Source organism: Castanea sativa, chromosome 12 (genome assembly GCF_040712315.1).
Source record: "Castanea sativa cultivar Marrone di Chiusa Pesio chromosome 12, ASM4071231v1".
In the NCBI taxonomy this organism is placed as follows: Eukaryota; Viridiplantae; Streptophyta; class Magnoliopsida; order Fagales; family Fagaceae; genus Castanea; species Castanea sativa.
Genome location: NC_134024.1, coordinates 48,644,139 through 48,773,020, shown reverse-complemented (window position 1 = coordinate 48,773,020; position 128,882 = coordinate 48,644,139). Strand labels below are relative to the sequence as shown.

Sequence of the window (128,882 nt, the reverse complement as noted above, 5' to 3'; positions counted from 1 at the left end):
TATATATATAAACACTAGTATCTACGCATGCGCGTTGCACATGTTTAGAGACTCTTCTATTTTTTTTTCATAAAAGAAAAAAAAAATCATATGTACTAATTCGGGGTTGTATTATCCGATCACTAAAATTCCTAAAGGACTAATGAGATGTAGTATGGAAAATTTATTTCATTCACAAGCGTATAAATCTCTTCACACTCCTAGAAATTAGTATATATGAATTTTTTTTTTTTTTTTTTTTAGAGTAAAGGCTAGAATTTATTAAACAAACTAATAACATGCCAATAAAAAAGACTATTCTTTTCTACCATGCCAAACCTCATCTCACATAAAATAGGGAACTTAAGGATTTTCTATTTTAAGCGTATGAATTGAAGTAAACAAGTGATATATTTTTAAATTGTTGCAAAATACAAAACCATGAATCACAAAAGAAAAAGAAAAATTGTAAAAAGGAAAACCAAACAAACAAAAAACGTAATGATGAGGGAGAAAGAAAAAATGAAGCCGAAGAGCAGACTCTTTCCCCATAAGATTTGATATAGAGCATGGCTCTCCAATTTTTGTAAAGAACGTACTAGAAGAGGGTGGTAGCTCCTAGTTACTGAGGGCCCTTCTAGAGCATGCTCTTTTTCCAAATTTTGTATTTCTATCTTGCTGTTGTTTTGCACATATTTCAAAAATTAACCGGAGCATGTATATATATAGTTTTATTTCAGCAAAAAAATATATATAGTTTTATTACACAATAAAAATTAAGAGATGGTATAAGATAATTGTATAGTATTGATGAGGATACTTGCAACTTCATTTAAAAAAAATGAAAAATATAAAAGCAATCCAAAAAATCAGTTATCATATTCTTTTTCCGATAATATATATTTGAAGTTTACTATTACATACCTTCCTTTCTAGTTAGTGTTGATTATGTAACTCTGTCATGAAATGGCTCTAACAAAAAATCGGTATGCCTTTTGTGTTTTTTTTTTTTTTTTTCCTTTCCAAAACAAAAAAACAAATTTAGTGCAACCAAAATTTAATGATGACTACCAAAATTTAGGAGTTATCTTAGTTTTTTTTTTTTTTTTTTTTCAATTGGTGGTGTTTTATTCATATGAAAAAAGAATAAAAAATGGTTACAGTTTAGGGAACAAAAAGATGAACGTGAAGGGGAAAAAAGTCTAAATTTTAGGAGTTCTCTTTTTGAATTCAAAATGATAGTAGTTGTATGTGTTGTAGAAAGTCTAGATAAATTTGTTATTTGTTTGACATTTGTGACCCTATTTCTAAGAGAAGTTACCCTTCTACAACACATAAAAGTCCAGTTCAAAAAGAGAAATCTTCTTATATAAAATACTAGCCTCATCACACGCGCTTCGTGCATGCGATGAGGCTTTTTTTTTTTAGTGGTCCTTTTTGTAGAAAAATAATTGCGTTTTTTATTTTATATATATAATTTTATTTTGAAAATTTAATTTATAAGTAGATAAAGTAATTTGAAAATTAACAGGAAAGTGGTCTTATATTTTAGGCAATGTTTTAGTAGGAGTTAGAGTTGCATTTTTACCAGATTGTCCATTAGTTTTATCTCTACTTAAACATAGGGGTATAGAGGTATTTTTGAATTAAAAAATGAGGAATTCAAACAAGGGAAGCCCCTTAAATAATAGTGTAGATAAATAAAAGTTGGATCTCAAAACTGGTGGATTCATACAATGATGACAAATGTACCTTTCCTGATGCACATAACCTTGACATGTAACAAAAATAGTCATTAAATGTAGGGTGATATGGACTAAGCTATGTGACAAGTTTCTATTTGTTTAAGTGATACATATCAGCCAATTATGTCAGATGACATGTTATTTAATGGCAAAATAATTGTAGAGATTTTTTTTTAAAAGGAAAAATTGTAGAGACTTAATGACTAATAATTAAGAAGGAAAAAAAAATACTCTTAGTATAACTTTTTTTTTTTTTTGAGAAGGAACTCTTAATATAACCTACGTGCAACACACCTAGGTTCGAGTCCCGCTGTCCGCAGGAATCCATTGGTGGGTATACTTGGTGGAGGGTGTTCTCACAAATGTGAGGTGACTTCCACATAGTTTGGTACAGGAGGGCCCCCGAGATCGGGCTACCCCTTCCGAGGCCATTGGCTCCCTGCCCGGGGGTGTAATATAACCATAAAGGCCCCCATTTTTTGATTCTCAAAAAAAAAAAAAAAAAAAAACCTAACTTATTTATAGATATGATAAAAGTCTAATACCATAATAATTATGGACTAGTTATCTAATACCATAATTATATGAGTACTAATGCTAGGGAGAAAATGGGGTAACTAAAAATTCAATAACAGTGGACCAAAAAAACAAACCTATTACATATCCACTTTTCCAAATGAGAAATGATACGTCCACAACATTTTTACAACATTTTTACAACAAATTTTAAGTGGTTGGTTGTTATTGGTTGTTATTGTTGGGGCAAAAAAGTAATCTTAGTGTTAGGTTCAAATTTGAACTAATAACAACTAACAACCTATGATTTGTTGTGAAAATATTGTAGACGTAGCATTTCTCTTTCCAAATAGCAAGGCCAAATAAATAAAATTCATCAATGTTTTCTTCTTGCACCCACTTTATCTTGGAAGCTTTCTCTTCTTTATCTTTGAGTTGCATCTTTTCTTTCTAAAAGCCTTTCAACTTACTCTTTTGTGGTTTCTCAACCAAAAAAAAAAAAAAAAAGACTTCCTCTTTTGAAGTTCCCACACTACTTCTCAATCCAATATGCTTTTGGAGATAATGGTCAATTATGAATCCAAGAAATAGGGTAAAACCTGCAAATCAAGTTCAAGCTTTCAGAGAAAACACATGCCAAACCAATCTGAAGGGAAATTGAAGCACACAATCTTCACACTCCACATCACCACAAGAGAAGCATTTCTTGTTAGTTGATGATGGAAAATTTACAATCAACTTATATGCTCACTGTATTTTGGTAAATAACAGCAATGTGCTCCAAAATATACGTCATGTGGCGACATTGAAGCTGCCCGAAAAGAATTTGATGTATTGCCTCCAAGAGGCATAGATGCATGAAATGCCATGATAATAGCCTATTCACGTCAAAAGTACCCAGATGAAGTTCTAAATCTATATCATCAGATGATCTAGAAAGGTGTTAGAACTGATAACAATAACTTGACTTTCATGGCGGCCCTCAAGGCATGTACGAGGTTCTTCGATTTGAAAAGGCTTAGACGGGGACGTACGTGTTGTTTGTCTGTCTGTAAAAATATCCGAGGAAATAAATATGGTTAAATTAGTAATAAATGCCAAACAAAGAGGGAATAACATATAATGTAACTAGAAATGGTAATGTTAAAAGAATCAAGTCCCAAGTGAGGGAATATAACTCCTATGGAGTCACATCTAGGTTTCTTTCTTCAACTGGGCAATGAGGACCGTCGTACCACATTCCAGAAGCAATTAGGTAGTCGTCCTTCATGCCTTTGTTGGATTTGGGAAGACAGGATATGAGTCTAACAACACTAGATCTAGATTTGAGGTAATATCCTACATTTTTAAGTCTATGGCACTTGTACATGTAAACGACTTCATGCCATGTGAGGTTCAGACCCATTTGTTTATTTAGAGCATCGACACAACCTAAGACTCTAAACATGTTGGGTGTGCATTGATCTGGGCATAGCCTATGGTTACGGAGGTATTCACTGGTTACGTTTTTCATGAGAAGTGTCATCCCACCCTCCAAAAATGCGATGATGGGAATGACAACTTCTCCTTCTTCCCTATCGTCAGCTATGGCTTTTAGGGGGCAATATCTCAAACCTACGTCTTGAGGAATACAGTATTTGGCCCGAAAGCCCTCCATACCGGCATCAGTATCTACTAGACACTTGAATCTACCCATTTGGTAGGGGTAAGAATGGAGATTTAGGGAGGGAAAGGATATATATAATGGCCGAGGACAATTGAGGAGAAATGAGTTTAAAAGATTGAGAACTTACAGGAAAGTAGGTAGACGATTCTTCGCGAGCTTCTTGAGAGGATAGAGAATGGGAAATTTTGAGATTTGATTGATTTCTGAAGTGATGGGTTGGATTTCGATTTCCTAGGTATTTTGGTGTATGGGAGGCAGCATTGATTTGGAGTTATCCCGCCCAAATTTGAGGAAGAACCCGAACCGTTGGATGTACATCTCATCGTTGGACGTGGAGGGTAGGGCATTGCTTATAGCAATTAATGCGAGCATGACGGATTTCGAAGTGTCAGAAAGCGGTTTAAAAGAAGCGAGATGATACTTTCACATGCGATGATTTGAAAGGCAAGTGAAGGTTGTGGTGTTAGGTCAAAACTTCCCTTTCCTTCCCAGATGGGGAGAACAATGAAGTTTTGAGGGGCTATTGTGGGGGGTATAATGGTTAATATACGTTTTTGGGCCTTGGGCTTGATTTTGAGGTATTAATTTGTTCGAGCAAAGCTTTGAAGTCCACAAGCAAGGCCTTGAAGTCCACAAGCAAGCTTTGGCTAGAGAGGTTGATGGGGTTGTCTGAGGAGAGGCATCTCCTCGGCCAAGTCAAGTAAAGATTGTACAATACGTCATGGTGTTTAGAAGAGAATTCTGAAAGGTTTGTTGGGTAAAGATAAGTTCCACACAGTTATAAAAAGGAAGAACGCATGAGAAATATCATGGAAAAGCTGCTACCACCGCATTAAAGACTCTGCACCTACTCTTCTGGCCACATTAATGGGGAAATGACATCTGAACAGTAACAATCAGCCTTACAACTATTGTTTGAAAACTTCAAGAAGGCGGGGGATGAGACAATATCTAAATGGGTGATCTGGACCATACGTGGAAGATGGAGGAACGAAGGCAGATGATATAAAAAGAAAGGAATGGCATTCAAGAGGGATGATCGAGAAAAAGGAGAGGAACATTATACAAAAGATCCCCAACTGTAATCTAACCTTAGAACAAAGAAAAGAAATACAAATCATTCTCGACTTACGTCCGAGAAGACTGCAAATGCTTTATTGCTTGTGTGTTGCCCATCTAAAATTGTTATTCATATTATCCAATGCCCATAAAATCTAGATTTCAAGCCCACTCTCTATAAATTTCATTGTTTTGGACTTTTTGGGTTGGATCCCTTCGCACTGTTAGGTCCAAGCGCAAATTGTGTCCTTACACTTATTTTAGTGTAGTGTGTTATAATCCAAATTCTTCATTAAATCCATCTAATCCTTTTTTTTTTTTTTTCAAATTGATCCTTTTTCAAAAACAATGCACGTGTGCACACTCGCATTTGTAGAATAAGAAAAAAGTTAGAGCTAGACAGAGTGAGTGGCCCATCATAACTCATATAAGTTTATTGAAAGGTGCGTGGGACCTAAGAATTACACGTTAGTTGTTTGTTCCCTTTTATTTTGATTTCACAAGATGTAGGGTCCATGATGCGATTGTGGAAAGTGGTGTACCCAACCACATAGTTACATCTAAGCCAAAAGCTAGTTTTATTTCTCGTTTTATTCACACACTCCTAAATTGTACCACTTTTTCTCTCTTACTCAAGCATTTCATCATTCATTTCGTCAGCAACTTCTTCAACCTCTTTGGCTAATCTTTTGCTAAGTGGTAAGCCTAAACATTAGACAATGAGAGGCTATCATAAATATTTGGCTTATATGATTATTGAACCCAAAACCCTTTTTTTTTTTTTTTGACGTAAATTGTATCATGCTTGAGGTCTTGTTTCTAAATCATACATCGGGTCAATTTAGTTAATTAATTTTTGAAAATGATTTATTATGTTACTATTGCCTCTACTTGCATAAGTGAGGACATTATTGATTATTCCATTATGCTGTTTTTGTTTTTATGTATTTGATGTTCATAAAGTGAAAGTTTTTCTTCAGCTATGCCATTACGTCGATCTTAAATAATGATCTGAATTATGAACAAAATGGTCTTGAAGGGCTAATCAAGTACAAAAATGTAGTGTATTATAAAAAAAGTAGCAACTTTTATAAAATAAAAATAAAAAACAAATTTCATTGGGAGGATATACACACGAGGAAAAATTGCTAATAAATTTGTTATCTACTTTTTTTCCAAATATATTTTGTTTTAATTTATTTTTTTGGATAAATATCAAATTTTTGGATTAAAAAAAAAAAGCTAATAACAACATGATTTTCACGGTATAACAGGAAAAAATAATTGTAATTAACGTTAACAACTTGATTTTTATGGTGTTTGATTTTAAATAAAATCCTTTTTTTTTGCTTATATCAACTTCATCACATCTTTCATTGGGAGGATATACAAATGGGGAGGAATTGATAATAAATTTTTTATCTACTTTTTCCAAATATATATTTTTTAAATTTAATTTTTTTGGATAAATATCAAATTTTTGAATAAAAAAAAGCTAATAACCTTAATTAACAACATGATTTTTATGGTATAACAAAAAATAAAAATTTGTAATTAATGTTAACAACTTGATTTTTAAGGTATTGGATTTTAATTTTGATTTTTTTCTCTTTTTGCTTATATCAACTTTTTCACAACTTAAAATTATTGTTTAATTCTAGTAAATTTTTCTAAGCATCAAAATTCAAATTAGCATAATGTGAGTGTTATACTGTGATTTTTGTTTTTGATATTTCTCTGTTTTTTTGCTGCATTTGTCTTTGTTGCTCTGCATTGTTGCTCCGCTTTACCAATTCAATCTTTCCATTAAATTCAATGAAGGTCTTCATGCACGGGGCCTTTTTCTATCTGAAGAAGAAGAAGAAGCATTGAGTCACACCGATGCTAATGGATTGTATCACCACACCCAAAGTGGATAGAGCACCCTAATCTTATTGAAAATTGGATTGGGAATTTATGCGCACAAGGTAATTCTGTTTGTGATGAAGAGGAATCCCAGTGAACCTGGTAGCTTTGATGAAGTCACTGGACTTTGTTGGGGAGGACAAGAAGAGTGCAACAAATTGTGTGCTCATCTTTTTTGTTCAATTATGTTGGTGAGTAAAATCTGCACTCTTGTTGCTCTCGCAATGCCTACATATAATGAAATTTGTGTTTGCTCTGTTCAATTTTCATGTCAATCAATTTTTTTCAAAGTTGAAAACTGTCCTACATGATCTGTTATTTTCTGTTTTGATTAGATCTTATATGTGTGCTCTTCTGTTATGGACATCACAATTTGATTTTAGATCATAGACTTCAGCACTCTGCCTTATCGATTAATCATTGGTAGGATATGGATGTTGGTTATCTAAGATAAGAAGTTTAATGAAATGGGAAATTTTATTGCAAAATGGGTAACCAAACTAGATAGATTATTATTGCCTATATTTATATATTTTCTATTCTTTTGGATAAACATTGAAACCTTAAAAGAGGTTTGAGATCATCGTTATTTGTAGGTTATAGTTGAATTAGATTTGCATGGACATAAAAGAAAATGAGTTTAGAATACATGATTACTAGCACTTCACTTCATTTTGAGTGGTCATAGGAACTAACAAATGAGAGAAGCATACCGTTTTTGTATATGATCTGTGTGAGAGAAGCATACTGCTTGCGTATATGATCTGTGTGATAGTGTCCCAATTTGGATTGATTGATCTCATGTGCATGATTTATACTGTTCTCTGTATGTCAACCTGCATTGGAAAATATATCCTCAAGATTTAAATGGGCCCTTATTATTCCTTAATTTTCTTAAACTTAAACAATGATTTTTTCTAGTAAGTAAAAAATATATATATAATGAGAAGCTTTATACTAGCCTTGATGCTAGTAAAACTACTGTTCTTAATATTCTTAATGTTTTGGTTCTTTCATGGTTTATTGAACATACTTCAGTAAATGAATGATAAGTAGGGTGGCTATTTTGGCTTGGTTGATGAATTAGGATGCAAATTGATTAGAGAAGCTTATAGGTGGATAGCACCTATGCAAAAAACACCTAGTTCTCTCAAATAGCACTCAAGGCTACATATTTCATTAACTTCAAAACTAACTGATTACAACAGAAGGTTAAATGCCTATTTATACAGGCTGTATCAGAGTGTAGCCAAAAAATCAACCTGATCTGATCTTATCTACTATTGAACTAGACTAAATAACCACTTAACAGCCTAACTAACATATTACAAAAATTTCTCAATGTTTGCTACTCTCTAGCAACCTTTAGACTACTGTTTGATTACAAGCCTAAATAACTTGCCACTAACTTGACTGTTGCAGCTGAGACTTCCAGCCCTCCAAGCTCCTTCCAACTGCTTCCATATGAATTGGCAAACTCAGACACTCAGTTAATCTTCTTAAGTGATCACTAGCTGGCTGCTGCAAATAACAAGTTTCATTAGGCTAGGCTGCTGGCTGACTGAATGTACTGCTGAACTAACCTTCCTGCTGGATTATTGTTGCTACTGCTGTAATTGAAATCAGACCTTTTGATGCTCCTGCATCAATGAAAAAGCCAAAGAAACTTTGTTGCATATATATATATATTATAACTACAATTAATTTCCCAAGCATCTTTGTGTTTTCTGGTTTGGTGCTCCATTTTACAGGACATCGAATAGTTCGGCTTGCTGTCATTATTGATGTCCGTGTTGTAAATTAGAAAATATTTACAATGTTATGCTAATATATTGGCTCTTAAGCTGTCAATTGTTTTTGTTTTGGGGCGGGGGGGGGGGGGGGGTGCAGATTGCTGTTGATACTGCCTCTCCTTCAGATCATGCTCATGTCCATTCTGCATTAGCAAGAAGAGTGAAAAACCATATGTGAGGCAGGGAATCCTCTACCTCTAGCCACTAGTATTACCAATATTGGAAAAGGGTGAGCCATGAATCATTTGTTCATATTCATTGTTCACCCTTTTCCAATATTAGTAATACTAGTGGCTAGAGGTAGAGGATTCCCAGCCTCATGTATGGTTTTTCACTCTTCTTGCTTATGCAGAATGGAATGGTTTTCCATGTAAATATTGTGTTATCCTCTTTACACTCTCATCATTTAAACCTCTAAAACTCAAATGCCCATTGTTGTTACAATAATGACAACCAATGTATGGATGGTTAACCAATTTAGACCCACTTTCCTTGAATACCCATTTCTAAACCTTATCCCATTACATTTATAGATACTTAGCTTCCCTATACCTTTTGATCTTCCCTGGTAGCATTGAAATTGAAGGCCATAGGTTTACTTTATGCGAGACCCAACTGGTTTTATGGCCAACACAACCAAGTTGTTGGCACTCAGCAAAAGCAGTGGAGAGGGAGGAGGAGGAGGAGGTGAGCTTAGAGAGAGAAGGTGATAACTTTCGGTTTTAGAGAGAGAATGTGTTAAATTTTGGAAAAAAAAAAGAAGATATTGTCGGCAGGGAGCTTGTTTAATGACATGGCTAGTAGTGTTTTTTCACCATTAGATTTCATGAAAATCTATGTTTTCAAAAATGTGTAGCTTGAACCTATCTTATATATGTGTGCGTGTGTAGGTGAAGAAAAAAGCCAATTAATTATCATTAGTTGCGTCAAGGCTGCCCACCATGCCCTCTTCTAGACTCGGCAAAAAGTGAAAGCTTTGTATACTGACTACGACCTTTGTCTAAGCACTCAGTTTTTAGTCTATGGGCATCTAGCCATGACCCTTGTCTACCAATGTCATGTTGTCCCATCCAGGGGAATTGACATGGTTCTCCTATATAATATGTGGGTCATTTCCAGATAGGTTGAATCAATATAGTTGCATTGAAGCTTCAATTGCTAGTTGTTGCCGAAGCTTGACATTGTAGAAGTGTGGGCTTTGTTACTACATGGCCTTTTTATCAGATAATTGGGGTCTCGTCTGTCAATTGGTGTTTGATAATAGAGAAAGAAATAAGCAAAATTGTAATGGTGAAGCAAGACCCAGTAGAACTTGAAGCTGGGATGAGATATTTTGAACTAGAAGAGCATACCATTAATCCCATTCTTAAAGACAAGGGAAAATGGGTTTTAGAATAACCTCTCCTCTGCTTGCACTGCTACCTTCATTATTTTTTAGCTCTCCATTTCTATGCTACTGGTGTGTCATCCCCCTTCTAGTCCTCTATCATAGATTTATTTAAAATAGCTCATTTATTTCCCTTTTTCTTTGTGATTTGACTTTTCCATGGGTAACTTCAACTCACATTAGCACTGCCTCATTTTTTTTTTCTCTTTCAAATTTCTGTGGATGAATACTTTTTAACAGTTAGCAGAAATTTATACCAAATTTACATATTTTCTCTATTTAAGTTTCTGGTCAATCAAATTTTCCAAAGTTGCATGCCCATATGATATTGTACCTAGTTGTCCTTTTTTGGATGAATGAAAATATATTATTAAGAATAGGCGCAGTGCAAAGCCACACATAAGATACTTGTATCAACAACAAACTAGCTTGACATCATACAGATAAATTCAAAGAAGAATAAAACTCTCGTTGCAAATCCTAGCTTGTCCTAATAACATCTTGACTCTTACTAGGACATCAAATACAATCACGCTAGCATCCAGCATAGACATAAAAGATGTAGCGGGAAACACAACAGCCCTACGACATGGGACTCCCTGGCTTCACTTGGAGAACAGATAATGGAATATTATTGTTGTTACACAGAAATATAAACATGCTAGTGAAGAAGGTAGCTCTAACAATATTGAAAGATTCATGCCAAGTTTGGGAAATTTGATTGGGAGTTTTAAGCGCACAAGATGACTCGGATTATGAGAAATACCAGTGAAAATGGTAGCTTCTGCAAATCCAGAAGGCTAATAAACTTTCTTCTCTGAATTTTTTGTAAGTCACCATCGTGCCTTCTTTCACAGATCGTGGTGCACATGACACACTTGCCACTCAAATGGAACAAGACAAACCTTGCTGGCATGATAGATTGCCGGAATACAAGCTGGTCAAATGTGTGTGTGTGTGTATATATATTATTCATTGGCATATACTTGAATTTCTTTTTATGTGCCATTCTCCTTTGCTATTTCCGAGCCTAGCTAAAGGGTGAAGTCCAAAAATTGTAGTATGTGTATCTTCAAACTGTAGGACATGCTCTTCTTGTTAATAATATATCCTTTTTCTTGATATTGCTTTTTACAAGTTCTGGGAAGGATTTAGGCAGTACATGAGTAAGTTTGGTGAACTAGAAAATGTAATAATGGTGATGAAGGTAATGTTAACAAATCATATATATGATTTTGTCTATTATAGGTTTTTTGCTTAAGGATGCTAAAATTTTTGGTTTCTATGTTCAATATTCTTCCTCTGTTAATGCAAAAAAAAAAAAATATATATATATATATATATATATATATATATATTTGCTATTTAATTCTCTCATTTCTTGCTGAGAGACTTCAGACTTACTGTTTATAAAATTTTACCCTCCTAGCCTAAAAACTTAAATTTACCAAGTTTTGGTAAAATTCTACCATAGAAATGAGAATTATAGGTTGATGATTTCCTAAATTCCTACCTCCTTCACTAAGCTGGAGACTAATATTTTTACAGGCATTGGTTTGATGAGCAATTATTGCTTGACCTCACTTTTAGTGTTAGTTTCTAACATGCATTAGATGGTTTACTTTGGTTGTGTTTCCAGATTGTCTGTATATTGGATGGTGGGTTTCTGCAGCTTGGTGATTAATTGGTTTCTGCCATGGTAGAAAATCGCAGAACAAGATGTTCTAATGGATTTGGCTTTGTCGCATTTATCTCTTCAGAAGATCCTTAGGTATTGAGCTGCTAGACAATTAAATTTAGTCAGTGTAGGTTGAGCAAGTAGACATTCTTTCGAGTTAAATTATCTGATATTCATGCTGTCAAAAAATTCTGAAAGAGCCAACCACCTCAAGATGATGTTAAAAGCTGTAAAACAAATTATGCAATCTTTAGTTTTACAGCTTTAAGTTCCCATTGTCTTGTGATATTAAAACAAATTGATGTTAAAAGCAAAATATATTTCACTTGTATGCCATATGCAACAAAGCTTACCCAATATCATCTTCTCATAGCACAATTACTGTCTGAAATAGCCAACCATTTGATTTGCATTAACATAAATCAATGCATATGTGTTTAAATTTGATTGGTCTGTTATTTTGCTCCCAAGTTTTCTTTTTTCATATGTAACTTATGTTTATTAGCTATAGAAAGGAAAAAAAGAGGGTAAAAAAAATCTTAGGCAGCTGGTAGACAAAAGCTATAGCTGCTTTGAAATTGAAATTAATTGGTTGTTCTTCAAATAATTGTAAATCATGTTGCTTGGTTTTTGTAATTGAGCTTTAAGAGTGATATCTACATTCATGACGTATTGCCTAATTGTCTTCACTTCCACTATGCTGATATATTGTGGGAAGCTAGAATTTCTTTCAAAATATAGTAATTTTGATAGAACAACCATAATAACCCATGTTAACTTATAAAATTATCTCTCCATCCTCTTGATGCTGGCTCATAGGTATTGGTCATGACCAATTTGTTACAAAGACCAGCAAGTTACTTCTTCCCAGAGAACTTTCTCTATTTATCTTTTAATATTGTAATTTATAATTCTATGACACATTTTATTCAAAAGAGAGTATAAAAGATACAATGCTAAAGAAAAGCTAGCACTGAGTGGACCCATTTTGGATACAATAAGAAACAAAGGAAAGTACAACTTAAAAGGATAGTAAAAAGGCATAAAAGAACAAAAATAGTACGAAGACCATGAAGTCCCATTATAGCATCTCACATCTCAGCAGTGAGTGCACTGCTCTTGGCCAGAAAGCCCACCTGCTTTTTACAATTGGTTAGACATATTGTATAAGCTTAAGATTATTAGCTCGTATGTTTCTATGCTGAAATACTGTCCTAAGTGATGATCATCTACATTGATATGTTTCTTTATGTCATGGTAAACTAGGTTATTGCAACATAATTCGTTGGTTGTTTATCGTTAGAAATACCAATGAAAGTATCTAGAAAAACTCCAGCCTTTATCCATATCTTTTAATGGCTTTTATGGAAAAGAGATATTTTACTTGCATTTTTATTATTTTGCATTGTATTATACAGCTCTAGCAGTTTGGTTTGGATGATGATATAGTTAATACTTAATATACTAATACGTATTTACTCCATGGGTTATGTAGTTGGCTTTTGCCTTTCCATTTTTTCCCTAAGATGATTTTATAGCTTCATGGAATAATCTTTTGAAATTGAAATTTATTATATTTTCATGAGAAAGAGCTGTCTCTTATTTACTTGCCTTAACAGAACGTTAACTCACTGTTTTCAACAGGAAGAAACGGTACTTCCAAGGGTTGTACTTGAGTTTTTGTTGTTTAAATACCTCCAAGTGTCAGATGATGATATTTGAAGGTATCAAATTATGTCTTGATCACATTCACCACCTCTTGTTGTTGCAATTGGCAATATCTAGCAAATCCAAATGCTTTAACAGCTGCATGCATCACTATCTATTGCTGTAGGATTATAAAAATAATTCAAATTTGATGAATGGTTGATGATTGTTATAGTTACTTTATGAACTAAGGTCCAATTTTAGATGCTTACACATTGAAGGTATACAGTATCCTCTTAACTGTAATAGAGTTGAGTGTTTTTGTATTTTTGACATTTTTCTTTCAGGTCTAGTAAGTACTTACACTAAATTATAACGAGAAGCCGTTATTTGTAATATAAGTAGTTAACTTCATTGAGTTTCTTGCTTGTGTATTTCTCTACATTGAACTGCCTTCTAACTTTTTTTATATTGAAATGTTGAATTTTAAAGTTGCTTGCATTTTAGGATCCAGTGGCAAAATAACACAAGAAGTGCAGCTAGAGTTTTATGAAGCTTTTGTATTTTAGTTTTACTCAGGAGAATTCTATTCTAGTTTTATTCAAGTGAATTTGTAGAACACGTAGTGTTAATTAAATAAAGAGATTTTAAACTAAGTACAGTGTTTAAGGTATAGTTTGGAAGATTGACAACTGTAGAACTTCATCCTATGTTGTATTCTATATTGTGTATTGCCTGGTCTGTTTACAGATTAAGTAGACCGGATAATGTCTGAATCACAAGAACTTATAGGTTCTACAGTTGCTGTGGACTTAGTTCCTCCAAAGGTGTCTTATTTAATGTGCTAGTATTGAAAATCGAATTCTCTGTTAAGGTGATGGTAGACCTGCATATTCCTCCTGCCATAATTTGTTTATGCAAATATTGGTAGTAGCTGTATCTGTTATATAGGAGTAATGCTTTGTTAGCATTTCAAAAACTAATTTCCTCCCCGACTAAAAGGGCAAAACAAAGAGATAAAACGTTCTGTTTTGTGATGATTTTAAGAAGTTATTTAGATGTAGAAAATCTAAAGTTTTAAATTTTAGTAGAGGCAACTATCAAAAAATTTCAATAGAAGCAAAACATAATTGCTTATTTGTTCTAAAATGAATGGCAATCCATTGCCACCGCTGTTTCTATGGCCATAGCCGGAGTAATTATTAGCTGCTTTCAAAGCACATGTGATGTGGTACTCCCTTCTTTCGTGTTCATGATAAATCACCTTAATTAAATTCATGGCGAGATCTACTATAAATGTGTGAGAAATGAGCTCCACATCATCATTTTTCAGAAGCATCCAATAATTTTTTATAACCCCTGAGTCTTTGACCACGACAAAAAGACACTAACTTTATTGAGTCAACCTATGCATTCCTACTAGTGTCATGGATATTGGATACCACTATGATACAATATCAACAAGTAACAAGGAAAATCTTTTAAGTATAGGACCTGGGCATGGGAGGGCCTAGGATATAGTAACATATATATCTGACAATTCTGTTCTCATAAAATTTTCCTTAAATTAAGGGTACAATTATTGGAAATATATAGAAAAACTACTTAAATGAATATAATTAAATTCTTCTTAATATAATTCAATATTTTGTCTCTTCTACACAGTACTTATCAAATTAAAACCACCTCACATATTGGCACTATAGCATAATTGCATCTACTCCCAATTGTTATCACCATTGTCTTTAGAAATGGTCATGTGTAATTTTACACCGAGAGAGGGGGCAGACTTGATTGTGAAGACTTCAACTGTAAAATCTTGTATTGAAGAAATTATAGCTACAATGTGGATGACCAAAATTCACATGTAATCCATTTTATTTTTATTTTTATTTTATATCATCTTGTATTTTGAATGGACACGATGAGATGGAGGGATCACAATTCACAAGTAATTCATTCATATAAATCTAAGAATACATTCAATTGTATACTCAATATAATAACATGTTTAATTGGTTAACTATAAATGGTAGGGTGGAGACTTTCTATTCACAACTTTTTATATGAACTTATCATATTTTTTTTCCTTCTACAACTCACACAAATTATTTTAATAAATCTTGAAATTAAGTGTGCAATTTTTTTTATTTTTCCAATAAACAAACGCATATATTAAAGAAACTAAATTCCTATAAACCAACTCAGAACAATATTAGAGTTTCCAAACTCTATTAAAAATGATGGGTAAATTACAACTTACCTACCTATGGTTTGGCCAAAATTTAAATTGCCTGCTTGTGGTTTGAAAAATGACACTTTACCCACATGAGGTTAGCTCAGTTAAAATTTCGTAACACACCTCTGTTAAAAAAATAGCTAAATATGTAATTTTGCTCTACTTTTATGTCTATTTCTTCCACAAAAAAAAAACATAAAAATACAAGATAAAAAAGGATCCAATGGAACATTTTTATTATGGGATTTCAAACCATAGGTAAGCAATTTAAATTTCAGTCGAGCATTAGATGGACAAAGTGTTAAATTTCAAACTACAAGTTACTCATATGTGGTTTGGCCGAAATTTAAATTTTAGTTAAACCTCAAGTAGATGAAGTGTCAAATTTTAAACTACAAATAAGTAACTTAAATTTCAACCAAATAACATACGAGTAAGTTGTAATTTGTCAAAAAAAAAAAATGAAAGATGACGTGGTTCCTCGTACAAAATGATAGTTTTCCTCGTTTTTTTTTTCTTTTTTTGTTTTGGAGGGGATTCTAGCTATTTTTCTATGCATATGGAGGTCTGCATAGATGGAGCCCACGCGGAGAAAAAGCAGCTAAAGTTGGGTTTGGCCGTCAAAGAAAACAGAAGAAAAAAAGAAGGATAATCTAACAAATTAATCTAAAATTTTTATTTCAAATACTTATTTATTATCTAATTGAATAGTTCAATCATATTTTTATTATCATATCTTTTAATAATATTTTTAAATAAAATTTGTATTATTTTTAATATTTTTTAATAAATAAAGATATTATAATTCAATTAAGTATCCCAAATTACAAAGTGACAATATTGTTCAATTTTAATAAATTGTGATATTGTGAGTGAGCGCATTTTGTATTAGATTCCGTCTACAAGTAGCCCACACCTTCCAGGTGTGTTCCTAGCATTTTCCGTTTTTTTTTTTATTTTTTTTTTTTTATTTTTATTTTTTAGTTTTTGGATAAGCTTCAAAGTATTTTCCTGTGCATATTAGCCCACGTCCACGTGAAAGCTGGAAAAAAAAACAAAAGCTGGTTTGACAATAAATACTAAATAAAGAAGGAATAGTTTATGCGACAACTTATAGGGGAATGTCCTACCCACCGACTCTAATAAAAAAAAGAAGAAGCAAAAGTTAGTCTAATAATAAAACAAAGAAGAAAGACTTTTTAATTTTTATGCAACCATTTATGTGGGATGCCCACTGTGCCCACCGACTAAAATTAATTAATTAATTGGTAGGTCATAGAAAATGAACTTTTGACCCCTCGTGTATTGAAGAAAGTGAATTTTTACGTCACTTTTCTTCAAAAATTAAAAAAAAATACATAAAATTAAATAAAATTAGGTAGAATATTTTTATTATAGAATTTCAAACTATAAGTAGTTAATTTAAATTTTAGTGAAATCATATTAAATTTATTATATTTTCATGAAATTTATTATATTTTCATGAGAAAGAGCTGTCTCTTATTTACTTGCCTTTACAAAATGTTAACTCACTGTTTTCAACAGGAAGAAACGGTACTTCCAAAGTTTGTACCCAATTTTTTGTTGCTTGAATACCTCCGAGTGTCACAGATGATGATATTTGAAGGTATCAAACTATGTCTTGATCACATTCACCACCTCTTGTTGTAGCAATTAGCAATATCTATAAATTCAAATGCTTTAACAGCTGCATGCATCACTATCTAATGCTGTAGGATTATAAAAATAATTCAAATTTGATGGATGGTTGATGATTGTTGTAGTTACTCTATGAACTAAGCTCCAATTTTAGATGCTTACATACTAAAGGTATACAGTATCCTCTTAACTGTAATAGAGTTTTTTTTGTGTTTTTGACATATTTCTTTCAGGTTTAGTTAGTACTTACACTAAATTAGAATAAGAAGTCGTTGCTTGCAATATAATTAGTTAACTTATTTGAGTTTCTTGCTTGTGTATTGCTCTACATTGAACGCCTTCTAACATTTTTTTACATTGAAATGTTGAATTTTAAAGTTGCTTGCATTTCAGGATCCGGTGACAAAACAACACATTGGAATTGGAGTTTGAAATAAATAAAAATGCAGTAAGTGCAGCTAGAGCTTTATGAAGTTTTTGTATTCTAGTTTTACTCAGGTGAATTCTATTCTAGTTTTATTCAAGTGAATTTGTAGAACACATAGTGTTAATTTAATAAAAGAGATTTTAAACTAAGTAGTGTTTAAGGTGTCGTTTGGAAGATTGACAATTGTAGAACTTCATCCTATGTTGTGTTCTATATTGTGTATCTGTACACAAATTGGTCTTCCATTTAACATCATGGTATTGCCTGGTCTGTTTATAGATTCAGTAGACCCGATAATGTCTGAAACATGGGATCTTAAAGGTTCTACAGTTGATGTGGACTTAGTGTAACTCCAAAGGTGTCTTATTTAATGTGCTAGTACTGACAATCGATTCTCTGTTAAGGTGATGGTAGACCTGCATATTCCACCTGCCGTAATTTGTTTAAGCAAATATTGGCAGTAGCCGTATCTGTAATATAGGAGTAATGCTACGTTAGCATTTCAAAAGCTAATTTCCTCCTTTGCTAAAAAGGCAAAACAAAGGGATAAAATGTTGTTTAGTGATGATTTTAAGAAGTTATTTAGATGTAGAAAAACTAAAGTTTTAAATTTCAGTAGAGGAGCTTATCAAAAAATATCAATAGAAGCAAAACGTAATTGCTTATTTGTTCTATAATGAATGGCAATCCATTGCCACTGCTGTTTCTATGGCTATAGCCCGAACGCACATGGTGATGTGGTGCTCCCTCCTCTTGTGTTTATGATGAATCGTCTTAATTAAATTCATGGTGAAATCTACTATGAATGTGTGAGGAATGAATTCCACATTATTGTGTTTTAGAAGCACCCAATAATTTTTCCATAACTTGTGAGTCCATAACCACAGCAGAAGACACTAACTTTTCTAAGTCATCCTATGTATAGTGTCATGGACATTGGATACCAATATGATACAATGTCAACAAATAACAAGGCAAATCTCTTAAGGACAAAGCTTAGTTATAAAATTTGGTTGTAGCCTAATACTACATACTCAATAAAATAAATATTATTACATATTTTGAAAATCTAACTATTGCATTGTATATTTTTTATGCTCTTAGTACACATGTCAAATTTTGTGTTAATCAGATATTATTTACTATATGATCTATAAGTTTATATTTTATATATAATCTCAAACTATAAAAACCTGCAATTTAAACCATTTATTGATGACATAGCTATTAATCTTTAATTTTCTAAAAATTTTACAAGCACTAAGTATATAAGAAGAAAATGTAATCCAATGGTGGATTTGTCAAAATTTACTTTCAATAAAAAGATATTCAATAAGGTTATAGCATAAGCTACAACTAATTTTGTAGCTAAATTTTGTCCATCTTTTAAATATAGGACTTGAACATGGTAGGGCCTAGGATATAATAGCATATATGTCTGACATTTCTGTTCTCATGAAATTTTCTTTAGATTAATTAAATTAAGGGTACAATTATTGGAAATATATAGAAAAACTACCTAAATGAATATAATTAAATTCCGCTTAATATAGTTCAATATTTTGTCTTTTCTACACAATATTTATCAAATTAAAACCACCTCACATATTGGCTTACAACATAATTGCATCTACTCCCAATTGTCATCACCATTGACTTTAGAAATGGTCATGTGTAATTTTACAACGAGAGATGGGTGAGACTTCATTGTAAAGACTAAGCAAATTAGTTACTTGTATTCAATTGTAAAATCTTGTATTGAAGAAATTATAGCTACAATGGGATGGCTAAAATTCACATGTAATCCATTTTATTTTTATTTATTTTTATATCATCCTATATTTTGACTGGACACAATGAGATGGAGTGCTCAAAATTCCAAGCAATTCATTCATATAAATCCAAGAATACATTCAATTGATTACTCAATTTTATAACTTTTTTAAGTGGTTAACTACAAATGGTAGGGTGGAGACTTTATTCAACTTTTTATATGAATTTATCTTCTTCTTTTTCTTCTACAACTCACATAAATTACTTTAATAAATCTTGAAATTGAGTGTGCAATCTTTTATTTTTCGGGTAAACAAACACATATATTAAAGAAACTAAGTTCTTACAAACTGACTCGAAAGAGCATTAGATTTTCCAAACTCTATTAAAAACGGAAGATGTGAATGTGGTTCCTCATACAAAATTGACTGTTTCCTTTTCTTTTTCTTTTTCTTTTTTTATTTTTTATTTTTTTCTTCCAGGTTTTTCCTAGTGGGGAAAAAGCAGCTAAAGTTGAGTTTGATAGTCAAAGAAAACAAAAGAAGAAGAAGCAAGTGATAGAAAAAGGAAAAGAGAGTAAACCACAATTTTTTTTTTATGGTAATTTGTAAGATTATATAATCTTACAAATACTTATTCATTATGCATCAATCATATTTATTATCATATCAGTTAATAAATTGTTAGTAATAAATTTGTATTACTTAAAAAAAAATTAGAGATGTTATTATTCAATTAAGTGTCCCCAAATTACAAAGTGACAACATTGTTCAATTTTAATAAATTGTGATATTGTTCAATTTTAGATTTGGTGTGCAAGTGGCCCATCCATTATTGTTGTTTTCCTGCATTTTTCTTTTTCCTTTTATTTTTATTTTGGACAGCTTCCAAGTATTTTCCTGAGGCATATGCAGGTTTGCCCAAGTGGAGCATACGTCCAAGTGAAAAAAGCAAAAGTTGGTTTTCACAATAAATATTAAATAAAGAAGAAAGATTTTATGCGACTACTTATAGTGGGATGCCCTGCCCACTTGCCCACCAACTCTAATAAAAAAGAAAGACTTGATGGTCATGGAAAATGAATTGTTGACCCATCTGCTCACTCTTATTACAATTTAACAAACACTAACCTCACTGTTCAAAGCTCATCCATTTCTTTTATGGCTCTTCTTCCATCAGCATCTTCTTCTTCTTCTTCTTCTTCTTCTTCCTCCTCCAAGAGATGGAAATACGATGTATTTCTCAGTTTTAGAGGCAAAGACACCCGCAAAAAATTTACAAACCATCTATATACTGGTTTGAAACAAAATGGCATATTGGACAATAAAAAACTCAAGCAAGGAACATCTATTACCTCAGAGCTCTTGAAAGCTATAGAAGAATCAAGGTTTGCTATCATTATTCTATCAAGGGACTATGCTTCTTCAAAGTGGTGCTTGATTGAACTAACAAAGATCGTTGAGTGCATGGAAAAGACAGGATTGATAGTTCTACCTGTTTTTCACTATGTAGATCCTAGTGATGTGCGAAATTATAAGGGGACTTTTGGAGAAGCCTTTGCTAAACATGAAGAGAGTTTCAAGGATAACATAGAAAATGTACAAATGTGGAAAGCTGCTCTGATAAAAGTTGCTAACCTTGTTGGATGGGATTTAAAGGATAGGTATGAATCTCTTTGAAATAATGCTATTTATGGTCAACTCTTTTTTTTTCTTTTTCAGAATTTATTTACTAATAGAAAGTTGCCCGTACGATGCACGGATAATATTATAATGTTTTATGTAAATTGTTTTTGGAGAGTGTTGTACATATATTATAGCATATTTATTATAAAATTTTGTTAGTAATAAGTTCATCATAAGAAGTAACAATTATAAATTATACACACATATCCATTATAATTTTTCAGTTCAAGTAATGAGCAATAGAAAAAAACTTTGGAGTAATATTGTATAACAAAAGTTGATAAAAGCATATTAATTCATTCTATATTATTGATTTTTATTGTGTGATATAATAAAGAGCTTTTTTACGAAATCTTGTTTTTTTTTTCATCAATACTTCGTTGTTGTGGTATGGTGACACTTGTAAAGCTTGTTGTGGGGTATGTTATATCATCCGTTTCTTCATCTTCAATGTTTGAAGTTTGGTCTGTCCTTATTTGTTCAATTTTTAAGTTTTCATCACTTTTTTCCTTTTGTTGCATCATTTGTGTAAATTACTAATGAATTAGCATTGAAAGATTCTTGACTGGATCTTACAAAGTTTGGAGTTGTTGATTTGTTGTCGCTAACATTTTTTGTAGTTATTTGCACTCATATTAAATTTTAGTAATGTGAGGATTTTTTGTAAATGTTTTTATATATTTTTTGTTTATTTAGGAATAGTGTAATAAAAGAATTAATATAGCATATTAGATTGTGTGTGTGTGTGTATATATATTGTCATTTGAAGGTGTATCATAAATCTTAACAATTGTGTAATTTTCAAAACCATCATTTAGATTGAATTCATTCAAATGAAGTAGAAAAATGCATTTTTTTTCCCTAAAATTTTCTTCAAATTATGTGGGATTCCTTCTCCAATATCAATATGTATATGAGGAATTTAATATATATCATGATTATCAATTTTACAATAATTTAATAATTTTAATAAGTTGTGCCTCGTTTTATTTTTCAGCAAGATCTCTTGTAGATTTATTTAGGATTTTCTCAGCATCTCGATCAAATATCACAAAAATTGTTTTGTCAATTGCATAAAAAACTTAAATTTGAATCCTATATCTGAAGTAGTTTGCAATTGTATATATAGTAGAGATGAATATTATATATATATATATATATATATATATATTTGGAGAGTACGTAATTAATGTGAGTGCTTCTAACCTTAGGATAAGTAAAATTGTTTTTGTTTCACCAAAATGATCCTGATTGTAGTTTGATATTCCTTCCACAAAGCATGCACAAAATACAATGCTAACCCCTCATTGTATCAATGTTGCTTATTGTTACAAAACTCTAGCAGTTCACATCATGCAATGAACTTTGAAGTTAATATGTATCTTTTTTTAGTGCAAATAATATGGAGTATTATTTTTTTATATAAATGATGAGTATAATTTGAAATGATTAACAAACTTGTTTCGTAGGATCCTATTCAATGCATTTTATCTTTGCTATTGTCTTCATATTCTTTAAAGATAAACCCTCCTCTGACAATTGTTTTCTATGTATTTTTGGTATTTCTTGTATAGGATCATGTTTTTTACCATTCCTATCATTGAGTTGTTTTTTAAAAAAATTAGGTAAATGGCAATTTTTGAGATAGTATATGCTATTTATTAGACTTTTTTGTTATTATAAATTTTAGAAATATGCACTTGTCAATTATTTCAACAACTTCAGGAATCTCAAGATTTATATATTTTTGTTACACTGGTTGATGACGAAGAGAATTTGCCTGCATAAATTGCATAGAATATTATTAATAGACAAAAGCATATTGAATTGAAATTAAGAAAAAAATGAAGACATGATTTCATGAGAATGAGATTTTCTATAAATATTGTCTCTACATGGGGGAGTAGAAAGAGAGTTTGTAAGTGGGTAAGAATTTTGGCTTTGATTTAGTGGGAAGGGTAAGACTTGGGTCATAATATGTAAGGAAATAACTGTGGTTGGGATTTCATAAAGTTTGGTCTATTTTTAAAAAGTAGTCCATTTTGTGGAGAATAACATTTGATCTAGTTGGCAAGAGCCGCCCATATTTTATATAACAGTAAGAGTAAGTTACTATGATCTATTAGGTAACAGTAAAAAAAAACTTAATAAAATGAGGTAAAAATGACTCAATGCAAAATTAGAGCACCACATGGCAAGACCTTGTGTACTCCCGCATGAGGTCTCTGTTTTTATATATTGATAATGATGATTGATTACTTACTTTTTTTTTTTTTACTTGGGCCACCTAATAAGAGAGTACTTAAATATTTGTAGAATAACCTTGACTAACCCTATTCTAATCCTAGTAGGACTAGATTCTAGTTATGTAAACATATACTTTACAACCTTGCAACAAATTTGGCCCCAAATAGCTCTAAAATTGCCCCCATAATACATAGTAATGAATTTCTAAATATAATTAGGCACTATTAATGTGGCTAAGCAAAGCTAAGATTATGTTTATGATGAATGTTTTGTCTCTAAATGTGGCTAGCTCTATGTCATCAAAATTATTTTTTTGTTATTTTCTTTGCAGGCATGAATCAATAGTTATCCAAAAAATCATTGGAAGGATATTTAGTGAGTTGAGTCACAAACTCCCATGTTTTTCTAAGGACCTTGTTGGAATGGACTCCTGTGTGGAGGAAATGTTAGATTCATACTTAGATGAAGGATTGAGTGGTGTTCGCTTTGTTGGGATATGTGGGATGGGCGGAATGGGCAAAACAACTCTTGCACAAGAAATTTATAGAAGAATTTCTTGTAACTTTGAAGCTAGAAGCTTTATAGCTAATGTTAGAGATGAAACTAAAAATCAAGGTCTAGTTTCTTTACAAAAACACTTCTTTCTAAGATCTTCATGGAAAGGGAAATAAATATATGGAATGTTTGTGAGGGAATCAATGTTATAAGGAGTAGACTATGTAATAAAAATGTTTTTATTGTTCTTGATGATGTGGATGGAGAAGAACAACTAGAAGCATTGGCAGGAGAGCATGATTGGTTTGGTCCAGGGAGTAGAATCATTGTAACAAGTAGAGATAGCCATTTGTTAAAAAGATGTGGTGTGCATAATATTTATACAGCCAAGTTGTTGAACGACGATAATGCTTTGCAACTATTTTGTGGGAGAGCTTTTCATAAACCTCATCCTGAAGAAAATTATGTGAATTTGTCTAAGGACTTTGTGAACTACGCTAAAGGCCTTCCTTTAGCTCTTAAAGTTTTAGGTTCTTCTTTGTTTGCTAAAAGAACGAATGAATGGAAAAGTGCCTTAGATAAACTAAAAGAAGAACCTAATAGAAAAATTATGGATATACTTCAAATAAGTTTTAATGGGCTTACAAATTCACAAAAGGGATTGTTTCTAGATATTGCATGTTTTTTCAAAGGAGAGAACAAAGACTACATAAGAGATATATTGGAAAGTTTTTATTATTCTCTAGACTACGATATTGGTGTTCTTATGGACAAATCTCTCATAACCATTGATGACCATGGAACTTTGTGGATGCATGATTTGCTACAAGAGATGGGTCAAGAAATCGTTCGTCGTAAATCCCCTAAAGAGCCTGGTGGACGTAGTAGATTGTGGACTTATAAAGATGTCATTCATGTATTGAAGAATAATACTGTAAGTTGACTTGTATAAACCTGAACTCAAAAAGTATATATGTTACTATAAAATTTTCTAAGAATTTTTACCAATTATTCCAAATTCATTGTTTTTGTTTATTAGGGAACAGAGGTAGTTGAAGGCATAATGCTAAACCTACCTATTCAAAAAGTGGAACACTTGAGTGCTGAAGCCTTCTCAAAGATGAAAAATTTGAGATTGCTTAAAATTGGTAATGAGAAACTTCCAGAAGATTTCATAAATGGTACTATACAACTTCCAAAAGACCTCAAAAGGGGCAGGGTGCAACTTCCAGAAGGCCTCAGTTATCTTTCTAATGAGTTGCGTGTTATTGAATGGCACAGATATCATTTAAACTACATACCAACCAATTTCCAACCAAACAAACTTGTTGAATTGAGAATGCATTGTAGCAGCATCAAACAACTATGGAAAGGAAATATGGTAAGATTATTAGTTATGCAAATGTGTATTATATTCCTTTTCATTAAGGCCTGACTTTATTCCATTATTTATTGGTTTATAACAGATTTTAGATGAGTTAAAGCTTATAGACCTCAGTGACTCTCAAAACTTGATCAAGACCTTGAACTTCAGTAGAGTCCCAAATTTGAAGCAGTTGATTCTTCAACGTTGTATAAGACTACCTAAGATTCATGCATCTCTTGGAAATCTCAAATGGCTTATTCGATTGGATTTGAATGGTTGCAAGTGCCTCGAGAGCCTTCCACCCAAGATCAACTTGGAATCTCTTGAAATTTTTATTCTTTCTGGTTGTTCAAGACTAAAGAAGTTCCCAGAAGTTGAGGGAAATATGTCAAGTTTGTTGGAACTTTATTTGAATGAGACTGCCATAAAAGAACTACCGTTGTCAATGGAGCATTTAACTGGCCTTACTAAATTAGATCTAAGAGACTGCAAAAACCTTTCAAGTCTTCCAATTGTTTGTTGTTATTTGATGTCTCTAAAAATTCTCACTTTGTCTAGCTGCTCAAAAATTAATGAACTACCAGAGAATTTGGGAAATATCAAAGGTCTTGAGGAGCTAGATGTGAGTGAAACTGCTATAACAGAAATACCTTCTTCGTTTGTTCTCTTAAAAAATCTAAAAGCACTATCTCTTCGAGGATGTGAAGGCTTATCATCTATATCGTCAAATAAACTCATCAGTTTTCCTTTGATGCGAAAAAGAAGAGTAGAATATCCTGCGGGCATGTTAGGGCGTTCTCTTTCTGATTTATGGTCTTTGACCGAATTGAATCTAAGTTATTGCAATCTTCATGCAATCCCTGATGGTCTTGGTTGTTTGTCCTCTTTAACACAATTAGATCTTAGGGGAAATAATTTTGTTTTCCTTCCTGAGAGTACCTCTCGACTATCTAATATGAAGAAACTTCTTCTGTGTGGTTGCACACATCTTCGATCTTTGCCAAAGTCTCCATTAAATATTGTGGATATTGATGCAGATGGTTGTACCTCACTAGAAATATTACCATTAAGACCTGAAGATGGTCCTTATTCGGACCTCTGTCTTCTCAATTGTGTTAAATTGATTAACAATGAAGACTACGGTGACATGTTATTAACAACGCTAAGACATCACATTCAATTTAAGGTCTCTCTCTCTCTCTCTCTCTCTCTCTCTCTCTCTCTCTCTTGCTTGTGAGGTTCTAAATATAATAATTTTGTAATTTTGTATGTTTTAGGGAGATGAATATCGTATTATAATTCCTGGAAGAGAAATTCCGAAATGGTTTAGCCATCAAAGTTTGGAGACTTCAGTGAATTTGCAAGTGCCTTCAGATTTATTATGTAATAAATTGATGGGAGTCGCTGTGTGTGCTGTTTTTGTACTCCGCCAACATCGTCCACTTCATCAACTTGATCCTTCTTATGGGGAAGGTTATAGATATACGCATTGGCTTTGGTGGTACTTGAAAGCCAATGGATATGAAAGCAAACAGATACTTGATGAATTTCCTTTTTCGGAAGAATTTGGTAAGATTGAATCATATCATCTTTACCTGATTTACTATCCCCAAAAATTATTGAAAAAAAATTGGAGTCAAATAGATGCTAATGGATTTGGTCAAATTGAGATTGGAATTATAACCGAAGGTCCAGGATTAGAGGTTACAAAATGCGGGGCCCATTTGATATTTGAGCAAGACATTGAAGATCTAAACCAAACTATGCATGGGTGCAATAGCAACAGCAGTTGTAGCATCACTCCTTATGAGGATGATTTGGAAGATTCAGCAAAAGATACTAAAACTGAGTGAAGCCATGATGAGAATGGAACCAGTGGAGAAGGTAGCTTTAATCAAGTAGATGTACCACACTCAAAGAGGATACAACTCCCTAATCTAATTGAAAGATTCATACTGCATTTGGGAAATTGGATTGGGAATTTAATTAAGCACACAAGGACAAGGTAACACAGATTGCAAAAAAGAGGAATCCTAGTGAAAGTAGTAGCTTTGATGAATCTGTACATCTAATAATCCTTTTTTCTCTGAATTTTTTGTAAGTCATCATCCTTCTCACTTTTACGAATCTATTTATTGTAGTTGTGTGTGTGTGTGTATATATATATATATATGTATATATGTGTGTATATATATATATATATATATATATATATATATATATATATATATATATATATTATAAATTCATTGTGCATATGCTTTCATTTGAGTTCAATAATACTAGATACGATGAAGTTAATGTACTTTTCAATTTGTTGGTGAGCAGAAATTTTTGCATTGCTAGGATTGGAGAGGATATGTGCAACAGGTACTATGCTCATCATTTTTTGTTCACTTATGTTGTTGGGTAAAATAGATACTCTTGTTCCTCTCTATTTATGACATTTACTACAATTTTCCAATTCCAGTATTGTTGTAAAATCAAATGGAATGAAGTAAATTTGGGTCATTTTTCACTAGCCATGTGATTTCTTTTTCCCACTACATCAACCATTTATTCGTGAGAGTTTTAATTTTGCTTCTTCAATTTAATTTTTATAGCACTAGGATGGAGGCTTTAACTTGTAAAATGGGTAGGGGCGGCTTGTTGTATTTGGGAGCCTAAAACGATAATTGATTATCTTGTTTTATATGCAAAATTACTACTAATTAACATGAACCACATAATTTGTTTTTTTTGAAAATATATAGAAACAAAAATTTGACAAATTTTTTTACGCCTATTGATGTTACAGATTAATAGCAGTAAGTAAAAGAATGATGTTAATGGTGGACCTAAATAAGAATTAGTAAAAATTTGCTAAACCAATTATTGTGAAAAATATTGTGAATTTTTTTGTGTATTGCTTTTTTTTCTTTTAATTTTAGAAGTGTTGCATTCACAATATTTTTCAAAACAAATCCTAGATATTAAGTTGTTAGTGGTTCTAATTTAAACTCAACACTAAAATTATTTTTTTGCATCAATAACAACTGGCTACTTAAAATTTGATATAAAATTATTGCGAAAAATGTTGTAGACGTAACATTTTTTTTTCTTTTTTGTTTGTATTTTTTTGATAAAAAAATATTATTTTATTTATTAACTAATATTTGAGCTTAATTATTATTATTATATTGATAGAAAAAATCCTATATGTTGTAATTTGGGGGCCTTTTCTTCACTTGAGGCGTTAGGCCATGGCATCAGTTACTTTTAGCATTGAGCCGGCACTGAAAATGGGTGATGAATTATTTGTTGTTTTACATTAATTATTTAATTTTAATATGAATAGAACTCACGCCATTTAATTTATGCCTATCAAAAAAAAAAAAAAAAAACTCACCCCATTTAATTCTTTTTTATTTTTTAAGCCATTTAGAGCTCAGGGGAAATATTTGGAGTCTCTTCTTCTGAGTGGTTGCACACATCTTTGATCTTTGCCGGAGCTTCCATTAAATAGGTCATCAGCTCGCTATTCCTGGAAGAGAAATTTTGAAATGGTTCACTCATCAAAGCGTAGGGGCTTCAATGAATCTGCAACATCGTCCATTTACCCAACTTAATTCATTGTTTAACTGGAGAAGTTATAGAGCTACGCACAGACTTCAGTGTTCCTTGATAAGCGATAGATTTCGATTCGTGTCTAGTGACTTTTGTTTTTCCGGAAGAATTTGGTGAGGTTGAATCGTATCCCTTATTGCAGAATTACTATCCCATTGTTCAATCATTCAATGAGGAATGGAAAGAAAAATTGAGTCAAGCAGATGTTGATATATTCAGGCAGATTGAGATTGAATTTACACCCATTGGTCCAGGATTGGAGGTTATGAAATGTGGGGGCCGTTTGATATTCCAGCAAGACATTGAAGATCTGAACCAAACTATGCGAAGCGGTGATGACTGTGATGGAACCAGTGGAGAATGTACCTCCTTTAACAAGGCCCACTGCATCAACCATTTCAAAGGTAGATTCAAGAGAGTTTTTCTTTTGCTTCTTTTAATTAATTTTTATAGCACTGGCATGGCGGCTTACAATTGTTAAAAGGATGATGAAATCATTTGCATAGTTTTCTTGTTGAGTCTAATAGACCTTGAATATTATTAAGCTGTTATATTTGAAATTTGAATACATATGTGAAGGAAAGACCCAATAAACTTAATAATTAAACTAATGCTGATTATTTCTTTTTTTAATGGTGAAGAATAATGTATTAAGAAAAAGGAGGAAAGAGAATTCATATAAAGAAACAGTCGTTTTGTTTTTATGTTTGCTGTATTAAGAAAAATAGGGCCTGAGGTATTTTTTGTTGACAATTTGGAATTATAAACTTTCAATCGTCTTGTTTGTCACTTGGAAACTGATGTCATGTTGTTCCATCTAGGTGAATTGATGTGGCTGTCCCATATATACGGTGTGTGTCACTTTCAGATTGTTTGATACGGTTGCATTGAAACTTTTCAATTGCTAGCTGTTGCTCAAGCTTGGCAGTGCAGTAATGTAGGCTTTGTCTTATAACATCATGATGATATGCAGAGTTCAGACAAACAGTAAGGCACTACATAGCTTCTTTATCTTACAATTGGGGTCTCCTTTGTTAATTGATAATTGATATTAGGGAAAGAAATAGGCAAAATTGTAATGGTGAAGTAAGACCCAGTAGAACTAGAAGTTGTAATCAGGACTTTTAACCTGAAACACTAGTAACATCTGTTGATCCCATGCTTGAAGAAAAGGTTTAACAAGTTGTAGAAACGCTCTCCTCTACTTGTACAGCCCTTTGTGACTTTTGAGCTCTTCCTCAGTTACTGGTTGTTTAGTAGAAATGTAAGATTTTATACACTAGTGGAAAGATTACATGTATAAATATAACTTTCTTCTACAACCACTCAATTTGCCTCCACTTTTACCACAACTTGAAGTAGTTGACTATGATTTAGAGTTGTAGCAAACATTGTGCGTGTAAAAACTTATAGAACTCTCTCAGATATTATTGATTTTGAGAAAATGAATACAAACAACTGAGTAATACATAGCACCTAATTCTATATATACACTGTCCAAGCAAGCAAAAGGAAAAACAGAAAAACTAACTCCCTATTTTAGAGGGAAAATCAGTTACAAGAATGATCCTATCTAAGCATTACACGTGTAGCTCAATCTCTAACTGTCTCCTAAGCCACGTGGCATCATCTCTTCAAAGCAATGGATGACTGTTTACAATATGGCAGTGATTCATATCTCACAATTCCTGGAAGTGAAATTCCGAATTGGTTTAAGCACCAAAATGTGGGGGCTTCAGTGAATCTGCAAGTGCCTTCACATTTATTATTATGTTGCAAATTTATGGGAATCACAGTGTGCGCTGTTTATATATTCCACTAGCATCATCCACTTCTCCAAATGATAGATACACATGAGCTTTATTGTTGCGTTGAAGTCAATGGATATGCATCTATCGAATTGCCGCTTTTTTTATCAGAGGAATTTGGTAAGATTGAATCGTATCATCTTTGGCTCCAATATTTTCCCATTACACTCTTCGAAAGCCATTGGAAAGAAGAATTGATGCTAATGAATTCACCCAAATTGAGGTTACATTTGAAACCGACGGTCCAGGCTTGGAAGTTACGAAATGCGAAGCCCATTTGATGTTCGAGTAAGACATTGAAGATCTCATACAAACTAAGCCTGGGTCTAGCAGCTGCACTATCAATCCTTATTATGAGGATGATGATTTAGGCAATTCAGAGAAAGATACCAAAATTAAGGAAAGCCGTGATGATGAACCACCACACCCAAAGTGGACAGAGCACCCTAATCTAATTGAAAATGGGATTGGGAATTCATGCATGCAAGGACAAGGTCACTCTAATTGTGAGTGAGGAAAGAGGAATCCCAGTGAAAGTGGCAACTTTGATGAATTTGCACAGTTGAGAAACTTTTTTCTCTTTGATTTTTTTTGTAAGTCACCTTTTTCTCTTTCTTATGGAACTAGTTTGCAATTGATTGTGTGTACTGTTCATCATTTTTGTTCAATTATGCCAAAGGGTAAAATCAACACTTTTGTTGTTCTATCTATAGTATTTGCTACAATATTTTCCATAGGAGAATACAATTGAATAGATGCATCTCCACTTCAGTGTTGTTGTGTAATCAAATGGAAAGTAGAATATTTGGACCCTTTGATAATAAAAAAAGGCACGTGATTTTGTTTTTCTTCACCACATTAACCCTTTTGAAATCTGAAAATGGAGTCAATGAATTTTTTTTATTTTTTATTTTTTTTCAGTTGTATGCAGCTTTGGAAATTTGCCTTTTGGTTTTCTGATTTTGCATTGAGTTTTCCCTAGAATTGGGCCTGTAATAGTTGAATTAGGCTCCTGTTGTTTTTTTTTTTTGGATCCTAATATAAGAAACTTAATTATAATTTTTTTTCCATTTAAACAATTTGATTTTAGAAATGAAGTTTTGTCTAGAACTCCTAGTGTGTTTGTGTGTGGATTATCTTTCTTTACAATATTGTTGTTGATGGGTTATCTTTTATCAGTTAAATATCATTATTTGTGTTATTGCTGATCAGAATAGTCTTTATTGTTGTGCTCTAAACAAACTGTTATTTTATTTGTTTATTTAGTTACATTTGTTTTCTTTTCTATTGTACAAGCATCTGGATACAATTCTGGACAATTTGGAATTAGAAACTTCTCATCATCTTATTTGTCATTTAGAAAGCAATAGCAGATACAGAGGCTATGCAAAGCTGGATGGCAGAGATGATTGTACTACTGCCAGAGCACAGGGTTTGGTGCTTACTACATCGATCACTACACTGTCTTTGAGTGTTTGTGGGGTTGATGCTGATGATGATGGAGTGGAACTGGGTTTGGGGCTATTTCTGTTTGGCTACAAGGAAACTTGAGGTTAATTAACGTGAAAAGGGTAAAAAGCTTTTGAATCATATAGGCTGAAATAGCGGTTCCCGACTTATTTCTTGAGTTCTTAATTTTTTGGTTTCCCTTCAAAACACACACACGTATATTTTTTCTAATCCTATAATTTTCTTAGAAACTTTTCAGAACACATAAGCACAGCTCTAGCAAGCCAGTTGTGTTTGGCTTTGCTGCCAATTTCTTTCCTTTAAATAAAATGTATTTTTCCAAGAAAATAGGACCTTATTGTGGTTTATGTTGTTTTGTATATACTTTTTCTGAAGGTACCAGTTGGAGCTATGCCAAAAAGCTTTGGAGGAGAATATTGTTGTTTATTTGGGGACAGGTTGTGGGACGAACACATTGCTGTACTGCTTATACATGAGCTGGGTCACTTGATAAGGAAGCCCCAAAAGAGCATATGCATCATCCTTGCCCATATGGTGGCTCTGGTTCAGCAGGTAAGTTACTATCTATCATGTTGGTTTTGTAATTAGATAATCAGTTTTGGCCTGTATTTAAGTTTGAGACAATATTTGTAGGTTATATGACAGGTAGATTGCACAATAATGAAGTGATGTGCTCTTTGGCTTGGCTGAGATTGTAGGTATGTAGGTTGTGAGAAGTGGGTAGGGTTGTTGCTTTTTAGTGCTTATCTATGCAATTTCTCATTGTGATTCTAGATTTTAAGAAGGGGCTTTTTGAATCTAGGTCCTTCAATTTCACCTTGGAAGGGAGTTTGGCATTTTATCAATAGAACCATGATTATAGTATGAACTCATGACCCTTTGAAATATATAAACAAAATCAAAATAGGGCTAGACTACCAGATAATACAAAAGCATCAATTCCTAGAATCCAGGATTCAATTTCTAGCAATTGACCAAGCTTGATAGTGCAGAAATTTGGGCTTATTCTTTTAACAGCAAGGTGATATGTAGTATTTTAGCAAGCACTAAAGGATTGTGTGGCCTTTTTATCTGTTAATTGGGGTCTCATTCATCAATTGATGATTGATAATTGTGAAAGAAAAATGGAAAATTATAATTATGATTTATGAGGCATGACCCAGTAGAACAAGAAGCTCTAATAAGGAATTTTACCTTGAGAGACTGAGACAACCCCATTGATACCATTCTTAAAGATATGGGAAAACAACCTCTCCACTACTAGCACAGTGGCCTTCTATGCTGTTGTGCTCTTCCTCCTGTCTTAAATTCAAGTAAAATATCTCATTTATCATTTATTCTCTTTGTGATTTGGTGAGTAATGACTTTTCCATCCTTTCACTCATATTAGCACTTCCTCTTTTTTTTTTTTTTTTTCAAAAGACATTTTTCTTTTTTAATTTTCCTGTCAATCAAATTTTTCATAGTTGAATACTTTCCTACATGATCTGTTATTTATTGTTTGATTTGATTTTAGATCTGTGCACTTTTGTTAAGGACATCAAAAGTTGATTTTAGATCATATGTGGTCTTTTGCAAGTCAAATTGACTTAGGCAGGCTACCTTATGAATTAATTATTGGTAGAATGCAGATGTTGTGTTGAAAATTTAACCTAATTCCCATAACTTGTGAGATGCGAAAATAGAGAAAAAAAGAACAACCACACTGCACAAAGATTTATGTGGTTCGGCAATATGCCTACATGCACGAAGTTGCTGTGATTTTTACTATGTCAAGGAGAAAAATATAGAGTTGCTATAGTACAATGATGCAGGCACCCATAATTTTGAAGCAAAAAATATATACCCAAACAATGGGCACAAAACAAGCCACAAATGATCTTGCTGGCCCAGGCCTCAGCTCCATGAACTAAGGCTCACAAAAAATCTCATTTAAAACTGTAATGCATCCAAGTCAGATTGGATCACAAACTAATTGAACACAAAACAGGCTCCATATAGCCTAACAAGTTGATTATTGAAGATGTGAAATTCAAGAATTTTATAAATTAAAAAAAGGGAAATTTTTACCACAAAATGGGTATACTCTCTTCAATAATTGATAGGTTAACATTGCTAAAATGTATATATTTTCTATTCCTTTGGATAAACATCGTAATAGACAACTTAAGAGGTTCGAGACCATTGTTGTTTGTAGATTATAGTTGATTTAGATTGGCATTGACAGAAAATAAATTTAAATTAGAATATGTGATTGCCTGCCCTTCACGTCATTTTAAGTGGTCATAGGAAGTAACAACTGAGAGCAGCATACTGCTTGTGTATATGATCTGTGTGATATTGGGCCCAATGCTAGTGTTCACAGACACTTTTATGGGACAATGTCCCAATTTGGAATTTTATTGATAGACCTCATGTGCACGATTTATACTGTTCTCTGCATCTTAAACTGCACTGAAAATGTATCCTCAAGATCTAAATTAGCCCATATTATTCCTTAATTTTTGGTTTGGTTCTCCTTTTGCAGGACATCAAATAGTTCTGCTTACAGTCATTATGGATTTCCTTGTTGTACAATATTTGCAATTTTATGCTAGTATATTGGCTCTCAAGCTGTCAGTTTTTTTATTTATTATTTATTTTGGGGGTGGGGATGTGCATATTACTGTTGACTCTGCCTCTCCTGCAGATCATGCTCATGTAACTGGTCAGATGCCTGTGAATTGACTATTATCTTCTGGACTTAAAGAGGACTTGCTGATGACTGTGCAGAAATGGTGGTTGGTTCTGCTTCTGCTGATGACTGTGCTGTTAAGCCTTTGACAAGTTCAGCTGCTATGTGGGGAAAGAGGCTTTTCATAGGATGTATTCCGATTGAAGCTACTGTTGATAACATGCAGTTGTATTTCAGTTAGTTTGGCTATGTTTTGGATGTGTATCTTGCCAAGGTAAAAGTAGCTGATTTTTATCTAGTTCAATTGAAAATGTGTGGATGGTTAGCTGATGAAAATATTATTTCAGTCACTTCAACCATGGCTATGAAGAATATAATAAATGTATTGTTGAGCCAGCTTAGGTTTGTTCAAGGTTTTAAAATGGGCTTGCTTGCAGAGCGATACTTTTACCACCTTACCTATATAGCAAAATTTCAATATTGTGCAACACTAGAAATGGCTGAAATTAAGATGTTTGAGATATGACTACAAGAGGGAAAATGAACACATGATGAACACTTAGAGGTAACACCAATTGGAAAAAGATGAGATGTTCTGCCAAATTCATCCTGGGACGAGAATTGAAAATTAGTAATTGCTCAGAAGCTTTTCTTGGTACTAATTGTAATTGATTGCATGGTTTTTCATGTTGCTTGCACATCATGTAAACTCATTTTGTACTGTAATTGCATATTTTGTGTTATATACTAGTATTTATTAGATCCTTTTTGGCTTTTGCCCATATGTTATTGGCATAACTAATATCACGTCCATTTTGCTTCAGGATGAAAAAAAAAGTGTCATAGGGGGTTCGGTTTTGTGACATTGCTTATGAAATTTCAGCTGGGTACACTTCTCAGAAGATACATAGGATACTTGGGCAGACGTGTGTCAGTAAATGCTATCATGGTATATGATAGACAAATGCTTGGGTCCAATAGGCACTCGTGGGTAGCCAAGTGTCAAAGGAAAGAGCCTCAGAAGTTTCTTGTGCAGAGTGGTTTGGTGTGCTAATGTCTATCACATATTCAGATAAACTCAAGAATTCATGGAAAGGTCAAAACAGAGGAAATCAAAGGGAAAAGAGTGGGAAAGGATGTCAAGTTTAGAATGGTGTTTAGAGGAAATCATAGTGAAGAGAGTTATCTGTTATAACTGGAGTGTACCACATTCCATCATTCATGGCTTCTGCTTAAAAGTTTTGATAGTAGCTGGGTTTGTGATTGGTTTTATTTTTTATTTTTTAAAAGAAGATGTTGGGTAAGATTAACAGCAATCTAATGCTTTAGTTTAGTCTGAAGATTTGTATCTGTGTGTAGTACTGGGTTGGGGTGATGTAACACTATTTTCAAATGGAGATGATCTCTTAGTGTATAGGTCAGGGCAGATGCCTTTGTTGTAGTGGACTAAATGATGTTTAAGTGTTCTTATTGTTTCTGTTTGTAACAGTAAAAGATTATGAATTATCCAAAAAAGATAGAAGAACGCTCAATTCCATTTTTTGTGAGGATGCAACAAAAGTGCCTGTAGGAGTAAGGACAAACACCCAATCCGTTATTGCATTTGTCATTGTCTTCCCGCTTTAGCACCTTTGTATTCCATCCTAGTATTTTAAGCCAAATAATTCATTTTTATTATTATTATAGATATGATAGTATTTTAAATTAGTGGCATTCCCTATGATTGTTTTTTATCATTAGATTAAGACACCAATTAGTTTATGGTATAAGCAAGGATTGAACTTCAAATTTCTTATAACGACAAATAAAGCCTTTTTTTTTTTTAGAGACAAACACACACACACAAGGGAGAGAGAAAAATGTTTTAACACAAAGTCACACTACAAATTCCACTAAAAAATCATTGTAATAACTGGGACCTACAATAATCCTACTTTAATGTTATAAATTTAAACCTTACAAATTGATGTGTTGACTTTTAAACAAACAAAAATTAGTTCAAAAAAATTATTATTATATTATTGACATTGCACTAAGAACATTAATTATCATGTTCATTCATACTTTTTTTTTTCTTTTTTTTGGGTAATAAACCCTTTGTAGAATTTATGTTGGATATAGCAGAGTAAAAACTTTAGTAAACAAAGTTTTACTAAACTAGTTATATAAATTAATGTGTCAACTTTTAAATGCAAAATAATTCAATGAATATTGCAATTTTTATTGCATGATTGAATTTTACAAATTGATTTGTCACCGATTACCAAAAAATTTATCAATCACATATATTGTCACATTAATTTGTAAGTTTGATGGAGTAAAAATTAAAGCACTTTTAACATTTTCCTTATTTCTCAAAAAAGAAAACATTTTCCTTAAACACCAAACAAAAAAGAAAATGTAAAAATGATTTATTATATGCTATACACTTGGTGTGAAATTAACAATATTAATGGTAATATTAATTTATAATTTCTAATAATTAAAAATGAGAGTACTTATAACGTGATGATGCTATTTATAGTTTTATACAGGAAACAAGTTAGCCGCCTCGCTTTTCTATAGTGGCGCAAGTTGTGTTGTAGCCGAAAAGACAACTCAAAGAGAATAAAAAAGTATAACCCGTTTTGCGATGGATCATGGCCTTTTTTTTCTTATCTTTTTGTTATTGTTGTTGTTATTGTGGAGAATCAGGATCATGAGTGGTATAGGGTTGCTTCCATAAAGATTGTTCTAAAATGATAAAAAAGAAAAGATAAGTGCACATCATTAGCTTTCTAATGGAGTCCAACATGTACAAAAAACATCAAGTTGCACTTAATGCTTCAGTATTGCTGGTCCATATTAATTAAAAAAAAAAGTATATTTATAATTTTTTTAGGAAGTAATTTATAATGTTATTGGTATAAAATTTATTGTAAATATCATAATCCATTAACCTTAACATTTATATATATGCACACATTTTAAGTAGAAAATAAATTATTTGAACCTAACTCGTTTTGTTTGAAAAAATCAAAAGTATCTTTGACCTAATGGTCATTGATGATGAGATACAAATATATAGAATGAAGACTATATATATATATATATATATATATATATTTTTTTTTTTTTTGGATAAATGATGAATCTTTTGCTTTATGGTTGTAGATACTTTTTTTTTTTTCTTTTATTGTTGATAATTTGATAGTTGGGAGAGGAGTTTTTTTTTTTTATAAAAAAAACCATGGACAATTTTATTAAAAATACCACGAGGTGCTAGTTAAACCATAAAGCTCTTGACGTGAATGCCCATTGGATAATTTAATTTGAAGAAAAGATTCAAAGGGTAAAGTGTTAGTTTTACTTGTCAAGTATGAAAAGAAAAAATAAAAAGGCAATTCTAATCTCAATTAGCTAGTATTTTTATTCCAAAAAAGCCATTATTTGGAGAAGGTATTTGCTATCAAATGATACTATGTCAACAATATCAAAATCTAATAAGTATAAGACATGTTAGTTAAAAACAACTATCTTACTAATAAATGAAAAACATGTGTTAGTAGATAGTTATTTTTGTACACATGTCTCTCACTTATTGAATTTTGATATGGATGATATGATATTATTTGATACAAAATATGTTTTCCATTATTTGAGTTAGGGGGCAAAATCGGTAATTTCATGTGATGTAAATTAGAGTTTTGACTTTTGCCCTAGATATTGATTGAAAACTTAACTACGATTGGTCATAGAATGAGCTTCAATTGAATTCTAGGAGTTTGTCCGCATTTACTATTATGTACTTGACCACATGAAATTATCCCTACAAGATACGATTGAAAGATTATTATATTGATAATTAGATATAAAATTGTATTCCTAAAAAAAAGACTATTATATTGGTAATTAGATAGAAAATTCAAAATTTCTCAAAAAAAACTAAAACATAGAAAATTCAAAAGTCTATCACTACTATTGATTAATCAGGGTTTTCACGGTGAATTAGTGTTGTATTTTTATCTTTTATTTTATTTTATTTTTATTATCATTCCTTGTGGGTTTCTAGAGACTATTAACCGATCATGTTATGGTTCTAAATATTCAAATGTTTTTTTTTTGTGAAGCAGATAACTTTAAATGTTTAAGAGGATTTAAATATGTTTCTGACCTTGATGTGATATGTGCGTTGAAATGTTCAAAATGATTGTGTGGAAAAGTCATAATTTAAATTTTTGTAAGCTTTTTTTCTCCTCCTCTTCTCATAGAAAACATCTTGTTTAACTAGGTTGCATCAATTGAGTTTCATTTGTAAATTTCAAGTATATTTTTCATTAATCTCATAAGTTTCTATGCTTAGCATCATATATTTGTTCATAGCGAGTCTTAAGTTTGGACAAATTAGAAGAGTTGCAGTAGGTTGATGGCCAAATACTCATAGTTGTCGTTGTTTTTGCAAGTATAGTTTTTACTAGTAGTGGTTTTTGCAATTACTAAAACTAGTGCATGGTCTGTGCATATGCACTGTACATTAAAAAAAATTATAATTACACACATATATGGATTCAAATTATACTCTCTCTCTCTCTCTCTCTCTCTCTCTCTCTATATATATATATATATATTTTTTTTTTTTTAAATTTCTTTTGGATATACACATGAGTTTTCTATTTCTTTTTTTGTTTATTGAGTTTTTGATGATTTATTTATATTAGACTCTTCATCTTTTGCACCTCATTAACTCACCTAAAACAAAAATTAAAAAAACTTAAATAGAAGATGTGGCGCAAAATTAAACAACAATTGGAATCCAATTTAAAACCTAATTGGATTTTCTCTCTGCTTTACATATATATATATATATCCTAGAAGGGAAATGTAAACTACTCTAGATGTCAAATGTAAGTTCAGTTTATTGGTTCTCATTGTAAATTAAACTATTTGAGATTTTGTACCTACTTGTAGCTATGGCTGTCCAGGAGTTGGTTTGGTCAAGTTTGTGACCAACCCACAATTGACTTGATCAGATTGGATGGGGAACTACCAAACCCACAGCCAACGCGTAAGGGTTTTGGGTTTGTAGGTTTGGATAAGACTTAGGTGGTGGTCAATTTTGGGTGAAGTTGAAAATTGCTAGAAAAAGGAGGAGCAATATCAGTTCTGGTGGAAATCTTGTCAGATCCAAAGAGTTGTTTGCCAAATTGTACAGAAAAACCGTTGGATCTAATGAATTTATGCCAAATGTGGTGTATCTCCACAAGGTCTAGTTGTGATGATCATCGAAACCTACGTATGTCGTTGGAAAAGTTGCTAGAAAGCTTGTGAAATTGCTAGAATTTATGAATTTTTGGTTAGGTTCAGTTGCTTGGGTTTTGGAGGAGGAGACCTACAACTAACTCGGTGGTGTCAGGTTTTTAAGGGTTGAGACTAGATACCAAAACTGAGTGAAAGCCATGATGAGTATGATAAGGATGAGAATGGAACTAATGGAGAAGGTACCTCTAATCTAATTAAAAAATTCATTCCACGTTTGGGAAATTGGATTGGGAATTTAAGCACACATGGACAATGTAACATTGATTGAGAGGAAGAGAAATCCCAGTGAAAGTGGTGGCTTTGATGAATCTATACAGCTGAATTTTTTGTAAGTCACCGATATCTTTCTCCCTTTTATAGATTTTTTTCTGTAGCTTTATATTTCATTTTTTGTTTTTAAATTCATTGGCATATATGCTTTCATTTCAGTTTAGTAATTTGTGATTCTTATTTTTGCTAGTTTCCCCATACTGGATACGATGAAGTTGTTGAACTTTGTAGTTTATTGGTGAGGAGAAACTGTGGCATTGTCTGGATCAAAGAAGATATGTGCAACAGATAGCACACTCATGATTATTAATTTTGTGGGGTAAAGTAGATACTCTTGTTGCTCTCTTGGTATTCAAAAGGAAAGAAGAAAATTAGGGCTATTTTTCACCAGAGGTTGCCTTCTCTCAGGCCAACCATGTGTTTGTGTTATTTTTTCCTCACTTCATCAATCATTTCAAAGGTAGATTCAAGATATTTTTCCTTTTGCTTCTTCGAATTAGTTTTTATAGAAATGGGTAGATTCAGGCAATGAAATTATTTGCAAAGTTTTCTTGTTGAATACAATAGACCTTGATTCATTATGCTGTTATATTTGAATACATATGTGAAGTAAAGACGCAATTAAATCAATAGTTAAACTAATGCAACTTTTTGGTTTAATGAATAAGAATAATGTATTAAGAAACAGGGGCAAGGGAAAGGGACCCAATTTTTTTGTTTGATTTATTTTTAAGTTTGTTGTATTAAGAAAAATAGAGCCTAAGGTATTTCTTGATGACAGGTTGGAATTAGAAACTTTTCATCTCTTATTTGTCTGTCACTTGGAAATCAATATCATGTTGTTCCATCTAGGTGAATGGATGTGGCTGTTACATTGAAGCTGAAAGCTGCAAGCTGTTGCCTGGGCTTGGCAGTGCAGAAGTGTGGGCTTCATCTCATAACAGCATGATAATACACAGAGTTCAAGCAAACAGTAAGGCACTACATGGCTTCTTTATTAATTGATGATTGATAGTATTGAGGAAAGATTACATGTGTGAATATAACATTAGGCTACTGATTGTTGAACTAATATACCATGCTCCACACCATAGCGTTACAGCCCTTCTTTGTGACATGCTACAAACTAAAACTGCCCATATTCTTAGTTCATTAGCCCCATCATATCAGGACAACCAGTTGGGTTTATCACAGCTAGCCTCGCATGTTGGCTTGCTGGGAATCTTTCAGTAAACTCAGTCCTGCTTCCAGAATTTCCTGCAATGGTGTCTGCGTTGGCAGATCTATGTTAGGGCCAGGGGGCAAAATTCTAATAAAATCTTATGTGTGTGTGTGTATATATTATATTAAGTATTTAGAATTTAGAATTTTTTTCAAAATTTTGATGGACAAATTCTTCTAGTAGTTACCAAAAATTTATCATATCCAAATTGATGTATTTGCTCTGTTTAACTTTCTTTTCAATCAAAATTTCCAAAGTCTACATACTATCCTTAGTATCCTATATTACCTTGGACTAAACATTGGTTGATTGAGTCAATATGCATTTGAGTTTTTATTCAATCTAAACTTGATGTTTGTAATTAGATATAAGTCCATTTCTAGACCCACTTTTGTTTATTAACTTGTGTTATTTCTTTCTGCTGGTTTGCAATAGGGAGGACTGAAGTTGTAATAGTTATCGGTGTTGCTGGCAAGGACTGGATGCACAGAAAGCATTGTCTTTGATTATGAACAATATACTTCTTCTTTTGTAATCAAATCTGTTTGGATGGACCAAGATAAATTTAGTTTGATTTAGTTTGTATTTTTCTTCTGTTTGTTGTCAAATGCATGCTAATTATGTAATTACTTGAAAGAGTTGTATAATACTATAATCTATCTTAGGACAGATATTTCCTACCCTTTACCACATTGAAGTTATACATGGCTGTAATTAGAAGAATAGGAGTATTTTAATGTAAAATTAAATTGAATTTTTCAAAATCTCACTTGATCAAGATTTAAATTTTCTCTAGCAAAATTTAGTTTTGCTCAAGTGATCTAAGTTCTGCTCCAATAAAGGACAAGTAACTTTTTGTAAAGATCTTGGTTGAGTGAGAGATAAGTGAGACTTTTAGTCTGAATTTTTTTTTTTCTATTATTGAAGAATTTACTCAAGTAAGAAGGGTCGTTCACTCAAGAAACAATTGCAAAAAAAAAAAAAACAAGTTTACTAGAAAATTTTGTAGAAAAACAAGAGAGCCTTGGCAACATTTTAGAGTATTTGTTTCAGCATAAGTGACCTTTCAATTGTGCATTTTCTTTGGCAATGAATGTATAAGTCACCTTTCAAATTTGTTTTTTATTATTATTATTATTACAACTCTTCATTGCTTATAAATAAACAACCATATTTTAGGGGTCAAATTTTGCTCTCCATATAATGAAATTCACAAAATCCCCAATTTTGTTATTTGTAGAATCTTGTTGTCTTGAGATGCTAGGAAGCATGATACATGACACCTAGACATGCTAATATGCTATAAATATCTTGGTCTCCTAAGAGAAGTTAAGGGAGTTATATGGCTTTCGGCCCTAATATATACTATATAAGTGAAGATAAACTACTCATATTTTTCATAGTTTCATGATAGTACGTTAGTAACGACAACTTTGATAAGATGATTTTGCAGAAAATCATATTACAAAAATGAGAGAGAGAACACATTCAGCTTTAAGCATCATCAAAACAATTATTTTCTTGTATTTCCATCTACTCATCAAAAGGCTCTTCGATAGTACCTATGAGAGGTAGGGTGCCCAATTTGTTCAAAATCGTTATTTCAAGTTCTTAGTCTTAATTTAAAAAAAAAAAATATATATATATATATATATATTTATAAAGATGTGATAAAAATTTAAACATTTGAAAATATATCATACCCTCAAAAAACACAACCAAAAAAAAACAAAAAAAAAACCAAAGATGTTTCTCTTATCAAAGGAATAAGTCTGGTGGCATAGATTTTCAAGTACTTTTTGCATTCTACACTTGGATACCGATAGGTCCAAGCACAAAATCTACCATAATCACTTCTTCCATTGATGCAAGTGAATTCACTCTTTTCAATTGTTTAATTACATTTATCTTTCATTTTTTGTTCTTTCTATTTGCATTTGTTGTATTAAATCACTAGCACCCTTTTAACTGATACATAACCAAACCGCAAATTAGTAACATTTATCTCACAGAAAAATTAGTAAACAAAATTATGATATCTGTTCCAGAAAACTGAAAGAGTAGAATAGTGGCTATCAACTAGAACAACATTGAGGTGGACTAACTAAAATTTCAGTAACAGTGGACCAAAACACAAACCTATTCCATCCACTTTTCCCAATGGCAGGGCCGAATAAATAAAGACCATTTCCTTCAAACATGGGACCTTTCATCAACGTCACTAGTGACCAAAATTAACTGCCAAGACTAAACCTTGGTGTCTTTTAAAATTAAGTCCTATCTATATCCCATAGCCTGAGTCTGAAGATTTTGGTTGTCTTCTAATAGACGGTCGTATTCAAGAAGTAGGTCTGCGGCTTGTTTTTGAAGGGCAGCAACATGGCTTTCAGCAGATTCAACTCTCTTATCTTTCTCTTCAGATTCTAGCTTCACCTTCTTCAAATTCTCTGATAGAGAAGCTATTTCTTCTTGCAGCCGCTTTATCTCCTTGGAAGCTTTCTCTTCTTTTTCTTTGAGTTCCGTCTTTTCCTTCTGAAGCCTTTCAACTTCCTCTTTTGAAGCTCCCACGCTACTCCTCAATCCAATAAGCTTTTGGAGATAATGATGCATACGGTCAATTATGAATCCTAGAAATAGGGTAAAACCTGCAAATCAAATTCAAGCTTTCAGAAAACACTGGTCGGACCAATCTGAAAGGAAATTAAAGCAGACATCACCACAAGAGAAGCATTTCTTGCTAATGAAGGAAAATTTAGAATCAGCTTATCGCTCACTGTATTTTGGTCAATAAGAACAGTGTGCTCCAAAACATGTGCCATGCTCTGATTGGTGATTGTACAAAACCAGAGAAGCTCAAATTGGCAAACAGCACTCAAAACTAAGAACAGTTGCCTCTAACCACAATTTATGGATGTTAAGAAACTACATTAAAAGATGTAATGAAACTGCATTATTCAATCACTTAGCCAATGGCGAAAGAAAACACCCAGCATTATTCAAACAAGATTTTAGGTATGTAAACCTCATCAATTTTGAGGAATGCAATCATCCAAAAGTAAGCAGTAGACAGTAACTTCATTTATTAAATCACCTTTATTGAATTTCCAAGATGGACGTGAACCATTTTATTAACCAGAATGTATACTTTGAATATTGCAATTAAAATATTAATTATTAATCAAATTCACAATATTTAATTACATATATAAATTATTTTTTTAATTTTTCCTAGTTTTTTCACTTTATTTATTTCTCCTCCTTTTCCTGCAAAACCCTAATTCATACTACCACTTTTCATGAATTTCTATGCCAAGAATTTGTGATTTTTCCCTGTAATTCTTGCAATTTTTTTTGGTGAAATTCAGTGTCACCTTTGAATTCCTCTGCATTTCCCTGCAATGGTGGAGAATCTTAGCCACTGAATTGTGTATTGTTCACATAAAGCAAAACCCAGTTATAGGATTTTTTATTAGTCACGTCAACTTTAAGTATGCCAGTAGTGCACACTGTTTACCACATAAGCATTCCATTAGTAAGTTAACGGTAGAGACCAAATTGATTGCAATGTGAAAATAACAAGGATCAAATTGACTGCTACTAAAATGTAAGGACCAAATTGACTATGACCTCAAAATGTAGGGGATCAAAATAGTGTTTTCGCCTAAAAAGAAAAAACCAAATTGTTATGCTTTAATTGTTTTGGTTAGAAATTAGAAGCTTTATTGATCTTATAATAGTTAAGAACAAAGCATTAGTACTAGACCTTGGAATATGGGTTTGGCTTGCGTCCAGTACTTTTATTAACTAGAATCTCCTTTTGTTTTAATGAGAAACGGTCACATCACCCACTAACTAAATTAAAGATGAAGATTAAAACCAACTACCACTTGTTATTGTGTATTTAAAACAAAAGGAGATCTCCAATTAAAAAAGTTCTAGAGGTACGCCAAACCCTTGGAATATAGCTCATGCTATATTTTCATCCTTAATTTAAAATGTTCTACATTTCATCCTTCCATCCACTCTCATTAAGTTTTTTGCCAACATGTTTGACAAAAGGGATAAAATTATAACCTTGATGATATTTCAGGGTCAAAAATAAAACCTAAATTACATTTTGTCTTTGACATTTAGTTCATTTTCTATTTCCAACCCTAAAATATGTATTCTGTTAGCCACACTAATAACAACCTTAACAAAAGTGGACAAAATGACAAAATCACAGGCATTTTAAATTTTTAAGGGCATAAATAGAAATTTCTAAATTTTAGAGATGAAAAACATTGATTATATTTCAAAGATGAAAAGAATTTTCTACCTTTTTTTATAAGTAACTAAATTTCATCTAAAAAGTGCAAAAAGGGGTACCATTCTAGTACATTGGAAATATGGAACTAAATCTTAGGGCATGTTTGGTAAGAGTAATGAATTGAAAACAATGGACCTTACAAATTTGTCCAAACTCTTCTCTCTTTTAGATTTAAAAAATTATCTTTATCACAAAAATATTGTCACATTTCAAATTTGAAATTTATCATTATTAAAAAAAAAAGGTACATGAGCTCTATTCTCTTATCATTATATATAAAAAAATGTAATCTACATATTCTACTGATTACTTTTTAAATTTTTTTAAAAAAAATCACAAAAATAGAAATGGTCTCCCAAACAATTATTTTATATTTTTTAGCATTTTGAAAATTGTTATTAAAAGTGAGAGCCAAGCACATATAATTTAAAATTTATTATCTGAAAACTAGTTTTAATTTCAATTGTTTTCATGCTATTTTGAAAATAAAACAAAAATCCTCTGACCAAATAGGTCTTCATCATTTTGAATAGAACTAATGTGGACCGAATAAGATTGAAGTGGAAGGAATTGGACCAATATGGATCGAATAGACCCAATGTGGACAGAATAAGATTTAATGGACCAAAGTGAACTTAAGTGGATAGAGTCACTAAATAGGACAAAATGGATCAATTAGGACCGTATGGACTGAATATGACAAAATTGGACTGAATAGGACAAAGTGGACTAAATAGAACCAGTATCGACTGAATAGGACTAAGTGAACCAAAGTGGTCATAATGGACCGAATAGGACCAAATAAAACCAAAGTGAATAGAATGGACCGAAGAAGACCAAAGTAAACCGAACAAGACTAAAGTGGATAAAATGGACTGAATAAAACCAATGTGGACAGAATAAGACCGAAAGGACTAAAGTGGACTGAATAGAACTTTAGTGGACAAAGTGGACTAAGTAGGACTGACCAGACTGATTAGGATCTTATGGACCAAATGTGTCCAAATTTGGACCAAAGAGGACAAAATGGACCGAATAGAACTAGTGTGGACCGAAGAAGAATTTTGAATATTTATCATTTTTAGGGCTCATATTTCTAATTTCTAATGTCTATTTTCTTTGTATTTTGTAACTCAAATTTCATACTTTTCAACCTAAAAATTAAGAAAAAAAAAAAAATTTTTGAGCTAAACTTGAAAAGACAACCTATAAAAACAATCAACTTAAGGCTCAATTAGTCTATAATAGCCTGATCGAGCAAGTGGAGAGAATTGGACTAAATGGACCAAATTGGATTGAATAGAAATTGTTTAAATTTTAGGGAGAACAAATTATTTTCAACAAATTTTAGAGAATAAAATATACATATATTACTATATAAAATAATTATTTATTCACACGCATCCTTTGGGTTTGCGACTACTGTATAATATATATAACATATTATACTTGATTATACTATCTTCTCTACATTTTTAAGTTCTAAAATATAGTATTTCATCATTTGGTATTCTTCCTATGTAAAAACTCTTCGCCTTCCTTGATTGTGATCACAACAATAATTAAATAATTACCAATAGTTGTTATTTGAGGCTAGCAAAAGCGCATTTACAAGAAAAATAATATAAAACAACCACACAAAACAACAATATTTAGTGTAATTTGGCCAATTCCAAGCCTATGTCCACGAGCAATGCTTAACAAAATTCACTATCAACAATGTGGATTACAACTAAACTTAATCTAAACTCAAACCAAACTCAGACTCTCACAAACAACATTCACATACCTTACAAAAACAATCATAAACGAAATCTCTCACAAAAAGGAAAAAAAAAAACTGTCATAAACGTCACACACACATGCGCAAATAGATAAGCACTCAAATTTCTTTTCGAAGAAACCAACTCTATATTCTTCTAAAAGAGTCTTTTCTTCTCTCAATGTGGAAGGACCTTAGCTAAAAGTCACCCAATCCTTTCTAATAATACCTATATATATATAAGGTATAAATTCTATTCATTGATGGACAAGGAATATCCAATTACTTTTTAATAGGGAATATTTTTTCATCTATACTAAGGAGAATTTTTTTCTTCTACAATAAGGAAAAAAGTTTTCTTCTCTTTCCAAAGAAACCTAATAGCTAAACCAAAATCCAAATAGGAATTTGAGATAATTTCTAACACTCTAAACCTATAGGGAATTTGTATTCTCTTGGACATTCACAGCTGGCAGAGGAGGAGGGCGAGTTGACCTGTAGCCCTTCGGTTCCATATGGTTATAATTTTTAAGACTAAGCACATGTGCAATTCCATATGCTTGTTTATTGTTGATTTTCAAATGAAGATCTTTTGTTCCCAATCAACTGCTCCAAACATAGACTTCCATATGTTTTGAGTAAAGTCAACAGTTTAATTTTTGAACAGTGTAGGCATGCACTTTGCCCTCTCCTTCTTCCTGGAATCTTCAAGGCAAAACAAAGACTTGAAATTATCAATTGGGTAGTGTCTACTACACACATTTCAGTTTTTGAACTGAAATTATGACTTGAAGTAACGGTTTTAGTTCGAAAAATAAATTGGAGGCCATGATGTGTGCAACAAAGCGTGTGTAAACTAGCAATTACCCTTATCAAATTACATAGCATAAAATAAAGAGGAAGATAATTATGGTAAAAGGAGAACAATAAGTATTGGAATCAATCAAGGAGGAAGATAATTATGCTCAACTACTGATTGTTGAAACAAAGTAGGTGCGCGTACAAGTGGCAAAACAACGACCAAAATTATTCAACTAAGAATAAATAAAATAAAAAGGAATATAATCATGACTGCTGGCAGAAAAGTCGTGCAATAGAAGAGGATTTATTTTCTAATTGATGAATTGTTGACCTGTGCATACCGGCTTTTTGAGCTCTTTCATTCACACCTGCAATTTCCTGAATCTAAATTCTCTTCATGTTATTCCTATATTCCTCCAATTCTGAAACACTTTCTGCTACATCGTTTTACAAGCTAGCAAATTTCCAGTTGCTTCCATGGCCACTCAAATAGCCTCCACCACCCCCTCCTCCCCCTCTTATTCTTCTTGGAAATATGATGTGTTCCTTAGTTTTTGCGATGATGACACCCGCAAGAATTTTAGAGACCATCTCTATATTGCTTTGAAACAAAAAGGCATTATCACCTTCATGGATGATGAGAAACTTGAACGAGGAAAGTACATTTCTCAAGAGCTTTTGAAAGCAATAGAAGAGTCTAAATATGCAATAGTTGTTCTCTCAAAAAATTATGCTTCTTCAAGGTGGTGCTTGATTGAACTAGCAAAGATTGTTGAATGCATGACAAAGACGGGTTGACAATTTTGCCTATCTTTTATCATGTGGATCCCTCTGATGTACGGTGAAAGCTCGAATATGTATAAAAACTCAAAAGCTGTTTAGACTCCCGAATTATAAAATACGGCTCGGTTGATTTACTCTAACTTAAACTAAATGCAGAATAGAGTAAATGCAAGCAGACAAACAATATAACTACTTAAAGTCATATTCATTAAAACACAGCAATAAAATGAAAGCTAAAAAAGTAGGGAAGAAGAATGCAAACACAAGATAACACGCTAATGTGTTATCAAAGAGGAAACCGAAGAACTTAGTGAAAAACCTCTCCGCCGCCCTCCAAGCGTTAAATCAATCCACTAGAGAGTAAGTTAGAGTACACAAATAACAAAAGACTCTCCAAGCCTAGTCTACCCCATGTACTCGAGCCTTCCAAGCTCTTGCTACCAACTGACTTAGCCAAGCCTTATCTTCTCTAGCTCTCCGGATCACGCAATTCAGCCCAATTGCATCCGCCAAACATATGGCTTCTTCCAATGCTTCCTAGCAGCACCAAAACCTCCCTTTACACTTAGAATGGGTGTGGTAAGTGTTTGGACTATCAATCTCTCAAGGATTTGGATATGGAGAGGTAGGAGTTGAGGAAAACTACAATGGATTGTATAGAGGATTGTGGGTATGACAATCTCTAACTCTCAAGGGTTTGTGGCTAGGGTTTTTTCTCTGAAAAGCACTCTGCTCAATATGTGTGTGCGAGGATGTAGTGGAGCAGATATGACAAAATAGCAAAACAGACTGTTTCGCGGGTATCTCGTGAGAAGGCCTTACCCGTGAGACACTCGTGAAAACCAGCTGTTACCATCTATCATGACTCTTCACATTCCAGTCATGTGCTGAGCACATGCTTCACTTCGTGGGAAGACTACTCGCAAGCTACCATCAAAAACTTTTTTAGTTTTCAATGTTGCCTTGAGTCTTCACACTCTCTCTCACACACAACCCTTACAAATAAATCTCACATAAAATATAGGTTACAAAAGATTGAACAAAATTACAATCAAATTTGCACAGAATTAAAGCCAACACAAAATAGTTGTAAATCACAACTTTGCATACGGAACCAGATGGAGATTCTTGCTGAAGCCTTTCCTAAACATGAAAAAGATCCCAAGATTAACATAGAGGATGTGCAAGCATGGAAAGATGCTTTGAAAGAAGTTGGCAATATTTATGGATGGCACGTAAATGATAGGTATCATTTGTTTTTGCAAAGTATTTTTGTTCAAATTATAAGTATAAATTTTGAAATTTTGTACTCTCTAAAACTATTCACTTCCCCTAGATTAACCTTTAATATGAAAAGTTTTAGTTTCTTTTTCTTGTCCAATCGAATCAAAGAAAATTTCAATTTTTCCTCGAAGAACCTTGTACATAGTTTAAGGCATAGAAGCCTATTACTGAATTACTCAGCGTGGACAAATAAAGGCAGAGACTGACAGACTTGGTAATTAATCCGCATTCTATAAGTGATTCAAGTCAAAGAAGCTCTCCCAGCTGTAGTTGACCCTTAATATCTCATTTCAAATGCTTGCCTCCTTTTAGTTTTGAATGTCTAATACTTCCTTATGTATCTTGTAAGTGTAACAAGACTCAGATCCAGTCCATGATCAGGACAACTGTGTTTAGACATCTACTTTTTTTTTTTTAGAAGGAATTTTAGGCATCTATTTAATTAACATTAATTAATCATTTTGCCTGGAGGTAGCATGAATTCAAATTAGCTTAAGTGGTAAAGTTTCTTGTTGTTGAATAAAAAATTTGGAATTCAAAAAGAGCTACTTTTCTCTTTTTCTCTCAATCTTGGCATGTGAATGACGAATGCATCACTTTACATAGCCTTCAAGCATATCTCCAAACCTACATAAAATTTATTATTTTAGATAACTTCACTTTAATGACTCTTTCCTTTTTATAATTTCCACTTGATTACAAATTAAGTTTATTATTACCGCACCCTTAGTGTGATGGTCACTTCACAATTATAAGTGCTTATAGAGTGTGGAGGGGCAAGGGTCGGGAGTTCAAGTCTCTAGAAGGGAATTTCACACACATATATACTTATATTAAACTACAATAGAATTTATATATTGTATCAACAAAACAAAAAAAGTTTTATTTTATTTTAATGCTTAAATGCAATAACACTTCAATTGGTCTATTTAGTATATCTATTTTTAGTTTTTCTTATTGTAAAGAATAAAAGCAAAAAATAATTAGTACAAAGATAGAAATCTAGGAAACATACAACAAATGAGTTAATAAAATTAGGCACACTAGCCAAGAGCTTTGTAACTCAACTAACACTTCTTATTGTTTCCAAAGAAAATATGTAGGCTTCAGATCTCCCTTCCTTCAGCTATAAAAAATTATCAACAACAAAAATTAGGCATCAACTCATTAGATTAAGGTAGTCACATGGAAACACATGGCTCTCACTTAGTCTATATGACGTACCAAGCCTTTATTTTTAAGTTCTCATGATGTTCCAAACAAATGAAACCTAAGTTACATTGCTATGTCATAAGCTTGCTATTGAACGAAGTTTTGTGTCTCACTCTCTTGTATTTATTATATATTGGCTTATGATCCATGCATGTGCACAAGTACAATAATCAAGAACAAGCACAATCACAATTATATATATGTATACACACACACACACATATATATAGACACACACACACAACATTCCTTCCTAAGAAGTAACATACTATACCAATCATAGGTTAAGTAAAAGCATAATAAATTCAAATGGAGATTTTTTATATTTTTTTTAAAGATTAGATGGATTAATTTGGAAATAGAATTATTAACACAAAATTAGGGTATAATTGAAAGACCGCTTGACATAGAATTAGAGTGCAAAAAAATCTGAAGGCACTCAACATCAAATTATAAGACATTTACATTTGGCACAAAATTCAAGTGCAATTGAAATCTAGTATGGATTCTTGGCTGAGCTTTCAATGTAATATATTACATAAGTTTATAACCCATGCAAATCCAGGGATGCAATACAGACATACATCATTGTGTATGTTTGTGAGTGTGTGTTTATATATGTATGTATGTATATAATAGATTGTATCATTGAACAAATTCATGGTATTACATAGAAGTATAATAAATTTGAATCATAGAAGTATAATAAATTTGAATCAAATCTTTTTATATTTTCCAAGTTTAGATATTGGAATTTGCATGTAAATATAATTGACACACAATTAGAGTATAATTGTAAGGTCACTTGACATACAATTGGATTGCATTCTAAACACACTTGGCATCAAATAATAGGACACATAATTATAATGTAATTAGAATCTAATTTCGATTCTTGATTGTGCTTCCACTTTAAAATATTATATATGATATGATCGTATAGTTAACAAAATTATTGTTCTACTATCTTCTTTGTAGGCATGAATCAATAGCTATCCAAGAAATACTTAAAAGGATATTTAGCAAATTAAATCTAGTATTCCAAAGTGCCATTACCAAGTACCTTGTTGGAATAGAATCTCATGCGGAGGAATTGTTAGATTTATATTTTGGTGAAGGGCTGGGTGATGTTCGCTTTGTTGGGATTTGCGGGATGGGTGGAATAGGCAAAACAACTCTTGCACAAGAAATTTATAAAAGAATTTCTAGCAATTTTGAAGCTTGCAGCTTTATTGCTAATGTTAAAGAAGAAACTAAAAATCAAGGTCTACTTTCTTTACAAAAACAACTTCTATCTATGATCCTTATTGAAAGTGAAATAGATATATGGAATTTTCATGAGGGAATCAATGTTATAGGAAATACACTACATAATAAAAAGGTTCTTATTGTTCTTGATGATGTGGATAGAGATGAACAACTAAAAGCATTAGTAGGGAGGCATTATTGGTTTGGTCCAGGGAATAGAATTATTCTAACAAGTAGAGATAGTCATTTCTTGAGAAGAAATGGAGTGGATGTTGTATATACAATTAAGGGGTTGAATGATGATGAAGCTTTGGAGCTTTTTAGTTGGGGTGCTTTTAAGAAAACCCATCCTGAAGAAAGTTAAAAGGATTTTTCTATGGATTTTGTGAATTATGCTAAAGGCCTTCCTTTAGCTCTTAAAGTTTTAGGTTCTTCACTATTTGGTAGAAGAATCGATGCATGGAGAACTGCTCGAGATAAACTAATATCAGAACTTAATAGCACAATTTTGGATATACTTCAAATAAGTTTTGATGGGTTAACGAATATGCAGAAAGAACTATTTTTAGATATTGCATGTTTCTTCAAAGGAGAGAACAAAGATGGCATAAGAGATGTATTAGAAAGTTTTGGTTACTACCCAGACTACAATATTGATATCCTGTGGAAAAATCTCTCATAACCATTGGTATATCAAGTATATTGTGGATACATGATTTGCTACAAGAAATGGGCCATGAAATAGTTCGTTGTGACCCAAAGAGCCTAGTAGACGTAGTAGGTTATGGATGTATGAGGATGTCCTTCATGTATTGAAGAAAAATACTATAAGCTAACAAATCTAACCTTAAACTTGGAGAATTACACACACACACACATTCTTCAAATGTTCGTAAACTATTCTAATTTCATTTATTCTTGATTATCAGGGAACAATGATAGTTAAAGACATAATGCTAAAAATATCTGATCCAAGAGAGGAACATTTAAATGCTGAAGTCTTCTCAAATATGATAAAAATGAGACTACTTAAAATTGGTAATCTGTAACTTCCACAATGCCTTTGCTATCTTTCCAATGAGTTGCACATTATAAAATGGCATGGATATCCTTTAAAATCTATGCCAACTAGTTTCCAACCAAACAAACTTGTTGAATTGAAAATGCATTGTAGCGGCATCAAACAACTATGGAAAGGAATTATAGTAAGATTTACACTAATTCAATTGTGTATTTTTCTTCCTTTTCATTTAGGCTTGAGTTTATCTTATTATTTATTGGTTTATAACAAATTTTAGATGAGTTAAAACTTATTGACTTAAGTGACTCTCAAAACTTGATCGAGACTCCAAACCTTAGTAGAGTCCCAAATCTTAAGAAATTGATTCTTCAAGGTTGTACAAAATTATCAAAGATTCATGCAACTATTGGAAATCTCAAACAACTTATTCGACTAGATCTGAATGGTTGCAAGTGTCTTAAGAGCCTTCCACACAAGATCAACTTGGAATCTCTTGAAGTTTTAATTCTTTCTGGTTGTTCAAGTCTAAAAAAGTTTCCAGAAGTTGTGGGTAATATGTCTCGCTTGTTGGAACTTTATTTGAATGAAACTGCTATAAAAGATCTACCATTATCAATGAAGCATTTCACTGGTCTTATTAAATTGGATCTAAGTGATTGCAAAAATCTTTCAAGCCTTCCAAATTCTTGTTGTAGTTGGATGTCTCTAAAAATTCTTACATTATCTGGCTGCTCAAAACTTGATGAATTGCCAGAGACATTGGGGAATCTTGAAGGCTTGAAGGAGCTAGATGTGAGTGGAACTACTGTAAAAGGGCTACCTACATCCATCAATCTCTTAAAAAATCTTAAAGCAGTGTCTCTTTGTCGATGTGAAGGGATATCACCTAAATCTTCCACTAAACTCTTAAATTTTCCTTTAATACTAAGAAGAAGTCTAGATCCAAATCCGTTGGGCATTTTAGTGCATGCTTTATCAGGCTTATGTTCGTTGACTAAACTTGATATAAGTTATTACAATATCCAAACAATTCCTGATGCTATTGGTTGTTTGTCATCTTTATCAAAGTTGGATCTAAAAGGAAATAATTTTGTTTGCCATCCTAAAAGTATGATTCAACTATTCAACTATCTAATCTAGTCGGTCTTGATTTGAATTATTGCACAAGTCTTCAATCATTGCCTAAGCTTCCATTAAGTATTGAGAATATCAATGCAAGAGATTGTACCTCATTGGAAACATTATCAATAAGACCAGATGATGATTTTTGCCCCACATTTGATCTTCTCAATTGCATCAAATTAATTGAGAATCAGGGTTACAAAGACGTGTTGTCAACAATGCTAAGACGTTATCTCATTAATCACTAGGTCTCTCTCTCTCTCTTTCTCTATGTGTGTTTGTTTTCATGTGAAGTTCTAATTAAGCATCATGATTTTTATATATTTATTTTTTCTGGTTTCAGAGAGACTATAATCAAAGTCGTTCATACTATAGTGTCCAGATTCCTGGAAGTGAAATTCCAAAATGGTTTAGCAACCAAAATGTGGGGGATTCGGTGAAAGTGCAAGTGCCTTCACATTTATGTAACAAATTTTTGGGAATCACCACATGCTTTGTTTTCGTATTCCGCCATCCACTTGATTAGGCTTCTGCATTTGATGAATCTCCACCTTCACTTTGGTGTTCCATTAAAGCCAACGGATTTGAAGCTTATCAATTGGGCCTAGATGTATCTAAAGAATTAGGTTTGTTTAAAACGAATCACCTTTCTTTGATATATTATTCCTATAATTTCTTCAATAAGGAATGGAAAGAAACATTGAGTCAAAGCAATGCAAATGGATTCAGCCAAATTGAGGTTGCATTTGAAACCACTGATCCAGGCTAGGAGGTTACTAAATGTAGGGCTCGTTTGGTATTTGAGGAAGACATTGAAGATTTCAAGCAAACTAAGTTTGGGAGTAGCACCTGCGTCATCACTCCATATGAGGATGATTTTGAAGATTTAGTAAAAGATACCAAAACTAAGTGACGAAGTCGTCGTGATGACTTTGATGGAGATATGGCTGGATTCAGTGGAGAAGGTGCCTCTAATGAAGTAGATGTACCACACCCAAAGAGGATACGAGTACTCCCTGATATAATCGAGAGATTCATTCCGCGTTTGGGAAATTGGATTGGGAATTCAAGCAAACAAGTACAAGGTGACTATGATTGCAAGGAAGAGGAAGAGGAATCCTAGTGAATTTGGATTTGGTAGCTTTCGTGAATATGCATGGCTGATAAACTTTTTTTTTCTGATTTTTTTTGTAAGTCCCCTCTTTCTTATTTATTTTTTTCTTTTTTAAATATCCATTTGGCATATGCTTGCATTTTCTTTTTCTATTTTGATCTGTGACAAGGGCCATATATATAGGTTAACTAATTTGTGATTCCAATTTCTAATAGTTGATACCAAGAAGTTATTGGACTCTAGTTGGCGAGGACAGTGTCACAATTGATTGTATGGAGGGTAAATTTGGCACTCTGCTTGTTGCTCTCTTTTCTAGAATTTACTACAACTTTCCATGCAATAGATGCGTGCCATTGCAGCGTGGTAAAATTAAATGTAAAGAAGAAATTTTGGACCCTGTTTTGAAATTAGATTCAAGTGATGTTCAAAAAAAAAAAGCAAAAAATAAATATTAGATTCAAGTGAGGAATCCTTTTGCTTCTTTTAATTAATTGTATTGCATTTGGTGGGGGCTTTGGGGGTCTACGTGTGAGTTTTTTTTTTTTTTTGAGAGTGTCTACGTGTGAGTTGAAATTGTAGCAAAGGTGATAAAATTGCTTCTTTAAGTGCAACTGGGTCTTTTTTTATCATTTAAAATTATTACAACTATTTTAAAGGACCCCGTAAATTAGGCTCCTTCTGATGCGCAACTCACAAAAGGAAAAAAAAAAAAAAAAAAAGGCTCCTTCTGATGTAGGCCTTATTATTTTTTTGGGTCCCAAAATGAGAGACTCGATTAATACCATTATTTTCTATTTTCATTGAAATCTAATCCTAGAAATGAAATGTTGTTAGCTCCTAATATGTCTTTGTTTGACAAGTTAGCTCTGTTGAGTTAGTAACATAATTACATAAAGCAATAATATTGATTTCTTTCTTCAAAATTTGCAGTAGATGGATACTCTTCTATCAATTGAATATCATTAGTTGTGTTAATGTTGTTTACCATGACCTCTTCCAAACTCTACAAAAGTTTGGTAGCATAAATTTAAAGTATATTTGCATTCTACAATTTAGATAACGATAGGTCTAGGCTCAAAATCTACCATAATCACTTCGTCCATTGATGCATGTGAGTTCATTCTTTTCAATTGTTTAATTACATTTATCTATCATGTTTTGTTCTTTCTATTCGCGTTTGTTGTGTTAAATCACTAACACCCTTTTAACTGATACATAACCATAACAAAACCCCAAACAAGTAACATTTATCTCACAGAAAAAATTAGTAAACAAAATTATGATATATGTTCTAGAAAACTGAAAGGAAGAATAGTGGCTTTCAACTAGAACAACATTGAGGTGGACTAACTAAAATTTCATTACAGTGGACCAAAAAACAAACCTATTCCATCCAAGGAAGTCAATACTGAAAGGGTACAAAGCTTTTGAATTCAATCTCATCTTGACTTAGTTCTTGGGCTGAAATACTTTCTGGGTTCCCTTTGAAACATTAATTTTTTTTTCCTAATTCTATATTTTTCATAGAAACTGGACTAGTGACAAAATGCTGGAGGTTAATGGTTTTGTTTTCAGAACACATAAGCACTGAAGGAGTTTACAGCTGTTTTTCTGTTAGAACAAAGTCCTAGTCTTTAGGGATATTTATGTGTATTTGATTTGTTTCAAGTATCTGTTACCACTTGGCTTTATTTCCGCTAAGTGGGCTGTTTTTTAGTTTCTGTTAAGATCGTGTATTGAATGGCTATTTAAGCCAAAGTTATTGTTAATAAAACTAAGTCATTCAATCCCGCTTGTTGTGTTCTTGTTCTTAGTTCCTTTAGATCAAAGTTTCTAACAAGCACAGCTCAAGTAAGCCAGTTGTGTTTGGCTTAGCTGGAAATTTCTTGCCTTAACATAAAATGCATTTTTTTTTTCTCAAGAAAATTGGGATATGTTGTTTTGTATATATGTTTTCTGAAGGTACCAGTTGGAGCTAGGCCAGAAAGCTTTGGAGGAGAATATAATTGTTTGTTTGGGGACAGGTTGTGAAACACACTGCTGTACTAGTGTACTCCTTGTACACGAGCTGGGTCAATTGATAGGGAAGCCCCAGAAGAGCATATTCGTCATCCTCTCCCCTGCAGTGGCTCCGAATCAGCAGGTAAGCTACTATCTATCTTGTTGGTTTTGTAATCTAATTCAGTTTCTGCTATAGTATTTAAGTTTGAGAAAATATTTGTAGTTTATATGGCTGGTACATTGCACAATAATGAAGTGATGTGCTCTTTGGCTTGGCTGAGGTTGTAGGTGTGTAGACTGTGAGAAGGGGGCTGAGCTGTTGGTTTTGGAAAAAGTTTCTCTCCAAATTAATTTGGAAAGAAATCCTTCAAACTTCTACTATATCTTTTTATCGAATGAAAATTTTGAAAATTTAACCATTAGATTGCATATTCTTATTATATCCTTAATAAATGCAATATTTTAAAAAGATCAAAGATCAATAGCTATATTATCAATCAAGTGTTTAAATTTTAAGTTTTTGTGATTTTAAATTATGCATAAAATAAGATTATGGATTTAGTAATAGATAACATCTGATTTAAATGAAATTTGACATGTATGTTAAGAACATAAAAAATATGAAATTTAACAGTTAGATTTTCTAAATTCACATTGAATAAAAAGATATAGGAGCTCTCCACAATAGAAGCCAGAGCTTTATAACATATTTACAACGATACAACTACAAATCTTATGCCTCTAGAATACATGAATTTATTCCAAAATTCCAAATGAATCAACACAAGATCACAAACCTCCTTAGAAATACAACTCCAACAACAAATCTAGGATTGGCACACACAAAGCTTACAACTCCAAGAGTTTAACCTCCAAGTTAAGGGGCTTTCCAATTCTACATGCTTCAAGTTCACTTTGGAAGGGAGTTTGGAATTTAATAAATTAGAATCAAGTTTGTACTATGAACTCATTACTCCTTGAAACAATTTAACAAAATCAAAATAAGGTTAGACTACCAGAAAATAAATAAGCCTCAATTTCTAGCGTTGAGGATTCAATTGCTAGAAATTGGCTGACCTTGATAGTGTAAAGAGTGGGCTTACTCTTCTAACTGCATGGTGATCTGTAGAGTTTAAGTAAACAATAAGTCATTGTGTGGGTCTTTATCTGATAATTGTAATAGCCAAAGAAACATTCAAAACTACAATTATGGGGCAAGCCTACTAGCACTAGAAGCTCTAATGAGGAATTTCAACTTGAGAGACTGGGACAACCTGTTAATACCATTTTTAAAGGAGATGGAAAATGAGTTATAGAATAACCTCTCCACTACTTGCACAGCTACCTCCAATATTTCTGCGCTCTTCATTTTGTTATAAATTTGTTGAAGTCCGTTTTTTGACGTTTGTCAAGCCCATGTTCTAGTTGTAAGACTTGGGCTCTTCAAGGCCATAATTAAGTTATGGGCGGAGTTGGGTTTGGTTCCACTGTGAAAAATAGATCCATTTTACAGAACCAACCTGTGTGTAAACAACAATCCAAACAACCAGCAAGGTATATACATATATGCTTATAAAGGAACAAAAAAGTTAGAGAGAAAATGAGTACTTCAATAGATTTTATTATTTATCCTTGAAACCCAAAATACTGGTTCCCAAAGCCACAGGGCCTTTAATTCGTGGAACCCAAAATACTGGAGCCTAGAGCCATAAGACCTTTAGACCTAGAACCCAAAATACTGGTTCTCAGAGCCACAAGACCTTTAGACCATGGAATCCAAAATACTGATTCCCAGAGCCTGGGGGCCTTTAATCTGTGGAACTCAAAATATTGGTTCCCAAAGCCACAAGACCTTTAGAATGTGGAACCTAAAATATTGGTTCCCAGCTCCGTGGAACCTTTCTCTGATTCCTAATGTTGTGGAACCTTTCTACACATTTTGCTACACAATGGGCTTTGTCCTTTTCCTCTACTACTAGAAAGCTGTAGAAATTTCCCTTTTTGGTATTTGGATTTTGTGATGGTCCGCCTGAAACAGTAGAAGAATTAGGCTCCTTCTGAGTACTGACTTGTTTGTTTGTGTGCCAACATAAGAAAGTAAGAAACTAACAAAATATCATTATTTTCTATTTTCAGTCAAACAAATTGATATAAGGATGAAAATTTGTCCAGAATTCTTGATGTTTGTGTTTAAATGACAAGTTAGGTCTATTGAGTTAAAAGAGAAAAACTATAAAATTGATTTATTTCTTTAGAATATTAACAGTAGAGGCATACTCTGCTATCAAGTGAATATCAAATGCTAGCTGTTGCCCAAGCTTGACAGTGTGGGCTTTGTCACTAAATGGCTTCTTTATTTGATAAATTGGGGTCGTTTTTGTCAATCAATGTTTGATAATAGAGAAATAATAAAGCAAAATTGTGATGGACTAGTGAAGCAAGACTCACAAGAACTGGAATTTGTGACGTGGAATTTCAACCTAGAAGTAAATACCCATTGATCCCAAGGGAAAATGAGTGGTAGAATAACATCTCCTATGCTTGTATTGCTGCCTTCATTTCTAAGTTACTAGTATGTCATCCACCCCTAGTCTCCTGCCAAAGATTTATTTAAATAGCCCATGTATTTGTTCTCATGGATTAGGCTTTGTCACATTAGCTCTTCAGGAAATTCCTAGCTTTTGAATTTGAGCTGCTAGACAATTAAATTTAATCAAGGTAGTTTGAGCAAGGAGACATTCTTTCTGATTAAATTATCTAATATTATACGCTCACTGTATTTTGGTAAATAAGAGCATTGTGCTCCAAAGTATATTTCATGTGTGACATTGCAGTTTCCCGAAAAGTGTTTGATGTATTGCCTCAAAGAGGCATAGATGCATGGAATGCCATGATAATAGCCCATTCACACAATGAGTACCTAGATGAAGTTCTAAATCTATATTGTCAAATGATCTTGGAAGGTGTTAGACCCGTAACGATAACTTGACTTTCACAGTGACCCTCAAGGCATGTACGAGGTTGTCGGATTTGAAAACAGGGGAGGAACTTTGGTGTAAAGCAATGGATAGTGGGTTTGAGTTTGATGTGTTTGTTGGGTCTTCAGTTTTGAATTTGTATGCAAAGTTTTAGAAGATCGATGAACCAATTGTGGTATTTGATAGTATGTGACTCTGTGAGAAGGGATATGATAAGTGGGTTTACAAAGAGTGGGCTGCCAATAGAAGCGTTTGACGTGTATAGGTGAATGGAAAAGGAGGGAATGGAAGAAGATGGGGTTGTGGTGGTGGGGTTCACACTGGCTTGTGCAAATCTTAAGGACTTAAAATTGGGCCTTTCTGTTCATGGGTATTTGATTCTGAAAGATCTTCCTATGGATTTTGTAGTTCAAACTAGCTTGTGGATATGTATGCTAGGAATAAATATTTGAAGCTTGCATGTCATGTTTTCAAGAAGAATTATAAGAATGTCATAGCTGAGGTGTTGAAATATCAGGGTAGGATCTGACATCTTTGTAGGAAAGCAAGTTACTAATATTATAATGGGGGTAATGGAAGAGACAAGCAAGTTAACATCTCAATTGCATATACTACAACCACTAAGGAGTGTATAGATGAAGCTTTGTAACTAGTACAGTCCTTTGAGATGGTCTCATCCAACATATCCATATCTAGCTATGTTGCTGGCAAAATTTGGTTGTTGATATACATTTACCACTTTATCAATTTCGCCTTTATACTACTTCAGCCAAGGTCAAAGAGATTTCGTTGAAAATGATACACTTTCTTTATTGCTCACAGTAGATGCAAATTGTTGAAAGGATTTATCTCTAATTGGAATTCCAAAGAAACGGACTTGGGGGCTTCTTTTTTTTTTTAATCCAAATGTATTCCTGCGTGCTTCATATCTACAAGAATGATTTGCCTCAAACAGCTCCTATAATTAATCCTTTTGAACTCATAATTATTTTATTTGCTCTTGCTTTCTAGTGTCAAAGGCAATAAATTTTAACATCTCATAATTTGGTGGCTTCTGAACTCTTAATATTTTTTTTCTCTTGCTTTTTAGTGTCAAGGGTGATACATTTTTTTCATCTCATAATACGGTGGCTTCTACTTCTGCCGCATGAAAATTCCAAAATTTTGATGATATTATTTGGTTTGACATTTAGAACATGGATTCTCTAACAAAAGAAAAATTGGGAGAATAGGCACAACTTAGGGAATTTCATTTGTTTTTTTTTTTTTAATTCTGGATATAGTTCACATGTTCTAGTATTTAATTGATAATACAGACTGTAAGGCCACAATTCACACCCGAACCCAACAGTGTGAAGGGAACATGCCCAAAAAGCCCAATACAATGAAATTTGTAGAACGTGGGCTTGAAACCTAGGTTTTACGGATATTGGATAACAACGATGATGGGCTATACCCGCGATTCACATGCAACGAACTGTTTATGCCAAAGAAACTCTCCTCAGACGTAAGCCGAGGATGACTTGTATTGCCTTTCCTTGTTCTAAAGACAAAATACAATTGTAGGTGATGTGTACAATCTATTTCTTTTTCTTTTCCGATCCCTCCTCTTAGAATGTCTTTCTTTTCCTTTTATATCATTCTCCTTCTTCCCTCCATCTTCCACGTATGGATCAGATCAATGACCCAGATACTTGTCTCATCCACCGCCCTTTAGAAGTCTTCAAACAGTAGCTGTAAGGCTGATCACCATTGTTTAGATGTCATTTCCCCATTAATGCAGCCAGAAAGGTAGGTGCAGAGTCTTTAATGCGGTGGTAGCAACTTTCCCTAAGATATTTCTCATTCACTCATTCTCTCTGTATCCTTGTGGAACACATCTTCATCCACCAGACCTTCCAGAATTTCCTTCCATACATCATGGTGCATCATACGACCTTCACTTGACTTAGTCGAGGAGATGCCCCTCCTCGGACCATTCTCATCAACCTCATCAGCAATAGTAGGCTTGTGGGCTTTCAAGACACTGCATGGACAAGTTAATACCTTCGAATCAAGCCCAAGGACACATCTTTAAGCTGTTGAAAAGCTAATGCACACTCCTTTGTCCACTCAAATCCCTTCCACTTATTCATCAATAGGAAGAAAGGTCTGCACCTATCTGCTAACCGAGAGATGAATCGGTTAAGGGCAGCAGTCATACCTGTCAACTTTTGAACTTCTTTTGGATTCCAAGGTGACTGTAGGCTATTAATGGCCTTGACCTGCGCAGGGTTAACCTCAATTCCCCAATGAGTTACCATATAGCCTAAAAATTTACCAGATCCCACACTAAAAGAACACTTTGAAGTGTTAAGACACAAATTGTACCTCCTCAGCGTCTAAAAAGTATCATTAAGATCTTCCACATGCATGGAAACCATTTTACTTTTCACCACCATGTCATCTACGTATACTTCAATTGTTTTTCCCAACTATGACTCAAACATCCTGGTCATCATCCTTTGATAGTTAGCTCCTGCGTTTTTCAAACCAAAAGGCATTACCTTATAATGATAATTCCTTGTAAGAGTAATGAAGGATGTCTTCTCCTGATCATCCAAAGCCAAAGGTATTTGGTGATAACCCTAAAATGCATCTAAGAAACTCATCCAAGGATGCCTAACCGTAGCATCCACTAACTGATCTATACGAGGCATTGGAAATGAATCTTTAGGACAAGCCTTGTTCAAATCTGTGAAGTCCACACATATTCTCCACTTCCCATTCTTCTTCTTTACTACCACTGTATGAGCCAACCACTTTGGGTAAAATACCTCTTTGGTCGCACCGGCCTTCTTGAGCTTGAGCACTTCTTCCTTGACAGCCTCAAAATGTTCTTTAGAGGAACGCCGAGGTGGATGTCTCCTCGGAGCAGTAGCTGAATTGACGTTTAGGTGATGACAAATGAAATTCAGATCAACCCTAGGGGCTTCGTAAGCATCCCATGCAAAAACGTCTACATTCTTTCTCAAAAACATAATCAACTCCATCTTCTCCTTAAGTGGCAGCTGAACTCCCACTTGAAAGAACTTTTCAGTGTCATCATCTATAAGGACCTTCTCTAACTCCTCACATGTAGCTTCCTCTGCTGCCGCCGCATTGGGTGTAATCAGAGACATTAATTGCTACGAGTCCCCTGTAGCTGAGGCCGAGGACCCTAGCACAGGCTGATGCAGAATTACAGCTGATATACACTGTCTTGCTACAGATTGGCTCCCAATAATTTTCTCGATCAGTTTCCCAGACAAGAACTTCACCTTGACATGTAGAGTTGAGGAAACAGCACCTAGAGCATGCAGCTAAGGCCTTGCCACAATGGCCGTGTAAGGAGAATAAGCATCTACCATAATGAAATCTACATCTACAACCTCTGACCTGATTGCACAGGTAACCAAATTTGCCCTTTTGGTATGACAGATTTTCCCTCGAAGCTTATTAGTGGCGAATCATAAGCCATAAGATCTTTAAGTTTTAAGTTGAGCCCCCTGAACAAGTTAGGGTACATAATATCTGCACCACTATCCTGTTCAACCATTACCCTTCTCATATCATAGCCCCCTATCCTAAGCGTGACTATCAATGCATCGTCATGCGGTTGGATAATCCCAATCTTGTCTTCTTCCGAGAAACCTAAAATAGGTGGAGTATTTCCCCGAAGCCTCTTCGGCCCAGAGTTAGACTTCTCGGCAAGAGTTCGTGACATAAACATCACCCTAGTAGGACCAGAACCAATTCTACCAAGAGCAGCAAAAATAACATTGATCGTTCCCAGAAGAGGCCTTGATGAATTATTCCCTTGACTCACCGAACCTGAATGGCTTCCTTGCTTATTGGGATGATACAAAAACTGCTTCAACTTACCCTCCTTAACCAACTGCTCCAAATGATTCCATAGAGTCCTGAAATTCTCAATAGTATGACCTACGTCCTGATGATAGTGGCAATGGAGATTCTGATTTCGCCTCGTATGATCCTCAGCCATCTTGTTGGGCCATTTGAAGTATGGTTCATTCCGGATTTTCTCCAACAGCTAATGCACCGGTTCTCGGAATACAGTGTTAACCACATGTGGAACAATAGGACCGGATTGCCCAGCGAAATCTCTTCAGGGCATGTTATTGTTGTATCTATCCGACCTGAAATCCCTCCTCTCCTGAGGGAAAACCTTCATCTTTCCCTTACCTTACTGTTGATCTTCCTCAACCCGTTTATACTTGTCTATTCGATCCATAAGCCGACTTACACTCTTTACAGGCTTTTTGGTCAGATATTTCCTTAAGTCATGCTCTGTTGGCAGACCAACCTTAAAAGTATTGATCGCCACCTCGTCAAAGTCACCATCGATCTCATTAAACATCTCTCAATATCTGTCAGAGTATGTCTTCGGGGTTTCCCCTTCCCTCATGGCCATGGACAATAATGAATCCAGAAGCCGAGGAACTCTACTGCAGGTGATGAAGCGAGACCCAAATGCCCAAGTGAGTTCCATGAAGGAATCAATAGAACCTACCTTCAGACCATTAAACCATCTCATCGCAACAGGTCCCAAGCTAGAAGGGAAGACTTTGCACATCAAAATTTCATTTTTAGAGTGTACCATCATCCTTTGATTGAAATGACTCACGTGCTCCACAGGATCTGTTCGGCCATTATAAATGGTAAACGTGGGTTGGGTGAACCACCGTGGAAGTTTCCCCTTCTCTACCCTATGTGTGAAAGGCGACTTGGAAATTTCGTGTAACGTCCTACTCATCATTTCCCAAACCCCTAGAGGAAGACTCCTTGTACTTATGACCATGAAGATTATCAGGAGGAGTTCTTGATCTGGACCTGTAGCCACTGACATGGATATTCTCAGAAGAAGGGTCAGAAAAAGAGGGCGCTCGCCTTCGTCTGTCGTGGCACAACTTTTTCTTCAAGTGGTTAATCTCCTTTTGCATGGCCTCAGCATGTTGCTCGTGAGGAATTCTACTTCCACCTCGCAAACGACTCTCATCCAGTATGCCCAGTATGCACACTACCTTCTCGACCTTGCTCCTGCTCAAGGTGCAAGGAGTGATCATCGTGCTGGGATCCCATAGACTCTGTATGATGCGGACTTGAGGTCGCCATAATGTTCCAATTCCTCAAACACAAGATCCCCCACAGACAACACCAATTGTAAGGCCACAATTACACCCTAACCTAATAGTGTGTAGGGAACAGGCCCAAAAAGCCCAATACAATGAAATTTGTAGAGCGTGGGCTTGAAACCTAGGTTTTCTGGATATTGGATAACAATGATGATGGGCTATACCCACGATTCACATGCAACGAACTGTTTATGCCAAAGAAACTCTCCTCGGACGTAAGCCGAGGATGACTTGTATTGTCTTTCCTTGTTCTAAAGACAAAGTACAATTGTAGGTGATGTATACAATCTATTTCTCTTTCTTTCCGATCCCCCCTCTTAGAATGCCTGTCTTTTCCTTTTATATCATTCTCCTTCTTCCCTCCATCTTCCACGTATGGACCAGATCAATGACCCAGATACTTGTCCCATCCATCGCCTTTTGGAAGTCTTCAAACAATAGTTGTAAGGTTGATCACCACTGTTCAGATGTCATTTCCCCATTAATGCGGCCAGAGAGGTAGGTGCAGAGTTTTTAATGCGGTGGTAGCATCTTTCCCTAAGATATTTCTCATTCACTCCTTCTCTCTGTATCCTTGTGGAACACATCTTCATCCACCAGACCTTCTAGAATTTCCTTCCATACATCATGTTGCATCATACGACCTTCACTTGACTTAGATAAGGAGATGCCCCTCCTCGGACCATTCTCATCAACCTCATCAACAATAGTAGGCTTGTGGGCTTTCAAGACACTGCACGGACAAGTTAACACCCCCGAATCAGGCCCAAGGACACATCTTGACCCCTCTGTCCCTACACAGACCATTTACAAAAATGGCCTGAAGAACAGCCATTTTGCAATTGCAATTCATTTTAGTACATCACTTGTGGCTACATACATTACAAACACATATATGTATAATATAATTTATTGTAGTGGCTAATAGAGGTTGTGAGTTCTTTAGATCAGATTCAGTGTATTTTCTTCCTTGTTTTGGGAAAGAATGCCAGAGTTCTGAGCTTATGCAAAGGGTACAATTCCCTTTTCTTATTGTAGTCATGGAATAATGGATAGGGGGAATGGTATATGCTCAAGTGGCTTCTAGATGTGCTCATTGAAATGCTGGGCAACATCAAGAAATTCAAGTGGAACTATTGCTTGATGGCTGATTGTGTAGAGGATTCCCTGCCTCACCTGTGGTTTTTCACTCTTCTTGCTTATGCAGAAGGGTTTTTCATGTAACTATTGTGTTATTCTCTTTACACTCTCATCATTTAAACCTCTAACACTCAAATGCTCATTATTGTTACAATAGTGACACCTAATGTGTTGATAGTTAACCAATCTAAACTCACTTTCCTTGAAAACTCATTTCTAAATCTTAACTATCCCGGACATTGATACTTAGCTTCCCCATAGCTTTTGATCTTCCCTGGTGGAATAGAAATTGAAGGCTAGAGGTTTACTTTATGCGGGACACAACTGGTTTTATTTCCAACACAACCAAGTTGTTGGCACTCAGCAAAAGCAGTGGAGGAGGAGGAGGACGGCTAAGTTGCACAAACTCGGGTATGGGTACGGGGTACAACAATTCTTAAAAAAATAGGATACGACACGTCTGGGGTACGGCTATTAATTAATTACTTAATATTTATTTTTATGTATAATTTAAATATTTTTAGACATTATTTATGTTTATTTTAGGTTTAAAAATTATGTAACAAGAAAAAATTTGCTTGAAAAAATTTCTAAAATTAAATATTCATGTGGTATCAAGGAGTTTTGGAGTAATTTTCAAATTATTTATGTGCTCATGGGGTTTATTATTATTATTATTATTATTATTATTATTATTATTAGTTAGGAAATTCTGATTTTGGGTTTGGGAATTTTATATAGTAGAATTATTTTTGGGTTAGGCTGCTGGTATATTTTTGTTGTGGGCTTGGCTTGAGTTGGGTTAAATTTCAATCTGGGCTTTATTGTGATAGGTTGGGTTGCTGGCTCATGTCTACTTGGGCTTGGTTGTTTGGGTAAAGCTAAATGAAATTGGACAAATCTTTTTTGATCGACAACATTCTCTCCATTCTCTCTCTCTCTCTCTCTCCCGCTTGCTCTGTCCATGGAAGAAAGCTCAATCACTTTCCCTCTCTCAATTGTGCCCTCTCTCTCTTGATTGATCTTCGTTGGTCGACGATCTACGGCGGAATGGCTTTGAAATTGAAGCTAGAGTTGATAATGTGTGGTCGCATTTCTGTCAGTTTGGCCATGTTTTGGACGTGTATCTTTCTAAGGTAAAATTACCTGATTTGTATCTAGTTTAATTGAGAATAATTACCACATCTTTTTTTCTTGACAACTTCATCCCATGGCCATGCAACATGTAATTAGATGTGTTGTTAAACCAGCTTGGGTTTGCTCAAGGTTTTAAATGGGTTTGCTTGCAGATTAATAATGCTTTTACCACCTTATCTATATACCAAGCTCAATATTGTGCCACACTAGTAATAGCTGAAATCAAGATGTTGAGATATGACTACAAGACAGAAAATGAACATATGATGAAAAACTTAGTGGTAGCACCAATTGGAAAAGAGATGAGATATTCTGCCAAATTCATCCAAGGCTGCATGTTGCAAAGTAATAACTTTTCTTGGTACTAATTGATTGCAAGTATTTTTAATGTTTCTATTTGCACATCATGGAAATTGATTTTGTATTATAATTGAATATGTTGTATGTTATTGTTATATATTAGTATTATTATATCCTTTTCCAGTTTTACCCATGTGATATTGGCTACTTGCACTACAAACAACTTGAGTTTTTTCAACATATTTTTATCCACGGTCACTACAAAATGTTAATAAAAGCTTTAATTTTCTACTTTAATACGCGGTGGTTTCAACTTCTTTGATTAGGTACGAATCAGTTCTCTCTCTCCGCAATTACTTTGCTTTTCTTATTTGATTGCTAAGAAAACCTTTCTATTTTTTCTTGGCAACCAAACAGATTTATGGCTATCCTTGCCATCAAATTGATTTTGCTTTTCTTCAGATTCAATAAATTTACTCTTTTTTTATCTAGCTCTCAAAACTGAGGGTTTCCTTCTGTATTTCGCTCTCCCTTCAAATTCGTTAACTATTAAATCAAATGGAATGAAGTAAATTTGGGCCATTTTTCACTAGCCATGTGATTTCTTTTTCCCACTACATCAACCATTTATTCGTGAGAGTTTTAATTTTGCTTCTTCAATTTAATTTTTATACACTAGGGTGGAGGCTTTAACTTGTAAAATGGGTAGGGGTGGCTTGATGTATTTGGGGGCCTAAAAAGAAAATTGATTATCTTGTTATAGATGCAAAATTACAACTAATTAACATGAAGCACACAATTTTTTTTTTTTGAAAGTCTATAGACACAAAAATTTGACAAATTTTTTTACACCTGTTGATGTTACAGATTGATAGCAGTAAGTAAAAGAGTGATGTTAACGGTGGACCTAGATAAATTATTTATTGTTTTACATTAATTATTTAATTTTAATATGAATAGAACTCACCCCATTTAATTTATGCCTATCAAAAAAAAAAAAAAAAACTCACCCCATTTAATTCTTTTTTATTTTTTAAGCCATTTAGATCTCAGGGGAAATATTTTTGTTGGCCTTCCTAAAAGTACCACTAAATAGGTCATCAGCTCGCTATTCCTGGAAGAGAAATTTCGAAATGGTGCACTCATCAAAGCGTAGGGGCTTCAATGAATCTGCAAGTGCCTTCAAATTTATGTAATAAATTGACGGGAGTCACTGTGTGCGCTATTTTTGTACTCCGCCAGCATCGTCCATTTCCCCAACTTAATTCATTGTTTAACTGAAGAAGTTATAAAGCTACGCATAGACTTCAGAGTTCATTGATAAGCGATAGATTTCGATTCGTGTCTAGTGACTTTTGTTTTTCCGGAAGAATTTGGTGAGGTTGAATCGTATCCCTTATTGCAGAATTACTATCCCATTGTTCAATCATTCAATGAGGAATGGAAAGAAAAATTGAGTCAAGCAGATGTTGATATATTCAGGCAGATTGAGATTGAATTTACACCCATTGGTCCAGGATTGGAGGTTATGAAATGCGGTTGAGATTGTGATTTTTTTCCCCCACTGCATCAACCATTTCAAAGGTAGATTCAAGAGAGTTTTTCTTTTACTTCTTTTAATTAATTTTTATAGCACTGGCGTGGTGGCTTACAATTGTAAAAAGGATGATGAAATCATTTGCATAGTTTTCTTGTTGAGTCTAATAGACCTCGAATATTATTAAGCTGCTATATTTCAAATTTGAATACATATGTGAAGGAAAGACCCAATAAACTTAATAATTAAACTAATGCAACTTTTTTCTTTTTTTTGATGGTGAAGAATAATGTATTAAGAAAAAGGAGGAAAGAGAATTCATGTAAGGAAACAGTTTCGTTTTTATGTTTGTTGTATTAAGAAAAATAGGGCCTGGGGTATTTCTTGTTGACAATTTGGAATTATAAACTTTCAATTGTCTTATTTGTCACTTGGAAACTGATGTCATGTTGTTCCATCTAGGTGAATTGATGTGGCTGTCCCATATATACGGTGTGTGTCACTTTCAGATTGTTTGATACGGTTGCATTGAAACTTTTTAATTGCTAGTTGTTGCCCAAGCTTGGCAGTGCAGTAATGTAGGCTTTGTCTTATAACATCATGATGATATGCAGAGTTCAGACAAACAGTAAGGCACTACATAGCTTCTTTATCTTACAATTGGGGTCTTCTTTGTTAATTGATAATTGATATTAGGGAAAGAAATAAGCAAAATTGTAATGGTGAGGTAAGACCCAGTAGAACTATAAGTTGATCAGGAATTTTAACCTGAAACGCTAATGACATTTGTTGATCCCTTGCTTGAAGAAAAGGTTTAACAAGTTGTAGAAAAGGCTCTCCTCTACTTGTACAGCCCTTTGTGACTTTTGAGCTCTTCCTCAGTTACTGGTTTTTTAGTAGAAAGGTAAGATTTTATACACTAGTGAAAAGATTACATGTATAAATATAACTTTCTTCTACAACCACTCAATTTGCCTCCACTTTTAACACAACTTGAAGTAGTTGATTATGAATGGTGAACAATCACTTTCACATTAGCTCACCACATTTTCTCTTCTACTCACTGTCAACCACTTTAGAGTTGTAGAAAAAGTTGTACGTGTAAAAACTTATAGAACTCTCTAAATAGAACTCTCTCAGATATTATTGATTTTGAAAAAATGAACACAAGCAACTGAGTAATACATAGCACCTAATTCTATATATAAACTGTCCAAGCAAGCAAAAGGAAAAACAGAAAAACTAACTCCCTCTTTTAGAGGGAATGTCAGTTACAAGAAGGATCCTATCTAAGCATTACACGTGTAGCTCAATCTCTAACTGCCTCCTAAGCCACGTGGCATCATCTCTTCAAAGCAATGGATGAACTGAACTGTTCACAATATGGCACTGATTCCCAATAGCTCCTTGCTAGCCCAGATTGACTTTGCCACTTGTGCTTGATCATTGCTCTCCACTCTGCTATGATGCTTTGGATTGTCCCTTTCAATTTCAGCAGTGCGCCTAAACTTTCTCCTTAATATAATATTGGTCTACTGGTTGTTTAATCGTTATACTCTGTTCCACACCATAGCATTACAGCCCTTCTCTGTTACATGCTACAAAGTAAAAGTGCCTATATCTTTCGTTCATTAGCCGCATCATATCAGGACCACCTGTTGGGTTTATTGCAGTAGGCCTTGCATGTCAGCTTGCTGGAATTCTTTCAGTAAACTCAGTCTCACTTCCAGAATTTGCGGCAATGGTCTGCATTGGCAGATCCATGTTAGGGCCAGATAAAAAAAAATTTATATATATATATATATATATATAATCTTAAATATGTAAAAATAAAATCCAAAATTTTGAAGTATGAATACTTTTTAATAATTACCAAAAATTTATTATAACCAAATTGGTGTATTTGCTCTGTTTAACTTTCTTGTAGATCAAATCTTCCTTGATGCCATTGGAATTGGAGGCCAGAGGTAAGCGAGACCCAACTGGTTTTACGATCAACACAACCAAGTTGTTGGTGCTCATCAAAAGCAGTGGAGAAGGAGGAGGAGGAGGATTGCTAAGTTGCACTAGCTCAGGTACGGGTACGAGTATGGAGGTATAACAATTCTTGAAATATTAGGGTACGACACGTCTGGGGTATGGCTATTAATTAATTATTTAATATTTATTTTTATATATAATTTAAATATTTTTAGACATAATTTATGTTTATTTTAGGTTTAAAAATTAGGTAGCAAAAAAAAATGCTTGAAAACATATCTAAAATTAAATATTTATGTGATGTCAAGGGGTTTTGGAGTAATTTTATAATTATTTATGTGCTCAAGGGGTTTATTATTATTGTTATTTAGGAAATTCTGATTCTGGGTTTGGGAATTTTATATTGTAGAATTATTTTTGGGTTAGGCTGGTGGTATATATTTGTTGTGGGCTTGGCTTGAGTTGGGTTAAATTTCAATCTGGGCTTTATTGTGATAGGTTGGGTTGCTGGCTCATGTCTATTCGGGCTTGGTTGTTTGGGTTTAAAGCTAAATGGAATTGGACCAATCTTTTTTGATCTACAACATTCTCTCCACTCTCTCTCTCTCTCTCCCGCTTGCTCTGTCCATGGCAGAAAGCTCTATAGCTTTCCCTCTCTCAATCTCGCCCTCTCTCTCTTGATTGATCTTCGTTGGTCGACGCTATACGACGATCTACAGCGGAATGGCTTTGCAATTGAAGCTAGAGTTGATAATGTGTGGTCGCATTTCAGCCAGTTTCTTTCTAAGGTAAAAGTAGCTGATTTGTATCTAGTTCAATTAGGAATGGTCAGAATAGTTAGCACATCTTTTTTTTCTTGAAAACTTCATTCTAAATGCTTAAACCATGGCCATGCAGCATGTAATTAGATGTGTTGTTAAACCAGCTTGGGTTTGTTCAAGGTTTTAAATGGGTTTGCTTGCAGATTAATGCTTTTACCACCTTATCTATATACCAAATTCAATATTGTGCTACACTAGTAATAGCCGAAATCAAGATGTTGAGATATGACTACAAGATGGAAAATGAACATATGATGAAAAACTTAGTGGTTGCACCAATTGGAAAGGAGATGAGATATTCTGCCAAATTCATCCAGGGCTGCATATTGCAAAGTAATAACTTTTCTTGGTACTAATTGATTGCATGTAATTTAAACGTTTCTATTTGCACATCATGGAAATTGATTTTGTATTATAATTGCATATGCTGTATATTATTGTTATATATTAGTATTATTATATCCTTTTCGAGTTTTGCCCTTGTGTTATTGGCTACTTGCACTACAAACAACTTGAGTTTTTTCAACATATTTTTATTCACGGTCACTAAAAAAATGTTAATAAAAGCTTTAATTTTGTGGACAACTGTGGGGGTAAGAGCAAGGAAATTAGCATACTTATTTCCATAGTTAGCATAACTGTTGAAATAACTGTTTAAAAAAAATTCAGTTTTTTCCACAGCTCTGTGATAAAAAGGGGTCAAAAAAATTAGATAGGAAAAAGTTATATCAACAGCTTGATCAACATGGACAAAGTAAATTAATGGTTTGTAAATGTTGAAAATAGGAACTCCAGGAACTTTATAATCAAAGTTTTATAGAGCATACAATTTCTACAATACATCACAGTCTCTCTCTCGCTCTCAAAACTCAGAAATTCCAAACCGAATTTCATAGCTCTCGATCTCGATCATGGAAATTTCAAAGCTCTAGATCTTGGCAATCATGGCAATCACATAGCTCTTCATCTCTCTTGACGTGGTGGTTTCAGCTCCTCTGATTAGGTTCGAATCAGTTTTCTCTCTCTTCGCAATTACTTTGCTTTTCTTATTTGATTGCTAAGAAAACCTTTCTATTTTTTCTCGGCAACCAAACAGAGTTATGGCTATCCTTGCCATCAAATTGATTTCACTTTGCTTCAGATTCAATAAATTTACTCTTTTTTATCTAGTTCTCAAAACTTAAGGTTTCCTTCTGTATTTCACTCTCCCTTCAAATTCGTTAACTATTAAAGTGTTTAACAAATGTTCATACGCTGTTTGTTTATGTGTTTATATTTGGTGTATTGTTTACAATTGAGATTGTAGAGGCATAGAATTGAATAGGTCAAAGGCATACTTGAAGTCATTGCATTGATTGGCAAATTTTAGTATAATGCTTTAGTATCAAATTTTCAATTCCTTGTTGAAGCATCTCTCAAGCAAATTAAGATTTACAATCAATTATGTCTCTCTCTTGAAAACTTCATTGCAACAAATAAAAACACGTTTATAGAGTTTTGGCACTAGTGCTAGCCATTTTTTTTGTGAATTAGCTAATATAGCGTCATGTTTCTTTGTGCATAAGGAATTTATGAATTATAAGAATTCTTGTTTTAGTGTCAAGAGGGCTATTTGGTTGAATTTCATGATGGTGTTGTTGTTGGTGCTGGTATTGGTGTTGATGGGTCCGTGTTCTGCCCCAGCCCTGATGTGAACATCAAGGCTGATAGCTTCATAGCTAGGCTCCATGATGGTTGGAGGCTTGAGAAGGTGAATTCCATGAGAGAGAAACAAAAGATGGGCTAGCAGGGCCCATTAAGTGGTACAGTAAATAACTAAAGATTTGAAGGGATGGGATTATGATTGTGTTTTTTGATCACCTTTTGGAAACCATGGAAGAAGATTGGAGTTTGAATTGTGGTTTGTATCGTTTGATGGTTTTTATTTTTTTATTTTTTTATTGCATTAAACGGGGTATGTATAGGTTAAGGTTATGCCTTTGGTTGAGGTTCTTGTGATGGTGGCTGAGACACAACTACTGGCCTTGGTTCTTGCTCAAATACAGATGATGGGGTTTGAGTAGAAGTAGGAGTAGGCTGAGAGGTTTCTTGAATTGTAGGTTGTGAATTTGTTGGACCTGTTGGTTGTACCTGAGTGGTTGTGAGAGATGGAGATTGAGTAGAAGAGTCGGCTGAAAGCTTTCTTGAATTTTAGGCTGTGAATTTGTAGTAGCAGTTGATTGTACCTAAGTGGTTGTGAGAGATGGAGATTGAGTAGAAGTGGGAGTAGGCTGAGAGCTTTCTTGAATTTTAGGTTGTGAATTTGTTGTACCTGAGTGGTTTTGAGAGATGGAGAAGAAGGTTGTGATGTTGTTTGATCAGCAGGTTCAAAGGACAAACAAAGTGGAGCCTCAGGCTGGGGGTCTGTCTGCAATGCAAAGCTTTGCTATATTAATGAATGTGAGTTTTGTTTTCAGGCTTTCACCTATTTCATGGTATTATAGTGGTAAACCTATGCAAAGTTTTGCTATATTAATGATTTTCTGCTTCTGATTGTGGTTTTTTTTGTTCCATCACCTCTTTGAGCTACTTCTTTAGCAGTTGAAGAATATGTGTTTGGGTTTAAAGTTTGTCCTGTTTGAGGTTGAGATGTAGCTGTTGGAAATTCAGTGTTTGTATTGTGTACATAATTATGCATTTTCAAGTTAAAACTGTTAAATCCAAGTTTACATAATCACAATGGCTCTTCAATGTTGAAAATTAAATGGGGATTGAATTCTAAATAGAGAAACCTATAATTCATATCTTGATAGCAATGGGAAATTTTTTTTTTATCTTTACAGTCATCTATGAAGGTATATGCTTACAATGTACAAAAGACTATTAACTTATTGTTCCATTAAATATTCTTCTATTGCCTTTTAAGAATTATAAGAATTCTTGTATTATTGTTGTTACTGGTTGGAAAATACTTGTGGCAAGATATGGCATATAGAATGGCTTGATTAGTTGTTCATTTGTAATTTGTTCAGAATTGTCATGAGTGATGGAGGAAAAATGGGGAAAAGAAAAGATGTTTTAGAAAGTTACGTTGCTTAGAGAAAAGAAAGAATGAACTAGCTCTTCAAAAGACACACTGTTGGAATAATACCTCATATGTAGATTTCTTGAATTCAAATTCAATTTGGTGACAAACGAGTTCTTATTGAAGAACATCAATTTGGTGACGAACACTGAGCCAATTCCAAAAACGAGTTCATTGATTACTAGTCTAAACTCAGCTTCTGCCACGTCATTGTCAGATTTCGCTATAATCCAACGTGGTGATGGTAATTGTGATTTTAATTCTTTGATTAAGAAGTTAATATGTTCATTTGAGGAAGATTCTTCTGTTTATATGGATTGTTAGACTTTAGTGGACCGCTAAAAAGGAAAGAGAATAGAATTTATAATTATTATAAATTTTTGTTTTTGTTTTTTTTTTCTTTTTCAATTAGTTTTGTTTTTACGTGTATATAATATTTGGAACAATTATTTTTTCTATTATGTTGTTGATGATCTTTGAGGTAGTGATGAATTTTGCTGATTTTGTGCTGTTTTCTTGATTAGAAATCTGTGGAAATTATGCTTTTAGGTATTTGGAGTTTGTGCTGAGTTTTCCCTGAAATTGGGCCTGTAAAAGTTAAATTCGGCTCCTTTTGATGTAGGCCTTCTTGTTTTCCTAGGTCCCAAAATAAGAGGCTCAACTAATTCCATTATTTTCTGTTTTCATTGAAAATTTGATCCTAGAAATGGAAAGTTGTCAAGTCCTGATATCTGTGTCTGTGTGATAGGTTAGCTCTGTTGAGTTAGTCAAATAAAGCAATAATATTGATTTGTATCTTTGAAATTTGCAGTAGATGGATTCTTTGCTATCAATTGAGTATCATTAATTGTGTTAAAACTGCCTGCTATGACTTCTTCTCGACTCCATAAAAAGTGGAAGCTTTGTGCGCTGGTTATGACCATTATATATGCACTCTTTTTCAGTCTATAAGCATCCAGCTACCATCCTTGAGAATTTGGAATTAGAAACTTCTCCTCGTCTTATTTGTCATTTAGAAACCAATGTCATGTTGTTCCATCCAGGTGAATTGACATGGCTCTCCTATATAATATGTGAATCACTTCTAGATTGGTTTAATCAATACCGTTGCATTGAAGCTTCAATTGCTATCTGTTGCCCAAGCTTGACAGCGCAGAAGTGTGGGCTTTATCACTACATGGCCTTTTTATCAGATAATTGGGGTCTCATTTGTCAGTTGATGTTTGATAATAGAGACCCATTATCCCCTTTGTTATTTGTATTGGTTATGGAAGCCCTTGGGAGGATGTTGGAAAAGGCTGCCCATGATGGTCACATGTCAGGCTTTAGTGTGGGTTGTGTAGAGGGAAGATCATTGGTGGTGTCTCACCTTCTCTTTGCGGATGATACTTTGATTTTTTGTGGTGCTGATTTGGACCAGATTCTGTTTCTCCGTATGATCCTCATTTGGTTTGAGGTGGTTTCTGGCCTAAAGATAAATTTGGGCAAGTCAGAATTGGTCCTGTTGGTGTGGTGCATAATTTGGACTTATTGTTGACTGTTCTTGGCTGTAAACAAGGTACTCTTCCAATGAAGTATTTGGGTCTTCCTTTAGGAGCTAAATGCAAGGATAAGGCAATCTGGAACCAAATTCTGGAAAAGATAGAACGGAGATTAGCAGGATGGAAACGTCTGTACTTATCAAAGGGAGGTAGAGTCACTTTAATTAAAAGCACTCTATCTAATTTACCTACTTATTTCCTATCTCTATTCCCTATTCCTGTTGCTGTGGCTAACCGAATTGAGAAACTACAGAGAAATTTCTTATGGGGTGGCATTGGAGATGAACCAAAATTCCATTTAGTTAAATGGGCTACTGTATGCTGTCCCATTGCTTCAGGGGGCCTTGGGATAAGGAAGATAAGACTTTTTAATGAAGTTTTGCTTGAAAAGTGGCTATGGAGATTTGAGATGGAGAGGACTGCCTTTTGGAGGCAAGTGATAGAGGTAAAATATGGCTGTGAAGGGGGTGGCTGGTGTACTAGGCCTGTTAATGGTCCATATGGTGTGGGTTTGTGGAAAAATATTCGTCAGGGATGGCCTTCTTTTTCTCGCCACATTCTATATGATGTTGGGGATGGGTCAAGATTGAAATTCTGGCAAGACCATTGGTGTGGTGAGACTTCCCTTGCAGTCAGTTATCCGGAATTGTATCGATTTTGCGGAGACAAGGAGGCTAGTGTGGCTGAGCTTATGAAGCTTGATAATGGAGTTCTCTTTTGGGATGTAAGTTTCTTTAGGGGTGTGCATGCTCGGGAATTAGAGGCATTGGCTAGTTTTATGGATACCATTTATGGTGCTTCGGTGAAAGGATTTGGTGAGGATAAGATGTGCTGGAAACTTGATAGAAAGAAGGGTTTTATGGTTAAGGATTATTACAGTCTCTTAGTGGGCTCCAATGATTGTTGCTTTCCTTGGAAGAGTATTTGGAAACAGAAAATTCCTTCTCGTGTTGCTTTCTTTATTTGGACTGCTGCTTTGGGGAAGTGCTTAACGATTGACAACTTACGTAAAAGGAAGATTTGGATATTGGATTGGTGTTACATGTGCAAGTGTAATGGTGAATCGGTTGATCATCTTTTTCTCCATTGTCCGGTTGCAATGGATATGTGGGCAATGGTGTTTGGATTGTTTGGAGTTAGCTGGGTGATGCCGCAATCTGTAGTGGGGCTATTAGCATGTTGGCAAGGCAAATTTGGTTGTCATCGAAATGGGCATATATGGATGACTGTTTCACATTGCTTGTTGTGGTGTCTTTGGAGAGAGAGAAATAGCAGGTGCTTTGAAGATAAGGAGAGATCAATTTCAGACTTGAAGCTATTTTTCTTTAGAACCCTTAGAGATTGGTTGACTGCATTGCAGAACCAATCATCTTTATCTTTTCTTGATTTCTTAGATTCTTGTAATTTTTGTTCTTGACTGTTTAACCCTTGTACACTCCTTGTGTACTAGGGTGTTTCATTTTTGATATCAATAAACATCTTACTTATCAAAAAAAAAAAATAGAGAAAGAAATAAGCAAAATTGTAATGGTGAAGCAAGACCCAGTAGAACTAGAAGTTGTGATGAGATATTTTAACCTGAAAGAGAATACCATCGATCCCACGCTTAAAGACAAGGGAAATTGAGTTGTAGAATAACCTCCCTTTGGTTGCACTGCTACCTTCATTAGTTCTGAGCTCTTTATTTCTAAGTTACTGGTGTGTCAACCACCCTCTAGTCCTCTATCTAAGATTTATTTAAAATAGCTCATTTATTTCCTCTTTTCTTTGTGATTTGACTTTCCCATGGGTAACTTCAACTCATATTAGCATTGCCTCTTTTTTTTCCCCCCCAAATTTCTAAGGATGAATACTTTAACAGTTAGCAGAAATTTATACAAAATTTATGTATTTCCTCTATTTAAGTTTCTTGTCAATCAATTTTCCAAAGTTGCAAGCCTATATGATATTGTACCCAGTTATCCTTTGTTTGGATGAAAATAAATAAGTTAATAAGAAAAGATGCAGCACAAAGCCACTCACAACATACTTGCATCAACAACAAAATAACTAGACATGATACAGAAAAATTCAAAGAAAAACAAAATTCTCATCACAAATCCTAGCTTGTCCTAATTATATCAGCGATGACGTTCTCTTTCTCTCGAAATTAGCAAGGTGTGAAAAGTTGGAAACAAGAGGGAAAATGAAATATATATAGGCGAAAGGGGGCACAGAAGACGAAGCGACACGCTCGTCTAGGCACAGAGCCAATCATTCCAAGCCATGTGTCCCACCATTTAATGAAGATGGCACAAATTACCACACGAGTGGTTTCCCACACGAGTGATGTCCTAATTTTATTATTCTCTAGACTACGATATTGGTGTTCTTATGGACAAATCTCTCATTACCATTTATGGCCATGGAACTTTGTGGATGCATGTTTTGCTACAAGATATGGGTCAAGAAATCGTTCGTCGTGAATCTCCTAAAGAACCTGGTGGACGTAGTAGGTTGTGGATTTATGATGATGTCATTCATGTATTGAAGAATAATTCTGTAAGTTGACTAGTACAAACCTGAACTTAAAAAATTATATATATTGTTATAAAATTTTCTAACAATTTACCAATTATTCTAATTTTGTTGTTTTTTCTTATTAGGGAACAGAGGTAATTGGAGGCATAATGGTAAACATACCTATTCAAAAAGTGGAACACCTGAGTGCTGAAGCCTTCTCAAAGATGAAAATTTTGAGATTGCTTAAAATTAGTAGTGAGAAACTTCCAGAAGACTTCATAAATGGTACTATGCGACTTCCAAAAGACCTCATTAGAGGTAAGGTGCAACTTCCACAAGGCCTCAATTATCTTTCTAATGAGTTATGTCTTCTTGAGTGGCCTGGATATCATTTAAAATGTTTACCAACCAATTTCCAACTAAACAAACTTGTTGAATTGAGAATGCATTGTAGTGGCATCAAACAACTATGGAATGTAAACATGGTAAGATTTTTAGTTATGAAAATGTGCATTTTATTCATTTTCAGTAAGGCTTGACTTTATCTAATAATTTTTTTTTTGGGTTTATAACAGAATTTAGGCGAGTTAAGACTCATTGACCTAAGTGACTCTCAAAACTTGATTGAGATGCCAGACCTTAGTGGAGCCCCGAAGCTTAAGCAATTGATTTTTCGACATTGTACAAGACTATATAAGATTCATGCATCTATAGAAGATCTCAAACAACTTATTCGATTGGATTTGAATGGTTGCAAATGTCTTGAAAGCCTTCCTCACAAGATCAGCCTGGAAGCACTTGAAATTTTCGATCTTGGTGGTTGTTCAAGACTGAAGAAGTTTCTAGAAATTGTAGGAAATATGTCACATTTGTCGAAACATTGTTTGAGTGGGACAACTATAAAAGATCTACCATTATCAATGGAGCATTTAACTGGCCTTATTGAATTGGATCTAAGGGACTGTAAAAACCTATCAAGTCTTTCAAATGCATGTTGTTGTTTGATGTCTCTAAAATTTCTCACTTTATCTGGCTGTTCAAAGCTTGATGAATTACCAGAGAATTTGGGTAATATCAAAGGCCTAGAAAAGCTAGACGTGAGTGGAACTGGTATAACAGGGCTACCTTTATCTATTGTTCACTTAAAAAATCTTGAAGTACTATCTCTCCGTGGATGTGCGGGGCTATCATCTAAATCATTCAATAAGCTCCTGAGTTTTCCTTTAATGCAACGAAAAAGAAGTCCTGATCCCATGGGCATGTTAGAGTCTTGTTTACAAGGCTTATGGTCTTTGACGGACCTGGATTTAAGTTTTTGCAATATTCGAACTATTCCTGATGTTCTTGTGTCCTTTTCATCTTTAAAAAAATTAAATTTAAAAGGAAACAATTTTATTTGCCTTCCTGAAAGTATCATTCAACTATCTAATTTGAAAGGCCTTTATTTGGGCAGTTGCACTCAACTTCAAACATTGCCCAAACTTCCATTAGATTTGTATTTGATCGATGCTACAGGGTGTACCTCACTAGAAACATTTTCATCAAGTCCAGAATATGATTTTTGGCCGAATAAAATATGTCTTTTCAATTGCTTCAAATTGATTTATAATCAAGGCAAAGGCGACCCGTTGTCAACAATTCTAAGACATTATATCATTAAGGTCTCTCTCTCTCTCTCTCTCTCTCTCTCTCTCTTGCATGCGAGTGAAGTTCTAAACATCATGATTTGTTTGTTTCAGAGATGCTATAACCCGGATAGGTTAAGATTTCTCACAATTCCTGAAAGTGAAATTCCGAATTGGTTTAGGCACCAAAAGGTAGGGGCTTCAGTGAATTTGCAAGTGCCTTCACATTTATTATTGAGTAGCAAATTTATGGGAATCGCTGTGTGCGCTGTTTATATATTCTGCCAGCATCATCCTCTATATTGGCTTCGTTGTTTTGTTAAAGCCAACAAAGGTCATGGCTTTCACGGATTGTGGCATGATTTATTGGATGAATTTGGTAAGATTGAATTGTATCATCTTTGGTTCGAATATTTTCCCTATACAGTACTTGAACACCAATGGAAAAAAGAATTGGATGCTAATGAATTCACCCAAATTGAGGTTACATTTAAAACCTACAGTCCAGGCTTGGAGGTTACGAAATGCGGAGCCCGTTTGATATTCGAGCAAGACATTGAAGATCTCAAACAAACTAAGCTTGGGTCTAGCAGCTGCACTATCACTCCTTATTATGAGGATGATGATTTAGGCAATTCAGAGAAAGATACCAAAATTAAGGAAAGTGGTGATGATGAACCACCACAGCCAAAGTGGACAGAGCACCCTAATCTAATTGAAAACTGGATTGGGAATTCATTCATACAAGGACAAGGTGACTCTGATTTTGAGTGAGGAAAGAGGAACCCCAGTGAAAGTGGCAACTTTGATGAATCTGCACAGTTGAGAAACTTTTTTTTCTCTTTGATTTTTTTTGTAAGTCACCTCTTTCTCTTTCTCTTTCTTATGGTTCTGTTGCAATTGATTGTGTGTTCACAATTTTTGTTCAATTATGCCAAAGGGTAAAATCAGCACTTTTGTTGTTCTATCTATAGCATTTGCTACAATATTTTCCATAGGAGAATACAATTGAATAGATGCATCCCCACTTCAGTGTTGTTGTGTAATCAAATGGAAAGTAGAATAATTGGACCCTTTTCAAAAAAAAAAAAAAAGGCACGTGATTTTGTTTTTCTTCACCACATTAACCCTTTTGAAATCTGAAAATGGAGTCAATGATTTTTTTTTTCCCCATTTGTATGAAGCTTTGGAAATTTGGCTTTTGGTTTTCGGATTTTGTGTTGAGTTTGCCCTAGAATTGGGCCTGTAATAGTTGAATTAGACTCCTGTTTTTTTTTTTTTTTTTTGTTGGATCCCAATATAAGAAACTTAGTTATATATATATATATATATATATATATATATATATTTTCATTTACACAATTTGATTTTAGAAATGAAGTTTTGTCTAGAACTTCTGGTGTGTTTGTGTGCGGATTATCTTTCCTTATAATATTGTAGTTGATGGATTGTCTTCTATCAATTAAATGTCATTATTTGAGTTATTGCTGATCAGAATAGTCTTTATTGTTGTGCTCTAAACAAACTTTTATTTCATTTGTTTATTTAGTTAAATTTGTTTTCTTTTCTAGTGTACAAGCATCTAGATACGATTCTGGACAATTTGGAATTAGAAACTTCTCATCATCTTATTTGTCATTTAGAAACCGATAGCAGAGATAGAGGCTACACAATGATCGTACTACCACTAGAGCACAGGGTTTGGTGCTTACTACAACGACCACAACACTGTCTTTGAGTGTCTGTGGGGTTGATGCTAATGATGATGGAGTGGAACTGGGTTTGGTGCAATTTCTGTTTGGCTACAAGGAAACTTGAGGTTAATTAAAGTGAAAAGGGTAAAAAGATTTTGAATCATACGGGCTGAAATAGCGGTTCCCGACTTTTTTCTTGAGTTCTTAATTTTTTTGGTTTCCCTTCAAAACACACACACACACACACACAAACACACACACACACACACACATATATATATATATATATTCGAATCCTTTAATTTTCATACAAACTTTTCAAAACACATAAGTGCAGCTCTAGCAAGCCAGTTGTGTTTGGCTTTTCTGGCAATTTCTTTCCTTTAAATAAAATGTATTTTTCCAAGAAAATAGGAGGAGATTACTGTGGTTTATGTTGTTTTGTATATATGTTTTCTGAAGGTACCAGTTGGAGCTATGCCAGAAAGCTTTGGAGGAGAGTATTGTTGTTTATATAGGGACAGGTTGTGGGACAACCACATTGCTGTACTGCTTATACATGAGCTGGGTCACTTGATAAGGAAGCCCCAGAAGAGCATATGCATCATCCTCGCCCCTACGGTGGCTCTGGTTCAGCTGGTAAGCTACTATCTATCATGTTGGTTTTGTAATTTCATAATTAGTTTTGGCTTGTAGTTAAGTTTGAGACAATATTTGTAGGTTATATGGCTGGTACATTGCACAATAATGAAGTGATGTGCTCTTTGGCTTGGCTGAAGTTGTAGGTATGTAGGTCGTGAGAAGTGGGTAGGGTTGTTGCTTTTTAGTGCTTATGTATGGAATTTCTCATTGTGATTCTAGATTTTAAGAAGGGGCATTCTGAATCTAGGTACTTCAAGTTCACAATGGAAGGGAGTTTGGCATTTTATCATCAGAACCAAGATTATACTATGAAGTATGAACTCATGATCCCTTGAAATATATAAACAAAATCAAGATAGGGCTAGACTACCAAATAGTACAAAAGCATCAATTCCTAGAACCCAGGATTCAATTCCTAGAAATTGACCAACCTTGATAGTGCAGAAGTTTGGGCTTACTCTTTAAACAGCTAGGTGATATGTAGTGTAAGCAAGCAAATAAAGGATTGTGTGGCCTCTTTATCTGTCAATTGGGGTCTCATTCGTCAATTGATGATTGATAATTGTGAAAGAAAAATGCAAAACTCTAATTATGATTTATGAGGCATGACCCAGTAGAACAAGAAGCTCTAATGAGGAATTTCACCTTGAGAGACTGAGACAACCCCACTGATACCATTCTTAAAGATATGGGAAAACAAGTTTTTGAATAACCTCTCCACTACTTGTACAGTTGCCTTTAGTACTGCTGTGCTCTTCCTTCTATCTTAAATTTAAATAAATATCTCATTTATTTCTAATTCTCTTTGTGATTTGGTGAGTAATGACTTTTCCATCCTTTCACTCATAATGGCACTTCCTCATTTTATAATAACTGGAAATTTTACCGCAAAATGGGTATTCACTCTTCAATAATTGATAGATTAACATTGCCAAAATGTATATATTTCCTATTCTCTTGGATAAACATTGTACCGCAAAATGGGTATTCACTCTTCAATAAATATAGTTGAATTAGATTGGCAGTGACGGAAAACAAATTTAAATTAGAATATGTGATTGCCAACCCTTTACATCATTTTAAGTGGTCATTGGAAGTAACAACTGAGAGAAGCATACTGCTTGTGTATATGACCTGTGTGATATTGGGTCCAATGCTAGTGTTCACAAACACTTTTATGGGACAATGTACCAATATGGAATTTTGTTGATAGATCTCATGTGCATGATTTATATTGTTCTCTGCATCTCAACCTGCAGTGGAAAATGTATCCTCAAGATTTAAATGAGCCCATATTATTCCTTAATTTTGGTTTGGTTCTCCATTTTACAGGACATCGAATAGTTCTGCTTACAGTCATTATGGATATCCTTATTATACATTAGAAAATATTTACAATGCTATGCTAGTATATTGGCTCTCAAGCTGTCAATTTTTAAAATTGTTTTTTTTTGGGGGTGGGGGGTGTGCATATTGCTGTTGACTCTGCTCTCCTGCAGATCATGCTCATGTAACCGGTCAGATGCCTGTGAATTGACTATTATCTTCTGGACATAAAGAGGACTTGCTGATGACTGTGCAGGAATGGTGGTTGCTTCTGCTGATGACTATGCTGTTAAGCCTTTGACAAGTTCAGCTGCTAAGTGGAGAAAGAGGCTTTTCATAGGATGTATTCCGATTGAATCTACAGTTGATAATGTGTAGTTGCATTTCAGTCAGTTTAGCTATGTTTTGGACGTGTATCTTATGAAGGTAAAAAGTAGCTGATTTATATGTAGTATAATTGAGAATGTGTGGGTGGCTAGCTGATGAAAATATTACTGCACTGTTTTTCTTGACAACTTCTTTCTAAGTGCTTCAAACATGCTATGAAGCATGTGATAAGATGTATTGTTAAATCAGATTGGGGTTCAAGTTTTCAAAATAGGCATGCTTGTAGAGCGATACTTTTACCAACTTATCTATATAGCAAAAATTCAATATTGCGCAATGCTGAAATTAAGATGTTCAGATATGACTACAAGAGGGAAAATGAACACATGATGAACACTTAGAGGTAACACCAACTGGAAACAGATGAGATATTCTGCCAAATTCATCCTGGGACAAGAATTGAAAATCAGTAATTTCTCAGAGGCTTTTCTTGGTACTAATTGTAATTGATTGCTTGGTTTTTCATGGTGCTATTTGCGCATCATGTAAACTCATTTTGTACTGTAATTGCATATTCTGTGTTATATATTAGTATTTATCAGATCCTTTTTGGGTGTTGCCCATATGTTATTGGCATAACTAATATCATAATGCATTTTGCTTCAGGATGAAAGAAAAATGTGTCATAGGGGGTTCGGTTTTATGACATTGTCTGATGAAATTTCAGCTGAGTACACTTCTCAGAAAGTACATAGGATACGTCGGCAGACGTGTGCATGTTATCATAATATATGATAGACAGGTGGTTGGGTCCAATAGGCACTCATGTGGGTAGATAACTATCAAAGGAAAGAGCCTCAGAACTTTCTTGTGCAGAGTGGTTTGGTGGGCTACTGTCTATCACATATGGTCTCAGAGAAACTTAAGAATTCATGGAGAGGTCAAAACAGAGGAAATCAAAGTGAAGAGAATGAGAAAGTATGTTAAGTTTAGAATGATGTTCAAAGGAAGTAACTGCAACTCTATCCTAACCTAAACAGAGTTATCTGTTATAACTGGAGGGTACCACATTCCCTCATTCATGGCTTCTGCTTAAAAGTTTTGCTAGTAGCTGGGTTTGTGATTGGTCTTATTTTTTAAAAGAAGATGTTGGGTAAGATTAACACCAATCTGATGCTGTAGTTTAGTCCGAAGGCTCATATCTCTATGTAAAACTGGGTTGGGACGATGTAACACTGTTTTCAAATGGAGATGATCTTTTAATGTATAGGTCAGGGCAGATGCCTTTGTTGTAGTGGACTAACTGAAGAATCAGTGTTTTAAGTGTTTCTATTTTGTAACAATAAAAAATTATGAATTATCCAAAAAAGATAGAAGAATGCTCAATTCCATATTTTTTTTGTGAGGATGCAACAAAAGTGTCTGTAGGGGCAAGGACAAGCACCCAATCCGCTATTGCATTTGTCATCATCTTCCCGCTATAGCACCTTTGTATTCCATCCTAGTATTTTAAGCCAAATAGTTAATTATTCTAATTATGTTCTAGACTTGATAGATATTATCATACACAGTATTGCGTAAATAAATAAATAGATGAATACATAATTTAGTTATCTAGGGAAACTAATGGAATAACAATTCCAAAGTACAAACCACTGTCGGGGGGCTTAACTAACAACCATAAGGAAAATAGCTCCACTATGTAAATTTGAAATATATACAATAGGCTTAACTTTAAATCTGTTACTATGAGCTTCATGGATGCATTTTTCGGATATAACCAAATCCGAATGGACGAAGCTGATCAAGAGAAGACTTCGTTTGTAACAAGCCAAAGCCTTTTTTGCTACAAAGTCATGCCCTTTGGCTTGAAAAACGCTGGCGCAACCTATCGAGGCTCATGAACAAGATGTTTGCACGACAGATTGGAAGAATCGTCCAAGTATATGTCGATGACATGCTAGTTAAAAGTCAAAGGGAAGAAGATCATTTGGAGGATCTCAAAGAAACCTTTGACACTCTTCGCTCCTATAACATGAAGCTCAATCCAAGCAAGTATGCCTTCGGAGTGACGACGGGAAAGTTCTTAGGGTACATGATATCCCAAAGAGGCATCGAGGCCAACCCGGACAAGATTCGGGCCAAAATGGGGATGGCACCTCCTAAAAATATGAAGAAAGTACAAAGCCTTAATGGCAGGGTCGCCGCGCTTAATAGATTCGTGTCGAGGGCAACGGATAGATGTCTACCATTCTTCCGTACACTGAAAAAATCCTTTGAATGGATGGCCGAATGTCAACAAGCGTTCGAAGACTTGAAGGTCTACCTCTCTTCACCACCGTTACTAAGTCCCTCACAACCAGGAGAAGAACTATTCCTTTATTTGGCCGTCTCCCCAGCTGCCGTTAGTGCGGCCTTAGTTAGAGAAGACGACAGGGTCCAAAGGCCCGTGTACTACGCGAGCAAGGCGCTGCATGGTGCAGAAGAGAGATATCCCCCCATGGAAAAACTCGCCTTCGCTCTAGTCACGGCGACCCGTAAACTCAAGCCATACTTCCAAGCCCATATGATAGTCGTCCTAACTGACAAACCTTTACAGCGAGCAATGGGCAGCCTTGGAGCCGCCGGACGAATAACATTGTGGTCAATAGAGTTGAACGAATTCAACATACAATATCGCCCCCGCACCACCATCAAGGGACAAGCAGTTGTCGACTTCATTGCGGAGCTCACCAGCACGGAAGGTGAGGAGGCAGAAAATCCCCAATGGAGCGTTTTTACAGATGGGTCGTCTAACAAGAAGGTTGGTGGAGCAGGGGTCGTACTTAAATCTCCAGAAGGCGACGAGATCGAATGTATGATTCGTCTCGATTTTCCTACAACTAATAATGAAGCTAAGTACGAAGCCCTGATAGCAGGTTTAGACCTTGCCAAAGCTGTGGAGGCCGCGAACGTAGTTATTCACTGCGACTTCTAGGTCGTTACAAGTCAAGTGAATGGCGAGTACAAGTGCAAGGGCGAAAAGATGAAGAAGTACTGGGAGCAAGCGAAGAGGAGGATAGATGGGCTGCAGGCCAAGATAGTCCAAATCCCAAGAGGAGAAAACGAGCAGGCCGACCATCTTGCCAAAACCGCGTTTGCGGAGTCTATGATAACTATCGACAAGGTGCTCTCTTTTATTCAGCCTTCACCACTAATAGACGTTCTTAATATACAGGAGATTGGTTCCGAAAACAATTGGACCACCCCCCTGATCTCCTACTTAAAAGATGGTACGCTACCTGACGAGAAGGATGCCGCAAGGAAGCTAAAGGTCCAGTTAGCACGGTTCGTCTTGATAAAGGACATCCTGTATAAGAGGGGCTTCTCTCGACCGTACTTAAGATGTTTAGGCCCCAAAGAAGAAGACTACGTTATGAGAGAAGTACACGAGGGGATATGCGGAAACCACTCAGGGTCACAGTCTTGATAAAGGACATCCTGTATAAGAGGGGCTTCTCTCGACCGTACTTAAGATGTTTAGGCCCCAAAGAAGAAGACTACGTTATGAGAGAAGTACACGAGGGGATATGCGGAAACCACTCAGGGTCACAGTCATTGGTACATAAGTTGATTCGGGCCGGATACTACTGGCCGACAATGCAAAATGACGCCCAGGTTTATGTAAAAGCTTGCGACAAATGTCAAAGGTTCAACAATATCATTAGACAGCCAGCGGAAGAATTGACCCCCATAACCGCCCCATGGCCATTCGCCTAGTGGGGGTTAGATATCATGGGACCATTCCTAATAGCAGCAAGACAGCTGAAGTTTCTCGTCATCGGCATCGATTACTTCACCAAATGGGTCGAAGCTAAAGCCTTAGCCACAATCACTGAAAAGAATGTATGGAATTTCGTGTGGAAAAACATTGTTTGCAGCTACGGAATTCCAAGAGTCTTGATCTCGAACAACGGTAAACAATTTGACAACAACTCCTTCCGGACCTTCTGCTTAGAGCTAGGAATCAAGAACCACTATTCCTCCCCAACCCATCCTCAAGCAAACGGACAAGTTGAAGTCACGAACCGATCCTTGCTTCGAATCATCAAGACTCGACTCGAGGGGGCAAAAGGCATATGGCCTGAGGAGCTGCCCAGCATACTATGGGCATACAGAACAACAGTAAGGACTCCCATGGGAGAAACTCCATTCCAACTAACATACGGGAGTGAAGCAGTCATCCCAGCCGAGATAGGACTCACGAGTTACAAGGTGGATAATCATGACGGGGGAAGAAATGACCAAGAGCTACGTCTACAGCTGGATCTAGTTGACGAGGTAAGGGCGATGGCTGAGCAGAGACTTGCACGATACCAGGACCTCATGGCCAAGCACTACAACTCCCGAGTCAAGCGCCAATACTTCAAAGTCGGAGACCTCGTTTTAAGGAAAGTGATGGGCGCCGCCAGAGATCCCGCACAAGGAAAGCTTGGCCCAAACTGGGAAGGACCCTACATGATTACATCATGGCAAAGAAAGGACACCTATCACTTAGAAACACTTGACGGACAGAGGCTACGACACCCATGGAACGCCGAGCATCTCAGAAAGTACTACCAGTAAAGGATTGCAAGCAGAACACTACTCCTCATTACCAGTTTATGTTTTTTTTAATTATTTGTCCTAGTTTATTCTTGTCTACAATATATTTTAAGCCCAAAGGGCTGAAAGTTTATTCTTTTTCGAACAAAGTTCTACTTATGCATTCATCATGATAAGAGGAGTTCTATTCAGAAACGACTAGTAAACTTATTATGTCTTCAAGGAGACAGCAAGTCCACAAAGTGGATGACCTTATTGCTAAGTCCACAAAATGGACGATCTTATGGCCAAGTCCACAAAGTGGACGACCTTATGGCTAAGTCCACAAAGTGGACGACCTTATTACTAAGTCCACAAAATGGACAACCTTATGGCCAAGTCTACAAAGTGTACGACCTTATGACTAAGTCCACAAAGTGGACAACCTTATTGCAAAGTCCACAAAGTGGACGACCCTATCTTTTGAATCCACAAAATGGACGAATCTACCACGAGGTCCACAAAGTGGACGACCTTATCACTAAGTACACAAAGTGGACAGGGACAACAAAGTGACGGGATCAGTGTAACGTCCAAAAAGAGGAAAAGTCCATTAATTATAAAACCTACAAATAAATAAACTCTAAACTAGAATCCATGAAGTTGATGAATAATCAATAGAGAAAAAGCTGAACCCGTCACCTACCAAAGAGAAGAAGCTGAACCCATCACCTACAAAAAAAAAAAAGCTGACGCCGTCACATATAAAGTGACGGATATATGGCAAACATCTCAAAATAATTAAACGGCTAAAAGAAAGCTGACGGCGTTGCTCATAAAAGTGACAGATATACGGCAAACAAATAAGTCGTACCGTTAAAGTGACAGATATACGGCAAACAAATAAGTCGTACCGAATCAGCTAAGAAAGGTGACGACGTTAAAAACTGAGGCATACAGCTAAGTTTTGATCCAACGCCGTCGCCCATGAGGCTGACGGATTGATAAAAACAGCTCGAGGTCTAAGCTAGAAAGAGGCTGACGCCGTTAAAAGTTGACAAGCATACAGCTAAGTTTTGATCCGACGCCGTCGCCCATGAGGCTGATGGATTGATAAAACAGCTCGAGGTCTGAGCTAAAAGGAGGCTGACGCCGTTATTACTTTGATAAATAACAATGAAACAACGCCGTCATCCACAGGCTGACGGGATCATCACGAGCAAGTAGTTTTAACATAGAATATAAAAAGAGAGAAACATGCTTCGAATATAAAACAACATATTAAGATTAACACAAACAATGTCTTTACAAAAGCCCAGAGAAACGGGCGTCAAGCATTAAAATTCGTCTACACCTTTTTTTTTTAAAAAAAAAAGGGAGAAGGAAAAAGTGCTAAGGTTCATGACGTCGGGGGATCTTGAGACCTTCCGTCATCTTCGGCGATAAAGGGCTGGGCGCAAGGAATAGAAGGGCTGACGGCACTTAGATCGTTGCCATGAGGATTTGCTGGAGTCAAAGTGGCAGGTTGGTCCGCGGCTGGTTGAGCAAGAACGACGTTGTCATCCCTTTGGTTAGCATCGTCCCCTTCTTCATTGACGGTGTCGCCTGCAGGGGTTAACGAGATAGACTCATCCATGGAAATCTTGGATAAATCCAAGTCAGTATAAACGGATTTTACTTGTTTCAAGCAATCCTCAAACTCGTCACCATATTAGGCGGCACAAGCGTCTATGAAGGATGACGAGTCCTTAAACTCCGTCACAGTGTTGCTCCTGGCTGTTTTCACTTGGACTAGGATAGACTTCAGCTCCTTTTCTGTCGTTAGCTTGGCTTCTTCTTCCAGTGTCCGTCGACAACTTTCCTCAGCCAGCTTCTCCTTTAAATCCTTCAGCTCCGTACCTAGGACACGGTTCGCATCCTTGTATTGCGCTTGGCCGTCAGCCAAGTACTTGATACGCTCGTGCAGACGGGCGATCACCCCCTCCTTGGCAGAGCACCTCTTTGACAAAGCCTTCATCCGAACCATAGCCTGCATGGCCGAAGAAATAACAACGTCAGAATATTGAAACTAGTCGGGCACCAAAGTAAAGAGAGAGGCATACCCTAGTAAGATTAAACAAGCCTGACGCCCCTATCTCGTCAGTAGCCTGCTCAGCACAGGGGTCCATCTCTTCATCCTTTAAAATGGACTCCGTCACCTCCACAGCATAGTCTTTGTGGGTTAAAAAGTGGCGTACGGATCCTTGGGTGACGGGGCCTGACGAGGTCATCGACCCTTTACCTGCCCCATGGACGGACCTGGAAGGTGATGGCCTTTTCGAAGATTTTTCCCCAGGAGTCATAGTAACCCTCTTCCCGGGACGGTCATCCTTGCCGTCAAGCTTCCTCTTGGCTCCTGTCCTCCCAACGGGCTTCGGGGCAGACGGTAGTGTCAACTCACCCCTAGCCTTCTCCTATTCCTTCTTCTTGGCAGCAGCGGCAGCCCGCACTCTTTGCCTAGCTGACTCCATTTCTGCAAAAGATAGAGAAGGTTAAAAAAGAGGCAGCGTCAGGATGCAGACAAGAATAAGCGTAATTAGGTCCCGACACTTCCGCTCGTCCAATGGGATAGCCGTCACTCGACGAATAAAATCCTCTTGTTCCGCGGTAATGCGTGGACGATTGTTAGCTGAAACAAAAAGGAGACGGGTTAAAGGACCAAACAGGTAGACGAAGTAAAAGAGTCAACAGGACCAACCTGAGTTCCTAACGTATGCCCAGGTATTGTAAAAAAAGCCATGAGGCATTGACTCCCACTCCTCCTGACGGCATACCCAGTTCGTCTCCTCTACAAAGAAATATCTGCCCTTCCACTTCCTATTGGAATCGGGCATGTCCAATACCAATTTCAACTCTTTTTCCCTTACTGCGAAATGATACACCCCCTTTGACGAGGAGATATGCTGAGGACGGTAGCACCAAAAGAACTCATCCAGAGTTAACTGACGATTCCCACCACTCAGACGACCCCATAGGATCTCGGCACCAATGAAGGTTCGCCAGGCGTTAGGGGCAATCTGGCTGACGGATATCCCCAGAAAATTAGCCAGCTGACGATGTAAGGCCGTCAGTGGTAGCCTTAATCCAGCAGCGAACATGACATCATACATGCCGACATCCGCGATTCGTCCCGAATAACATCTCTCACCTTCCTCGGGAAGGCGAATTGGGATATCGTCTGGTATTTGGTAACGGGACCGCAAACTTTTGAAAATATTTTCCGACATCGTAGGAAGGAATTTTTTGACAGACCATTCTAGGGGTAGGATGAAAGGATGATCATCACCAGAAGCTCCCGAGGTACTCTTTAAGGTTTCCTCGTCACCGTCACTCCCACCCCCGTCACTGGTACTTCCTTTTTCTTCATTGATCCTTTGGTCTCCGTCACCTACCCTCTCCTCTCCACCGTCCTCGCTCAGCTCACTTTCTCTAGAACTCCCTACTTCCTTGTCAAAAGAAGGGGTTGACGTTTCCCTTTCTAACGACTAGGATAGGCCCTCCTCGGGCTCATGGCCTGATTGGTATACCTCGTCGTAACCCGCTCCGTCGCGGATCGACGATTGATCACTCTTCGTCTTCCTAAACATCTGACTACCTACAAACGACGGGTTTTATTCTAAGAACCTAGGTAGACGACTTCACTAAAGGGCAGTACTAGAAAAGTAAAAAAGTAGAGTAAAGGGAACTTACGGGTGGAAGGACGGTCTCAAGAAGTTGATGGCAGTCTGGTTGATGGAGTAAGAAACTCAGCGATGACGTTCTCTTTCTCTCGAAATCATCAAGGTGTGAAAAGTTGGAAACAAGAGGGAAAATGAAATATATATATATATATATATATATATATATATATATATATATATATAGGCGAAAGGGGGCACGGAAGATGAAGCGACACGCTCGTCCAGGCACGGAGCCAATCATTCCAAGCCATGTGTCCCACCATTTAATGAAGATGGCGCGAATTACCACATGAGTGGTTTCCCAATAACGTCAACTCCATAACTCGTCAGCTACAGCTGACGGGGTCATAGAGTAGGGGGCAGCTGATGAGGATAATTGTATAAGTTACTACCTTAAGGTGGTTGACGGGAGTATCAAGCCCGTCAGCTCTGATCACCAAACCATTCCCTCTTGACGTCCGCGGCTCCGCCTCATATCTAACGGTGTTGGGCTGAAGGAAGAAAATCTGACGGAGTCAAAGCTGAAGGTCCTAGGTTGACGACCTTACCGGAAACATACGTAGGCTGACGACCTTACCGAAGACATACGTAGGCTGACGACCTTAGGAAGTAAAAGTTGAAGGGGATAACCCAATCTTCATCCATAACCTGTTTTGTCCACCACGTACGTGCATATAAGGAAAGTTCTTGCGCTACACGTTTGGCCTTAGTTAAGAAGATTCCTATAAGAAAAAGGGCTCTAGGTGATACGTAAAATCCATAAATTACTCTCTAGAAGGAAAGTACTTCCTCACCAAGGTGCTTATTTCGGATCCATGCTACTATATTTACCCCAAAACCCTCATAAACCACGGTACGCATAATTCACTTCAGCTCTAGCACTTTGGGGTTGTAAAAAAGAAAAGAAGTTCTAACTTGACTTTCGGAGGGTTTTTGGCCGGCACCACACGTCTTGTCTGTTGTTTTGCAGGTGTTGTTTCGAGTAAAGTGAGGACCACGTGACAACTGGCGAATTTTAACTCATCATCAATAATTTTATAGTTTGGAGAAAGGGGATTTGAATCAAGAATATCACTATTGAAACACTATCAAGTGCCAACTAATTGAACTACAAGATTTTTGGCTATTGAATTAGATTTAAACAATAAATATTATATGATTTTAATAATGTGAATGATCATTAATAATATTAACTTATTAAAGTATCCTTTTTTTTTTAATGTAAATTAAAGCATCCTATACCTAGTTAGGACAAAAAGACATCCACTCTTTCAATAAAGAGTCGTTCATTTAGCCAAAAGAAGAAGAAGAAGAAGAATAGAAAGAGTCGTACACGAACCCCACCAATACCATGCATCTTCTCACTCTCACAAACCCTCCACATGCAATGCATAGAAATTCTATATGCCTGTCCCCCATTAAAAACCAAATAATATAGTTTAACAATTTACTATTAAATTTACGTACTTGTTGGGCCAGGAAGATACCTGGAAGACGAGGAGGACCATTTGCACATAGAAAATGAATTGTTGACTCATGATTCATGAATACCGGAGCAACAATTTATAGTGGGATGCCCACTCTAATAAAAAATTAATTGATGGGTCAAGTAAAAACGGTAAAATCAACTTTTGACCCATCTTCCACGTGAGGAAGGGTTCCTCATACCATTTTTTTCTGTGACTGTTAAATAAACACGCTCACTGTTCAAGCTCAACCATTTCTCTCATGGCTTTTACTTCATCATTACCATCTTCTTCTTCTAACCCTAGGTGTTGGGCACATGATGTGTTTCTCAGTAAAATTAGGGGTGTCAATTCGGGTTAGCGTGTCGGGTTCGTGTCGTGTCGAGGTAGGGTATTCAACTAAATAGCTCAACTTTAACCCGACTAATTTAATAATCGTGTCATGATCCTTCAATCTTAACCCGACTTGTAAATAAGGCGGGTTGACCTAACCCAGCCCATTTAACACGCTTAATAAACGAGTCGTGTTGGGTTGACACGAATGTAACACAACTCATTTCAACCTACATAATATTAAATACAATATCCATCTATAAATAATTTTTTTTACATCTCAAAAGCAATGCATACACTTCAAGTCTTCAACCCACATTCAAAATAATATAGTTCAACAAAAATATAATATTCATCTAGAAATAAGTTCTTTACACTCTAAAAGAAGTGCATACATTTCAACCCAAAATTCAAAATAACATAGTTTCACAAAAATGAAATAACATAGTTCAAAAAAAATATAATGTCCTTGGAACTCGTCAAATGCGAAGTATCAATATTGAAAGAATTGGAGCAAACAGTAGACTAATCCTGACTATGACTACGATTATCATTCATAGATTCTTTGTTAATGTCCAAATTCATAACATCTTCCACAAGCTCATCCAATTTCATTTGTGCAAGTTATATGCCAAAATATATATATATATATATATATATATATATATATATATGTAAGTATTAGTAGCTATAAAATATGATCATGCCTCAATAGTTTTAAAAGCAATACCCATCAAATCTAGTTTATAAACTATCTTAATAAACCCACTTGCAAGATATGCAGACGGTGTCCAACACTAATACAAGCACCAAAAAAAAAGAAACTCACGGCACAAGATAAAAGCTACAACTGTGGCCTTAATCAACAATTAATATATCTCATATATTAATAATAGCACATGGGTTCAAAGTTTATAGAACAAAAACATTATGCTGAAAAAATTACTGCAGAATTTTGAAACACCAAGAAAACAGTTTTTTTTTAATTTTAAAACTCACTAAACACATTAGAGAGAGAGAGAGAGAGAGAGAGAGAGAGAGAGAGCAATAACCGGTTTGAGACTTTGAGTTTGAGAATTGGGCATGAGTCTATCATATAGTAGAGTGAGTAGTACAGCTAAAAAAAAAATTAGATATTTATAAGAAGGTTTAGAGATTTAGGGTTTGTAAGGTTTAGAGGTCTAGGATTTGTAAAGTTTCAATTTTCAATTATATCCCTTGTAAGTTTTTGTAATTACTCACTTTTCTTTTTAAATTTAAAATATATGTTGGATATAAAAGGTATTTGACAAATCTAAAATAAAATAAATATTTATTTGTTATACGAGTTCAACGGGTTATGTTAAGTGGGTCATTTTGAGTTGACACAAATAAATTGGCGTATCAAACGTGTCTGTTGCGGGTTATGCAGATTATGTAGGTTGACCCGCTTATAACACGTTTCTTATCATGTCGCTTTCGGGTTGACTCGTTTATGACCCAAACCAAAACTTATTAAAGTTCTTTTTTTTTTTATGTAAATTAAAGTATCCTATACCTAGTCAGGACAAAAAGACATCCACTCTTTTAATAAAGAGTCGTTCATTTAGCCAAAGAAGAGAAAGTGTCGTACACGAACCCCACCAATACCATGCATCTTCTCACTCTCACAAACCCACCACATGCGATGCACAGAAATTCTATATGCCTGTCCCCCATTATAAATCAAATAATATAGTTTAACAATTTACTTTTAAATTTACGTAGTTGTTGGGCCAGGAAGATACCTGGAAGATGCATGAGGAGGACCACTTGCACATAGAAAATGAATTGTTGACTCATGATTCGTGAATGCCGGAACCTTAATTTGTCTCACTTAGCTACAGTCCACTCCACTGCCCAGTGTTATTTCAACAAGCTTTCTTCAGCCATACCTACAATTTTCTGTGTCTGTAAACTAAAAGCGCTCTCGGTTCAAGCTCATCCATTTCTCTCATGGCTTTTACTTCATCATTACCATCTTCTTCTTCTACCCCTAGGTGGGCACACGATGTGTTTCTTAGTTTCAAAGGTGAGAGCACTTATTTTACAGACGATCTATATTCTGGTTTGAAACAAAAAGGCATATCCACTTTTAGGATTGATGAAAAACTCAAGCAGGGAGCAATCAATACTTCAGAACTCTTGAAAGCAATAGAAGAATCAAGAGTTGCTATCGTTATTCTCTCAAAAGACTATGCCTCTTCGAAGTGGTGCTTGATTGAACTAGCAAAGATTGTTGAGTGTATGGAGAAGATGGGGTTGGTAGTTCTGCCAGTTTTCCACTATGTAGATCCTAATGACGTGCGTCATCAGAGGGGGACTTTTGCAAATGCCTTTGCAAAACATGAAGAGCACCTCCAGGATAACATAGGGAATGTGCAAACGTGGAAAGCTGCTTTGACAAAAATTGGTGATCTCGCTGGATGGGATTTAAAGGAAAAGTAAGAATTTCTTTTAGAATAATTCTATCCATCGTTAATTTCTTTGTTCCATCCATATTACAAAATTAGGAAATTATAAGCTCAAATTGGACTTTGGTTGGAGAACCACATGGTAGCCACTTACTAAATCACCCAATATGGACAAACACAGACACAAAATTGGTTAATCCACCTTCTACAAATGACTTGTCGAATCTATAAAGCCTGCCTCCTTTTTATAGTTTTAGTTTCCTTAAGAATTGTTATGATAAGCAAGTTAGAATGTCCAAGATGTCTTATTTTACACTTTTAAAAGATTCCTTTTACTAGTGAACGTAGCTAAGATTGTACTTATATATGTTGAGTGTTTTGTCTCTAAATGTGACTTTACTCTATCTCAACAAAATAATTGTTCTGCTCTCTTGTTTACAGGCATGACTCAATAGTTATCCATGAAATCCTCATAAATATATTTAGCGAGTTGAATCGTGAATTTCCGAGTGTTTGCGAGGAACATGTTGGAATAGACTCCCGCATGAAGGAAGTGTTGGACTTATATTTAGGTGAAGGGCTAGGTGATGTTCGCTTTGTTGGGATTTGCGGGATGGGTGGAATGGGCAAAACGACTCTTGCAAAAGAAATTTATAAAAGAATTTCTGGTAATTTTGAAGCTAGCAGCTTTATTGCAAATGTTAAAGAAAAAACGAAAAATCAAGGTCTAGTTTTTTTACAAAAACAGCTTCTATCTACGATCCTCGTGGAAAGTGAGATAGATATATGGAATTTTTATGAGGGAATCAATGTTATAGGGACTATACTACATAGTAAAAAGGTTTTGATTGTCCTCGATGATGTGGATGGAGATGAACAACTAAAAGCATTAGCTGGGAGGCATGATTGGTTTGGTCTAGGGAGTAGAATCATTGTAACTAGTAGAGATAGCCATTTGTTGAGAAGATGCGGTGTGAATGATATATATACAATTAAGGGGTTAAATAAAGATGATGCCTTGCAGCTTTTTAGTTGGAGAGCTTTTAAGAAACCTCGTCCTGAAGAAAACTTTATGGATTTGTCTAAGAAATTTATGCATTACGCCAAAGGCCTTCCTTTAGCTCTTAAAGTTTTAGGTTCTTCTTTGTTTGATAAGAAGATTAATGAATGGGAAAATGTCTTACAAGAACTAAAAGCAAAACCTAATGAAAACATTTTGGATATACTTCAAATAAGTTATAATGGAATAACGGATACGCAACAAAAATTGTTTTTAGATATTGCATGTTTTTTCAAAGGAGAGAGCAATGATTGCATTAGAGATATACTAAAAGGTTTTGGTTACTATCCGGACTACAATATTGGTGTTCTTATGGAAAAATCTCTCATAACTATTGATGACGATAGAAATTTGTGGATGCATGATTTGCTACAAAAAATGGGTCAAGAAATTGTTCTTCGTGAATCCCCTGAAGAGCCTGGTGGGCGTAGTAGGTTGTGGCTCTATGAGGATGTTCATCATGTATTGAATAATAGTACTGTAAGTTGACTAGTCTAAACCTGAACTTAGAAATACATATATTCTTACAGTTTTTCTAAGAAATTTCCAATTATTCTAATTTCATTATTTTTTGTTATTAGGGAACAGAGGCAGTTGAAGGCATAGCCCTAATAATACCTGTTCATAAAGAGGAACAATTGAATGCTGAAGCATTCTCAAAGATGAAAAATTTGAGATTTCTTAAAATTGGGAAAGCATTCTCAGACGTGCAACCTCCAGAAGACCTCATTAGATGTAATGTGCAACTTCCGCATGGTCTCAGCTATCTTTCTAATGAGTTACATGTTATAAATTGGCATGGATATCCTTTAAATTACATCACAACTAGTTTTCAACCAAACAAACTTGTTGAATTGAGAATGGTCTGCAGTGGCATTAGACAATTATGGAAAGGGATTTTGGTAAGTTTTTCACTTTTGCAAATGTGTATTTTCTTCGTTTTCATTAAGGCTTGAGTTTATCTAATTAAATATTATTTTATAACAGATTTTAGATGAGTTAAAACTCATTGACCTAAGTGAGTCTCAAAACTTAATTGAGACCCCAGACCTCAGTGGAGCCCCAAATCTTAAGCATTTGATTCTTCGAGGATGTACAAGACTGTCGTATATCCATGCATCTCTTGGAAATCTCAAACAACTTATTCAATTGGACCTGAATGGTTGCAAATGTCTCAAAAAACTTCCAAACAAGATTGGCTTGGATGCCCTTGAAATTTTTGATCTTGGTGGTTGTTCAAGATTGAAGAAGTTTCTAGAGATTGTGGGAACTATGTCACGTTTGTTGAAACTTTATTTGAATGAGACTTCTATAAGAGATCTACCAATATCTGTGGAGCATTTAACTAGCCTTGTTAGATTGAATTTAAGAGACTGCAAAAACCTTTCAATTCTTCCTAGTGCTTGTTGTAGGTTGACATCTCTAAAATCTCTCATTTTATCTGGCTGGTCAAAACTGGATGAATTGCCAGAGATCTTGGGAAATGTTGAAGACCTGGAGGAGCTAGGTTTGGGTGGAACTGCTATAACAAGGCTACCTTCGTCCATTGGTCGCTTAAAAAATCTTAGAGCAGTATCTTTTAAAGGATGTGAATGGCTATCACCTAAATCTTCAAATAAAGTTCTTAGTTTTCCTTTAATACCAAGAAGAAGTCCAAATCCCATGAGAATGTTAGTCCATAGTTTATCAGGCTTGTGCTCTTTGACCAAACTGGATCTTAGTTACTGCAATCTTCAAACAATTCCTGATGTTCTTAGCAACTTGTCATCTTTATTAAAATTAAGTCTAATAGGAAATAATTTTGCTTGCCTTCCTAAAAGTATCACTCAACTATCTAGTCTAGAAGAACTTTATTTGTGTGGTTGCACTGGTCTTCGATCATTGCCAGAACTTCCATTAAATATTAAGCATATTTATGCAATGGAGTGTATCTCACTGGAAACATTATCATTAAGACCAGAAGATGATTTTCGGCCGGATATTCGTCTTACCAATTGTGTCAAATTGATTGGCAATCAAGGCTATGGTGATTTGTTGTTAACAATGCTATGGCGTTATATCACTCAGGTATCTCTCTCTCTCTCTCTCTCTCTCTCTCTCTCTCTCTCTCTCTCATGCTCATGTAAGGTTCTAATCATCATGATTTGTATATTTCAGCGAAACTGTAATCCAAAGCTGTGGACATATGGTTTCGAGATGCCTGGAGGTGAAATTCCAAAATGGTTTAGCCACCAAAATGTGGGGCCTTCATTGAAACTGCAAGTACCTTCAGATTTATTATGTGACAAATTGATAGGAATCGCTGTGTGTGTTGCTTATGTATTTCGCCAGCATCATCCACTTGACAAACTTGAAATTGAATATATGGGATTTTTTAAATTTACGCATAAGCTTTGGTGTTCTGTTATAGCCAACGAATATCAATATACCACACGGGGAATTTCTTTAACCGAAGAGTTTGGTAATGTTGAATCAAATCACCTTTGGCTGGAATATTATCCCTTCCAATATTTCGGAGAGGATTGGATAGAAGAATTGAATCAAGTTGATGCTAATGGATTTAGCCATATTCTGGTTGGATTTGAATCTACCAGTCCAGGCATGGAGTTTACGAAATGCGGGGCTCGTTTGGTATATGAGCAAGACCTTGAAGATCTCAAACAAATGGCTAGGGGCAATAATTGCAGCATCACTCCTTATGAGGATGACTTAGATAATTCAGCAGAAGATACCAAAGTGAAGCGAAGCCGTGATGAATCTAATGGGGCTGGACCTAGCGGACAAGGCACATCTAATGACACAAACATACCTGATCCAAAGAGGATACAACTCCCTAATCTAATTGAAAGATTTGTTCCCCGTTTGGGAAATTGGTTTGGGAATTTAAGCACACTTGAACAAGGTAACTCTGATTGTGAGCAAGAGGAATCCCCGTGAAAGTGGTAGCTTTTTGATGAATCTGCAAGGCCAATAATTCTGATTTTTGTAAGTCACCATCTCTCTCTCTCTCTCTCTCTCTCTCTCTTACAAAACTCATTTGTAGCTTTTTTTTATTTCTTTTTTCTCTTTAAATTCATTGACATATGCTTGCTTCTTCTTTTTTTCTTTTTTTCTTTTTTTTTTTATAATCTGTGACAAAGGGCCATTAGAGTTCAGTAATTTGTGATCCTTGTTTTGTCCAGTTGCTGGATAGTGCATAAGATGAAGTTATTGGACTTTGTTGGGGAGGAGAAATTGTCAAATTGCTAGCAGGTGAGAAGAAATGTGCAATTAATTGTGTGCTCATCATTTTTGTTCAATAATGTTGGAGGGTAAACTTAGAACTTTTGTTGCTCCATTTGTAGTACTTACTACAATTTTCCATAAAAGAATACAATAGATGCTTGCCACATAATATCAAACAAAAAGAAAAACATTGGGCCCTTTTTCCCGTAGAGGCCGCCTTCTCTTAGGGCCTATATAAATAAATTAATTAATTAAAAAAAGAGCATTTGATCATTTTTTTCCCTTCACTGCATCAACCTTTTGAAATCTGAAAATTGAGTTAACCATCAGTTCAGTTTTATTTCTGTTAATCTTTGAGGCTATGATGAATTTTGTTGATTTAGTTCAGTTTGGATTATTAGAAAGCAGTGGAAATTTTGCTCGTTGGTTTTTTGATTTTGTATTGAGTTTGTAATAGTTGAATTAGGCTCTTTTTATTGGAGGGCTTTTTGTTTTTCTGGATCCTAATATAAGAAACTTAAAGGTCATTATTTTTTGTTTCATTTAAACAATTTGATTTTAAAATTGAAGTTTTTGTCTAGAATTCCTGTTGGGTGTTTGTGGCAACTGAGCTCTAGTTGAGTATATTTTATTTCTGTCCTTAAAATATTTGTTTTTGATGGATTATCTTTTATTAATTGAATATCTTTAATTATTATTTATTTTCTGCTGGTCAGATTATCTTTATTGATGTACTCAGCACAAAATTTATTCTTGTATGTGACTATTTCTCTGTTTGGCTGTAAGGAAACTTGACAAATCCCCAATATTTGTATTTGGAAAATTGTAATGCTTTACTAATACGGGCTGAAATAGTGGTGCCAGACTTAATTCTTGAGTTCTCAACTTTCTGAGTTCCCTTTGAAACATATAAATTTTGTTTTCTCATCCTATATTTTTCATACAAACTGGACAAGTGAGAAATGCTGGGGTTTATGCCTTTATATGGTTTTCTTTTCAGAACACATACGCACAGCTCAAGCAAGCCAGTTTTGTTTGGATTTGCTGGTAATTTCTTTCCTTTATATAAAATGCATTTTTTTCCCAGGAAAATAGGAGGAGCTTATTGTGGGTTATGTTGTTTTGTAAAATGTTTTCTAAGGGTACCAGTTGGAGCTATGCCAGAAAGTTTTGGAGAATGTTAAGTGTTTATTTGGAGACAGGTGGTGGGGTGTCTACATGGCTTCTTTATCTTACAATTGGGGTCTCCTTTGTTAATTGATAATTGATATTAGGGAAAGAAATAAGCAAAATTGTAATAGTGAAGTGAGACCTCGTAGAACTAGAAGTTGTAATCAGGAATTTTATCCTGAAAGACTAATAACATCTGTTGATCCTTGTTAGGAACCTCGCGATTCCTAGTGGGGATTGATAGGAATTGTAGGAGAATATAGGAGAATTGACTTAATTTGAGGTAGTCACCCTCAAAAGAAAAATATTAAAAGAGAGAAAATACACTAAGAAATTAATTGGTTTATTCTTCAACATCTACCATTGAATTACACTTAGTATTTATAGGAGATTAGCTCCAATCTTATTGGCCCACTTGGCGTAAGATAATTAGCTAATTAATTCAACATGTGCTCTAAGAATTAATCCATGTATTAAATGAGTTACATGTGGTCAAAGAATTAATCTAGGTGTTAAATGAGTTATATATCTTAACTAACTCATCATAATCTCAACTAACTAACTAAAGGGATTACAACAATTATTATCCTATTTCTAACAATCCCATGCTTAAAGAAATGGTTTAACAAGTTGTAGAATAACCTTTCCTCTACTTGCATTGCTGCCTCTTTGACTTTTGACTTTTGACTTTTGAGCTCTTCCTTTTTATACCAGTTTTAGGGGTTTTTACCAGACCAAATTGGTGCCTAATTCTCGATTTCACCAATCAGTCCGATTTTTAAAACTATGCTTCCTAGTCTTCTATCAATAAATTTATATGAAATAATTATTTTTATTTTTATTTGAGTGGAAAGTACTGATTTTATACACTTGTGGAAAAGATTACAGGTATAAATATACCTTTCTTCTACTAACACATTATTTGCCCTAACTTATACCACAACTTGGAAATTGGCAATTATGAGTTTGGACAATCACCTTCACATACTCACCGCTTTTTCTCTACTACTTTAGTCAACCACTTTAAAGTTGTAGCAAAAATTGTGATATTAAAGTTGTGTCTTTAAACTTTCTCATAAATATAACATTGGAATACTAGTTGTTAAACTTTTTTTTATAACAGAAATACTTAGAATACTAGTTGTTAAACTAGTGTACCCCGTTCCATACCATAGCATTACAGCCCTTCTTTGTGACATGCCACAAACTGAAACTGCCAATATTCTTCTTTCATTAGCCCCACCATATCAGGACCACCCGTTGGGTTTTCGCAGATGGCCTAGCATATTTAAGATTATATATATTATGTATATTCTTAAATATGTATACTTTTTTTTCCAAAATTTTGAAGGATAATACTTTTAACAGTTATCAAATATTTATTATAACCAAATTGATGTATCTTCTCAGTTTAACTTTCTTGTTGATCAAATTTTCCAAAGTCTGCATAGTATCCTACATGCATGGTCTTGGACTTACCATTGGTTGATTTCATATGTATGTCACTTTACTTAAGAAGATGAAGTGGTTCTGGCTGAGTCAATATGCATTTTTCTAATTCAATCTTTGTAATTAGATGAAGTCCATTTCTAGACCCACTTTTGTCCAATAACTTGTGTTGATGTTTTCTGCTGGTTTGCAATAGGGAGGACTGAAATCAAAGCATTTATCAGTGTTGCTGGCAAGGGTGATTGAATTGATAGGACGCGAGGAAAGCATTGTCATTGGTTATGAACTTTATACTTCTCCCTCTGTAATCTAATTAGTATACTTCAAATCTGCTGGAATGGACCATGCTAAATGTACGTACTGTGATGTAGTTTGTATTTTTCTTCTGTTTGCTGTCAAATGCATGCTAATTGTTTCTCCAAATAACAGCAACAACAACAACAATAATAATAATAATGCATGCTAATTATGTAATCACATGAAAGTGTTGTATAATCTTCCTTGAAGAGATATTTCCAAACCTTCACCACATTGATTGCATGAAGGAGAAAGTTGGTAAGAAAAGGCTTTAACTTCTTTAGAACAGTTTCCTGGCATTGGTATTATCTGTTATTTGATTTCTTTTTTAGTAAGGATAATGGGAGATTCATTCTAATCAGCGATGATATTATGTCACAAAACTTTGTAGTGTTGAAAGCTCACGCTGAACGCAACCTAACAGGAATCAAGCCATGAAGGCTGGTCGGTTGACTTGACTGCTTAAGGAACCAAAAAAAAAAAGGTTTGAAGCAATGATATACTTTTTATATTAAGAAGGAAATGACCACAAGGTTTAATATATTTTGTAAATAGCAAATTGTGATAGTAACGTCACTTTTATATGGACTCACTACTTACATTATTATTATTTTGCACCAATTGTACAATAGGTCATATTTGATTTATGAAAAAAAGTTGTGCTTATAAACTTATTTATATATATCTAAAAGTTAAAGCGTAGTATTTATTGTCATTATGTTCTTGTTGAGCTACATCAGCAGCCGCATCATCCACTCATTTCCAACGTTATCTCTCTTCTTCTTTTTTATAACTCTTTTTTTTTTTCCTCTTATTAATTTCCCAACTTAATGTTATACTTTCACCAACTTTTTCCCTCCCTTTTATCTTTTCATCTCCCTACTACTATCTATCTTAATATAACTTTTCCTCAATCCATTTTTCTTTTTTTATTTTTTGCTTTTCTTATTCCCCCTCTTACTATAAATTTACAATTCTCAATTTCATTCTATACATAGTTTTCCCACACACATAAGGTTATTTCTCTCTCTCTCAAACTCTTTTTTTAATTTTTTGATGGATTTTTTTTTTATTATTTTTCTTGCATCTCTACTTTAAGTTGATAAGTTTTTGTATTATTTGAAACTCTACTTTGAATTGATGTGATTAAGTTATGTTTTTAAGTTGTTTTTTTTTTTTTTTTCTTCTCTTTGATTTCATAGATATTATCCTACTGCATTATATATAAAGATAGTATATAAGAATATAATGTTATTTTATTAAATAACATGACTTGGATAATTTGGTGTTTATTACAATATTTTTTATTTTTACTTTTTTTTTCTTCTCATATTATTTTCTATAAATTTCTTATTATTCTTTCACATTCTCTCTTGAAATGTGGTTATTCTCTCTCTCTCTCCATTTTTTTTATTCTTTCTTACAACTTTTCTTTATATTGATGAATCATTGTAACTTTTAAAACTCTATTTTGGGTTCACACATTTTGGTGTTGTATTTTTTAGTTTTCCATTACCAGTAACATATTTTTCTCTCTTATAGTTTTGGTTTAATTTTTGTTTGAGTTAATACTTGATTATTTTGGGAGTAAGAATTTGAATTTATATCAAAACACAATCTTATACTAATAACAGATCGGCATTTGGTCCACTTCATCAATTCGGTCTGATTTGGTCTACTTCAGTCCACTTCAATTCAATTAGGTCCATTCGGTCTACTTCGGTCAATTTAGTCCAATTCGGTTTGCTTTGGAAAACTCGGTCCTATTCAGTCCAATCCAGTCCATTCAGTCCACTTTAGTCTATTCGGTCCAATTTGGTCCACACAGTCAACCTAGGTCTATTCGATCCAATTTGGCCAATTCGGTCCAGCTAAGTCTATTAGGTCCAATTTGGTCCATACGGTCCACTTAGGTCTACTCAGTCCATTTCGTCTATTTATTCGGTCCAATATGGTCCATTCGGTCCACCTAGATCTATTCGGTCCAATTTGGCCAATTCGGTTCAGTTAGATCTATTCCGTCCAATTTGGACCATACTGTCCACTCCGCCAATTTGGTCTAGTTCGATCCTTTCTGTCTACTTTGGTGAATTTGGTCTTGTTCTGTCCATTCGGTCCAATCCGCTCCATTCTGTCCACTTCGATCTATTCAGTCCAATTTGGTCCATACGGTCTACCTGGGCTTATTCGGTCCATTTAGGTCTATTCAGTCCAATTTGATCCATACAGTCCACTTAAGTCTATTCAGTCCATTCGGTCCACCTACGTCTATTCGGTCGAATTTAGTCCATGCGGTCCACTTGGCCAATTCGGTCCAGTTAGGTCAATTCAGTCCACTTTGGTCTATTCGGTCTAATTTGGTCCATACGGTCAACCTATGTCTATTCGATCCAATTTGGCCAATTCGGTCCAGTTAGGTCTATTAGGTCCAATTTGGTCCATAAGGTCCACTTAATTCGATTTAGTCCATTTCGTCTATTTATTCAGTCTACCTAGGTCTATTCGGTCCAATTTGGCCAATTTGGTTCAGTTAGATCTATTCCGTCCAATTTGGACCATACGGTCCACTTGGCCAATTCAGTCCAATTCGATCCTTTTTGTCTACTTTGGTGAATTCGGTCTTGTTCTGTCTATTCAGTCCAATCCACTCCATTCTGTCCACTTCAATCTATACTTGGTCCATACGATCCACCTGGGCCAATTCGGTCCAATTTGGACAATTCAGTCCACTTAGGTCTATTCAGTCTAATTTGATCCATACGATCCACTTAAGTCTATTCAGTCCATTTGGTCCACCTAGGTCTATTCGGTCGAATTTGGACCGAATAGGATCAATGTGGATTGAATAGAACCAAAGTGGGCAGAATGGACCAGCATGGACCGAATAGGACCGATGTGGGCCAAATAATATTTTGAATATTTATCATTTTTATTGTTTTTTTAGGGTTCATATTTCTAATTTCTAATGTTTATTTTTTTGTATTTTTTTAATTCAAAAGTAGAGAGTTTAGCCCGGATATAATAAAATTTGATATTTTTCAACCCAAAAATTAAGAAAAAGAAATAAATTTTTGAGCTAAACTTGATAAGACAACCTACAAAAGAATCAATTTAAGTCCCAATTTGTCCAAAATGGACCGAAATTGACCTAATGGACCAAATTGGACCGAATGGGACCAAAGTGGTCTAAAGTAGACCTAATTGGAATGAATAGCAATTGTTTAATTTTTAGGGAGAACAAATTATACATTATATTACAATTACAATTATAAAATAATTATTGATTCACATGCATCACGTGGGTCTGCAACTAGTTGTTTTGTAAAAGCAAAAACCAATCATCATATTCCAGGCAATACTAAATTGGAATGAATATAGATAGATAGATCATTTGCCTCAAGTCTTTTAACTTTTAATTGATAGTTTTATTGCCTGGGAAATTCCTTGTTGCATCCATGACCCATCTATCAAATTTCAGAACAAATACATTCTGTGACTATGAGTGGTTGATGGTGCATTTGTCATTCATTCACTTCACTTGTGATTTTTCAAATGTTTTCACTTATTTTTCCTTTTCTTTGAACAAACAGAGAAATTATACGATCCTTATGATAAATCATATCACTTGTCCATCATTCCACTAAAAGACTCCCACTTGTTTAAAATTCTTGAATCAGTAATCAATTTTTGTTTAAAATTTTTTTATGACTCAGCAATTTTAAATAGATGAGAATTTTTTTGTAGACCGATGGACCATGTCAGTTATCCACCATAAAGACCTTATAATTTCTTAAACAAATGAACTTAAAGTCAGAACGGAAACACATTTAGACTAGAAAGGCCCTGTTCTTTTCTTTTTCCCCCTTTAAAATGTGTCTATATATATATAGTTAAAAATTAATAGGTTAGATTTCCTACTCCCCTCTTAAGATTTAATTTACTTATTATAGCCCCCTCCTAAAAAGTATTGTATTTAGGAAAAATTACAATTTAAACACTAGAGTTTAGGGTTGTAACAAATTAAACTCTACAATTTCAAGAATTACAATTTAAAGCTGAAGTTTTAAAAAGTAGTAAATTATAAAATCTTAATAAAGTTTCAAAAGTAAAAAAAATAATAATAATGAAGATATGGCCTTCTTCGACTTTTACTTGGAGAGGTCAATCACACCAATGATGAAGCCGAATCTTGTAATCGCCTATTTCGGGACTGTTACTTTGCTCAAGCTATCACATCACCATAAGAGAAGCATTTCATGTCCAAAGCGTCTTACACCTCTCCTCATAGCCTGTAAACGCAAAGCACCCATTTGCTAAAACCCATGCACTCATGTTCTTGATCGGTCTCTTCAAGCACGGAAGCTCCAATGGTGGACTCATCGCGTTCTATGTAAATATGGGCAACATTGAAACTGCCCCAAAAGTGTTTGATGTATTGCCTCAAAAGGCATAGATGCATGGAATGCCATGATCATTGTGTATTCGCGTAAAGAGTACCCAGTTGAAGTTCCATGTCTCTATCATCGGATAATCTTGGACAGTGTAAGACCTGATAGCTCAACTTTCACTGTGGCCCTCAAATTTTTACGGTTTTAACTAACTTGTTTTCTACTCATGCCATTTGTTCTGGTATGTGCGGGATGTGAAGAAAGTTTATCGTAGAGGCTTTGGGTTTGTGACCTTAGCAAATGATTCTTCAGCTGCCTGGGTTGCCTGACGCAAAAATTTAATACAAGGTCAAGAGGTATCCTTCGCTAGTTCTTTGGGCTTTGCCCATATGTTTTGGCTTCTTATGAAGCTAATATCATGATGCATTTTTGCCCCAGGTTGAAAGAAAAATTTGTTGATGTTGATCTACTGGTTTATGTATACACAGAAGCCAATCAGTATAGAAAGGAAAGAAGTTAAATTTTCGACACCGTTAATGCATGATGGTGATGTTTATATTAATTTTCTTGAATCTTTACACTTTCTTTTAAAACTAAATTACCATTTTTGATAATATGACGAACTCCTTCTATGATCTTAACCCTCTAAAAGTGCAGGTATTGGGTTCTATTTTCAACCTGTGGGAGGAGAGGGGAATCGCTACCCCATTGTCCCTTAGTCACATTTGTTATTTTAAAATAAGTAAGAGAGAGTTGATAGCACATTTGAGCCTGGAATTTAAAAGGGTCTGGATTAGCATTTTGGGTGCGGGTGAAGTTTCGAAAACATGGTTGATCTAGTCTACGGACACCATGTTCTGTGAATATGGCACTTGTATTGTGATAGTTATAAGTACTTCTCCACAATCCCTATAAAAAGTTGCTGTATCTGATTGCAACTCTTGAATTAACTTAAGAAAGACAACTTGTGATTGAAGACTCATCATAGTTCTAGTAGTGGAAGCAGAATCTTAGAAATCAACTGGCCTAATTGGCTAGTCCCAGTTGTTGGAATTTGAAATATAAGAAAGAAGTAGTCTGACTTAATTAATCTAGTGAAAGCTTTCGTAAATTCCTGTTACATTTTTCTTTGTGCAATCTCTGTTGGATTTGAATTTCACTTTAATTTGAAGAAAACTCTATTAATCTAATTGAACATGTGAAGTATACAGGACCTATACTGGATTGAATATCATTACATTGAAGACAATAATAATACAACTTGTTCTCATTTTATTGTTGGTGCACTAGTTTTTTATGAATTCTGTTTCTTGCAGATTGTATTAGAGAATGCTGCTCCTATTGCGAATGATATGGTGGCTGCAGATCCCTCTTCCACTGTGGTGCATTCTTTGAGAAAGAAACAAAATTACATTCATTTACAGTTCCAAATCAGCTAAGTTTTAAATGGTAGCATGCATTCCTTTTTGTTTTTGTTTTTGTTTTTTTTTTTTTTTTTTTTGAAAAGTTTGAATTTCTGCCATTTGTCCTGCTTATTTAAAAAGGAATCAGAATGCTTCTCATTTAGCTTGTTGGTACCACTACCACATTTAGCCTTTATGTCTTCATCCTCACACATGACTTTTTCTCCTAACTCCTATTCTCATTCTCTATCACTTCTTCTATTAGTACTTAGATTACGTATACAAAAGCAATTGCGTGAACCTATCAAAAACACAGAAGCAATAGCATGAAGAAGGCATGGCTAACTAACAAAATTGTTAGCAAAATGGTGTCATTTTGCAAAAAATTCCCAGTGAGTTTTTGCGTCAACCATTGATATTACTGTTTGGCACATTTCTTCTTTTTCATTTCATTTCAGACTTTTTCCTTCATTTTCGCTTTACTCTTCCCCACAACCTTATCTCTTCCTTCTCTCACATTTGCTCTTTTTCGTTTCATTACAAAGATCTGATGAAACCAAAGCTCTTGGCCAGCCGAAAAGAACCCATCCATGATCGAAGTTTCTGACCAAAGAGAACCAAGCTCTTCACCGGCAAGGCTCGCTCTGTCACCAGCAGGCTGTCACTCGACTTGATCAAGTTTCTAGATCTTCTCACAGGTGACCACTATCTCTCTCTCCCTCTCCATTTTCCATGTCCATTGTCACATTTGTTCTTTTTCTTTTTTTTTTCTTTTTTTTTCTGTTAAATTTTTTTTCCTGTGAGCACCTGATATTTTCTTTCGTAGACTTATTTTCAAAGACATCTTTTTAGAAGCTTATGTTGAGTACTGAGAAACGCTTGATGATGTAAAGATTGCATTTTTTCTGCTTATACACATGCTTTGGGTGTTTGGAGATGGAGATGTGATGCTGTGGGTTTGGATATACGGATGTGCTTGTGCTGTAGTTTGTGTGCTCTGTCAATTTTAAAAAAAAAAATTGTGTGCTTGTGTTGTAGTCTGTGTGCTTGTGCTACAGATTTTAAAAAATGCAAATATTTTCTCCTTCTTATACGTGGGTTTGGAGACAAGTATTTAATAAATTTTGTTTCATCCTAGGGCTAAGTGGGGCTGATCTATTCAAACAGGTTATTCTAAAATTGTTTTCTTTGGTAATCAGAACAGACCAGTATTTGGTACTGAAGCTATAATGTGATGCATACAAACAAGGCCATTTGAATCTCACTTTTTATTTATTGGAGTTTCTAACATTGCATCAAATGCTTTGGGTATTTGGCAAATTATAGTAAAACTGTATTATAGTTTTGGATTTATAGAGAATGAATCGTTAATTCAACTTTAAGAATTTGCATTTGATGACATTAGTGAATTTTTTTTTTTTTTTTTTGAGAGAGAGAGAGAGAGAGAGATTTTTTTTAGTTAAGAGAGCTTCAATCCCTTTAAAACACTTTACAACCCCTTTAAAAAATAAAACCATCAGAATTGAACACTTTTTTGAGTTAAACAATAAAGTTATGGGATTTCCTTCATACTTGTAAATTACCATCAAGTCAAACCTATAATGGTATAGTATTAATTTTTCTTTTCTTAGAATATGCTACTGTTTGGCAGATTGTTAAAGCTTCGTGATCACATGATGCATTCTTAAGCACCCTGCCCCTGCCCCTGCCCCTGGGTTTTGCGGGAAGGGAAAGAAAATGAAAGAGAGGTGAGAGAGAAGAAGAGAACACGTGCCAGAAGTGGGAGAAGATCAAAGTGGGAGGAAGAGTGTTTTGGCTTGGTTGTTTCAGTCATTTTCTGGGTTTTCTGATGGGAGAAGATGAAAGTGGAGAGGAATAGCAGAAAAATGAAAGATGAAGGAGAGAGAACGCAGGTAGGGGTGTTTTTTGTTCTGTGCAGTGTCACTGTCTCAAACTACTATACAAAGGCAGGGGGAAGTAGGAAAGTGCCAGCATAGAGTGTAGTGGAAGTGAAAGGAAAACTTCATGCTTTTCTTATGGAAGATAAGAGCCATTATCAATATAAATATATGATGCAACTTTTGGATAAGTTGGCTCATGAAATGAGAACTATTGGATATGTCCCAAATACTAAATTTGTGTTGCATTCCCTTGATGAGGATGTCAAAGAAAAAATGTTATGTAATCACCGTGAGAGGCTTGCTATTGCTTTTGGTCTCTTAAACACAGGGCCTGGAACTAGATTACTGATCATAAAGAACCTTAGGGTGTGTGGGGATTGCCATGAAGCAACTAAGCTCATTACAAAGATTGTTAACACAGAGATTGTTGTTAGGGATGTGAAGTGATTTCATCACTTCAAGAATGGGATCTGCTCATGTGGTGACTACTAGTGAAGCTGATGTGCGTAGATTTCCTTTCTCTATGCTGGATTTTTCACAGAGGAGGTGTTGAAATATCAGGGTAGGATCTGACACCTCTGTAGGAAAGCAAGTTGTTAATATTATAATGGGGTAATGGAAGAGACAAGCAAGCTAACATCTCAATTGCATACTACAACCTCTAAAGAGTGTATAGATGAAGCTTGGTAACCAGTAGAGTCCTTGGAGATAGTTCCATCCAACATATCCATATCCAGCTGAATTGCTGGCAGAATTTGGTTGTTGATATACATCCACCACTTTATCAATTTTGCCTTTATACTATATTCTTCAGCCAAGTTCAAAGAGATTTTATCGAAAATGATACAGTTTCTTTATTGCTCACAGTAGATGCAAATTGTTGAAAGGATTTATCTCTGATTGGAATGCCAAAGAAAAAGGCTTGCAGGATATTTTTTAATCCAAATGTCTTCTTCCGTGCTTAGCATCAACAAGTTTGATTTTCCTCTAATAGCTCCGATAATTAATCTTTTTGAACTCTTAATTATTTTTTTCTCTTGCTTTCTAGTGTCAAAGGCAATACATTTTTTTCATCTCATAATACTATTGCTTTTACTTCTTCTGTATGAAAATTCAAAAATTTTGAGGATATTATTTGGTTTGACATTTAGAACATGGATTTCCTAACAAAAGCACAATTGGGAGTATAGACACAACTGAAGGAATTCCATATGTTTATTATTTCTGGATACAGTTCACATGTTCTAGTATTTAGTTGAGAATATAGACCATTACAGAAATGGTCTGAAGAGCAACCCTTTTCCTATTGTATCTGGTAATTCATTTTAGTACATCACTTGTGGCTACACACACACACACACACACACATATATATATAATTGTAGTGGCTAATAGAGCTTGTTCTTTAGATTAGATTCAATGTATTTTCTTCCCTGTTTTGGGGAATTATGCTAGAGTTCTGAGCTTATGCAAAGGGTACAGTTCCCTTTTCTTCTTGTAGTCATGGACTAAAGGATAAGTGGGATGCTCAAGTGGCTTTTGGAAGTGCTCATTGAAATTCTGGGTAACATCAAGAAGTTTTTGTGGAACTATCGCTCGATGGTTGATTGTGCATACCTTTTGTCATTTTGGGGATGTTAAGGGTTATTTTCACCTTTCCTCTACTTTAGAAAATGTTTTTGTACTGTATTCACATCCAATAAGATTCAGCATTTGTAAGGGCTCCACCTCCTCCCTTGGCTTATAAAGGGGAAGGGGATTGACTTCCATAGAGAGCACAATTCACCACTGTGAAATACTGTTCATTGTTCACCCTTTTCTAATATCAGTTATATTGGTGGCTAGAGGTAGAGGATTCCCTGCCTCACCTATGGTTTTTCACTTTTCTTGCTTATGCAGAAGGATTTTCAATGTAAATATTGTGTTATTGTCTTTACATTCTCATCATTTAAACCTCTAACACTCAAATGCCTATTGTTGTTACAACAATGAAAACCAATGTATGGATAGTCAACCAAACTAAACCCACTTTCCTTGAAAACCCATTTCTAAACCTTAACTATCCCATACATTTATAGATACTTAGCTTCCCAATACCTTTTGATCTTCCCTGGTGGCATTGAAATTGAAGGCCATAGGTTTCCTTTATGCGGGACCCAGCTGATTTTATGGCCAACACAACCAAGTTGTCGGCGCTCAGCAAAAGCAGTGGAGAAGGAGGAGGAGGAGGTGAGCTTAGAGAGAGATGGTGATAACTTTCGGTATTAGTCTCGTTTAATGACATGACTAGTAGTGTTTTCTCATCATTAAATTTCATGAAAATCTATGTTTTCAAAAATGTGTAGCTTGAACCTATTATATATATGTGTGTTTGTGTGTGTGGGCGTGTGCATGTGCGTGTGCGCGCACACGTAGGTTAAGTAAAGAGTCAGTTAATTAATAGTTAAACCTATGCAACTTGGTCTCTTATGTCTAAGGTAATTTGGAAATTATTCTAGTAATGAAAGTTACCTTATATGTTGAAATACTTAAAAAGGATTTTGCTCCCAGATATGCATGTGGGATTTGTAGCCTTTAAATGATTGGTCTTGTAGGACAACATATGCACCTGGACTTCGAAATTTTCCCAAGTCTGAAACTTAATCAATTATTTTTTTGATTATACTGTTGATGATCTCTAAGGTAGTTACAAATTTTGCTGATTTTGTTCTGTTTTCTTGATTTGAAATGTGGAAATTTTGCTTTTAGGTGTTTGGAGTTTTTGTTGAGTTTGCCCTAAAATTGGGCTTGTAATTGTAATTATTAAATTAGGCTCCTTTTGATGTGGCCTTTTTGTTTTTCTGGGTCCCAAAATAAGTGACTCAATTAATACCATTATTTCCTGTTTTCATTGAAAATGAAATGTTTTCAACACCTGATGTGTGTCTCTGTATGACAGGTTAGCTCTATTGTGTTAATAACGTAAAGCAATAATATTGATTTCTTTCTTTAATATTTGCAATAGATGGATTCTCTGCTATCAGTTGAATATCATTAGTTGTGTTAAGGCTGCCTTCCATGACCTCCTCTAAACTCGGCAAAAGGTGGAAGTTTTGTACACTGACTACGACCTTTGGCTACACACTTCTTTTTCAGTCTATGAGCATCCAGCTATGACCTTTGTCTACCAATGTCATGTTGTTCCATCCAGGTGAATTGACATGATTCTCCTAGATAATATGTGGGTCTTGTCCATATTGGTTGAATCTATTCAGTTGTATTGAAGCTTCAATTGCTAGTTGTTGCCCAAGCTTGACAATGTAGAAATGAGGGCTTTGTCACTACATGGCCTTTTTATCAGATAATTGGGGTCTTATTTGTCAATTGATGTTTGATAATAGAGAAAGAAATAATCAAAATTGTAATGGTGAAGCTAGACTAGTAGAACTTGAAGCTGTGATGCAATGTTTCAAACTAAAAGACAATACCATTAATCTCATGCTTAAAGACAAGGGAAAATGAGTTTTAGAATAACCTCTCATTTGCTTGCACTGCTACCTTCATTATTTTTTAGCTTTTCATTTCTATGTTACTGGTGTGTCATCCACCCTCTAGTCCTCTATCAAAGATTTATTTTAAATAGCTCATTTATTTCCTATTTTCTTTGTGATTTGACTTTCCCATGAGTAACTTTAATGCAGATTAGCACTGCATCATTTTCTTTCTCTTTCAAATTTCTGTGGATAAATACTTTAACAGTTAAGCAGAAATTTATACCAAATTTACATATTTCCTCTATTTAAGTTTCTTGTCAATCAAGTTTCCAAAATTGCATGCCTATATGATATTGTACCTAGTTGTCTTTTTTGGATAAATGACAATATATTATTAAGAAAAGGCGCAGTGCAAAGCCACTCATAACATACTTGTATCAACAACAGAATACTAGACATAAAACAGATAAATTCAAAGAAGAACAAAACTCTCGTTGCAAATCCTAGCTTGTCCTAATTACATCTTGACTCTTACTAGGACATCAAATACAATCACACCAGCATCAAGCATAGAGATAACAGATGTAGCGGGAACACAACTGCCCTACAACATACGACTCCCTGGCTTCACTTGGAGAACAGATAATGGAATATTATTGCTGTTACACAGAAATATAAACATGCTCGTGAAGAATGTAGCTCAAATAATATTGAAAAATTGTTTTACATTAATTATTTAATTTTAATATGAATAGAACTCACCCCATTTAATTTATGCCTATCAAAAACAAAAAAAAAACTCACCCCATTTAATTCTTTTTTATTTTTTAAGCCATTTAGATCTCAGGGGAAATATTTTTGTTGGCCTTCCTAAAAGTACCACTAAATAGGTCATCAGCTCGCTATTCCTGGAAGAGAAATTCCATAATGGTTCACTCATCAAAGCGTAGGGGCTTCAATGAATCTGCAAGTGCCTTCAAATTTATGTAATAAATTGATGGGAGTCATTGTGTGCGCTATTTTTGTACTCCGCCAGCATCGTCCATTTCCCCAACTTAATTCATTGTTTAACTGGAGAAGTTATAAAACTACGCATAGACTTTAGAGTTCATTGATAAGCGATAGATTTCAATTCGTGTCTAGTGACTTTTGTTTTTCCGGAAGAATTTGGTGAAATTGAATCATATCCCTTATTGCAGAATTACTATCCCATTGTTCAATCATTCAATGAGGAATGGAAAGAAAAATTGAGTCAAGCAGATGTTGATATATTCAGGCAGATTGAGATTGAATTTACACCCATTGGTCCAGGATTGGAGGTTATGAAATGCGGTTGAGATTGTGATTTTTTTCCCCCCACTGCATCAACCATTTCAAAGGTAGATTCAAGAGAGTTTTTCTTTTGCTTCTTTTAATTAATTTTTATAGCACTGGTGTGGCGGCTTACAATTGTAAAAAGGATGATGAAATCATTTGCATAGTTTTCTTGTTGAGTCTAATAGACCTTGAATATTATTAAGCTGTTATATTTGAAATTTGAATACATATGTGAAGGAAAGACCCAATAAACTTAATAATTAAACTAATGCAACTTTTTTCTTTTTTTTGATGGTGAAGAATAATGTATTAAGAAAAAGGAGGAAAGAGAATTCATCTAAGGAAACAGTTTCGTTTTTATGTTTGTTGTATTAAGAAAAATAGGGCCTAAGGTATTTCTTGTTGACAATTTGGAATTATAAACTTTCAATCGTCTTATTTGTCACTTGGAAACTGATGTCATGTTGTTCCATCTAGGTGAATTGATGTGGTTGTCACATATATACGGTGTGTGTCACTTTCAGATTGTTTGATGCGGTTGCATTGAAGCTTTTTAATTGCTAGCCGTTGCCCAAGCTTGGCAGTGCAGTAAATGTAGGCTTTGTCTTATAACATCATGATGATATGCAGAGTTCAAGCAAACAGTAATACATGGCTTCTTTATCTTACAATTGGGGTCTCCTTTGTTAATTGATAATTGATATTAGGGGAAGAAATAGGCAAAATTGTAATGGTGAAGTAAGACCCAGTAGAACTAGAAGTTGTAATAAGGGATTTTAACCTGAAACACTAATAACATCTGTTGATCCCATGCTTGAAGAAAAGGTTTAACAAGTTGTAGAATAGGCTCTCTTCTACTTGTACTGCCCTTTGTGACTTTTGAGCTCTTCTTAAGTTACTAGTATGTCATCCACCCCTAGTCTTCTGCCAATAGATTTTTTTTAAAGATTTTTTTTTTAGTAGAAAGGTAAGATTTTATACACTAGTGGAAAGATTACAAGTATAAATTTAACTTTCTTCTTTAACCACTCGATTTGCCCCCACTTTTACCCTAACTTGAAGTAGTCAACTATGAATGGTGAACAATTACTTTCACATAAACTTACCACGTTTTTTCTTCGACTCACTATTGACCACTTTAAAGTTGTAGCAAAAGTTGTGCCCCTAAACTTTCTCTTAAATATAATATCCGTCTACTGGTTGTTTAACTGTTATACTCTGTTCCACACCATGGCATTACAGCCCTTCTCTGTTACATGCTACAAACTAAAAGTGCCTATATTCTTCGTTCGGTAGCCCTACCATATCAAGACCACCTGTTGGGTTTATTGCAGTTTGCCTTACATGTCAGCTTGCTGGAATTCTTTTAGTATACTCAGTCTCACTTCCAGAAGTTGTTGCAATGGTCTGCATTGGCAGATCCATCATCCATGTTAGGGCCAGGGGAAAATATTCTTATAAAATCTTATGTATAAATTTATATATATATATATATATATATATATATATATATTGAGTATGTATAATCTTAAATATGTAAAATAAAATCCAAAATTTTGAAGGATGAATACTTTTTAACAGTTACCAAAAATTTGTGATAACCAAATTGATGTATTTGCTCTGTTTAACTTTCTTGTTCAAATCTTCCAAAGTCTGCATTCTATCCTACATGATCTTGGACTTATGATTGATGTCATATGTGTCACTTTAATTAAGAAGAAGTGCTTCTGGCTGAGTCAATATGCATTTAAGTTCAAATCAATCTAAACTTGATGTTTGTAATTGTATGCAAGTCCATTTCTAGACCCACTTTTGTCTATTAAGTTGTCTTCTTTCTTTCTGCTGGTTTGCAATAGGGAGGCCTGAAGTCAGAGCAGTTGTTAGTGTTGCTGGCAAGGGCCATCATTGGATTGGTAGACTGAAGAAAAGCATTGTCATTGATTATGAACCATATACTTTTTCCCTTGTAACCTAACTAGTTTGCTTCACATCTGTCGGGTTGGACCATGATAAAGTTAGTGTGATAGAGTTTGTATTTTTCTTCTGTTTGTTGTCAAATGCATGCTAATTATATAATCACATGAAAGAGTTGTACAATCTATCTTGCACAGATATTTCCAACCCTTTACCACATTGAACTTGTACACAGAAGGTTGTAATTAAAATAGAGTATTTTAAAAAATTAAATTAAATTGAATTTCAGTGTCTTGCTCAAGCAAGATTTAGTTTTTCTCAAGCAATATTAGGTTTGACTGCTGCAAAGGACAAGCCAACTTTCTGTCTAAACCTTGCTTGAGCGAGGGAAAGGTGAGATTCTTAGTGTGAAATTTGTTTCTATTATTGAAGAACTTACTCAAGTTATAAGGGTAGTTTGCTCAAGCAACAACTGCAATAAAACATGTTTTCTAGAAAATTTTGCAAAACAAATGAGGGAGTTTTGGCAACATTTTAGCGTGTTTGTTTCAGCAAAAGTGACCTTTAAATGTCTATTTTCTTTGGCAACTCTTAGTTGCTAATAAATAAACTACCATATTTAAGTTTTCTCCTTTTAATTTTTTTCTCCAAATAAAGAATTCACATAATTCTCCAATCTTGCTACTTGTAGAATCTTGTTTAATTTTATTTAGGAGATAATTTTCTTGCAAACCCATTAGCAAACTTCTCTGAGTGGAGACAAATACCATTCTTTAAATAAAAAAAAAATGATCTTTTCATGTCACTAAACCTCTTTCTTCCTTTCTTATTTCCATTCACTTTCCTTAAATTTTCCAACATCAAGAACTTAGACAAAGATACAAAATATCAAATGTCAATTAATTGTCTGGAGAAGCTAGGATGGACAATACATAATATAACACCTAGACATGCTATATATATATGGGGGAGAGGCTGGTCTCTTAATAAAATGGAGCAAGTTATGGCATGAGTTATAAGGCTCTTGGCCCTGAACATGCTATGCAACTGAAGATAAACTATTCCTATACTTGGGGATTTCATGAAAAAACTTGGCATTTCTAATTAGATGATTTTGCAGAAAATCATATTAAAAAATGAGAGGGAACATTAAACATCATCAAAAGTACGCCCTTTTTAATTGAGGCATTACCAAACCCCAGATGAGTAATATTTAATCTCACAAAAAAAATTAGTAAACAAAATAATAATATCTTTTCCAGAAAACTGAAAGAGAAGAATAGTGGGTATCTACTAGAACAACATTGAGGTGGACTAACTAAAAATTCAATAACTGTGAACCAAAAAAACAAACCTATTCCATATCCACTTTTCCCAATGGCAGGGCCAAATAAATATCAATTGATTATTTAATATTTATTTTTATGTATAATTTAAATATTTTTAGACATAATTTATGTTTATTTTAGGTTTAAAAATTATATAACAACAAAAACAAAAAATGCTTGAAAACATATCTAAAATTAAATATTTATGTGATGTCAAGGAGTTTGGAGAAATTTTCTAATTATTTATGTGCTCATGGGGTTTATTAATATTATTATTATTAGTTAGGAAATTCTGATTTTGGGTTTGGGAATTTTATATAGTAGAATTATGTTTGGGTTAGGCTGTTGGTATATTTATGTTGTGGGCTTGGCTTGAGTTGGGTTAAATTTCAATCTGGGCTTTATTGTGATAGGTTGGGTTGCTGGCTCATGTCTATTCGGGCTTGGTTGTTTGGGTTAAAAGGTAAATGGAACTCGACCAATCTGTTTTTGATCTACAACATTCTCTCTCTCTCTCTCTCTCTATCGCTTTCCCTCTCTCTCTTGATTGATCTTCGTTGGTCGACGATATACGACGATCTACGGCGGAATGGCTTTGCAATTGAAGCTAGAGTTGATAATGTGTGGTCGCATTTCAGTCAGTTTGGCCATGTTTTGGACGTGTATCTCTCTAAGGTAAAAGTAGATGATTTGTATCATGGAAATTGATTTTGTATTATAATTGCAAATGCTGTATATTATTGTTATTGGCGATTTGCACTACAAACAACTTGAGTTTTTTCAACATATTTTTATCCACGGTCACTAAAAAATGTTAATAAAAGCTAAACAGAGTTATGGCTATCCTTGCCATCAAATTGATTTCGCTTTGCTTCAGATTCAAGTTCTCAAAACTTAGGGTTTCCTTCTGTATTTCACTCTCCCTTCAAATTCGTCAACTATTAAAGTGTTTAACAAATGTTCATACTCGGTTTGTTTATGTGTTTATATTTGGTGTATTGTTTACAATTGAGATTGAATAGTTCAAAGGCATACTTGAAGTCATTGCATTGACTGGCAAATTTTGGTATAATGCTTTGGTATCAAATTTTCAATTCCTTGTTGAAGCATCTCTCTGACTTTTTTTTTTTTTATAAAAATTTTAAAGCAAATTAAGATTTACAATCAATTGTGTCTTTTTCTCTTGTAAACTTCATTGCAACAAATAAAAACACTTTGTTGTTTATAGAGTTTTGGCACTAGTGCTAGCCTTTTTTTTTTTTTGGTAAATTAGCTAATATAGCTTCATGTTTCTTTGTGCATAAGGAACTTATGAATTATAAGAATTCTTGTGTTAGTGTCATGAGGGCTATTTGGTTGAATTTCATAATGGTGTTGTTGTTGGTGCTGTTATTGGTGTTGGTGGGTCCGTGTTCTGCCCCAGCCCTAATGTGAACATCAAGACTGATAGCTTCATAGCTAGTCTCCATGATGGTTGGAGGCTTGAGAAGGTGAATTCCATGAGAGAGAAGCAAAAGATGGGCTAGCAATGTTTTGATGGTTTTTTTTTTTTATTATTTTTTTTATTGCATTAAATGGGGTATGTATAGGTTAAGGTTATACCTTTGGTTGAGGTTCTTGTGATGGTGGCTGAGACACAATTACTGGCTTTGGTTTGAGTAGAAGTGGGAGTAAACTGAGAGATTTCTTGAACTGTAGGTTGTGAATTAGTTGGACCTGTTGGTTGTACCTGAGTGGTTATGAGAGATGGAGATTGAGTAGAAGTGAGAGTAGGCTGAGAGCTTTCTTGCATTTTAGGTTGTGAATTTGTAGCACGAGTTGGTTGTACCTGAGTGGTTGTGAGAGATGGAGATTGAGTAGAAGTGGGAGTAGGCTGAGAGCTTTCTTGAATTTTAGGTTGTGAATTTGTTGTACTTGAGTGGTTTTGAGAGATGGAGATTGAGTAGAAGTGAGAGTAGGCTGAGAGCTTTCTTGAATTTTAGGTTGTGAATTTGTAGCACGAGTTGGTTGTACCTGAGTGGTTGTGAGAGATGGAGATTGGGTAGAAGTGGGAGTAGGCGGAGAGCTTTCTTGAATTTTAGGTTGTGAATTTGTTGTACCTGAGTGGTTTTGAGATATGGAGAAGAAGGTTGTGATGTTGTTCGGTCAGCTGGTTGAGAGGACAAACATGGTGGAGCCTCAGGCTGGGTGTCTATCTGCGATGCAAAGCTTTGCTATATTAATGAATGTGAGTTTTGTTTTCAGGCTTTCACTTATTTCATGGTATTATAGCGGTAAACCTATGCAAAGTTTTGCTATATTAATGACTTTCTGCTTCTGATTGTGGTTTTTTTTGTTCCATCACCTCTTTGAGCTACTTCTTTAGTAGTTGAAAAATATGTGTTTGGGTTTAAAGTTTTTCTTGTTTGAGGTTGAGATGTAGTTGTTGGAAATTCAGTGTTTGTATTGTGTACATAATTATGCATTTTCAAGCTAAAACTGTTAAATCCAAGGTTACAAAATCACAATGGCTCTTCAATGTTGGGAATTAAATGGGGATTGAATTCTAAATAGAGAAACCTGTAATTCATATCTTGATAGCAATGGGAATTTTTTTTTTTTTTCATCTTTACAGTTATCTATGAAGGTATATGCTTACAATGTACAAAAGACTATTAACTTATTGTTCCATTAAATATTCTTCTATTGCGTTTTAAGAATTATAAGAATTCTTGTGTTATTGTTGTTACTGGTTGGAAAATACTTGTGGCAAGATATGGCATATAGAATAGCTTGATTAGTTGTTCATTTGCAATTTGTTCAGAAGTGTCATGAATCAGCTAATATAGCTTCATGTTTCTTTGTGCATAAGTAATTTATCAATTATAAGAATTCTTGTGTTAATGTCATGAGGGCTATGGGGTTGAATTTCATGATGGTGTTGTTGTCGGTGCTGGTATTGGTGTTGGTGGGTCCGTGTTCTGCCCCAGCCCTGATGTGAACATGAAGCCTGATAGCTTCATAGCTGGGCTCCATGATGGTTGGCGGTTAGAGAAGGTGAATTCCATGAGAGAGAAGCAAAAGATGGGCTAGCAGGGCCCATTAAGTGGTACAGTAAATAACTAAAGATTTGAAGGGATGGGGTTATGATTGTGTTTTTTGATCACCTTTCGGAAATCATGGAAGAAGATTGGAGTTTGAACTGCGGTTTGCATTGTTTGATGGTATGCATTAAACGGGGTATGTATAGGTTAAGGTTATGCCTTTGGTTGAGGTTCTTGTGATGGTGGCTGAGACACAACTACTGGCTTTGGTTCTTGCTTAGATACAGATGATAGGGTTTGAGTAGAAGTGGGACTAGGGTGAGAGGTTTCTTGAACTGTAGGTTGTGAATTCGTTGGGCCTGTTGGTTGTACCTGAGTGGTTATGAGAGATGGAGATTGAGTAGAAGTGAGAGTAGGCTGAGAGCTTTCTTGAATTTTAGGTTGTGAATTTGTAGTACCAGTTGGTTGTACCTGAGTGGTTGTGAGAGATGGAGATTGAGTAGAAGTGGGAATAGGCTGAGAGCTTTCTTGAATTTTAGGTTGTGAATTTATTTTACCTGAGTAGTTTTGAGAGATGGAGAAGAAGGTTGCAATGTTGTTCATTCAGGAGGTTGAGAGAACAAACAAGGTGGAGCCTCAGGCTGGGAATCTGTCTGCGATGCAAAGCGTTGCTATATTAATGAATGTGAGTTTTGTTTTCAGGCTTTCACCTATTTCATGGTATTATAGTGGTAAACCCATTCAAAGCTTTGCTATATTAATGACTTTCTGCTTCTGATTGTGGTTTTTTTTTTTTTTTTTTGTAACCTCTTTGAGCTACTTCTTTAGTAATTGAAGAATATGTGTTTGGGTTTAAAGTCCATATCTAGACTTGATGTTTGTAATTAGATGAAAGTCCATATCTAGACCCACTTTTATCTATTAACTGATGTTATTTCTTTCTACTGGTTTGCAATAGGGAGGACTGAAATCAGAGCAGTTATTGGTGTTGCTGGCAAGGACTGTCATTGGATTGATAGGACGCAAGGAAAGCATTGTCATTGATTTTGAACAGTATTCTTCTTCCCTTGTAATCTAACTAGTTTACTTCAAATCTGTTGGTATGGACCAGGATAAATTTAGTGTGAGTTTGTATTTTCCTTCAGTTTGTTGTCAAATGCATGCTAATTATGTAATCACATGAAAGAGTTGTACAATCTATCTTGGACAGAAATTTCCAACCCTTTACCACATTGAACTTATATATGAAGGTCATAATTAAAATAGAGAGTATTTTAAAAGTAGAATAAAATTGAAAGAACTGGAAGTTGTGACGTGGAATTTCAACCTAGAAATGAATACCCATTATTGATCCCATGCTCAAATTAAGAGAAGGGAAAATGAGTTTAGAATAACGTCTCCTATGCTTGAATAGCTGACTTCTTTATTTTTGAGCTCTTCATTTCTAAGTTACTGTTATGGTATGTCATCCTCCCCCTAGTCTCCTGTCAAAGATTAGGCTTTGTCACATTAGCTCTTCAGGAAATTCTTAGCTATTGAATTTGAGGTGCTAAACAATTAAATTTAATCAAGGTAGTTTGAGCAAGGAGACATTCTTTCTAATTAAATTATCTGATATTCATGCTGTCAAAAAATGCTTGTAGCTCGACGTACACATAATGGAAGGATACTTGAGTTTCTTTATGGCTACCCAAAGGCAAGTTCTATTCTTAGCTATTTCTTTATCTCCTTAGAAGCTTTCTCTTCTTTTTCTTTGGGTTGCGTCTTTTCTTTCTGAAGCCTTTCAACTTCTTTTGAAGTTCTGGTTTTGGTGATAAGGGTGCATACGGTCATGAGGCATGACATTAAAGCATACAAAAATGACGCATCACATCACCACAAGAAGCATTTCTTGTTAGTTGATGAAGGAAAATTTACAGTCAACTTATATGCTCACTGTATTTTGGTAAATAACAGCAGTGTGCTCCAAAGTATATGTCACGTGTAAATATAGGCAACATTGAAGCTGCCCGAAAATTGTTTGATGTATTGCCTCAAAGAGGCATATATGCATGGAATGCCATGATAATAGCCCATTCACGTAAAGAGTACCCAGATGAAGTTCTAAATCAGTAAATATATATCATCAGATGATCTTGGAAGGTGTTAGACCTGATAACAATAATTTGACTTTCCAGTGGCCATCAAGGCATGCACAAGGTTGTCGGATTTGAAAATGGGGGAGAAACTTTGGTGTAGAGTGATGGATTGTGGGTTTGAGTTTGATGTGTTTGTTGGGTCTTCAGTTTTGATTTTGTATGCAAAGAGTCAGAAGGTGGATGAAGTAATTGTGGTATTTGATAGTATGCCAAGAAGGGACCTTTTTTGTTGGACAACTATGATATGTGGGTTTCCAAAGAGTGGGCTGCCAATAGAAGTGTTTGATATCTGTAGGTGAATGCAAAAGGAGGGAATGGAAGGAGATGGGGTAGTGATGGTGGGGTTCACACAGGTTTGTGCAAATCTTAGGGACTTAAAACTAGGCCTTTCTGTTCATGGGTATTTGATTCAGAAAGATCTTCCTATGGATTTTGTAGTTCAAACTAGCTTGTGGATATGTGTGCCAAGAATGGACATTTGAAGCTTTGCTTGCCATGTTTTCAAGAAGATGCCTTATAAGAATGCCATATCTTTGGGTGGCTATGCTCAAAATGGTTTTGTAGATTGGAAGAGATGCTGGGTTGTGGATACAGACCAGATCTGGTGTTTTGTGAGTGCACTTCTAGCATGTTCCCAAGTTGGGTTTTGGAAATTGGGTAAATCTATACACGGATATATTGTGAGAAGGCTCGACTTTGATCAAGTATTAGGTACTGCAGTGTTTGTCACATATTCAAAATGTGGAGCCCTTTCTTGGGCATGCACTCTCTTTGATCAAACAAAGTCCAACGACACGATCTTGGAATATAATCATAACCAGCTATGAAATTCATAGGCATGGAAAAAGCTCTGTCACTCTTCCTAGAGATGACAAAAACAAATTTAAAACCAGATGATGCTAATTTTGCTTCCCTTCTCTTGGCCTTCAGTCACTTGGATCTTGTGGAAGAAGTTCAATACTGGTTTAATTGCTTGATTAGTGAATATAAGGTCCCTCCAACTTAAAAGCATTATGTTTGTACGGTTGATCTTTTGGCTCATGCGAATCAAGTTGAAGAGCTTGCGAGCTAATAGATTCCATGAATACTGAATCTGGGCTTGCTGTTTGGGTTGCTCTCCTATCAGGTTGCTGCAAAAATGGCAAGTTGTTGATTGGAGAGATGGCCACAAAGAAGGTTCTTGAGCTAAATCCAGATGACTTGGGAATTTATACTTTGGTCTCAAACTACTATACAAAGGCAGAGGGAAGTGGGATGATGTAGCTAGTGCTAGAAAAATCATGAAAAAGACGGGTGGAGAGAGTGCCAGCGTATAGTGTAGTGGAAGTGAAAGGAAAACTTTATGCTTTTCTTATGGAAGATAAGAGCCATTATCAATATGAGAATATGATGTAACTTTTGGATAAGTTGGCCCACAAAATGAGAGCTATTGGATATGTCCCAAAGACTGAATTTGTTTGCATTCCCTTGAAGAGAGTCAAAGAAAAGAAGTTATGTAATCAGAGTGAGAGGCTTGCTATTGCTTTTGGTCTCTTAAACACAGGGCCTGGAACCAGATTACTGATCATAAAGAACCTTAGGGTGTGTGGGGATTGCCATGAAGCAACCAAATTCATTACGAAAATTGTTAACAGGGAGATTGTTGTGAGGGATGTGAAGCGATTTCATCACTTCAAGAATGGGATCTGCTCATGTGGTGACTACTGGTGAAGCTGATGTGCATAGATTTCCTTTCTCTTTGCTGGATTTGTCACAGCTGAGGTGTTGAAATATTAGGGTAGGATCTGACATCTCTGTAGGAAAGCAAGTTGCTAATATTATAATGGGGTAATGGAAGAGACAAGCAAGCTAACATCTCAATTGCATACTACAACCTCTAAGGAGTGTATAGATGAAGCTTGGTAACCAGGACAGTCCTTTGAGATGGTCCTATCCAACATATCCATATCCAGCTGGGTAGCTGGCAGAATTTGGTTGTTGATATACATCCACCACTTTATCAATTTCACCTTTATACTATATACTTCAGCCAAGTTCAAAGAGATTTTGTCGAAAATGATACACTTTCTTTATTGCTCACGGTAGATGCAGATTGTTGGAAGGATTTATCTCTGATTGCAATGCCAAAGAAAAGGATTGGCGGGATTTTTTTTTTTTAATCCAAATGTCTTCCTGGGCGCTTAGCTTCTACAAGACTGATTGCCTCGAACAGCTCTGGTAATTA

General features: G+C 34.8%; 6 protein-coding genes, 1 long non-coding RNA gene and 3 pseudogenes across 21 annotated transcripts; 8 read left to right on the top strand and 2 right to left on the bottom strand.

Annotated features, from left to right (window-relative positions):
• Positions 1 to 20,460: 20,460 nt before the first annotated feature.
• Positions 20,461 to 86,705, top strand: LOC142619068 (TMV resistance protein N-like; annotated as a pseudogene).
• On the bottom strand, positions 43,892 to 44,433 carry LOC142620827 (uncharacterized). Its single transcript, XM_075794130.1, has 2 exons — positions 44,301 to 44,433; positions 43,892 to 44,259 (listed from the first exon to the last, which is right to left on the bottom strand). The coding sequence occupies exons 1-2, from the start codon at positions 44,431 to 44,433 to the stop codon at positions 43,892 to 43,894; spliced, it is 501 nt and encodes a 166-aa protein (XP_075650245.1).
• On the top strand, positions 48,629 to 56,324 carry LOC142619066 (TMV resistance protein N-like; annotated as a pseudogene).
• Positions 56,312 to 73,880, top strand: LOC142619074 (uncharacterized). Its single transcript, XM_075792149.1, has 10 exons — positions 56,312 to 56,346; positions 68,397 to 68,699; positions 68,853 to 69,045; positions 70,039 to 70,192; positions 70,406 to 70,584; positions 71,000 to 71,165; positions 71,350 to 71,441; positions 72,465 to 72,612; positions 73,016 to 73,305; positions 73,482 to 73,880. Exons 6-10 carry the CDS (start codon positions 71,138 to 71,140, stop codon positions 73,692 to 73,694), a joined length of 771 nt encoding a protein of 256 aa, XP_075648264.1. The 5' UTR covers positions 56,312 to 56,346; positions 68,397 to 68,699; positions 68,853 to 69,045; positions 70,039 to 70,192; positions 70,406 to 70,584; positions 71,000 to 71,137; the 3' UTR covers positions 73,695 to 73,880.
• On the bottom strand, positions 64,653 to 65,273 carry LOC142620826 (uncharacterized). Its single transcript, XM_075794128.1, has one exon. It carries the CDS (start codon positions 65,271 to 65,273, stop codon positions 64,653 to 64,655), a length of 621 nt encoding a protein of 206 aa, XP_075650243.1.
• A 2,379-nt stretch (positions 86,706 to 89,084) lies between the features above and the next one.
• On the top strand, positions 89,085 to 89,528 carry LOC142620825 (uncharacterized). Its single transcript, XM_075794127.1, has one exon. The coding sequence runs from the start codon at positions 89,085 to 89,087 to the stop codon at positions 89,526 to 89,528; it is 444 nt and encodes a 147-aa protein (XP_075650242.1).
• A 707-nt stretch (positions 89,529 to 90,235) lies between these two features.
• LOC142620824 (uncharacterized) lies at positions 90,236 to 90,664 on the top strand. The gene has a single exon (XM_075794126.1). The coding sequence runs from the start codon at positions 90,236 to 90,238 to the stop codon at positions 90,662 to 90,664; it is 429 nt and encodes a 142-aa protein (XP_075650241.1).
• A 7,401-nt stretch (positions 90,665 to 98,065) lies between these two features.
• On the top strand, positions 98,066 to 106,063 carry LOC142619064 (TMV resistance protein N-like). Of its 4 annotated transcripts, XM_075792146.1 has the most exons (9): positions 98,066 to 98,602; positions 99,014 to 100,112; positions 100,214 to 100,534; positions 100,620 to 101,699; positions 101,790 to 102,617; positions 102,815 to 102,884; positions 103,858 to 103,904; positions 103,999 to 104,059; positions 105,673 to 106,063. In XM_075792146.1, the coding sequence occupies exons 1-5, from the start codon at positions 98,115 to 98,117 to the stop codon at positions 102,567 to 102,569; spliced, it is 3,768 nt and encodes a 1,255-aa protein (XP_075648261.1). In that variant the 5' UTR covers positions 98,066 to 98,114; the 3' UTR covers positions 102,570 to 102,617; positions 102,815 to 102,884; positions 103,858 to 103,904; positions 103,999 to 104,059; positions 105,673 to 106,063. The 4 variants fall into 4 exon arrangements, with proteins under 4 accessions (XP_075648261.1, XP_075648258.1, XP_075648260.1 ...); XM_075792143.1 differs by lacking the exon at positions 103,999 to 104,059; XM_075792145.1 differs by having other exon boundaries at positions 103,999 to 106,063.
• Positions 106,064 to 109,933: 3,870 nt separating this feature from the next.
• On the top strand, positions 109,934 to 119,690 carry LOC142619079 (uncharacterized). 12 transcript variants are annotated; one of them, XR_012841428.1, is made up of 8 exons: positions 109,934 to 110,315; positions 110,422 to 110,517; positions 110,600 to 111,610; positions 111,830 to 111,956; positions 112,110 to 112,262; positions 116,470 to 116,655; positions 118,138 to 118,317; positions 118,733 to 119,690. It is a non-coding gene; the product is annotated as an uncharacterized LOC142619079 (long non-coding RNA). The 12 variants fall into 12 exon arrangements; XR_012841433.1 differs by lacking the exons at positions 118,138 to 118,317; positions 118,733 to 119,690 and adding an exon at positions 117,477 to 118,030; XR_012841431.1 differs by lacking the exons at positions 116,470 to 116,655; positions 118,138 to 118,317; positions 118,733 to 119,690 and adding an exon at positions 114,967 to 116,459 and having other exon boundaries at positions 110,600 to 110,707; positions 111,478 to 111,610.
• Positions 119,691 to 122,023: 2,333 nt separating this feature from the next.
• Positions 122,024 to 128,871, top strand: LOC142619073 (putative pentatricopeptide repeat-containing protein At3g25060, mitochondrial; annotated as a pseudogene).
• Positions 128,872 to 128,882: the final 11 nt, after the last annotated feature.

Coding starts and splice junctions, on each gene's coding strand:
- LOC142619074 (XM_075792149.1), top strand. CDS start 71,138: ATGATGATATGCAGAGTTCAGACAAACA. Junction 71,166..71,349: donor ATGCAGAGTTCAGACAAACA/GTAAGGCACTAC, acceptor CTTGAAGAAAAG/GTTTAACAAGTTGTAGAAAA. Junction 71,442..72,464: donor ACTGGTTTTTTAGTAGAAAG/GTAAGATTTTAT, acceptor ACTTTCTTGTAG/ATCAAATCTTCCTTGATGCC.
- LOC142620826 (XM_075794128.1), bottom strand. CDS start 65,273: ATGGCTGAGGATCATACGAGGCGAAATCAGAATCTCCATTGCCACTAT.
- LOC142620825 (XM_075794127.1), top strand. CDS start 89,085: ATGAAGAAGTACTGGGAGCAAGCGAAGAGGAGGATAGATGGGCTGCAG.
- LOC142620827 (XM_075794130.1), bottom strand. CDS start 44,433: ATGGCACATGTTTTGGAGCACACTGTTCTTATTGACCAAAATACAGTG. Junction 44,260..44,300: donor TTTAATTTCCTTTCAGATTG/GTCCGACCAGTG, acceptor TTTGATTTGCAG/GTTTTACCCTATTTCTAGGA.
- LOC142620824 (XM_075794126.1), top strand. CDS start 90,236: ATGGGAGAAACTCCATTCCAACTAACATACGGGAGTGAAGCAGTCATC.
- LOC142619064 (XM_075792142.1), top strand. CDS start 98,115: ATGGCTTTTACTTCATCATTACCATCTTCTTCTTCTACCCCTAGGTGG. Junction 100,535..100,619: donor AATTATGGAAAGGGATTTTG/GTAAGTTTTTCA, acceptor ATTTTATAACAG/ATTTTAGATGAGTTAAAACT. Junction 101,700..101,789: donor TATGGCGTTATATCACTCAG/GTATCTCTCTCT, acceptor TGTATATTTCAG/CGAAACTGTAATCCAAAGCT.